Below are 144,179 nucleotides of genomic sequence, written 5' to 3' on the forward strand. Positions count from 1 at the left end.
CCTTTCTTTTTTGCCTAAAAAAATGCAGGGCTCTTGTTGATCTTCTTGATTTTGAATCCTATGATTAAAAAATATCTCTGCTAGTTTTTCAGGACACTAATCACATCATTTCTCTTTTCATCATCTTTTAGACACATTGGCTTACTGGGCAGATTTGGGCCAAAATTCAACTGCATCTTTTAGCTTGCTGGCTAATACTAAGTATAAGGAAGGAGAATACTTTGCTGACATTTCCCCCAGCTCCCTACTGTGTGTTAGTCACTTAACTTGTCAGTGGCTAATGAGGTGCACTCTGAAGTCAGATTGCATGGGTGGGAATCTGGGCTCTTCCTCTTGTTTAGCTAGGCAGTCTTGAGATAGTTATTCAAGCTTTCTGAGCCTCACTTTTACATTTTAAAAAATGTGGGCAATAATAGCGTCTCCCATACAGGATTGTTGCAAAGGTCAAATGATGATACGTATATAAAGTGAATATTCCCTGATGCAAATTAAAAGCTCTACAAAGAGTTATTATTATTATTATTATTATTATTATTATTATTATTACATATGAAATGAAATATTCTTAACCTGGAGAGAGATGGAGAGGGTCAGATTACTTAGATTTTCCAAAAGGTGCACCTGAATGGAACTGTGGGCCTCGGGGCCAGCTGCACAGGTGTTCAAAGCTGTCAGTCATGGAGTTATTCTCTCTTGCTCTCTTGACTTTCAAAGGACTAAAGGAAGGCCCATTGTTAGCCAATGAAGGATATTCATTGGCCAGAGTATATCTGACCATAGTCTCTTTGGAACAAAAAAAATCATTCTTTATTCATGTTCTAACTTCCCCTCCAGGAAGTAAAACAATGCAATAGACAACAACCTTTTGTCTAAGGTGAGTTCAGGCTAGATAAACAGATAAATAGACAGAGTTGTGCCCAGTTTTCTTTTCTCTTTTCTACAATTCTTATAAGTGTGAAATAAGGTTGTTGGTCGGGAGTCTCTGTTTCCAGGGTAAATGCCCTTTTGATATGTTTAAAATTCATTTCATGCCTCTTCTCAGTGAACTGCCCACCATCCCCAAAGACGATCACTCTTCTGGTCTTTTTTTTCATTTTGTATTAGCTTTCTAGAACTTTATGTTAATTAAATCATAAGGTATGTACTCTTTTGTGTCTGGCCTTCCTCAACTGCTGAGAGGAGTTTGGTGGCATGACTTAATGCAAAGGTACTAAGTTTATAAGTTACTAGCATATCTTTCTTTCCTTCTGACCTCAAATGTAACTGCTAGGTAGAACTACTACTATCAGAAGGCTGAAATATGTGTAATGGGTACTCAAAGTGCATTCCCCAACAGACAAAATGATACACATTTTAGTTGGCTAAAGTTGAAGTGTTTCAGTAGTATATTAATGAGGTAAATTAGGGATTAATAGATTTCTGTGAAACAGTCTAGGTATCTAACAGCCATGGCCATTGGTATATGTATTTAACAGAGGGAATAGGGGAGTGTCAGCTGGTCCAGTGAGCCTGGGACATGGTTGGGAATTTTCTTGTGCACCCTGGAACCCCTATACACCAGTTGAGTTGTTGAGTTGTTGTTTGCTTACCAAGGATTAGTTAGTTGAATTTGACTTTGTTCCCAAACCTGTAAATGCCAGGTATACTATTATTTTAATTACATACTTTAGAAATCATATTTATTGATAAAATGTGAATGCAAAAAGAAGAAGCTTATTGATTTTATGGCAACTAAGTTTAATGTTATGGAAAAGCACAATACATTTAGTTGGTTGAAAAAAATCCATCCAATTAGGTATGGATAAGACAACTGTTAAAGAGGAAAACTATAGGAAAAATCATGACAATCTAGAATTCTGTTTAATGATGGCTTTACACGTGTCCTTGTCTTCCTACTTTAAAGACAAAACCACTTGAAATATATGGGGTAACAAACAAAAAACAAAACCGGAGGACCCTCAATCTAAGAAAAAAGCCATGGTAGTACATCGGAAAAATTGGTGCATCTGTGTTCATCTATGTATGTGTTATTGTTAAGCTTTTTGTGCAGAAAAAGTTAAACATATACAAGATAAACAGAATAATATAATGAACTTCTATACTCATCACCTAGCTTCAATAATTATCAATTTTCTGCCTTTCCTGTATTGTTATTCATACTTCCACTCCTTCCCCCAGCTTCGTTACTCTCATTTTTCTACGGTTCCTTTTTGCTTGAGGTGAAATTTATATTCTTGGAAATGCACGAACCCTACCTGTAGGATTTTGACAAATAGGTATGCCTGTGGAGTACACGACCCTATCGCAGTACAGAGCATCTCTCTCTCCAGAACATTTCCTCACGCCCCTTGCCAGGGAATTGCATACCCCAACTCCCCAAATGTGACCACTTTTCTGATTTTCTTTGTCATTTTAGACTCTTTTTCTAAAACTTCATATAAATGAAGTCATAGCATGTGTACTTTGTGTGTGTGGCCTTCTTTTGCTCAGCAGAGTATCTGTGAGCCTTTGCTCGTGGTATGCCCGCGCCAGCTCAGACCCCTTGTAAGTCAGCTGTGTGCATCGCTTCCCAACTCCGCATTCAGTGACTTCAAGCTGAACTAGGAGTATTGAAGTGGGAACATTTACATCGTAGAAATTGGCAAACCCTACAAATCAGAGTTTTCCCTCCCCCGAAGAGCCAATTAACTATCAGCACACATCAATGGATTCATTCACGTGGTTGGGTGAATCAGTTGTGCACTCACTTATACTGCTGAATAGTATTTTTGTGTATAGGTATACCACAAATTGTGTGTCTGTGTATTGTGTAGACATACTGAAAATTGCCATGGTACACATTCATGTTATTTCCATTCTGGAGCTATTAGAAATAAAGTGGCTATGAATGTTCTTAATACAAGTGTTTCTGTGGATGTGTGTTTTCACTTATTTTGGATAAATACCTAGGAGTAGAATTATATACATTTTAACTGAAAAATAAATGTTCTAGGTAGGGAAGCATCTTTATTTAAATGATTCCTAGATTAATGAACCAATTTAATTGACCAATCCTTTACACAGTCCAGATCGTATCAGGTAAAGTATAAATCTCACAAAGGGCTTTTATTTGTGTGATTATTTCAAACATTTTAAAGCTTTATTAAATTATTTATTTTAGAGAGCCGGGTGAGGGGTAGTAGAGAGGGAAGGAGAATCTTAAGCAGACTCCGTGCAGAGCATGGAGCCTGACCCCAGGCTCAATCTCACGACTCTGAGACCATGACCTGAGCTGAAACCAAGAGTTGGTCGCTTAACGAACTTTGCTACCCAGGGGCCCCTCAAACATTTTAAAAAATAACAAAACGCACATACAGAAACAGAATAAAATGCAAAACAGGCAAAAATGTACAGCTCAATGAATTATTACAACGTAATACCACCCAGGTCAAGAAATAGAACATTGCCAGCATGTCAAAATCCCTTCTCCTCCCTTCTAGTTAATACCTCCTATATTTTTCTTTATAAAGATTATCACTATCCTCACTTTATAGTGTCACTTCTTTGCTTTTCTTTAGTTTTATCACCTATACTATATTGGTACACCTATATTATATATCACCTATGCTATAATTTAGTAATGATTACTTTTCAAAAGGAATAATGCATTCTTATGTATCTGGCATCTTTTGCTAAAAATAGTATTTGTAAGGTATTTGTGAAATATTTTTTCATGTTGTTGTTTGTAACATAATTTATTCATCTTAAATGCTTTATACTACTCCATTGTATGAATATTTTCAATTTATTTTTTCTAATGTTCATAAAAATTTGGGAGCTCCCAGTTTGGGGAAACTGAGTAGTTCTACTATGAACATTCTTGTATATGAATCCTGATGCATACATACATTTTTCTATATCATTGAATGGATTTTGTTGGGTCATAGAGTATTGTTTTAATCAGTTTGAGCCACTATAACAAATTACCAGAGATTGAGTAGCTTAAATGACAAATACTTATTTCTCATAGTTCTGGAGGCTGGGAAGTCCTAGATGAAGGTGTTGGCAGATCCAGTGTCTGATGAGGGCCCTCTTCATAGTTTGCAGATGACCATCCCTTTGCTGTGTCTTTGCATAGTAGAGGGCGGGGAGAGAGGAAGCAAGCTCTCTTGTGTCTCTTTTTCCAAGAGGCACGAATCTCCTCATGAGGGCTCCAACCTCATGACCTTTTTATCTCCCAAAGGCCCCACCTCCTAATACTATCCCGTCAGGGTTAGGATTTCAACATATGAATATGTAGTCCATAACAGGCATGTACCTCTTAATCTTTAATACGTAATACTAAAATGTCTTCCAAATGCGCTTATTCATACTCCTACTTAGAATGAATGAGAATTGTTGTCTCATATTCTCCCTTGCTTCACTCCTTAATTTTAGCTATCTCACAGGTATATAGTTGTTGATGAACTAAAATGTCCCTCTTTATCTCTTGTAATGCTTTTTGCCTTAAAATCTACTTAACTGGCCACTACCAGAGCTAAAAATTTTTTGTTACTGTTTGCAAAATCTATCTTTTTCATCTTGTTTTAAAAATTTTTTTCTGTATCCCTCTGTTGAGACATGCCTCATGTAGCGCATGTAGTTTTTCTTTAAACCAGTCCAATTAATATGCATTTTAATTGGAGCATTTAACATTTATATTAGTATAATTTGTGATCTGCTTGGATTTAAATCTCCCACCTTATTATGTGCTTCCTATTTGTCCTAATTGTCCTGTATTTCTTTTCTCCATCTTTTGGATTGATACTTTTAAATTGTTTCCACTTTCCTCATCCATTAGCTTAGAATTTATGTACTCTTCAGGGGTATCCTAGAGTTGCAACATGTATCCTTGACATATCAAAGTCTCATGTTAATTGTCACTTTTAACCTATTTCCAAAAAATATAAGAGCATTTTAATGACATTTACTGCCTCAACTTAAATGCTACTTGTTTTGTTAATTATTATTTTACATAAACAACATTCAAATATATCTACTTATAAAGTTACCATGTTATTTCCTATTTCTTCTTTTTTTTAATCTTTTTTCATTTGGTTTCATTTTCTCCCACCTAAAGAATACCCTTATTTATTTATCTTAATGTTGGTCTGCTGGCAATGAATTTTCTTAGTTCTTATTTATCCAAAAATGTTTCTATTTTACTTTCATTAGAAATATAAATTGGTACTTATTTTCTTTCAGGAGTTTACAAATACCATTATCTCTGGCTTTCATTGGTTTTTTTGAGAAGTCAATTCTCAGTGTAATTATTGCTTCTTTTGAGGTAATCTTTTCTCCTCTGCTGTTTTGCAGACAATCTGTTCTTGATTATAATTGGTTTTTACTAAGATGTGTCTACTCATGTATTTCTTTTTATTTCACCCCTTGGTTTTGTAGGGTTTCTTGAACCGTGTCTTAGAATGTTCAGTTTTGGAATATTCTCAACAGTTGGTCAAATATTATTTCTGCCCCATGCTCATGCCCCTCTTTTTCTGGGACTGGGTTTTATACCTGGTTTAGAACTTCTCATTCTATTCTCTATGCCTCTTATCCTTGCTTCTGTATTTATCTTTTTTGTGTTTCTTTGTGCTTCTGTCTCAGTTGTTTCTTCTGATTTATATATTATTTCACTAATTCTCTCTTCATTGTATCTAAGTTAGTGTTCAACCAATCATTGAGTTCTTCATTTCATTAATTGTATTTCTAATTTCCAGAATTTCTATGTGTTTTTAAAAATGTTCTAGGTCTTTTCTAGATTCCAGCAGTGTGGAAATTCTCAATTATATTTTTATAACCTTAATCATAGTAAGCATAGTTATTTTAAAGTCTGTTTGATCGCACCAACATCTGCAGCCCTGGTAGGCTTTCTAAATTGCCTGTTGTTTCTGGTTGTTCTCATGGATTTCATGTTGCCTTTTCACATGTGTGGATGTTTTTGATTGTGAGCCAGACATTGTACTTAAAAGTTGTAGGGAGGCACCTGGGTGCCTCAGTTGGTTAAGCACCAGACTCTTGATTTCAGTTCAGGTCATGATCCCAGCTCAGATCTGTGGGATCAAGCCCCTCATTGGGCTCTGCACTCAGTGGGGAGTCTGCTTCTCTCCCTCTCCCTCTCCCCCTCCCCCTGTTCTTGCTTTCTAACTCTGTCTCTCTAAAATAAGTAAATAAATCTTAAAAAAAAAAGTCCTTTGTAGGAAGTGAGGCTTGTATGACATATTTCTCTAGAGATGATTTACTTTTGTTTCTGTAGTTGCCTCTGGACACTTGCAATCTGGGATCCTCAGTTTAATGTCTGGGATTGAAAGTTTGGCTGTAAATGGAAGACCACTTCTAGTTCACTGTACTCCCCAAATACAACTCTCCAGAGTCTTAACCCAAAGTGCATGGGATTTATAAGCCCTTCCTCATACTGTCCAGGAGCTCCTTGACTCCAACTTTTATCTACCTATTCCTGGGATATGACTAGAGCACTGCTTAGCCTCTCCGCCCTTTGACAGCCTCTTTCAGTATTAGCAAGTGCCCCAGGGGAAAAGTGAGGCTAAATTTTGACTTGCCTCTCTTGATTTCCCCCTTCTTCTGGATCATCCTGGTAATTACTCCCTATCTTGTTGAGTGTAATGCCTTAAAGCAAATCTTATTCACATTTTATACAAGATTGTCTGGATTATGGACTCTGTCATTGCTGCAAATGGAAGCTCAGAGCTCCTTTAGGGTCCAACTTTGCATTATATACAATTGAAGAAAAGTAGTACATGCCTTTGAAAAGCTCACAATACGTTTAGGAATACAAAATGTGTAATGTAGATTTAAAGGAAGAGTACATATAGAGTCTCTCTAATGCTAAAAGGAAGAGAGGTCTGGATAGGCTGGTGTCAATAAGGACCTAGTGCTGGTTTTGCGCTGTGACCATATTCTTCTCCCTGCATTCCGCATACTTACTGTGCTTGTCTGGTCTCATTCACTAGTCCCGACTTTAGCCTTACTGCTAAATCTACAGACTAACCACTTCATTTTTTTTGAGTTTGACAGGTACAACCCTGGCAGTGTATTTCTATATTACCACAAGACTTTTACAGGTAACTCAAGTTCAGTGTGTTTAAATCTATGCCCATTCTAGATATTTTTTTCTCATTTAATGGTAAGATATTGTTTTTCTTATCTATATAGCCTTATCCAGGAATGCTATTAAACTTCATTAGATTCTAATTACTTTGCCACTTTAAATGATCATGCCCTCAAAGGGCTAAACATTTCTATAAACTGTTTTTATATGACAGCTGGATAAGAAATACTTAATAAAACTAAAACACCCTTCTTGTTAAACTATCGTTTATATTTGAACCATAAACATGTGCTTTGGGGGGCGCCTGGGTGGCACAGCAGCTCAGGGCATGATCCCGGCATTGTGGGATCAAGCCCCACATCAGGCTCCTCTGCTGTAAGCCTGCTTCTTCCTCTCCCACTCCCCCTGCTTGTGTTCCCTCTCTCGCTGGCTGTCTCTATCTCTGTCAAATAAATAAATAAAATCTTTAAAAAAATAAAAACAATAAAAAAAACAAGTGCTTTGGATTAATGCCTATTACAAGGAATTATGGTAGAAATTTAATAATTTTATTTTTCATTTGGTGGTTTATAACTTATTGAAATATTTTTATTAAAAATTCTGGAAATAATCTTTCCTTTTACAACATTATATTAGTTTCAAGTGTATGACATAATGATTCAATATTTGTATATATGGCAAAGTAGAGGTCACCACAACAAGTCTAGTGAACATCTGTCACCACATAGAGTTCCAGAGCTTTTTTTCTTGTGATGAGAACTTTTAACATCTATTCTTTAAACAACTTTTATATATGTAATACACTATTAGTAACTATAGTCACAATGCTATCATTACATCTCCATGACTTATTTTTTTTATAAATGGAAGTTTGTACCATTTGACTTGCTTTACCATTTTCTCTGTATCCATGAGCTTTCCCCCCCCTTTTTTCTAGATCCCACATATAAATGAGATCATACAATATTTGTCTTTCTCTGTCTGACTTATTTCACATAGCATAATGCCCTCAAGGTTCACCCATGTTGTCACAAGTAGCAAGATTTCATTCTCCTTTATGGCTAAATATTATTCCATTGTGTGTGTATGTGTGTATATACATAATATACACATATATAAAATACACATATATATTCCATTATATATATATACACACACACACACACATACATACATACACACACCACATTTTCTTTATTCATCCATCAATGAACATTTAGGTTGTTCCCATATCTTGACTATTATAAACAAAGCTGCAATGAATATGGGTATACATATATCTTTTCGAGAGAATGTTTTTGTTTTCTTTGGATAAATACCCAGAAGTGGAATGGCTGGGTCAATTAGTTCTATTTTTAATTTTTTTTAAGGAACCTCCATACTGTTTTCCACAGTGGCTGCATCAATTGGCATTCCCAACAGTTGCACAAGGGCTCCCCTTTCTCCACATCTTTGTCTTGTTATTTCATGTCTGCTTCACGGTAGCCATTCTAACAGGCATGAGGTAATATCTCATTGTGGTTTTGATTTACATTTCTCTGATGGCTAGTGATGTTGAGCATCTTTTCATGAACCTTTTGGCCACCTCTATGTCTTCTTTGGAAAAAAAGAAAAGATCCTCTGCTCATTTTTTAATTGGATTGCTTTTTCTCTATTGAGTTGTATGAGTTCTCTCTCTATTTTGTTATTAACCCCTTATCAGATATATATGATTTGCAAATATTTTCTCTCTTTCAGTAGGCTGTCTTTTCATTTTGTTGGTTTGTTTTTTTTTTTGTTTTTTTTTTGTTTTGCTGTGTGGAAACTTTTTAGTTTGTTATAGTACCGCTTGTTCATTTTGCCTTTGTTACTTAAAAATTTTGGAAATAGTTTTAATAATAAATGATTACTTTTCTATTTTATAAAATACCCATATAATGAACTATAAGCAATTATGAAAAGTTAACTTTTTGAGGAATTTTTAGCAACATAGGTAAACATCCTTTATTGTAATGCTAAGTGAAAAAGAATAAAAATCTGTATTCATTATAATTGTAGTCTTCTGTGTGTGTGTTTATGTGTGTACGTTCACAGAAGAACAGATTAAAAGAAAATACATCAAATTTTTAATATTGATTTTCTCTGAATGGTGGGAATATGGAGTTTAAAATATTTATACTTATGTTTCTCAAATTTTTAAAAATAAACATACCTCATTAATTTAAAAATTACAGTAACAATGCAAGTCTATTATAAAAAGTAAAACATAAATACATTAGGTAAAAAGTAATAGTCCCTCATTCCCTTCACTTTTTTTTCCCTTGATCTTTGTCTCTTAAGATAATCATTGTTATAAATTTGGGGTCTTTCCATTCAGACCTTTTTCTAAGCCCTAGCTTGTGTGTGTGTGTATGTGTGTGTGTGTGTGTGTTTGTAAGTGCAAGTGTATATATTTATCTTTCCGAGAAAAGAAACCCTTCACTCAGATTTACTTAAAGGTGAGGGTACATGGGGCGCCTGGGTGGCACAGCGGTTAAGCGTCTGCCTTCGGCTCAGGGCGTGATCCTGGCGTTCTGGGATCAAGCCCCACATCGGGCTCCTCCGCTGGGAGCCTGCTTCTTCCTCTCCCACTCCCCCTGCTTGTGTTCCCTCTCTCGCTGGCTGTCTCTCTCTGTGTCAAATAAATAAATAAAATCTTTAAAAAAAAAAAAAAGGTGAGGGTACATGCTTTCCTTTTGAATTCAGAGATTAATTGAGAAAACCGTAAAATACTTGGCACAATTTTTTCACTTGAGACAAGAAGTAAAGAAAGAAAACAACCTGAGTGGTAGGCCTGCAGGGCAGATAATTCTGTAATGAATTTCATTGATTAGGCATTGATGGATTCCAGGGTACAATCTGCAAAGTGGATATAGAGCAAAATGAATTTATACTACAAGATGAAGCCCATTATTAGGTTGTCTAATCAGTTCATGAAAATTATTATTAAAAATGAAATAGAAAATATCAAAATGTATCATATGTATTAGGGTGATTATTGTGTGCCCCAAATTTGTTCGGTTATAGTTCTACATGTGTGTGTTTTTATAAGGTCAGGACGTAAAATGCACCTTATGTGCTGACTGTGAAAATTAAATCTTGTTCTTGGTGTGTGCATGTGTGTAACCCATTGGAGCTCCATAGTAATCCATTCAGTGATGCAGAAGAACAAGTAGGGATTTGGCATGTGAATTAGGTCTACAGAAGACTGGATTTGAAGGTGGGAGAAAATGAAGACAAACACGGTGTTTATTTATATGAATTACAGTCTATTGCATTTAGCTAAAAGGATATAACTCTCAACATAGGCTATAAGAGAACATTAATTTGGACATGCCCCATGAGTACAACTGCTCTGGTTTCCTCTGGTTCCCTCAAGGAAGACATGTTTGACACTTGGCTACTGTCTTCATCCTCATGAGGGAGTTCATTCTGCAAGGTGGAAAGAAGTGACAAATAGGGTCTTTGTTGTGCTTTTTGCACCCCAGTCATTTCACTAAAAGATTACAGAATAATTACTTAAATGGTTGAAAAATTTTTGCTTTCAATTTTTGCAACATCACCAGTGCATATTGTGTCATTAGCTTCAAAGTATATAATAGTGGCCAGACAACACATAGGCATACTCTTGCTCCACAATTTTGATCTGCCCTATCAGAAGTCCTAAAAGCATGGTAAGCTTGGCCATGGGCCACATCAAAGGTTAAACCTGACCTTGGAATGAAATCTTCTACCTATTGTTCTCATATTACTCCAGTCAGCATAGCTCAGACTTCGGAAATGTACTGTAGAGGATATTTTATTTATGGATTGTCCAGGAAGGGAGGGAGATAGATTCTAATACCCCTCTCTGGATAAGGAATGTTACTTCCTGAGAACAGTGAGGAATTATATACGTGGAGGAACAGAAGAATGACAAAATTTATGCTATATTCAAAATTTGCATAGACCCATATTCCTTTACCTAAATTTATTTGCTCAGCCATCTAGTCTGCTAAGTTAACTTCTATAATGTCAGATCTCCAATTCCCCTGCCCTTCCCTCTCATTTCCCTTTGCTCATGATTTCCCTTTGTTCTACCTCACCTTCATTCAATCCTGAACATACATCAATATAGGAAGTTTTGTAAAACAGGAACCACTGGGGTTAACTTTCGTTGTTGACCACTTTTGGGTTTTTTTTGTTTTTTTGTTTTTTGTTTTTTTGCAAATTCGGCTATGTGAAACATACCTGGAGGGCTGGCAAGGTGATCCAACAGGGATTTATTTTAATAAAGGACCAAAACACCACTGGTGAAAAGAAGTTACCAGAACAGATTGTTGGGGTGCTAGAGTCTGGCCAAAGAACATGGGTCTGTGTCCAAGTGTAGGGGCCTATTTTCACTAAGCACAATTTTTGTCCCTCTGGGCATCCTGTAGCCCAAAGCCACCACCAGTTGTTTGGGGCACTGAGAAAATATTTTTGTAGGGCACTAGTCTATAAAAACAATTTGATATTAAAATATATTAAAAATGTATGGGCTCATGTAAGGTATAGGGGTTTATTGATGAAGTTTTAGAGTAATACTTAGGTATTTTATATTGCCCCATTACTGCACATGAAGTTTTTTTTATACTGTCCAAGCATCATTTTTTCCTATTCAGGTCTAAAAACTCTTTCTTTGTATTCTTTATTGTCAGATGATCCACGATTCCTCATTAATTTCCTATCTCCCATTGTGTGAAAAAGGCAGCAAATGCTTTTATTACTCACCATGCCATGACTTGACTATCCAGGAGTCATTTGTACAGAAACAGTATAGATCTTCTTGCTTCTGCAATTCTCTAGAACCATTAATTCAATATTGCATACACAATTATTCATGACACTGCATCACTCTTCAAGCTACTCATGAGTAGTCATGTCCAATGTCAAGGGTTGAATACTGTTTCATTGTTGATGAACAAAAATGCAACTCTCATGCAGAGTTGAGAGAAAAATGTGAGCAGTAATTAATTTTCTCATCATGTTAAATTTACCATTCAGAATTTTATAATGTAAACAGGAAAACAGATCTTTAAACCATGCCTTCTCTTGACCTCTTTTGACCATAATCACTACACTCCTAGAATGGGATCTCTTTTAATGTTGACTGCATCCCTGCCCTCCACACACCTCCACCAGTAGAAAGGATAAGCAAAGGTCCCTGGGCAGAAAGAGAAGGGTGGTATCATCCACAGAAAGAATATCTGTCCTTTTTCTGGCATATCCTCTCTAGCAACCTAGGAAAGTATGATATCAGTACATTGACTAGAGGCAAGAGTGGTCTGTGATCAGAAGGACCAGCTGGCATTGAGGAGCAAGTCTCAAAAGCACTTGGAGGTGATAGATGGGGCCACCCCTAGAAGGCTGTGTAACATATAGCATAGAGCTGTTGAGAGGTTGGTGTGATCACCCTGGGTGTCAGTAGTGAGAACACACATGTAAAGGATGTCTGCTGTCACCCTCACTGCTGTAGATCAGAGGTGGCCCCATAGTTGAAACAAAGACAGGTAATACAACTCAATTGCGCCCAAAAACCAGCAATAGATTGTGGGTAGCTCAGAGCCCTCAATTCATTCTATGTCTGATGTGAATGAAAATTACCCCAAAGTAACATGTCAGCACCATTTTGGAGGACCAATCTCACATAGTCCTGTAAAAGAAGTACTTTTCCAAACAGTAGGTATAGTCTGTTCATTGGGGCACATTCTGAAATGGGTCTGCCCATGGGGTCCAGGATGATTTCATAAGCCTGAGTCCTAGAACTCCAGGTATCTGGTTGCCTGATATGTGCATGTATGTGTGGTTGGGGGAAAAGTGGAGTGGGGATGGGGTTTGGAGGGCACCTTGAAAGATAGATATAGGACCAAGGCCCACATGGTTCCTGCTTTGGACCTGACTGTGTTCTCAGAGTTTGTCAGGCCAAAGGAAGTATGAGTGTGAGAGAACTGTAGTCAATTCATTTTAGGTCCTGCTTAAGAGCTCCTTCATTGGGTAAGGGGGACTCAGCAGAAAGAAACTAGGGCAAGAAACCAGTTGTTAAAGGGCTGCAGAAATAGTGGCAAGTTGGAATAGTGACAGATCCAACTACACGTGGAGGGCTCCTAAAAAGGCAGGCAGGAGAGTCAGCTCTGTACAGCTGCCAAGTCAGAAACCCCTAACGTCAAGTCACCTTACCGGTCCTGGCCGTGCCAACACTCACCAGTGGCTGACTCCTTCCACCTCCTGCTGCCCTAAGTCTGGAGAGAGTCTGGAACTGTGGTAGAACAGTGGGGAAGAGAGAAACCCTAGCTGAGGAAAGAAAGAAAAAGAAGGAACCAACCACATTCTCGTTTCCTCATTGCAGGCTGTCTCACCTGTTGTAAACCTGAACAGTACAAAGATGAGAGCTTCAACTCCAAAGCAAGTTTTCAGGTTTTCCTGTTATGAGGGTATTGTTCTTGCTAGACTAAAGGTGCGTTTTATTTTTTTAAGTAACCAGAGAATTGTCTGTGGCAGTGGTAAATGGTTAACAACCAATTGTCTGACAGTGATGGTGGTGGGGACTGTGGTTTGTAGTGTTTGCCTGCCATGGCTGATTCCACCATGACATCAGGTATGTGCAGTTAGAAAGAAATACATACAATTGACTCTGGCAAGTCAATAAGAGCAGGTTCAGCCACTGACTGCTACCTAAGAATGACCTGAAAGGACCTGTGACCTGCCCAAGTTTCCATCCAGGACCAGAGGAAGATCTAGCCCCCAAAATAATTTAAAGACAGTGGGAGGAAAAAACAAAATTGCCTTCTAATTTTTCTCAGATCACAGTTGTAGAGCATAATAGTCACACATTTGAAGTGACTTAAGATATTTTGAGCATGAGGATTTTATAGCAGGACACATCAAGAGGCAGCAAGGAGTATTTTCTCTTCTTTATGTGTTGGAGAGCTGAAATGTGAGCTGAACCAACCTGGGTGTGCCTTGCAATGCAGAAGACATGATGTATCAGAATTGGTCGTGGCATTGGCTTGGCTGTGATTCTGCCATCAAATCTCATTGATTCTGCCATTTCTCCAGAATTCATTAGCACAGCTGTTGGAACAGGGTTAGAGGAAAGTGTCAGACACTAAGTGGTATCTATGAGGCTAATATTGAGCATATTTAAAATAATCTCTGGGGACTTCTGGAGTTTGGTAGGAAGAATTTTAAGAAATGCTCTACAATTCTTAACAGTTGATGAAATAAATACTATGATGCCAATGATATGGATAATAACAATCATGACCTTGACATGAGCCTGAGAAACTTGGCTTTTCTTATTTATTCTTTTATATCTAGTCCTGAATTTCTACTTGGAGTGTCCTTTTAAAATACTTATCATTATTTTTAGCACAGGGACAATTATTTACACATTTTTATCCTTGGGACCTAGTATAATTGTTGAATGCCTGATGGTAGTGATGGCTATGACCAGACCAAAGAGCAAAAGGGTAGGAATTTTCTAGGTAGAGAAAACAGCCTGTTTTCTTTTGGAAGTTTGCATGCTTGGAGTGAAGTTTTCCCCTCACATAGCTAATACGAGCTATGATTTGCATTATAAACTCCCTATTACATGAATTCCTAAGGGGTAAACCATCTTGACCTTTTAATTATTAATGTCTATTCTCAAATTACAATTATATTCTTAATCCCTGTCCTGCTAACTGGCAATTTTCTGATAGATTGAGTTTTCATTCTTCCCTATTTCACTAATTGTAACTTATATAACATATAATAATAGAATCTTCAGAACAGCACTTTGCCAACTGCAAAGGTTATCAGATGCTAATGAGTACTTTTAAATGGCTGTTAACTCATTACTTTCAAGGCTTTCCAAGTTCCTTATTTCTTTTGTTATTTCGCTATTTTTCTACACATTTTTTCTTTAAAGATATTCTTCAAGATCATTTAGAATATTCTTGGAAAAAAGCAACATATTTGATGGTCTTATATATGTCAAGAATGCTCCTGTGGTCATCCTATTTATTCCTTTCAGCAAGCCCTGTGAGTAAGGTGTTCCTACTCCTCTAGTAAAGGGAAACAAGGACAAAAAAATGCTAAATGGTATGCTTAAGTTCAATGGTGAGGCAAGGACATGAGTTCGCTTTGTGTCTTCAAATCTTACATTCTTTTCTCAACAGAACTCAAGGGACTATGTTAAATTTACCGTAAAGACAAAATACATGGAGAAAAGCTGCCACTAAGTATCTATGGAAGGACTTTACCCCATTGGGCGCCATCATTGGCTTCCCTCATCATTACTGTCTTATTTCACTTTTCTTCATTGTTCTACTCATGTGTTGCCTTTAATTTCCTTTAATTAGACATAACTTTTCTTCTCTTCATCTTTTCCTTTTCCAATTTGCCTGCAAACATACTGAAATTATATAGGAATCATTCAAACTATCCAGATATATGATTTATAATGTCTATATTTGCCTATTACCATAAAATTTGAATTTAAGCACAGTAAAAATACCACCTTAGAATGGTTTTGTGTAACTGGTATTAACCATATTACCTATCTGGCGTACAAATATAGACATGTCTTATTTTACCAATTAATTCTCAAGGCACCCCTTCTGCTCTTCTACAGAATGTCCTATGGTGTCTTATTGAGACTCTCATCGCACTCCTCCTCCAAATTGCCCAAGGATTCTGAGGTTTACTGAATTCTTAGGGGTTGAACCTATTTGTAAGTGGAAAACAGAATGAGAACTAAAGCCTAATCTGGCCACTCTGTCTCAAGGTTGTGAACAGTTTGCACCGATCAGATGGACTTTGGTCCACAGCTGTGGATTGGCTCTGCTTACCCAGATCCTGGGTCTTCACCTGGGCACCATGATTATCCTTCCTTCAGTGCATTTTCTCATGCTCAGCTGTTGCAGCTTAAGTGAACCACCATGTTGGAAGGGCTGGGTGGGGATGAGCTTGTAGCCTTGGTTGTCTGTTATATTAGAATCTGCCTCCCCCACAGGCTGCCTGGCAGGTGGCTCAGTTGGCTAAGCATCTGACTCTTGATATCAGCTCAGGTCATGATCTCGGAGTTGCGGGATCAGAGTTGTGGGATTGAGCCCCACTTTGGGCTTGGTGCTCCGCATGGAGTCTGCTTGTGTCTCTCCCTCTACTCCTCCCACTGCTCATGTTCTCTCTCTCTCTCTCTCTAATAAATAAATAAAATCTTAAAAAAAGAAAAGAAAAGAAAAGGAAAGAACCTACCTTCCCCATGGGCCTCCAGATACGGAGAGCCCAGGTCACCAGTCCAGACATCTTCTCACCTCTGATGCCCCTAGGGATCTTTCCTGCCACTGAGATTGATAAGAGAGTTTCTACGAATAAATGTGGTATAAGACCTTAGAGTATTATTGACAATAAGAATTATTTTTCATGATTTTTATTAAAAGGACTAATTATTTCACATTGTTAAAGTTTTATGAAGTACTTTTAAAAATTATATTTTTAGTTCATTGGTTCACTCTTTGAAGCATGGTTATGGATTTGCCTATAATTGCCATACATCATCTAGATATTAATATAATTCAGGGTCGTGAAAGTTTCCTTTAGTTTAACTGTAATACCTGGTCATGACTTTTAGCCTTTTTAGGCTTAGGACCCTCATTTGTGAAATGAATATACTGGATTAAAATAGCACTATCTTACGTATCCTTTCTTGGCTCATAAATTCCTTTCACAGTAATATATTATCTCATGGACTCCCTTAGGTTTTAAAAAATCTCTCATCATCTTATAGGCTGTATAATAAATAAATAATTATAATTTTTTAAAATAAATCAATGTATTATTAAATATTATAATTTTAGTAGTATAATCCGGAGTCCTGGTTTCATCAAGACAGCCCTGGATTTTATATATTATCCTGGTGATTATTAGTAGTGTCTTCTACTCTCACACTGTTCTGATTTGGATGACAAATTATATGGTTACCTTAATTATTTGCTTGTTTAAATATAACCTTAATAATAGTTATATAAAAATACATTTTAACTTTTCCTAACTTAACAAGTTAACACTAGCTATTCAATTTTTAAAAATTAATTATGTAACTGAAAGCATTACTAAGAGACCAGAAATGTAAAATGATATCTATCATGTTTGTTTAGGAGCTAAATATACATTAAAATGTAGATATAAACTTAGTATATGTGTCAATATTAACAAAACTGCTTATTTTATAAGATTGAAGTTCTTGCATTTTGCCCTTAAAAACAGAAAGTGTTTTATTTACATATTCATGTTTTTGTTCTTAAAAGATGAATTGACAGACAGGATTTATGTTGTTAATTACCAATATTTGTTCTCAAAAAAATATTTTGTTATTGATAATCTTTAATCCCATTAAACAAAAAAAAAAAACCCGTATTAGTGGTGAAAAGTTTTCCTTTTTAACACTGATTTTTGTACGACTGGAGACACCGATGTGTTATATAAATATCCTGTCAATGAAAAGCAACCTATGGCAAAGAAAATATTGAGGAAATGTATAGAATTATCTTTTTTATGTTCCTTGTGAGTTTGTATTCTCAGCATCAGTGTTCTTTAGCTCCCTATCTTTTTTTCAAGATTTTATTTATTTATTTGACAGAGAGAGAACACAAGCAGGGAGAGCATCAGGCAGAGGGAGAGGGAGAAGCAGACTCCCCGCTGAGCAGGAAGCCCAACACAGGGCTGGATCCCAGGAACCTGACCCATGACCTCAGCTGAAGGCAGATGCTTAACCCACTGAGCCACCCAGGCGCCCCAGCTTCCTATCTTTAACCAGTGATACACCACGTATATAAATTAAGCAATGAATAAGAACAAAAACAACTGAAAACTGCGTAATTGTCAAACCTGTGGATGGTGTTCCGATGGTGATACGCTGGGTGAGGTCGGAATGGAACTATGATACATGCTCGCTCCTCATTCTCAACAAGACATGAGGTTTGTTCTCAGTGCTTGCTGGCGGAGCAAGAGCTCGCCACAGGCCCCTGAGGCACAGGCAACCACAGGCCGAGATGCCAGTTGTTTAGAATGTATCTGCAGCTGGTCCTTGTCGCTGCCCTACTTCTGTGAGAGCACCGCTCTGTGCGCACAGTTTTCTTCAACTATGATTGCTGCTGCCAATGCTATGTTTGCCTTGGGAAAAGGTAGACTACTCTATGGAACCAGTACCCTCCAACTGTGGGGTCTGTTCTTTCCCTTGAATTCCCTTACTAAAACAGAGGTCAGAATGTACATTTTATCATTTTACGATTTTTAGGCTTTTGAGCATTTTAAGGATTGTTTGAGGATAAAAAAAGGGAATTGCAACCTATATAAAACATCTTAAATCACTGCCTCTGTTCCAGATCCTTCTCGGAATTTCTTATGGGGCAAGTTTTTCTTCACTCCTGGTAGCCAGAGACAGCCCATCCCCTCACAGTATTCAGGCTTTAGTGTTCATCAAGATGAGTCCCTAATCTAGAAAACGAAAAGGTTCTCTTTGTCTTCAGGGACTGACATATATCTCTCAAGCCCTCCTTTCTTGTCTTAGGATTGATCTCTTTGTGGGATGATTGACAGTGTGAATATCAATTTTTTTTCCAGGGAGACTTCACTGCCAACCACTGCAGTGAATTAAGGCCCTGTGGCTCTATTCAGTACATTCCTTTCGCAATGTCAGAGTAATGTGGTCATAAAGAACACCACTGGGATGCGAAAAGTTCAGTACAGATGGGACTTGTTCAAACTCAGGTCAGTTTCTTTTCAGTTTCTCTTCATCAAAAAATCAAACTGAATTGGAATCTGGTTTTACCCATGTAACCGTTAATAATCCCCAGGACATAAGTCAATAATAACCTCAAACATTTTGGTTGTTTTCCATTGTTATATTGCCAAAAACCATTCTGGTAATCAAAACAATAAAAAGATACCTTCATGCCCTTTTGTGGGAGAATATGAATTTGGTTAAAATCAGGCAAAATTTACTTTCATAATCTTCAAAGTATGATGCCTTTTGCGTGTGTGTGTGTGTGTGTGTGTGTGTGTGTGTGTAATGTGTGGTCTGATGAATTTTTAGGAAATAGCACTCCAGCAGAGAGCACAGAATCTGAGAGTTCATCCACTTCATTCTCCTGACCCTCAGCTTCCTTCTGCAGTCTCCTGGCCAGCGTGAGCTCTGAGACCAGCTCTGCTGCTCAGGCTTGTTACTGTGTGGATACAGAGGCAGAGACCCTCCAGGGGACACAGAGGGAATGTGAGAGCCCAAGAGAAGAGGATAAACTTGTGGACATATTGCAGAGAGCAATTTTAATATATTGCACCAGCAAACTCAGGATCAGTTACTCTTTTGTTAATGAGGAGAATGCATATCTCTGTCAAACTGCCTCTTCAGAAAGCAGAGGTCAAAATAACAAAAGTCCTGTGGAAAGGGGGCCTGTGTCAAGAAAACATGCAGAAAACTTAGAGCTGAAGAAGAAAACTATTGTTGGATTTAGGAAAAAGATTTCAAAACAGTGGTCTAGGCTGGGGTAAAGACAGAGATGGGAAGGGGGGGTTGTTACAGAACGAGAGTGACGTGGTTCAGCCAGACCAGCCCCCAGCATATCACCTTCAGAGCCTGGAAGGCTCACAGGATTCAAGGGAGTGTGTAGTTCTGGAAGCTCCTGCTCCTAAAATATCTCTTCATTTGATTGGTTGTATCTTAAAATTTTCAACAGGGAAGAGAAACAGCACATAAGTAATGTAAAATCAAAGTATGGAATTGAGGCCACAAAATTGTGTCCTGTGAGTCCAACAATATTGTGCAACTGTTTTTACGCTCTTATTATCTCTCACCAGAAAGAGAGTAACAGCCTCCTAACTGGTCCACTAACTGGCCTAATTTTTCTGAAATTCGCATCTATTCATGTCTTCCCCAACTGAGTCCTTTCATTGTCCTCCAGCTGCCCCTTGGACGGAGTCTGAGTTCTTGACACAGCTGGCAGCACCAGTGGATGTGGCCCCAGCCTTCCAATCCAGTCCCGCCTTCTGCTACTATGTCCCCTGCTGCTCCTCCCACCATCTTCTTTCAGTTCTTCTAACAGGAAACCCTTTGTCACCCTCCCCCTGCCCCTTTACACTTATTGCTCCATCAGAAGCCCTTTCGCTCTATTTCCCATCCTGCCGTATTTTAGGTTTCAGCTTTGGTCACTATACTTTCCTTAAAATAATCAAGGCCCAAAAAAACTTGAGTAAGTAGTTGGTTGGTTGGTTGGTTGGTTTTAAATCTTGCCACCTGTGAAGGCTCGCTGCTATGTGCCCATTGCCTCTGTTTTGTTTTGCTTTCTATCATGGGCTTCTTTACGATAAAATGTGTTCTAAAAGAACATTAGTCCAAGGTATCACTGTATAGAATTTAGTGTAACAAGTATTTGTATTTGGTGATATTCAGTCAATATTCAGTGGACACAGTCACTTAATCTCCAGTGTTTCTGTTTATGTGGGACATCTGAATCAGTAGGAAGAATATAAAACTGGAAAGCTGGAGGCCTGAAGTTTGGTCTTATTGGTATCATTACCTACGTAGCTAATGTAACCAAACTTTCTATATCTAATTGCATTTAAATAAATGCATCATCTTTGAAATGGACTGATGCCTTTTCTGACATCTTACATTGTATAAAAATATAATGAAATGACATATATGACAACACTGTAAGCTACTGTACAAAATATAGATGGTAAGAAGTATGATAGGAAGGATAAGAACCCAGGAGTTAGGAGACCTGTAGCTAGTCCTATTTGTACTATTAATTATCCACTTTTTTCTCAACGCACTTTTTAAAAAAGATTTTATTTATTTATTTGAGAGAGAAAGCACGGGAGTGAGAGCATGAGCAGGGGGGAAGGGCAGAGGGAGAGGGAGAAGCAGGCTCCCCACTGAGTGGGGAGCCCAACACAGGGCTCGATCCCAGGACCCTGGGATCATAACCTGAACGAAGGCAGACGCTTAACCGATGGAGCCACCCAGACGTCCTCCCCAATGCACTCTTATCAAATAAAATAAAACACAAAATAAGATATTTAGGCAGACTGTTCTTTTCAGATTCCTTTAACTCTTACATTCTGTCAATCTAAGAACTTGAAATGAGTATTCTCCACACAGTTTCATTTAATTTCTGAAAGAATCTCTTCTGTTGAATCCATCCTTCCATATCACGGGCTGCTATAGTTCAGTGGCTGCTGCAGACAGTGTTGTTTTTCCTTTTTTTCCCCCACGCAGTTATTTTCTGATTGTTTCAGATATGCATCTTCTACTTTGATATATCCACATAGTGTCCTAGAATAGAATATTTAAAAATCTACCCAGGAACTGGTACTTGCCAAAAGCTCTTTGTGTCTTCCTCCACAGGTATCCAGGAAGGTTTTAGTAATTACATTCTGTAGAGCTCAGTAGATGTTCTGTTACCTGAAATATTTTTTTCTTGTTTTCTGGCTTTTCAGTTGATATTCAGAACACCTATTCCCCAGTGCTCCGCCTGAAGGAAAGACAGTTCTTGGTTCCCCTGCTAATGCTCCACAAAAAAGGCCAATTCCAATTAAACAGTCTGGGAGATTCTAATTGAATGGTGAATATTAGCATCTTTCAAAGCGAGAGCACCTGCCTTTAGGCAGTTTGTGGCTTTCTATTCTTGTGCAATAAAGGGACAGATGCCTGACAAGACAAAAAAGAATTTAGAAAGTAGGGATGAAACATGATTCCTTTTCAGAGGGAAAAAAATCACTTCATTCAAGTACCTGCTTAGTTTCATTGCTGCATTTGAGCCTCCAGGGAGCGAAATGTGGAGGAGCTTACCCACTGTTGTGCCTTCCATTATTAGTTTATCAAGTGGACCTTTTGTACATGTGCACAACCCCTATTAGAATCTTTGTTCTTAATTTCCTACAAATTGATAAGCATAGCTGTAGGGAATCTTTGTGGAAATTCTATTTTCTAACAGTTTGGCAGTTTTTCTTTGATTAGTCCATTGCAGTATCTCAGATTTCACCAAAATCCGTGTTTTGTGTTTAACCAAATGGGAAAAATACTGGCAACAGCAGGAACCTTCATCTGCCCCATAAAACAGAAAAACCATCACCCAGGCACTCCAGTAAACCTTTTTCAAATACATACAATAAGACATTTACCTCAGAGCAGGTTATGAGCCCTAACGTATGATTCAAGCATAGGAACTAAAGTCGCTCTTAGGGAATAAAAACTGTGGATGTGTTCTTGCTTGCTGCCTTGACATTGCTATTACAGGCAAGAACAAGGGAAGAAATGATGCTGTGAGCTGATGGAAACAGATGCCAGAAGCAATTATAACCAAGTTGTGGTTAGAGAAACAGACTGAGAAATAATTTTACAAAGTTTCTGGAAGGGTTTGTGCAAGCCACACATAACCAGGAACAACAGAATATGCTACAGGAGGAGAGATACAAGTGACACTCCTCAGAAAGACTTAAGTATTCACAAAGAGCTGCGGGGTTGAAAGGCTCTGAACCCTTTAAGATGAATCATTTCCTATATGGTGCCCCAATTTCCTTGTTTGTAAAGTAGGATGCTAATAAGGTCTTTCTCCTAAAGCTGTTTTGAGGATGGAATTAGATAAATCTTGTCAGGCACTTAGTAAGTATTCAATAGTACACGTCAATAAATGGTGTCTACTGTTGCTATTGTTATTAACACGTTGTACCTTATCATGGACTTTGTCTAGGTCCAGAGCATTTGGTCACAGATTGAGTGATCCAAATACTATAGTCTCTTATAGTCTAGAACTGGCTCAGAAATTGCATTTTCCAAAGACTTTAAAGGTTGTAGATTAGGGGCACCTGGGTGGCTCAGTCGGTCAGGTGTCTGCCTTCGGCTTAGGTCATGATCCCAGGGTCCTGGAATCAAGTCCCACATGGGGCTTCTTGCTCAGCAGGGAGCCTGCTTGTCCCTCTGCCTGCTGCTCCCCCTGCTTGCGCTCTCTTTCTCTCTGACAAATAAGTAAATAAAATCTTTTTTTAAAAAAAAAGGTTGTCGGTTATACCTTCCAAAATGGCTGCAACAGTATTTCCCAACCCACTTGCTCTTTGGTAATATGTTTGTGCCATTCCTCTCATCAAAAGATGGGGTCTGTCTTATCCTCTTGAATATGAGTGGGCTTATAACCATTTTAGCTGATACAGTGTGGTACAAGTGACACTATGTGCTTCAGAGGCCAGATTAGAGAGAGCAATACAATTTTCAGCTAGTTGGCTGGCATGCTCATGCTGCGAGCCCTGTCTGACTCCCCTGAGGCTGAGGCTGCCATGCTGTGAAGAAGCCAAGTCACATGGAAAAGTCACATATAGGTACTCTGGTTGGCAGTCTTAAGCTCTGAGTCATTCCCACCCAAACACTGGACATACACTTGAACAAGTCAGATGATTCTAAACCTGAGCCATTGAGTTAGTCCCAGCCTTAGCCTTCCCAGCTTAGACCTCAGACACCATAGAACAGAGAGATGCCAGCCCCACTGTGCTCTTTCCAAACTCCTGACCAGTAGAATCTTTGAGCGTAATAAAATGCTTGTTTTAAGCCACTAAATTTTGGGGTGATTTGTTACACAGCAGCAAAGATAATTGAGATAGAAATTCTAGTTTGGCTGGTTCTCCCACTATGGATGTTCCAATTCTTTTCAATCAATTAATCATCATTTACTATGTGCCTCTTTATACAAAACACCATGCTGGAATTTGAATAAGCCAAGATAGTCAAACAGAAAAATAAACATAGGATAAAAATTGTTATGAGAACCATATGATGAGAGCTGTGTAGTATAATTTAGACATGGCCATAGTATCACCTTGGGCTGAGGCAAAGGAAGGCTTCGTGGTAAAGAAGAGGATTGTACATGGCCTTGAGGAATAGGTGGGAATTGGATAAATAGAAAAGGGAAAAGAAAGAATTCCTGGCAAAAATGTGAAAAAATAAGGTTTTGGAAAAAAATGAGATGCACTATACCTTAAAATTAATCTGTTAGAATGTATGTATCTTATTTGCAAAATAATATTTATTAAAAGGACTTCATTTTGATATGTTTCTTTTTTATTTTATCTATCTATCATCTATCTATCTATCTATCTATCTATCATCTATCATCTTAGAGAGAGAGAGAGAGAGAGCACAAGTGGGATGAGGGGCAGAGGGAAAGGAGAATCTCAGGCAGACTCTGAGCTGAGCACAGAGCTGAAAAGGGATTTCATCCCATGACCTTGAGATCACAACCTGAGCCAAAACCAAGAATCAGATGCCCAACCGACTGAGCCACCCAGGCACCCCTTGATACGTTTCTAATTCTAAGAGAATTTACTTAGCACTTTGTATAGGTTAAATTAACTAAAAATACATCAGTGATGTCTTAGTTAATTTCCACAAGATTGGTGAGCAAACTTTGCCTCCTACAGAAACATAATTTAGAACTTTACTAGAACACACTGAATTTTTTACAAATTCCAACAAATATGGCTTATACTAGAAATATAGTCTTAAAGTTACACACCAACATTCCTTAGAACTGTTAGATCACATAATCTAATACAGCAGTTCTTTGCCCTTTCTGGAAATGTACTTAAATAGAAACTGAAATTTTGATGACGAGATATAGATAGATATGGGTATAACTTAAATTTTATGGTAACTAATATATAAATATTCACTGAACATCCTAATTTCCTTTGAACAGAGGAGAAATGGCTAACACCAACCTTTGTGTTCTCAAGGCTCCCATGATAACTTCTCATTAAGCACCATTGAGGTGTGTGAGCACTACGGTAACTATAATTCTGAGTTTTAGAATTTTAGATTTTCCAGAATCTGCTTAAACATAATTAGTAACTGGAGTGCATCACTTTTTAAATAGCAAATTCTGAGACCGAACAGCTCAGCTTTCTCTACTTGCTTTCACTGGTGCCACCCGATCTTTTAAATTTTTCCTTTTGATCTTAGTTCTGCCCTTTGGAACAGTGCAGAATAACATGACTCCTTCTCCTACATGACAAGCGTTCAGTTGCTTGAAGGCAGTAGCCAGACCAGCTCTGCGCCTTCTCTTTTCTTGGCTAATAATCCCATGTTCTCTCATATGACTATCTTTCCAGACCCTTCTCCATCCTGACTGTTGTCTTCTGAATCATTTTCACAATGTCTTTCTTAAAATGTTGCCCCGAACAATTATAATGTTCTAGCTGTTGGGGGAAATGGCCTTGTTTTTCAGACAGTACCTTTTTAGCATACTCTGAGTCTAACCACTGGGAAGTGAGGGCTGGTTTTTTTGTTGTTGTTGTTGTTGCTGTTGTTGTTGTTTTGGGGAAAAAAAAGCGTTTTAAGACAATTAGTTGGATGGTATAAAAAATGTTTATCAGCTTGGATTCTGTGAGAGCATCCCAAAATGTATTAGAAATCCTTAATCCAAAGAATCTTTGAAACTTTGGCAGCATCCCAGATGTTAGGTAGATTTTGTTGGGAGATTTTTGGCTCAACTGAGTCACCTAGCTCCTCCTAGATCTAAAGCTTTTTCCTTTAGGTAACCTAGACTCTCCGTTATGTGGCCATGATATAAAATATACCTGGGTCTGTCAGCTGACGGACAGGTTAAGATATGCCTGCTGTATTATCTCTGACTCTTCCAATATTGTAGCCGCTAGCCTCATATAGCCATTTTAATTTGAAATTAAAATTGAATTAAATTAAAAATTTAGTTTCTCTGTTGCACTAGTCACTTCTAAGTGCCCAGCAATCACATGTGGCTAGTGACTATTGTATTAAACAGCACAGATACAGAGCATTTCCTTCATTGCAGAAAATTCTATTGAACAATATTGCCCTTGGACTTCATTTGTGCCATCTAGATAAAAGCATATAATATATGAGAATTTTTAAATACAAAAATGGAGAAAAATATGATAAAATGGATATGACATAGACATTTTAAAAACGTTTTAACATTTTAGCTATTTTGTTATTTTATATAATATCCAGCTTAGTGTTTTATAGAAGAAGCCTAGTGATTAAGAATCTAAGTTTTGGAGACAAGCTGTCTGAATTCAGGTCCTGCCTTCACCATGTCCTAGGTGTGTGACCTTGGACAAGTTATTAACCTAGGCCCTCATTTCCTGAACGGCAAAATATATTTAATGAATTTCTTAATGTGATGGTTAAACTCAAACGAGATAATGCTTGTTATAAAGGCACGTGATGTGATGAGCACTGGTGTTACACACAACTGATAAATTACTGAACACTGCATCTGAAACTAATGATATACTGTAAGTTGGCTAATTGAACTTAAATTTTTAAAAAATGGAAAAAAATACTAAGCACAATGTCTGACATTTATAAGGTGTCAATAAGTCATCGTTACTATTATTATTCATAGAAATGTAATATTTAGTCCCAAAGTTCTAGTCACAAAATGTGTGCATAAACACAATGTAGCACTTTATTAAATGAGTTGGACTTATAGGAAACAAGCAGAAAGCAACTCATTCTTTCCCGTTACTGTCCTTGTAAACCCATTCTGCTGAATTGTTCTTCCCTTCCGTTGGTTGAAATCTAGATGATCCCATAGCTCTTCGGTCATGTGAGTATCATTTCTAGGTGATTAAATGGTCTAGTATACTTCCATTCATAAGCTTTAATCTTTCATCTCATTCATCTCATCTCAGTTCTGGCTACCACTCTGAAACAGAAAGGTGGGCTTGGGTGGTCCCTGTTCCCCTTCTTCCCAGTTCTTACACCCTTCTTCATTTACTAGGCTTCCTCTGGATTCTCTGGGATGGGGGAGGTGAAGGATCAATGGGAGAAATACACTGAAAAGGTCTTCCTTAGCTCCGTTGGCTCTCCACTGTCTCTGCCGTGGAAGACATGCTAACAGAGGCTCATGGCGGGATTTCAGGAGTAGCTGGGAGTGCCCACAGCTGTGGTGTGTCCGTCTGCCAACCCCTGACACAAATGATGCCTCCTACACTCAGCCATGTAGAGTTTCCTCCTCAGCCTCTGACTCCTCAGCTTCTCTCTGTGGGTGTCACTGCGTCCTTCCATTCAAGGTACTATAAAGATGATTAAAGCTCAGCTCCCTATGATAGACTCCATATCTGGTTTTCAGAATGCACACATTTTTGTTCCACCATTGGTGAGAGAACAATTAACTTCCATTATGGTCCTCTTTTCTCACTCTGCTTTCTAAGAAATCAAGATTCATGTTTAAATTTTTCATGTTTAAAATTTTTCAGATGCCAGTCAGATACAACAGTCTGTGTCACCTAACTGTCGGGAGACACAGGTACAGCTTTCTAGGTTTCTAGATTTCCAAAGCCCACTTCATCTGGTTTGGTTGGTGGGGGAGTAGATGCTCTTCCTTCCTGTATACCATTGTGTGTGGTGGCAGAAATGCATAACCACTGACAAGTCTCTCTAAGGACATCTTTACCACTCATATTCTTAAAGTAGAGGTGATGAGCTGAACCTCACCCTTGTATGTGTCAGGGGTTCACACATCAAGTTTACAATGTCTTAGACCTGAATTAATGACCTCTTCTCAACTAAGATTGGCCTAATTATACTTAGCATTTGGGCCCCTGATAAAATTCTATGACAATAGGAAAATCAATGTAACATTCTGTTACAGTTGTTCTCATGGAGGTTGTAAGATTGATATTTAGGTGGACAAAGTAGAAAGCCGTCAGTTTTTAGGGATTCAGAACTCATCACTTTGTGCTCAGGATATAGGGGTTGATGAGTGCTTCGGTGTATTTAGACAAGGAACAAGAGCAAAGAGTATGTTTCAAGAGAGTCATACACACTATATTGTAATAAATACAAGGTTACAGTGTTTCTTGGTGAACCGAAGACTCTTCTTGTTTATAACATTTTTCTGTGGCAATCTGTCTTTTAAAGAAGCTGCCCCTGAACTCTGGCTTTTAATTTTCAGGACTAGTGTGGACATTTATCTCTGTTTCACTGATCACACTGGGTAGTAAAAAAACAAAAAAAATGTTGATCCAGTGACAAAGAAAAATGACCTCTTGTATTCCTTGGCCATAACAAAGCTTCTGAATTTAGTAGTTCTGTTAAACTTTACTTTCTTCCTATCTATAAGAGAGATGCCATGCTCTACTATTTCTGATTAACCATTTTCTCATTTCTCAGAGATACAGCCTGGGAGTGAGGTGACCCTCCAAATTAATGATCATTCTGTTTACACATAAAAAGAGAGAACATAAAAATAGTGACATAACATATAATATATAATAAATATTATAATATATATTTGTAATCCATAATTAATGTTTTATAAGCACAGACTGATAGTATGATAATCATATAAGTCAGAGATATTTTAATATATACAGACTGAATAAACAATGACAGTAAATCTCCACTGATTTAGATAAAATGAATACAGTAACTAAATTAATAAAATCAATGCTAGCTTCTACATATAATATAGTTATATTACTTTTATGTAAATTATTCTATGGTATTTAGAAATAGTTTACTGTCTCTAATTGTAAATATTCCTTACAACTTTCCACTCTTTTAAAAATGCCAGCATTTTTTCATAAAGAAAAATAAGATATAAAACCTAATTTTCAAATTGTTTTGTTAAATCCATGAGGATTTTCTATACTTGATACTCGTCATAGGGTTGAAAAGTGCTTTTAAAATGATCTCGTTAACTCTTAAGAAGATGAGATGGAATTCTTATCCATAGACTTGGGGAGGGGGCAGTTTAAGCTCCATAACTGCACAGTTATGAATAATTAAGGAGACTATTGTCAGGATTCAGGGATGTACTCCCACAACCCCCCACCCCCTAGGGCTGAACTGCAGGGGCATTTATGCCCCAGAGATCCTGTGCCACAGCCCTAGGATTTCATCATTCAAAAGACTTTCAAATCTTGAACTAAATCCGCATGAAACCAGATGCAGCCTACTAGAACAATAACTGGTTGTTATGTGTCTTCTCCGTAGTGATTCCTGCCAACTTTGTATGACATCACCTTCTGGGGCTTTCCTGACCAAACATATCATTTGTACAGAGTAATGTCAAGGGTTGGTAGCCATGGGCATTCAGAAACACCTAACTGGTACTAGACTTGACTCCCAGTGCATAATGGATCATTGTGCAATCTGTAGCCCGAAAGATAAATTGGAGCTTTTAAAATGAAAATTAGCCACACAGGTTTTCTGGAGAGAAGATTTAGGACCTACTTACTGGCATCTCAGAGATGCGTCCAACTGTTTGCTGAGCACGCTGATCTCCATTGTGTTTCCCTGGTATTTGCCTCACCTGTCTCTTCTGACATGCAAACCAAGAGTAATAGCGTAATATTGATCTCAATCTTTCATACCCTTAGGAGTGTACCCTTCCATTTATTTATTGCTTTTGCAAGCCTGCAATTACAAGGCTTTGACATTTGGGTAAAAGTAAATGCTATAGCAGAAATTATATGTTAATGATTTTCCAAGATCTAAATATTTAATATTCTGGCAATGTTTTCCCTGCTTGAATGAGATTGTGTGAGAATATTATATCACTTTAAAAAAATCTTCATGTAAAGGTGTAAAATTCTTGTCTTTTTCTTTTAGGTTAGGTAGATTAGTTAATTTCTCATATATTTAAAAGAGCCTAACTCTAAGAGGGGAATTCTTCATTGCCTATCTTTTTTGCTAAGTGAGGCACAATTGCATAGTAATTAAGAATGTGAACTCCAGAGTTCTCCATGTGGTTTCGGATCTTGGCTTTACCTCTTAATAATGATGTGACCTCATCAATAAAATGAGGAAAATGATAGTACTGACTACCTATAGTTCATTCACTCTATAAATACTTATTGAATGCTGTCTGTGTACCAGAAAGTTCACCAATCACCCAGAATAAAAAAGTTAACAATACCACAAGGTCATTGCCTTTCTGGAATTTACAGTTTTGAATAGTAAGTTTGTCTCCTGGGGTGCCTAGATGGCTCAGTTAATTAAACACCATATCTTGATTTTTGGCTCAGGTCATGATTTCCGGATTGTGAGATCAAGCCCTGCATAGGGCTCTGTGCTGGGCATGGAGCCTGCTTATGATTCTCTCTATCCCTCTCCCTCTGCCCCTCCTCGCCATGCTTGCTCACGTGCACACTCTCTCTCTGTCATTCTCTCTCTCAAAAAAAAAAAAAGTTGTCTCCTGATGACCACCTCGTTTGGTTTTATTCTAAATTTAGTAATGAATTTAGATTTGATGAATTATTTACACTCTGGTCATTGATAACAGATTAACATGCTTAGAACAAATGGATACGAATATACTAATTTATTATGCAATGGGTTGGGGGAATAATGTTTAAAAACTTAAAGTAAAAAGGATAGAAAGTAAGATTGTAGGTAAATGTTATGGATAGAGGAGTAAATAAAATATAAGAAGGGATTTGTATGAGATATTATAAATGAGTACATTTTCAATTTAATATACAGAGAAACCATAAGGAAAGCAATTCAATAGATTCAAGGTCTATGCTACCATAGCAAAAATGAAAAGCAAATATTCCTTTGACCTTGACAGGCTGAGATTAAGAGAGAATTGCAGCAGTCAAGATCACAGAGAGTCCAAAAGTAATTCTTTTTATTTTAAGCAGTACATTTGGAAATAAAAGAATAGAAATATGTGTTTGAAGAAGGAAAAACTTGTAAAAAGCAAGCTTTTCATGAAATCAGCTGCTTGATAAATTGGAAAAATTAAAGAACATGAATGATTCTTTAAAAGTTCATATAAACTTCTGTCTTCTCTGTTCTTTTGCCAAGCCTGGTCTCCAGGAGATAAAGTTAAATGATACAAAGCTGGTCTCTGAACCATTCAGACATTGTATCATGTTATTAAGTATATGCAAATTTTAAAATATGGTGGGATAAACCATAATTTTAAAAAATCAAATTATACTCCTTAAAGGAACTTACTATTAAAAATAGTTCCTGTGTCAATTATATTGTAGTTTTAAGTGAATCAAGGAACTTACTATTTAAACACACTCCAAAGTGAATTCTATTGTAAATTCAAACTAATTTTAAGTGAGTAAATTTGTTTTGTTATATGCAAAATTAGGGGAGTAAATCACTAAAATCTTTTAAACATTAATTGAAGAATTATGAATAAATTGCAAATACTATGTTTGAAGAGCCTTTCTTTTCTAGAGGTACTCTGCCTCTGCTGCTTCTGTGGAACTGTTCTGATGGGGAAAGAGCCCCATAATTTCAAACCCTGAGAGGATGTCAGGGCTCCTCCTCCCCCTGCTTTGCACAAACAGGCAGCCCTCACTAATGAGACTGCCTCTCGAGAAGGAAAAGGCTGCAGCCTTCCAGATATCAATTACAAACCCTGGTTAGGACCCTATTAATTCTCCAGGCTACTTAAACATCATCAATCAAAAAATAAAAAAGACAAAAAAAATAATAAAACCAACTGTGACACTGAATTATAAACATTTTTTAGCTGGTGAAGTATGGAGCTGGTAATATGATCATTGGACAGTGACTGTCGTAGGATTACATGTGCTGTGTGATTAGATATATACAGTGCAAAATTGAGAGAGACAAGGTCAAAATACTTTGACACTTTGAAAGTCTAGGGAATACTTGGTTATGTGTTGTTTGGGGCATTTAAATAGATATTGATGTATAATTACAGAGGTCTGTGAATAACTTTTACTATTAGGGGAGCAAGGTGGTAAGCTTTTGCTGTCTTCTAAAATAATATATGGAAGACTATAAAATGAGCCATATTCTGCAGGTGAGAAGAAACCTTTGATGCACATTGAGAACGTCTATGAGGAATTTTTTAACTAGCGGAGATGATGTAGAGAGAGCCTCTAGTGAAGATGAATTTCAAGATGTTCTGGGATGGATTTTCGAAGTGATTGAATACTGGTAAATGTGCAAGTGAAAACTGTTCAAGTGCCATTTCAGCTACCTTTGATTAAATTACACGCAAGAGTTGTGTACAGATTAGACATAAATACATATTTTGTAGCCATGTGGCCTACCTCCAAACCCTGACGACTAAATAGGAATACTTAAAATAAGTGACATTTGGGGGAAAAATAATTAGAAGAGTTTTTGGTACTGGAAACAAATAAAGACATTGACCAAAATAATTCACACTTAGTAAACAGACACCCAACACTTCATAGATGGTGTTAATCTCTCAGTTTCAATGATAGGTCTTCAAATTGCATTATAAAACGCAGTGAGCCATTCATTTCAGAGAGACTTGATGGATAACTAATCCTGAATGAACTGCGACATGATAAAAATACAGGAAGTTTTTACCCTTGGCCCAATATTTAATAGTATTGACTATGGAATGAGGAAAGTTTCATAAAAGAAACTGGGACTGTATTGTTTTTGGAAATGGAGTTTGAACAAATGTTCCAAAAATGTACCAACTCTTTTTTTTTTAAACATTTATTAGTTTATTTTAGAGAGAGAGTGAGTGAGTGAGCGGGGGGATGGGCAGAGGGAGAGAGAGAAGCCTCAAGCAGAATCCCTGCTGAGTGCGGAGCCTGACACGGGGCTCAATCCCAGGACCCTGAGACTATGACTAAGCTGAAATCGAGTCGACCACTCAACTGACTGAACCACCCACGTGCCCCAAAATGTACCAATTCTTAGCCATTCACCCAGTGTTCAAACAACTTCACAACGTGGTGCAAGCCTACTTCTCCATTTCTGTTTACCTGCACATCCCCTGTATCGTGAATGTGTCCTATTCTGTAAATAAGAGGAATTGTTTATTGTCTGTTGTACATACCCCATAGTTCTCCCCTCCGTGCATTTGTTTATCTGTGGTCCGTTGCCTATCTCCGCATGCCCAGCCTATTTATGACCCAACTGCAATACCCCTCACCGGGAGTTCTGGAGGGACCGTCTCCAGCTATTCCTGGTGGCTTAGCATCGTCCACTTGTTTTACAGTTATTCTTGAGTACACTGTACCTTCCTGCACTATACTTCTTGAGGACAGAGTCTTTCTGTGATTGATCTTTCCAGGCTTTATGGTAACTATAACAACAGTACTTTCGTAAAGAAGACTCATCATAAATATGTATTAAATAAATGCTTGAATTAATAATTAGAAGAATAGTTACAAAAATTATTTGGGGGGAAATGCAAATTTTCATTTATCCCTTACTGAAGTAGTTATTTCTTGTTATATAGCAATTACCACAAAACTTCACAGCTTAAAGCTACACTCACTTACTGTCTCCCAGTTTCTGTGAATCAGAAATCCTGACATGGCTTCATTGGGTCCTCTGAGTGAGGGTCTCTCACAAGACTGGAATTAAAGTGTCAGTGAGGACTGAGACCTCATCTGAAGGCTTTACTGGGGAATGACGTTGGACTGAGCTCAGCCTCAGTTCCTTGCTGTCTCTTGGCTGGTGACTTGCCACATGGGCTTCTCCAACATGAAAGCTTGTTTCTTCAAAGCATAGAAGCTGAGAAGGCAATAGAATCTGCAACCAAGACAGAAGTCATAGTCTTATGTAACCTAATTATGGAAGTGACATCCCACTCACCTTTACCATATTCTATTGGCTAGAAGTAAGTCATTGGTCCTATCACATTCAGGTGGAGAGGATTACACCATGGCATACATACCAGAGGGTGAGGATCAATGGGGGCCATCTGGGAAGCTGCCTACCACATTTACTGAAACGTTTTGTGCACACTATGTACTTTATAGTTCTTTTCTTTATACTATAGCTTGCTTTATATCGGACTTCTGAGTTTACAAAGCTTGTCAATTCTTTGAGGTCCAGATCAAATTCTACCTTCTTATTAAAGTCTTTTTTGAGTCCATATATTGAGGTTAATTCCTCCTTTCATTATTAACTCATAATACTTTGTATACTTTTCCATGGCTCAGATTTTATTTTGAGTTCACCATGATAAGTATGGCCAGTTCAACTGCCATAATTGTTTTCCTATAGACAAGGGGAAAAACATACAACATCAAGATCAGCAGACTTCTTTTCTTTTTTTTTTTAAAGATTTTATTTATTTATTTATTAGACAGAGATAGAGACAGCCAGCAAGAGAGGGAACACAAGCAGGGGGAGTGGGAGAGGAAGAAGCAGGCTCATAGCGGAGGAGCCTGACGTGGGGCTCGATCCCATAACGCCGGGATCACGCCCTGAGCCGAAGGCAGACACTTAACCGCTGTGCCACCCAGGCGCCCCTCAGACTTATTTTCTAAAGTCTATGTCTCTTGCAAATAGAATTATAGCTTGAGTGAAAAGATAATAAATAATGGGAAATAAGTTTCAGAGAAGTTACTAGAGTTGAAAAACATTGTCATTTATCTTATAAAATTTAGAATTAAAAGAAATAATCCAGAAGTGACACCTAACACAGTGCCTGACATACAGTGGAGTTCAGTCAATGGATGATGCCTTCCTTTTTACTTTTTCACTTTTGTTTTCTCCCCTTCCCAACATTCCCCCCTGCCCCCCGCCACCACACACACACACAGTTTGAAAATGCTGCTTGAATTATAATACCATGATTTGTCAGGTCATTTATTTAATCTTTCAAAAAGTTTTCAAGCAATTATTGAGCATCTTCCAGTACCAGGCATTATTCTACATATTAGAAATATAGCAGTGAGCAAATTGAAAAGAATATCTTTTCTTTTAGTGGAGCTTACATTTAAATAAAGGGAGACAGGTAATAACTAATTGAGGCAGATGGCAACAAGTACTGTGAAGAAAAATAAAGTGGGGAAGGGGACAGGATGGTGAGGTGGATACTCTTTTATGCAGAACGATAAAGTGACATTTCAGTATAAACCTGAAGGAAGTGAGGCATTAAACCATGTGAATATCTGGTGTAAAAGAGTTCCAGGAGGATGGAAGAATAAATACAAAAACCCTGTAGTGGGAGCATGATTGGCGTTGGGGCAACAGCAAGGAACAGCAGAGCTAGACTAGAATAAACCAGGGGGAAATGGTAAGAAACAGGTTAGGCAGGTACCTTGGGGGTAAAGAGTTAGGTGGTAGAGCAGATCATGTAGAACCCTGTAGCGCATAGTCAAGACAAAGTCTTTATTCTCAATAAGAGAGGGACCTACTGGAGTTCTCAGGGGAATAATATGGCCTGACAAATATTTCTTAAGAATCACTCTAGCTGTTCTAGAAGGAGTAGAATTTAGGAGGCAGAGATGGAAGGAGAGAGACCAGTAAATAGGCTACTGCAACACCTCTAGGGAAAGGTGATGGAAGCTGCAAGTAGAGACAATAGGATTTGCTGATTAATTGGATATGGGCTATAAGAAAACAAGAAGTAAAAGCTGCCTGCTAGATTTTGGCCCTAGATGACTAGGAGAATGGTGTTATTATTATCTGAGATGGGGAAGACTTTGAGAGGAGCTGGTTCGGGAGGGGAGGGGCGGGGAATAGGTAGCTTAGTTTTGGACATGCTACAGTTGAGATGCCTTTTGGACATTTAAATAGAGGTTTCAGGTGGCAGGTTAGCTCTGTGGAGTTCCAGAGAGAGGTTGGGTGCCGCAGATGTGGGAGGAGTCGTCATCAGCTTGCGGATGGCATCTAAGAGATGAACCAGGGACTAAATGTGGACAGAGGTGAGAGGAGTCCTGGCCTAAGTCCTGCAGCTCCCCAGTGATAAGGAAGCCTCCTTCACCTGGAGTGGTACATCCTACTTCAGCAACTCCTTGGCAGAGCTGCAAGCTTTTGGTTCTCCAGAGGAGGAGGGCTCCCTGCCTACTCAGTCGGCTGATGGGAGGTGCTTTCTCCTGGGAGGATGGAAACAAAGCAGGGTGAGAAAGAGCCTGAGGCAAAAACCTTAGCACAGGGGACCCGTAAAGGGGAATTATGTGGCTTGCTGTAAGATTTTTTTGTAAAGATCAGCCTCAGGGACTGAGAACCCCTACAGGATGGCTGAGATGGTAAATGGAAATACCCAGTAAATGGAATACCCAGTAGCCTGCATTTTTTACAGGATGTAAAAAATAAGTATTACTGGCAGTATTTGTGAGAACAAAAGTTATAGACAATAAAAAGGTTTAAAGTAGCAGTAAAACTTAGAATAAAAAATAAGATAGATTAAATGTAAAGATTAAATGATACAGGAAACTAGATTAAATAATTGAGCCCGTCTCTAGCCCCCCACACAAAAAAGGAAAAACATAAGAAAAAAGAAATTGGAAGGCAGCAAGCAAGCCATGAGCTAAGAGCAATTAAGATAAAATAAAATTGAAAACTGAAGGTCAGAAAGAATAAAAGAATAACCCAAACAAGCTGAAGTGATGAAAAAGAAGAAGAAGAAGAATGTAAACAATGATTTCAAAGCCCAGGAGGTTAACTAATCAACACCAGTTGAATTAATAAGCAGGAGCACACAGTCCAAGGACCAACTCCAGAGAGTCCCTTAAAATAAAAGTCCGAAAAACCTGCAACACCTTTTTTGTTCTATGGGCTGTATTCCACTGGCAGCTAGCTGCCTGCTGGGCAGAGCAGGAGCCTTGACTTTTCTCTCCATACCCCTTCTCTCTAATCCCGGCATCTTTACTTTTGGGTTCCAAGGCTCATACTCTCCTCACTCACCACAGGAATGTGTCGCTGGTCGCCATCTGTCTCAGCTGTGGCTGTATCCTCTGGCTATGACTGATGGAGTAGAGAAGAGCACCAGATCCAAATTAGATCAAGCAGAGTTTCTTTCCTAGAAAGCTGGATTTGTGACCAAAACTCAGTTAAGGCTGGCTTCTTTAATGATGATGGCAATAATAACAACAAAAGAAATAAATAGTATTTCTTGAAGATTTATATGATAGACAGTAATCTTTAAATAAGTTTTCTCAGTTAAGCTGACATCAAAGAGGTTAAATAACTTGCCCAATGTCATGCAGCCTAAATGGCAGAGTTAGGATTTAGACTCACCCCTGTCTGGCTCTGGATCCCACGATCTTAGCTTCCATGTGTACGGTCTCTTTTGAACAGAGAAGATAGAAACTTGGGATGGCCACCTTTTGCCCACATGAACAGAGAGCAAAGAATAAATTGGCAGTAATGCACACGAAATGGGAGAGGGAGATTCTTAAGCCTCTCTTTTGAGTCTAGGCTCTGTTCTACCACATGTCATAAGCAATGGCTGCTTCACCATAACAAAATTTCTCCATTTGGGGTTAAGCTAATTCCACTGAATCTCTGGAACTTTGCAACCAAGTATTCTAATATCGGTCCTGGTCCTTGACAGACAAGGAAGGCCCTCAAAGCTCCAAGCTTCCCTTGTTCACCATGCTTCTCCTGCTTGTGGAGGTGGGGGGGAGAGAAAAGTAGACTCTCCTGTTTGGCACCCAGTCCCCTTTCTCTGTCACTCTCTTCCCAAACTGAGGGTCTTTTGACTACAAAGACAATTAAGAGGCATTTTGGGTGTGTGTGCTCCTGAAAACACTTTAAATGTTTTGCAAATGCCAGGTCTTAATAACATGTTTGTTTAGGTATATTGTTATGATAATGTTTAGATATTTCCTTATATAAATGTGGTTTCTTCCTAAAGTATATATTGGGAATGATTAAAAGTCTGTCTTCCCTTGGAGCACCTGAGTGGCTCAGTTGGTTAAGCAGCTGCCTTAGGCTCCGGTCATGATCCCGGGGTCCTGGGATCCAGCCCCACACATGGCTCCCTGTTCAACAGGGAGTCTGCTTCTCCCTCTCCCTCTGCCCCTTCCCCTGCTCATGTGCTCTATCTCAAATAAATGAATAAAATCTTTTTTTTATTTTATTTATGTGACAGAGACAGCCAGCGAGAGAGGGAACACAAGCAGGGGGAGTGGGAGAGGAAGAAGCAGGCTCCCAGCGGAGGAGCCTGATGTGGGACTCGATCCAAGAACACCGGGATCACACCCTGAGCCCAAGGCAGACGCTCAACGACTGCACCACCCAGGCGCCCCTAAAATCTTTAAAAAAAAAAGTCTGTCTTCCCAAAATCAAAAGGTCACATATTATAGGATTCCATTTCTATGAACTCTCCCAAATAGGTAAATCCTTAGAGCTAGAAAACAGATTGGTAGTTGCCAGGGACTGCAGAAGGGGGAAATGGTGAATGTACTAAATTCTTGGAATTGTTCACTTTATAATGGTTGATTTATATAATGTGAATTTCAATTCAATTATTTACAAAATTAACAAAAAAAATCTAAATTCAAGAAGAAGAAAAAGTAAGACTATCTTCCATTCAGATGGTAATTATTTGAGCCTGAAGTCATTGTGTTGAGGACTCTTGGTCAATTCTGGGCATGGAAGCAGGGGGCTTCTTGACCATTGGCACATTACAATGTTTTCTTCATCTGAAATATAAAAGTCAGAACTCTCACTGAGAGAGCATGGAACAGCAAGATTTACTTTGTTCCATTCCCACAAGATAATCTATATGAATTATAACGGAACACTTGAAGAGAATGAAACTGTCTTCTATTCTTTATTACTGTAACTTATATGATGTCTTGAGAAGTTCTGTGGGTCACTACTTTGTAATATCTCTATTTCAAGAAGTGCATGTCTTAGTCACTGAATGTGAAAGGAAAAGTAATTTTTGCCACCACTGTAAATAATCTGAGGTGAAAAATGAGAGGTCAGGTGACCTCAAGAGAGGATCAGACAGTGCTTGAAAATGGCAAACCTCTTTCCTTTGGTCCTTCCAGGATGTAGACAGTCTGAAAGCTCTGCCTGGAACTTTAACAACAGTGAAAAAGAGTGTCTTTATCATTAAAGGCTAAGAAGTCAATGAAGGTGACTACGTAATGTCATCTTATGTATAAAAAAAAAGAGACATCACTAGAATACCCTATTCATGGATGCCTGTCTCTTAGAGGTCAACTTCTCACCCATTGAATCAGAAAAGGAATCAGTTATTACTTTGTGAACCTGGAAGGGGATAAGGACCCTCCTTGATTTTTGGACCAAAATTCTCCTAAAGTTATTCCTTTCTTGGTATTCTTGAACATTCTTATTTACAAAGTTCAGGTGGCTTCTAATTCTTGGCCAAGTTCATATTTATCAAACAAAATAATCAGGATGAATCATAGACTTTCAGACCTTGAAAGCATGCAACTTCCTCCTTTTCAGGGAAGGATCCAGAACATGAGATTCAGAGAGATTGACAGGCTTTGGCTGGGGCAGAAGAGAAATAGTGGCCACAAATATCTACTACCTGATTCTGCAATGGCCCCTTTAGAGCCTAGTACTTTGGGTCTTTTAAGATTAGAACTTTTTTTTTTGCCTAGCTTAATTGGGAGATAATGAAGATATTTGAAGAGGCCTCTTTACTCCTTAAAAAAAGCACTATTTTGTATTACCACAATTCAACAATAAATTTCATAGGATCATAGACCCATGGAACTTTCAAATCTTTCCCAGGGTTCTCCCTGCCCAGCCCTTTCTCTGACACAACACTTCTTGAATGCCATTTCTTCTAAGAGGTTGTCTGGTCTCTGCCTCAACATACTTCATGAAGCAGCACATTTCATTTGTGTGTTTGTGCTTGTATTCTCTTCTCAGATGAAAACAGAATTAAGATCATAGCCTATATGCATATTTTAGTCTCCTTTTTACAATTCACATGCCAAACATACTTTTTATATTGATACAAAGTCTTCATTGTGGTTATTATAAATGGCTTCATATGTAATTTTCTGAATCAAAATATATATAACCATGCCTTAATTTTTTTTACTTTTCTAAGTAGAATTCAATCCTGTTTTGGTTTGGATGGTTTGGTTATTAGACGATGAAGAGTTTAAGATTTAACTTCCACTCCTTGGCTCTAATTGTAGCTTCTAGAACAGCATTGACTAAATCTAATCCCTCTTCCATGAGATAGTTCTTTTCAGTGTTTTGGGGGAAAAAAGCTATCATGTTCCTCTTAAAATTTGTCTTTTCCAAGGTAAACATCCTCAGCAATTTCAATTGTTCCTCACAAGTTGCGGTTTCCAGACCCTTCACAGGATTGTTTGTTCTCCCCTGGATAAGCTCCAATTTGTCAATGTTCTTTGTAAAGTAAGGTGCCGGAATTAATTACTGTAATAACAATAACTGTAACAATAATAACCGCCATTTATTAAGTGTGCACAATGTTCCAGGAACTGGGCTAAAGGCTTAGCTCATTTATTCCTCACAAAACCATCTAATGTATGTGTTATTATCCTTACTTTTTTAGATGACCAAATCAGTTTTAATACGTTAACTGACTTGTCCAAGGTCACACGGAAAGGAAGTACAAAGCTAAGTTTAAAACATGCTCTGTGTTTGAATCACTTTGTAATGTTCCAGAATTTTCTGGCAGTGCAAAATTTAGGACCTGGATGTTTAACTTTTATGAGAACACTTTAAGACTCCATATCTTGTTTGGTGACTTCATGTTTATAGAAAGTAAGACAGAGCTCAGTTCTTCCAGGACAAGCTTAAAAACACTAATTTATTCATTTGTCAAATATTTATGGACTGTCTACATCCTGCCAGGCCCTGTTTTAGAAGGTGACAGTACAGAGATAAACAAGGTAGCAAGGGTCCTTCTGTTATGGGGTTAATATTCTGTTGAGGGAGGCAGACATTCTGCAAGTAAATAAATAAGTATGGTAACTTCAGATAGTAGTAAGTGGTATTAAAGAAAATAAGACAAAGCAATGTGCTCTTGAGGTTCAGGGGAGAGACAACATGAGATTTGGTGATCAGAGGAGGTCTCTTGGTGATATCTGGCCTTAGGCCTGAATGATGAGAAGGAATCAGCCACATGAAGATCTGAGAATCTGAGAAAAGTACATTCAAGCTTCAAGGAAGGCAGGAGCAAAGGTCCTGTGACTAGGATAAGCTTAGTGAGTTCCAGGAAAATAAAAAGGTCTCTGTGGCTTGGGGTGCCTGGGTGGCTCAGTCGGTTAGGCATCTGACTTCTCAGGTCATGATCCCACGGTCCTGGAATAGAGCCCCACATCAGGCTCCCTGCTCCCTCTTCCTGTGGCCCTCCCCCCTGCTTGTGTGAGCACACACTCTCTCTCTCTCTCAAATAAATAAATAAAATCTTTAAAAAAAAAAAAAAAAGCTTCTGTGGCTAAAAGCAGAGTGAGGGTTGGAAGAGTGGAGAAAGCTAACTTCCGAGATTCAGGCAGGGGCGGGTCCCATTAAGCCCTGTAGCCCATGCAAAGAGTTTGGATTTTTTTCTAAGGGTAATGGGAAACCTATGTTGGGTTTTATGCAAAGAAGTAGATTGATCTAATTAATCTTTTACAAAGATGACATCACTGCTGTGTAGAGAATGGTTTGTAAGGGACAAGACTGAAAGCAGGGAGATGCATCAGGAGGCAAGCTATCACCACGGTGCAGGTAAGAAATGATGGTGGATCCTGTCAGATGGTAGCTGATCCCACTGTGACTCACATCAGTGGAGAAAAACGGAGAAGTTCAGAAAAAAATGGAGGAAGGGTGGATAAAACTTCCTGGTAAGTTGAATGGAATATGGTAAGAGATCGAGAGAAACTGGCTTAACTCTTAGATTTGGGGGCTGTTAGGAGGGCCGCGAGGTTTAGCACACACAGGTCTATAGGGGTGTGTGTATGGACCTCTACATACTTTGTACAGTCCATTTACATATATTCACTAATTTATTTCTCATGTGAATCCTACAAGGTAGCTAGTATTTCCCCAAGCTATGTATGACAAAGAAACTAATTTAGAGAGGCTAAATAACTTGCGTCAGGTCTTGTAGGTAGTAAATGGGAAAGCTAAGATTTGGACCCAGGTGTGCCTGGCCAAGAGCAGTGCACTTTCTCCTGCGCTATAGCACCCCCCTCGAGTTCTGTCAAGACTGCAGCTTGCCCCGGAGGTGAGACAGAGTGAAAGAATCCCACCGCAGAACATGTCCTATTGTCACGGTTTGATGTTGCCAGGCCTCCCTCTGGTTCCTTGAAGCCTATCTCCATTTTTAGAACTTTATGTCTGAGAGACGTAGGCACACTGGGTGGAGTCAGAAGTAAATGCAATGATTAAGCAGATGGGGAAAATGAGTTCTGAGAAAGGATGAAAAATTGCCGCTTAGCTCAGTGATGACTAAAGGAGACATCAGCCCATAAGTATTTCAGGGGTGGAAACAGCAGGAAGAGAGGATTTTTTATTTTATTCTTTTTCAGAGAGTAGAGAAGAATTGCATGAAGGGACAGGCAAAGAAGAGAGTTCCTGAATTTCCTCTTAACTATGACGTTCGTGGCTTACCCTGATTTTGTGTCTGAATAGTCTCACCAGAGGAATGAGCTATGATTGAGGTAGTATCTCTCTAGAAAGGCATCAGAATCCACAGAAGACTTTCCTTTGTCCTTTTATTCATTCATTTGGCAGATATTAGCCCTCTACTTTGCAAGAAGAGGATTTTTTTTGCCAAAATATAGGTGGCCATTTTGAATATTTTTATTTTACAATGAAATCTTTTTAAAATGAGCTAATTATTATCATGGCAGGTCCTCCACAATGATTGTCTATCTGCGATCAGAATTACTCATACACTGAAATATATTAGCTATTGTAGTGTTCCAGAGTCTTAAAGGAGTCTACAGAGAAAGGATGATGCTGTACCATGGACCCTTATTGCCTGAATAACACTACATCCAAAGAATGAGGAGGCTTAAGTTTCAAACACAGGCCAGTGATTTCCTTGCATTTGCCACAATGTATGTTTGTCTGCACATTTGTTAGTGAAATAAGAGAACATGGCCACTTGATAACACAGGAACAACTGTCCGATACAGTGTGTGCCTTATTTTCCCGTATACAGTATGAAAATTTTGTATATCAGGCTGCAAAGTCAAAGAGCCTCAGTTTATCTGCTATATATGGGCTGCTTGCATAAGCTAAAGCTGCTATGGGAAAGGCTTCTTAAAAAGCACACCTGTCCTTTTCAGATAATTTTGAAGTATCATATTCTTTTTCTGTTGTTTTTGGCCCCGTGCCCTTGCTTCTCTAGCATGGTTGCGAGGCCACCCTGCAGCCTGAAGGTTGAAGAGAAACCCAGGTGGATGTGTCCTCTTAGTGGGCTTTTAATACACTCCCAAATGACACTTTTTTTCCCGCATGTTGCTTATAAAAGTTACACCTGCAAAAATGGGACTGAGTCCAGTAAGGAAGGACATAATATTTTGCCTGAATATGCAAAAAATGAGTGGAGCGTCTTCTGTATCCTGGGCTCTGGGCAGTCAAGTGGGTAAATGAGCATTTGTTTCCTGTACACCATCTTTGTGTTGAAAATGAGTCATACACTCATGGAAAGAATGGCACTATCTTCTTTTGTCTAGTTCTGTATGCTTTTGTGGTTACTGAATTTGTCTTAATGGGAATCTTGATTGTTTCCTTTTTTGAGGCAAGTTACTAGAATTTATTTTTAATTGGATTAGGATTAATTTAAATATATTGTCCTTGATTTGTAACTTGATTCTCAGCCAGGATATACAATTACAGGAATTTTCTACAGGAGAAAGTTTTTTTCGATTCATACTGTCATCTAGAAGCATAGGTTGGTTCCCAAATGTTTCAACTGGTTTGCTTTGAAATAGTAATAAGTATAATGTGTTCAGTGTCTAGTCTGTACCAGCCACTGTGCTGTTTGGTTTTTATAGATTATTTCTAATCCATGCAATATGCCCAAATGCAAGTATCAGTAGCCCTTTTTTTAATAGCAAAGGTGAAAACAAGTGACAGAGAGACTAAGAAACTTGCTAGAAGTCACAGAACTGGCCAGTGATTGAACTTGAATTCATACCCATTTCTGCCCTGCCTCCCTGAAAAGTTCATTTGATGACAGGTTTGCTTTAATTCTTACTAGAAAGAGGGAGGTTATAAAGTAAAAAGATTACAATAATGCTCCCCCCATTTTTATAAGAAAATGATTTTGTAGATTAGAAATGTTTCAGGTTTTTCCTGAAAAAAAAGGAGGCTCAGGTGCCCTTGGATACTGGAATAGCCCCCCATGATTCAGGAAACTATGGTTCTCGTCTTGGTTCATCCAGCTCTGAATGGCCTTGACCTTGAGGCTCCCAGGTTCCAGATATCAATGAGTATTCTGTGGAATACACATATGAATTTTGATCCTATCCTGTGTCCTTGGAGGAATAGCATATGGATCAGATTCTAATGTAAGCTTGTGTGAGAATTTCCAGACTGATGGAGGAAGGGGGAACAGATAGCAGAGCAGCACTAAATTTTATGGGAAAAAAAGGAACAAAGGAAAACGAAAACTTCTGAAAAATGTCAGCAGAGGCTGTGATATCTAAAATTACTGCTGGTAGGGAATAGAGTCAAAGATATTGTCATAGTGCTGTATGGTGGTAGATGGGAGCTACACTTGTGGTGAACATAGCACGAAGTATAGAGAAGTTGAATCACTATATTGTACACCTGAAACTAAAGTAACATTGTTCATCAACTATACTCAAAAAACTTTGATATAAATAAATAAAATTTTTAACGTACTAAATACATGGAAATAAATACCATGTTAAAAATAATTTAAAAATAAAATAAAATTACTGCAGGGCTATCTGCAATTATAAACCATTATTTCAGAAAATCCTGTAGAATTGCTAGCATGTTAGGGCCAGAAGCTTGGAGTGGCACAGGTTTGGTTATTAAGGACAGTTTCAGACACTTTTCCCTTATTTCTTCTTGGCAACCAGAGGAGGGCCCACTTCTGAGGAGCTTACGTTTAATTTCCAGATTTTTACTACATATTATTTTTGCCTTTCCTTTTGCTCTATTAGCTCTGTTTCCGTGTTCACACAAGAGTCCATGTGGCGCCACTGAGTGCGGGGCAAACTCCGGTTTGTCAAATTGTCGAAGAACAGTGTCTCCAGTCTGAGTGTATCACATGGATCTGATTTTGATTGGTTTATTATATACATTGACTTGGATTCATTAAACAAAACAAATTTTTCCAAGAAGGTCGGTCATGGCCATGTAACAATCTATGCCTGATGTTTGGATTACCTAGCAATTTGGCTTGCTCACTTCCATCTTCCCCATATTCCTCCAAGTGCAAATTGGAGAGAACTACCCATTACCTGTTTTTCTATTTTTACAACTTGGCATTCACTTCCTCTAGCTACCATATCTGATTGAGGAGCGGGTGCCAGCCCGGCACAGTGACTGATGCAATGGGCAGAGCCTCTGCTCAGGAGGAAATGAATGAATTCCCTCCTCTAACTGTCAGACAGGGGAAAGGGCAGGGTCATGCTCAGCCAGTCCTTGCCCATTCCTACCCACCTGATCATGCCTTCCTTGCAGATGACAGGTCTGTTCTCTTTCTCATCTGCCACATCTGTATTTCCTTCAAGGGCACTTCTGAAGAAAGACACTAGTGTCATCTTTGTGAGCCGCACTGGCACTCTCTGATCTTTCACTTCTCAGATTTCTCTGGCATGTTTTGTCAGGTTGGACTGTCACTGAACACCTACTTGATCACTTTGAAGATTTTATCATTTCTAATGCATTCAGTACCAGTATTGGAAATTGCAAGTCAAACTGGCTTAAGCCCTAAAGATTCATTGGCTCACATAACTAGAAGTTCAGAAGGTGTCAGGATTGGTTTGATCTAGGGGTTTAACTGCATCACCAAGAACCTTGTTTCCTTCCTTCTTTCTAGCATTCAATGGTATCACTTTCATGCTAAAGCTATTGTGCTTTTGTGGTCCCATCATGACTGCTGACAACAATCAGGTCTGCATACTTCCACTTCCCAAAGAATAAATGACTATTTACTCCAAAGACCCAGCAAACCCTTCCTGTCTTGCTGGACTAAAAACGTATCTAGGACTAGGTGGTATGAATACTCTGATTCTTTCTTCTTAGGTCCTAATAATATGACCCATCTTTGGAGTCAGAGTTGGAGTCTGCATAGCAGCCCCCCATGACAAAATATGGGTAACAGAGGGGGTCTGGATGGTGGAAAGGCAACTTCAAGCTCCATGTCATTGAACAAGGGCAATCATTTGCCTGTCCTGCCTTGCAAAATCAAAACTCTCCATCTCCAGGATTAATTTCAGCCCTGTCTGGCTATATAAGATTTGTCTTTATATTAAGTTTGGGTGTACTTGAGAAGGGTTTGCTTTCTGTGGCTGCATACTGATTTGCATACCAATATCTACTTCCTGGTGATCTTCATGCCTCATCTGCTTACCTTGGTTTCCTAGACTTTTCCATTACTCCGATTATTACCCACTACCTGGATCTCCTAGAGGTTCTGGGGACAGAGTTTAAAATATAAGGTTTGGTCCTTGATTTAAAGCAACAAGATTTTTAAAAATCCACTGGTTTCTAGGAATGCTTAGAAATTGTGAATGCATTCCAAATCACAATGGGCTGACAGAGGTGTGGTGGAGCCAGCTCATACTGGCTCATGAGAGTTGATCATTAAATTTCCAAGTACTTTGTGAGCTAGTTGTTAAACATAGCCATTATTAAAAATTAAAATATATTTATAATTAAATAATATTTAAAATAAAGTTAACAAATACACGAAACTCATCATTTCCTAATTATTTTACTACATTTTGCTATTATCTATGCTTCTAATAATATAATTACATATTTTCATCTATTGTACATGTATCATACCATATATAATATACTCTATACATATGTACACTTTATATATACTATACAAGGGCAAGTTACATAGTATGCAACTAACTCTCCCCAACTCTGAGTTCAGTGACATCATGTTGGTAACTTAAAATTGGCCAGTATGGGAGTATTTACACCATAGAAATTGGCAAACATTGTAAATCATAGATTTTTGTTTGTTTGTTTATTAAACATCTACCAGCATGGTTTTCCAAATGTAAAATAGGAATGATAGCAGTATCCACATTATTAGCCTGGAAAGAGGTTACAGTGACATAATTCATATGAAGAATCAAGCTCCCATAAGCCAATTGATGAATCTTGGCTATGACTATCTCCTTCCCTGCCTGTTAATAAGAACATATTTAACATAGTATGATCTTTAAGTACTGACTCAAGGTACTCGTTAGGAATATGAAATAATATCACATTGTGAGGATGGTATAGTTATAGGAAGACATAAGCCCTGTGGGGTATAGGATAGAATGACGTTATCATCTGATTACTGTGTGACAAGTGGGCCCTACCCTCCAGCCCTTAGGTATTTCTGCTGAGCCTTCATCTGCTTCTACCTTCTCCTCTCTTCTTCTTCATCTTCCACTTCCTATACTTGCTAGAGGTGGCCTATCGCTTGGTCTTCAAAGGCATGGAGGTACCACCCAGGCTGTAACTTTGTCTCTTAACTTCCTAAAACTCAGCTGCTACCTCTCTGTTAGCAATGAGGTTGCTGCTTTATACCATTACGGTGAATGTCTGCTATTCCTGACACCGTGCCGGCCCTTCATCTCTGCAACTTGCTTTTCTCTGCTTTATTTTCCTCTTGCTTTTTTGGTCCCCTCTTGACACCTCTTGGTTTTGACACAAAGCAGAAACCATGTTGTGAAACTAATAACCATTCTCCTTCTGTATGGTAATTGGGTCATTGGAAAACTATTAACCTCCTAGTATATACAAAGCACATGTACTTGATACATATCCAGATTGAAAAAGCACTTTGCATGAAGTTCTAGGAAAAAAAGTGACAAATGTAGAGATGTAGGAGCCGTAGAAGAAAGAGAGAAGAGGTCATATCTCACAAGGAGGAGGGAAGGGGAAGACATGTAAGGTTAATACCCCTTATTTGTGGTTTTGGAAACTTTCTGGATACTTGGCAATGTTGATGGAAAGATAACTGGACTTTTCATCCATATGATGCCTTATATATCCTTAATTATTTCTTGAATGTCTTATCTATTTGTATTATACTGTAATTTTATTAAGGACAGAGGTACTTCTATCCACCCAACCCCATCTCACTCCTAATGAACCCACATGTACTTAATGGTGGCCTGTGGCTAAAAATGTTTGCATCAAATTTCTGTTGCATGAAAGAATGGATAATTAACTCATGTATTCTGACTTGACTTGAAGATGATATAGCCTCTACTGAAGAAAAATTTAATTATATGTTTAGAGAGTCATAGAAATTCAGGGGTGAAAAATACCATAAGAGTTACTTGATCTAATGATTACCAAATCTGGTTTTACATCAAAATCAAATGGGTGGATTAAGGCAAGGCGACTTTAGAATGCATCTCCTGACCTCCATCCCAAACCAACTGAATGAGAATCTGTGTGTTTTGTGACAGTTTCTGCTGGGTGCCAGGTTTTGGGCCCACAAATGAAGTTTGACTTCATCTAGAGTCCGAAAACCCTTATTGCCCCCCTATGAGATCGTAATAGTAACATCTTTGCAAATATGGGGTTTGCCATCTGGATGTCCCTAAGTGTACAGTATTCAGGGTCATCTTTGCTCTCAGTGGCCAAGTGAAATGGCTCACACCCTTTTCCCACATTTCTGGGAGGGCCTGAGGGAAGACTTGTGCTTGACTGAGTCTTTCCATGCTGGAGCCTTTTCCTCCAAACTCTCTAGATTGTCTTCAGGCTTGCAGTGCTGTCCTCCTTTCTCCTCACTCTGCCCCTCAGTGCTAACAAAAAACTATTGGGATGGATGTTTACTAAAGTCTGGGGGGTATTTATCCAACAAGAATGTATTGAGAATCATTCTGTGCCAGGCAATGCACTGAGAATGGAATATAACCTCCTCATAATCAAAAAACAAAACAAAATAAAATAGATATGACCCTACCTTCATGAAGTATAGTTTATTGGGTGAGACAGGTATTATTAATCCAACAGTCATAAAAATATCTGTAAAATTATAGCTAAGGCAGATCAAGAGTGAGCATCTGGAGATGTTATGAAGGAGAAGTACATAGTGCAAAGAGAACAATAAGGAAGAATTGACCTCTTTGGAGACCTAAGAGATGGCTTCTCTGAAAAAGTGATAATTAAGCTGAAAACTATTTAAGATTATAGCACATGTCAGGGCCCTGTGGCAGGAAGGGTGGGTGCTGAAAAGAGAGCTATATGTTGCAGAAGAGAAAGTAGAAATGTGGCACACGCTGAGGCTGCCGAGGAGGATGAGTCTGCAAAGGAGACAGAGAATCCAGGAGGGGCTGGAGGAAAGCAGGGACAAGGGAGGACACAGGACCCAAGGGCAGACAGCATTTAATAAAGAGGAACTGATCAAATATCTCAAATGTTTATGAGAGTCAGATAAGGTGAAGTTTCACAAATACCTGCTGGATTTAGGGTCTTGAGATCATTGGCAACCTACACAGCCAGGGCTGTGGTGATGGTGTGGAGATGGTGTTGAGGTATTATGTGTGTGTGTGTGTGTGTGTGTGTGTGTGTGTGTGTGTGTGTGTATGGTAAAATATACATAACATAAAATTTACCATTTTAACCATTTTTAAATTCTGCTTCATTAGGTACATTCACATAGTTGTGCAACCATCAGCACCATCCATCTCCAAGAACTTTTTATTTCCCCACACTGAAATACCATACCCATTAAACACTAACTCCCAGTTCCTCCTTTCCACCAGCCCCTAGGAGCCACCATTCTGTCTTCCGTCTCCATAAATTTGACTACTCTAGGTAGCTCATATAAGTGGAATCGCACAATATTTGTCCTTGTTTCTGACTGATTTCACTTGGCATAATGTTCATCCATGTTGTAACATGTCAGAATTTCCTTCCTCAAAAAAGGCTCAGTAATATTCCATTGCATGTATATACCACACTTTATTTATTAATCCATCAATGGACATTAGGATTGCTTCTGCCTTTTAACTATTGTGAATAATGCTGCTATGAGCATGGGTGTAGGTAAAGATACTTGTTTGATCATGGCTTTCGATTCTTTTGAATATATATCCAGAAGAGAAACTGCAATAGAATGGTAATTGTGTACTTAAGTTTTTGAGGAACTACCATGCTGTTTTCCACAATGGCTGCACCTTTATACATTCCCGTCAGCAATGCACAAAGGTTCCATTTTCTCTACATCCTCACCAACAATTATTTTCTGGGCTTGGGTTTGTTTTTGTTTGTTTGTTTGCTTTATAATGGCCATCCTAATGGGTGTGAGGTGATACCTCATTGTGGTTTTAATTTGCATTTCCTCAACGATTAGTAATGTTTAGTATCTTTCATGTGCTTACTGAACATTTGTATATCTTTGTAGAAATGTTTATTCAAGTTCTTTGCCTGTGTTTTAACCAGGTTGTTTTTTCATTGTTGAGTTTTAGGAGTTATTTATATATTCTAATTTTTAATCCTCTATTAGATGACTTGAAAATATTTTTTCCCATTCATAGGTCATCTTATCATCTGTTGAGTGTTTCCTTTGATGTGCGATACATTTCAAGTTTGAAATAGTTCCACCTGTCTATTTTTGTTTTTGTTGCCTGTGTTTTTGGTGTCCTACCCAAGAAATCAACACTAAATCCAATGTCATGGAGTTTTCCCCCTATATTTTATTGTAAAAGTTTTATAGTTTTAGCTCTGACGTTTAGGTTTTCAATCATTTTGAGTTAATTTTTATATATGGTGGAAGATAGAGTGAGAGGATTGAAAGGATTTGTTCATTTTTAAAAGCTAATCAGAAGGATCCAGATGGTGGGGCGCCTGGGTAGCACAGTGGTTAAGTGTCTGCCTCCAGCTCAGGGCATGATCCCGGCGTTACGGGATCGAGCCCCACATCAGGCTCCTCTGCTATGAGCCTGCTTCTTCCTCTCCCACTCCTCCTGCTTGTGTTCCCTCTCTCACTGGCTGTCTCTATCTTTGTCGAATAAATAAATAAAATCTTTAAAAAAAAAAAAAAGAAGGATCCAGATGGGAGACATTGAGTACATTAAAGGGAGGGATCATAAATATGATAAAGTTTCTGTGATGGCAGAGAAGATGAAGGGATCTACCTTAGAAAGCATGAGGGATAGCTTCTACGTTGTAAAGTAGTGATGGAAGTGATCATGTCATAAGACAGCCCAGCACAAAATTGAAATTTTGGTATAAACTCTGTCCTAGAATTTACTAGCCACTGCTGCCACAAGGAATTTCTTGCTGGCCAACTTTCTTTCCATGTCAATACCCATTGATATTTGGCTCAAAAACGTCGCAGCTTCTTCTCTTTCTCCTTTCCCCTTTCTTTGCCCTCCCTTCCTCCTTCTCTGTCTTCTTCCTCCACCTCTGCTCGCTCTTTGCATTTTTCCCCTTCTCTTTCCCCTCTTCCCAGTTCCCAGACTGCTAATCCCTTTTCTTTCAGACTTCCTAAAGAAACTCGAACTCCCTCACAATGAGTAGTTGGCAGAAAAATACAGCACCTTCTGCAACTAGCCCCAGCCATTCAGACAATACCTAGCAAGCCCAACCTTTTTCCATCAGAAGATGTATAAATTCCAAGATCATTTTTTATCTAAACAAGGATGAACTATGCCTCTTCCCGAGAAAGTGGAAGCCTCTTCAAACCTGTTTATTTTAATAAAATTTGTCTTTCCCAGTATACCCACATTATAGAGTTACCACAGTGATAACACAAATATCTAAAATATATGGCATATTACTTCCAGTCTTAAAATGACATAATAAAATAATTTCACCACACAATCCTCATAAATTACTCTAAAAGAATAAGAAAAATGATAAAGAGAAGCAGAAATCCCATCTTCAATAAAATTAGGAGACAGCTATAACTCTGAACCATAATCTACAAAAGCAAAAAGCAGATGGAAAAGTAATGAGGTAGTACCTAATTCACTTTCAGCATCACATTCAGGTAAGTAATGACCTTGCAGTTCTTCTCTAAGTTATGGTTTCTATATTATATTTACATCAGTGAAACTGAAAGGCCCATTTAAGTGGTTTTTCTAAAACAAGGGTGATCTGTCCAGATGTAAATCTCTTGCTTACCTATTGGCAACCAACTTTCAAGATCTCTAAAAAAATCTTAGGGTTAACCTCAAAAAAACAAGGACCCTATTTTTTTCTAAGTATATCAGATAAACCCACTGTAAAAAAGATAATCCACAAGGTTATAGCCCAGTCTTTGGTTTAGCTCCTCTTCTGGGAATGGAGGGCTTCCTGTCATCCAATATGGCATCCAGAAGTGCTAACCTTCTGATTTAAGTAAAACGGAATTCAAGAGAAGGATAGCTTTGAAAAATCTCAAGATTCTGCCTGACTTTTTTTCCATTTGTGCCTTTGGGCATTGCTTTGAGTCCAGGTATGTACTTCTTTGGGGCTTCTCATTGAGCCCACGCCACAGTAGCAAGAGTGCCAAGTTGGATTAGTCTGTAGGACATTTGGGAATTGTCTTTATTAAGGGAGTTTAATTGGTGTTCTCTAGGGTAATGCAAGTCAGGACAAGATGTTCTTACTCCTACATAATGAATATTGATCGAGGAAGATGATAGCAAGTGGTTCTACCCCTCCCTCCCATCCAGTACTTTCCATAAAAAAAATAAAATAAAGCAGACAACCAGACACTCAGAACAGAGAGAACCACAGAGTCAGCTCTTCTTTTGTTCTGTTCCTATATTAATAGTGATAAAAGAAGTTGAGGAATCCCTCACACGGTTCTCTCCTGCACAATAAACATTGAGGCGAAATCCTTTTTGATCTGTACCAAGTGTCCCTGATGCCCTCAGAGAGGGTTCTGCGCAAAAACGTCTACGGAATAGTTGATAACTAACAGTGCTGTGTCTTGCCGAGATGCGGCATGAATCCGAGAAAGAAAAATTTAGCCATTGCACTCTGGGAATTGACTGGCCTAATTATTCTATTCAGACCTTTCACTGCCAGAAAACAATTTATTCGTTTCTCAACCCCACCCCCTATGGTTAATGGAACGAACGAGAAACAGGGAGGTTCCAGTAAAGAAGTGGAATGAATTGCACCAGGGTGTGAACTTCAGTTACCACTTTGGACTAATTAAGGGATGAGGCTGATTTTAAAGAGGGAAAATTCTGATGAAGGAACTTTTTTTTTTTTTAACGTAACCTTACTTTCAAACATGAATAATTGCTACCAACAGTGGTTAGAAAACAGGCAGAGGTCATCGCAGGCCTGCTGGAGGGACAGGAAGGGCTATTTCTACATCTACGCATTACTTGCCAAAGCCATTGCTCAAGTGCTTCTACAGCTTTGCCTCTTTAAAAAGGATAAAGCTCCTCTCTCCAAGAACAATAGTATCCACACAGACTCTATTTGTGGCACCCAGAAGTCAGCTTCTTCATTCCATTTATTCTTTCACTCAACAAAATTTTTTTGAGAACCATCTATATGTCAGGAACTGTTTTAGGAAATGGGAATCCAGCACTGACTAAGAAAGAAGAAAATCCTGTCTCTCATGGAGCTTTGGAGAAACAGGCAATAAACGAGTAAATAATTACACTGTATAGTATGTCAGATGTGTTGGGTGATTGAGAAAAAGGAAATGTGGAAAAGGTATAGAGGGAGCAGGGTTGTGGTTTTAAATAGTGGGGTCAGCATAGGCTCTTTGAGAAGGTGATACCTGAGCAAAGACCTGAAGATAATCAGGAAGCCACATATACATCTGGGAGGTGACTATTTCATGCAGAAGGAAGAGCCAGTGCAAAGGTCCTGAGGCATGAACACATGGGGCAAGTACCAAAAGCAGCAAGGGAACTTGTGTGGATTGAGTAAGAGAGTGAGTGGTATTTCTTCCTCCCTCCCTCCCTCCCTCCCTTTCTTCCTTTCTTCCTTTTTCTTAATTTTTCCTGCTTAAAAAAATATATTTTTTTGGGGGGTGCCTGGGTGGCACAGTTAGTTAAGTGTCTGATTCTTGGTTTCAGCTTAGGTCATGATCTTAGGGTCCTGGGATTGAGCCCCATGTTAGGCTCCACGCTTGGTTCAAAGTCCGCTTGAGATTCTCTTTCCCTCTCCCTCTGCCCCCCCCCTGCGCTCTCTCTCACTCTCTCTTTCTCTCTCTCTCTCAAATAAATAAATAAATAAATCTTAAAAAAGAAAGAAAGAAAGAAAGAAAGAAAGAAAGAAGAAAGAAAGAAAGAAAGAAAGAAAGAAAGAAAGAAAGAAGAAAGAAAGAAAGAAAGAAAGAAAGAAAGAAAGAGTAGTAGGAAATTAGATCGGAGAGGAAATGGGTTGCAATGGGAATGGGGAATGGAGATCCCATAAGGCCCACTAGGTGGTTATAAAGACTCCATTCATATCTTGGATCATGGAGGTGATTGCACTAAGTGGATCTTAGGAATTTTTGTATGAAAATTACATTTGGTCAAATTTCCAGCCATTGAGTAATCTTAAGCATGCTGAAAAGAAGACTCCTCAAATAATAACCATCTGAATAGTGGCTGTTGAGAATTGTCCTGGGTTTCTCAAGTTGCAAATCTCACTCTCAGTCAAAATTACTAGTCAAAAGTAACCAAGTGAACTGAGAGTGCCATCGTCTCCTGAGAGAGAAGCGTTGTTTAACTGTGGGAATATTTAGGATTAGTATACAATGTTTAAAATAATCAGAACCATAGTAAATATCATTATGGTAAGAATTTATGCATAATTAGTATTTTATACATTTGAGAAAAATCTAGTATCTTAGAGTGACAATCTTATAATTTTAGTTTTAAGTGTGTAATTGAATAATTGATTTGGTGGATATTACTAAGGTTATGGACATCACTAGAATATTAAAAGAACTCAAGTTTTATCATATTCATAAAGTTAATTTAACTTGTCTGAATTCCTTAAGTATTTGGAAGGGTTTATCAATCAGATCTTTTTAAGTGAAAAGGAAATAGAATACTTTGCATTTATAAATGATGTTTGCAATACTTGTAGGTGCTTAGGTTATCAATTGATAAGTGGGAACCAAGCAGGATTATTCAAATCCCCTTAGCAAGTGGTTGTAAATATTTGCTAGGTTCTTAAATAGAATAATAAACTAACCATTAAAGCTCAAGGATGAATTAGGTTTCACATTTGTAATTTTCACAAAGGTGTATTAATAAAATATCCTAAAAATATTTTCTGCACTCTAAACTACCCTTAACTGTACCAGAATGTTCACATTTATTAGCAGTTGTTTACTGTATGGTTTCTGGAACTCCATTTCTTGGCCTCTTTCCTTCCACTGCTCATTTTTCCATTCACACCTTCACGTAGAGCATGTATTTTAATGAAATTGCCATTTAGAAAGAAGAAGAAAGGTTTCTTGGGATTCCGACAAGATTCCAGGCTGTGCCTAGGAGTGGGCGTGTAGCAGTATACATTCTCCTGTTTCCTACCGTTTGGTGGCATTCCTTTGGTAATAACTGTTCTGGAATACTGGACTGTAGCCCAGGCAGGATTAATTTTTAAGATTACAAGTTATACACATCTCTTCTGGAATAATTACTTTTCCATTATGCACCCTATCTCCTAAAATTTATCATTTTATAGCAAGAAATGTAGCTTGCGTGATAAAGAACAGTGTGCTCCAGCTTGTGTTGGACTAATGAGATATCAATTAAAGGATAATATTTATTCACCTGAACTAATTGAATAACTATGTTGCTCCATTGGGACGGGTTTTTAACTAGTCTTGAAAATTACATTATAATCTACATCTTGAATTTCTGGTTTTCGTGCATTTGAAAATACAGCCACTACTTGTGATAAATCACTTGTTCTATATCCTTCTGGCTCCATAGCCATGTTTGGGTCAAATTTCAGAGCTTTTAGGATCTGACTTTAAGAGTGGAAACAGTCCCCTAGAGTGTTTTGTTTGTTTATACATACTTATTTTTTTCCAAATGTATTATAGGCAAGAGAAGAATTGCGAAAATCTAAAAAGATGAGCTTAAATGCTTCTTGAAGATTTATAAATTTAACTCTTATGTTCATCCTCATATTTTGCTGTAGTTCCTTATACAATTCATCAGTTCGTGATTTTTGATGTTAAGATTTTATGGCTTTTTGTTTTGAGGGTTGTGTGTGTGTCTGTGTGTGGTGTGTGTATGTGTGTGTTTCCTAACAGAGGCACATGCTTTTGCAAATATTTGTAGAGGAAGTGGTGGAAGGGCACAGCAAATGGAGAAAAGGCTACCTGAATGTATGCCAGTGAAATAAAACCCAGAGAAACCATGTGTTCAGTAATCATCAAATATTCTCAAGAACTGGTAAGCCTTTTTTTAAAGAAAAAAAGTATTCAATAAAACTGAATCCTTTTTGTATTGGAGACAAAAATTTGAGCCTTTCATAAGTTTTAATCTAGGTTTTTTTCAAGAGGGATTCCTGGTACCATCAATATTTTCACTTGGGGAAAAAGCGTTTCTTGATCATAAAGCCCTGCTTACTGTCCATGCCCCTAACGTCTGTCTCTCTGAGCTTACCATGTTCTCCCCTTCATAGTTTTTGGAAACTTGTACCTATCTCTGTTTTGATTCTCATCACCCAGTATTGAAATATTTATTTATATTTCTTACTCTCCATTAGACCAGAGGATTCCGAAAGTTGAGATCTGCTTAAACACATAACAATTATCAACCAAGTGAAGCCTGTTATTATAGGCGATGTATGGAATGGAAGAAAAGGCAATCAGGAGGCCAAGATGGAAGGAATGGGAGAGGAGGAATGAATGAGGGTTCTGCAGGGATGAAGTGTGAGATGTTCCCAGAAGCTTCAGGGTGTCTGAATATAGCAAAGGAGCAAATTTAGTGAGAATTCTCCAGGATCGTATGTTCAAACAGACAAGATCATATTTTCTCTTGATTTAAATGTAGTACAATCCCAAAACTGGACCACTGGGGAATTCTAACTTTGTATACCCCATAGAGAGATCTTTGTTCCTGTTGTGTGAGTTCTCAATACCTAATGCAATGCGTGGCTTATAGTAGAGCCTCAATTAATAGTATTGATTGTTGAACCAGACAGGTTTATGTGTGTCGTTCTCTGCTATGCTTGGGTTTGTTTTTGTTTCTTGGAGTGGGTGTATTCAGATGATTTCCTCCTTCATAGTTTGCATATTCTGGCTCCACAATAAATATTAGGTGATGATTAACTGATATTAACCTTCTCTTCAAGAAATTTGTACAAGTAATACTGAAGTTGCTTAACAAGTAAATATTTCACTTGACTTTTTAAAGAGGCATTTAATGTTTACATCTGTGTTAGTAGCCCAAGAGTTAGAAGTAATGTAAAAGACTTTTGCTATTAAAATGACTGTTAACCAGGAGCCCATATGGTGGATCTCTGGAAGTTAATTTCATCTTATTTTCCTTTTTAATATCTATACATTATCTAACATTTAGTTACATGATTCTCCTTCCTATGTATTAGCAAGTATTTTGGTGCTAGGAGGCGGGGCGGGGGGGGGGTGGAGTAAGTTATGCAGGCAGGTTGGTTGAAGGTCCACATCGTCAGGAGAGAAGCTTTAGGGTACTAGACGATGCAGAGGAGTATGGACTCTCTGAAAGCACCTCTGGAGACTTCCTTTAATTTGAGGGAAATAAAGTCATTCATTCTTCTTTAACTGTTCTGACCGTGACGGCTACTCTGATTTCATGGCTAAAATAGTTCAGTGGGAAAAGGAGGCGGTGGCAAAGGCAGTGGAAATGACAAAGAGGGACGAGATTGCAGTGGGGGTGGAGGTAGGGGTGAGGACTGGGGACTGGATTAGATGAAGGTAGGAGGACAGTCAAAGAGAATAAACATAACTATCCAACCATCTGAGATCCCAGCTCTATAATTATAAGAAATTAACAGGAATGTGAATGGGCAATGCTGTACCCACTATTGGTCTGGAATGACCTCAAACTTCCACTTCCACATTCCTAACCTGTTCCCAGGCTGCTGGGGTTAGGGTAGAGCCAGTCTGATTGCAGGGAATTTGTGTCAGGAATATTCCAAAGCCAAATGCAAGTGATTTGGGAATTTTTTTTCTGCTTTATTAACTTTCCCTCTTTTCCTTCTCTAGGTGTAGTTAATGAAATATTGGCTCCATGTTTTTGTAGTAATAGTGAATAGTTTACTTACTATTTTTGCTCTGACTTTTCTAATTGACAATCTCCCTAATACTTAAAGCATGAGAGTCTTGCAAAAAGTTTCAAAAGACTTCTGGCTTACTTTTTTTCTAGCAACTGCTGACATATTGCTTTAAAATGTCTACTTTGAGCTTTCAAATAATACTGTAATAAATATCTGTTATGAGAGATGTTTAACATCACATTCATTCTGTTTTCATGTATTAGGCTTTCATATACATTTATTTTGAAGAAAGTATTTCATGGCTTAAAAGTTGAAAAGTCCCTAATAGAAATGACTGGAATTGCTTCAGTAACAGCGTGCTGAATCTACTTATTTGAGTCGTTCAATAATCTCTTAACATACTCTGGCATTCCAATAGCTAAAGGAATAAAATTAGACTCATTTTGCTCTTTGGGTTAGATTTTGTTCTAAATTCTTGGAAACTGTGGTTTCTTTTCAAAATATTCCTAGTAGTTTGTGCATATAGGTTTACATTATTAGCAGCACCTAGTGCAGCTTTACTTCCTAGATTCCTTTGGTGATAATTTGAATACACTGTAAGAAGGTCACTGTAGAGATAGTAATAGTTTTATCAGTTGGGATGGTTTTAACCGCAAATGACAATATTGAACCCTGACTGGCCTGAGGGATTTATTGATTCACATTCCTAAAAGAAGCCCAGAAGTTAAGCTAGTTTTGGTTTAAGTTCAGGGCTTGAAATGACATCCGTGCTCCATTTATCAGATCAGTCGACCCTGTTCTCAGGTGGGTTCATCTCAACAACGTCTAGCCTTCTCAACAACTCTGGTAGAAAAGAGAATTTCCTAATAGGTGGGAACAAATGCCAGTTCTAATTCTCATTGGCCCCAAACAACATGTGTATTCTTGAAACAGCAAGACTGATGATATGAAAAGAAAGAAAGAAAGAAAGAAAGAAAGAAAGAAAGAAAGAAAGAAAGAAAGAGAAAGAAAGAAAGAAAGAAAGAAAGAAAGAAAGAAAGAAAGAAAGAAAGAAAGAAAGAAAGAAAGAAAACACTGAACGGGTGAAATTCATTTTATTAATATATTTTATTTAACTAATATATAAAAAATACGTTTTCAACCTTCAAGCGCTCCATAGCCCCATGTTGCCAGTGACAACATAGTTTTAGTTGCTAGTCTTGGACAATGTAGTATTAAAGTCTCCTGAGAGCAAATACACAGATACAAGACTAGAGATACAGTAAACTTTAACATATCTTGCTTAGGAACAGTGGTCATAATTCTATTCTCAAAAGAAATCATTAAGTATCAAGTGGATAAGAAGTCAAAATTAACTTCTAACTTCTACTCATCTTAGAATTCTGTGGACCAAACTTCCCACATGTTTTGAACACCCTGTCTCTCTTTGATAGTTAGCCACACTGTGAGCTCCCAGTTTCCAGAGCAATTTGCAAAAACCTCCTGCATTCTCAGACTCCCTTGTGGCTAAACTGCAGGCGTGTGACCTTGGTTTTGTGAATCAGATTCCCTTAAATGGGACTTAACTTGGGAGATAACCAAAGGAGGAAGCAGATTAGGGATGGCTCTTTCATTCTGCTGATGCGGGGGTGGGCTGTGCTGACTTCCTGCTCAAGCCAGTTCTGTGGTGTAGTTCTAGGAATATTCCTGGAGGCTAGTCTTGAGCCGGTTTCTCCAGTGCACCCAACAATTCTCTGAGATATGTAATAAATTCAATATTTATTAGATAGAATGTATTAGCTCTCAACAGATTCATTTTCTATCTACTCTACCTGCAGTAAATTGTGTTGCTTACAACTAATAGCCCCAACTGATACAATTCCTAATATTATTCCCTGTGAACACCTATGACTCTGGACAAAATAATATCTAACAGGGTGAGATTCAATTAGAGTATTTTTCCCGGCTGGAAGAAAAATGTCTGTGACTTACTAAAGAAGCATTTTATATTTATTATTTCTTTCTTATTACCTTATTTGCATTTTCTGGAACATGACTGCTTACAATGTACCCATAAGTCTTTCACAAAACCAACATGAAAATAATTGTGCCTAAATTACACCTATGACTTAAATAGCACATAGATATCCCATCATTTCATGTCACCTCCCTTCCCTCAATCACACTAATAACATTAAGAGATATAAATGAATCACTATTATTTAATTTTGTGCTATCTGCGCTGGTTGTTGAGCTTGAGGTATTAAAAAAAATCATAACTGACTACAGTTTGCCTTGAAATGTTCCTCCCGTAAAGTATTTGCATATGTTTCATGTTTACTGACAACAGCTAATTATTCTGCTCAATTCTTGTGTAAGACTTTTCTTTATTTTCAAAATTCTAGACAAGTTGTCTTTTTACTGTACTTGCAGTTTTTCTTTTCAGGTTTATGGTGTGTGATTAATTACATTCTAAATTCGAGGAGAAAAGGTATGACTAGCTAGAGGGTTTCTTGTAAACAAACTTCGATTAGACAAAAATGCTACATTTTCTTTCATATGCTTTTAACCTGATTAGAGTTTACTGGTTTTGTTTATAGCCACCATAGGAACGTTTTAATCTGTCATATGCCCAATTTTCAATTTTAGTTTTTAATTGAAAATATTCTACCCCAATCATAAATAATCTTATGGTTAGATGTGCACACACATACGCACAAAAGATACGTTCATTATTAAATAATTTGCACCTGAAATAATTTGTTACTCAGTTCTTATTCAAATCACTTAATAAATGATAAAGATTTTTGCAGATTGGGCTCAGTCTGAGGAAGAGGATGCTTTTCAATAATCTTATTGTTTAGATGTAGAGCTTCTTACTTTTTACCCCAAATTCACTATCTGTTCCCAGTTTGATTTGCTCTCTGGTGCTGCTAACTAGCTGAGAGACTGTGTCCATGTCGGTTACCTTGCTGGCTCTCACTTTTCTCATCTCTAGAACAAGACAGCAGATTCTATGATTCTAAAATTCGTCTTTAACAGGCCTTACTTATCTAAAGTAGTGTTAGCAGTATTATTACAGGCATCATTCTCATTATGATATCTTCTGTTATCACCATTTTTGCAAATGCAGTTTTTACTGAGAGTCTATGCTATTCTACTATTTTTCTTCTGTCCCATTTTATATTCTGAAGCATTTTAGGTCATAGAACCTTTTTTCCTTTTCCTAGTACTTTTCTTGTGGATTTGTTGAAGAAATCATCAAGAGGATCTTAAGGTTAATAGCAGTTGATTAATGAAATTACAGTATTTAAATAATGATGAGTTTCATTTAACAAAGGCTAGTAACCCAATTGCACCATCTTTTAACCAGTTCTAGTCACTAGCTAATATGCACAAATAAGAGTGGATCTCAGGAATGAAAAAACCGGAATGTTTTTAATTGAATGAATTTTAATATTTTACCGGAATGTTCCATTGAATGAATATTGACATTTCCAATAAATTTATTTTGGATACTTTAACAACTGCCAAATATTCTTTAAAATTTTTGATCCTAAAATGTCACTGAGATATCCCATGGACAGGGCTAAGTGCTCAGTAGATTCTAAACTATAAAAAGAGTAATATTGATAAGCTTGATACTGCCTGGACCTCTAAACACCTGGAATCATTTATTAAATGGTGTCCGTCAGAGTTTGTCAGTAGCAAGCAGTGAAAATTAACTCTTACTGAATTTATTGGAAAGAAAGCATAGCTCAGAGAAGGAAAAGAGAAACTTTAAGAGACAGGCTAAAGAAATAACAGGAACCAGAACGGCTCAGGCCTCCTAGGTGTATTAGGTACAGGAACAAACACCTTCAAGAATTAAGGATTCATTAGGGATGAATCAGCTCCAAACATTCCAATTGTGTTTCCGCTCAGCACCCAATTCCAATCTCTTCTCTTCTTCCACTACTAGAAATAAGGAAATGAAAGTACATTTATCCCGGTCTCAGTTAAGGATATCTACGTGACACAGTTCAAGTGCTGGGCAGAATTTTTCAACCCTCTCCACTTTCTGTCTGGAAGGTGGAAGCGATGCCTGGAGGGGCAGAAGCTAATCTATAACCATGACAACTGCAATCACAGGCTTGGCTTCCTGGCAATATCAACTGACAGAGAGTGCTAAATGTATTGGAAGCTACAAGTTGTCCTAATTGACAAGACAGAATTTGAGACCAGATGATGCTTAAGAGGTGAGGATACAATCATGCAGGGCCTGGTAAGTCCCACTAGGAGCTCGGCCCTCCTACAGGTGACAGTGCAGGATATTAAAAGGTTAGAAAGTGAAGGGTTGTGACCAGAATCTATTTTATAAGGAGACCCTGGTTTCGGTGTGATGGATGTTTTAAAAGGGAATGGATCTGGAGACAGGAAGTTCAATCAGGAGATAACCACAGATTGTGTGTGTGTTCACTGTCAGCAAGCTTCGGAAAGGGAAAGGATATTGCTTTGGACTGAATATCTGTGTCTTCCCCCTACCCCAAAATCATGTGTTGAAACCTAATACCCAGTGTGATGGTATTAGGAGGTAGGGCCTTTAGGAGGTAATTAGGTTATGAAAGAAAAGCCCTTATGAATAGGATAATGTCCTTAAGAAAGAAACATCGGAGAGCTGCGTTGCCCCTTCTGTCGTGCAAGGACACAGCCAGAAGATCAACCAGGAAGCAGGCTCTCACCAGACACGGAATTTAATGGCACCTTGATCTTGGACTTGCCAGTCTCCAGAACTGTGAGAAATAAATTTCTTCTTTTTTTTAAAGATATTAATTTATTTATTTATTTATTTATTTATTTATCAGAGAGAGAGAGAGAGAGCACACAAGCAGGGGGAGCGGCAGAGGGAGAAGCAGGCTCCACTGAGCAGGGAGCCTGATGCCAGCCCCAATCCCAGCACCCTGGAACCATGATCTGGGCAGAAGGCAGGCGTTTAACCAACTGAGCCACTCAGATATTCCGAGAAATAAATTTCTGTTGTTCTTTTTTTTTTTTTTTTAAGATTTTATTTATTTATTTGACAGGGATAGAGACAGCCAGCGAGAGAGGGAACACAAGCAGGGGGAGTGGGAGAGGAAGAAGCAGGCTCATAGCAGAAGAGCCTGATGTGGGGCTTGATCCCATAACGCCGGGATCACGCCCTGAGCCCAAGGCAGACGCTTAACCGCTGTGCCACCCAGGCACCCCAAATTTCTGTTGTTCTTAAGCCACCTAGCCTGTGGTGCTTTGTTATAGCGGCCCTAATGGACTAAGACAGGCATCATCTTATTCCACACCCCGCGTTCCTTAGCAGAGCAAAATTAGGGTAGAAGAGGCTCATGACACTCAGGAGGAAAGGACACCCCCTGACATTCGGCAGGGAGAAGAAGGGCATCCTTGTGGTCGTTAATTACTACACTTCACAGACTATTTGAAAAGGGTATTTTTAGATTACATTATAAAAGGATTACTGTATGTATCCAGTAAAACATTGAGGAGATGTTTAGTCAATTTTAACTTCCTTTCTTCAACTACTGAAAAGCAGCACTGTCTAATTATGGAAGAGCGAAGGTTTCACATCAATCTCTAGTGTCTAGGACAATGTCTGGAATATGCTTGGTGCTCAAGCCATGGTTGTTTATTTTGTATGTGCAGGCACTGTTCTGAGGACAAATTCCTACAACAAACCCTATGCAGATCGTTCAATTGTCCTGATTTTAAAGATGAGAAAACAGGCCAAGAAATCCTAAGATTGAAGCTGAGATCCATTTGACTATAAGGCGCATTATTTTCATCGTTCTGTTATACCACATTTGTGGGACCTGTGGATTATCCCAGTGATAATTATCCAGCAGATAATTAAAAATAAGTGGCTGAAAGGATGCCTGAGTGGCTCAGTCCTTTAAGCATCTGCCTTCAGCTCAGGTCATGATCCCAGGGTCCTGGGATGGAGCCCGTGTCGGGCTCCCTGCTCAGCGGGGAGTCTGTTTCTCCCTCTGCCGCTCCCCCTGCTTGTGTGCTCTCTCTCATTCTCTCAAATAAATAAATAAAATCTTAAAAAAAAAATAAGCGGCGGAAGTTAAAGAGAAAAATCCAGCATCCAGATGCACATTTCACAATCATTTCAGCACTTAAGTTGTAATAGAAGGAGGAATGGAGTAATATCACCTGGGCTGTGACCTTCAAACCTTTGGACTACAGTCATAAAATTTTTTAATAGTGACCCACCATACACACAAACACAGATGCATATGTATGTGTGTCTCCTGTGATAATACCCATTGTTATTAAATGTGATATGTTTTATCATCTTTAATTGTTTTCTTCTATGCAATTCTATTTCATTTAAAAATGCTACTTGCAATCCATTAGGTTTGATTACCTGATCCAATAATGGGTTGCGCTATGCAGTTCGAAAACCACTGCCTTTAGTAATCTGTGATGACGCTGCCAGCTGGTGACCCACTGACTGTATTTGGCATGGAGATGCATTCTCTTTGGCCAGCATACTCATTTCAGGCGTACAGATAAGTTATGCTTGAGAAAAATTTAAATATTGGAGATTTCATATAAAAGTTTAGATGAAAGAATCTAGATTTCCAAATTCTTTTGAGAAATGGAAAATCTTCTCTAGTAGTCATACTACCTAATGCCAGACGTTGACTAGCTGAGAGGTGGCTGCCTCCTCCTACCCCTCAGACTCAAGCCTCCTACACGGTATCTCCCTGACTCGGAATATCAGCTGCCATTTAAGGTCGTACTTCTGTTCTTTCCGTTGTTATTTCCTTATAAGAGAAAAGGCAGTTCTTTACTGTATCGAAGAGTAGGAGAACCACATATTTTTGTCGCGTACAGCATGCTTCAGTTACTTATGTTACCTTCAGATCTCTGTAAGCACTTAGGTTTGTGATTCATAGTATAGTGCGTTAATGGCTGAGTCAAGGATGGAAGACCGGCCAATACCCATGATAGGGGAAAGAGGAAAAGGAGCCCAGAGAGATTCTAAAAAGGAATAACCAGAGGGTTAAGACCAAACCCGTAAGAATAGGACAGGAGGGATCAAGAGCATCCAGTTCAGGCTGTATGGTCGCTCTTAAGTCAAAGGCATTTGTGGATTTAATTGACAGAACTTCCAAAGAAGATCCTGCTCTCTTTAGATGATTCATCTCCATGTCTGATTCCTACTGTCAGGAAGAAACATAAATAAAGGATTTCACAGAGGGGGACCTGTCTTAACATGCCAGGATTTAGAGGATGCGGATACTAAATGCGGTAGCCAGATATTATTTTGGTGGTGGTGTCTTTTGGATTGAACAAGAATGTGGCTCCCACACATGTCCCGCTATTTAGAGCAAGGTTCAGGAGACAGAAGTGGGCAGGGAAGCTCCTGTCTCAGTGTGGATTGGGACTGAGCCCTTCAGCATAACGTTAGCCATCCATTGGCATGTCTCAGACCACCTGCCACTGATGGGTCCAAGAGTCTGACACGATACCTGAGCTCAGAACTGTGGCATGATAATATTCTTACTAAGCTTTGAATCTGTCCTAACGGCATCTCACTGTCAGGTCACATCACTGGCGTGGACACGTAAGATGAGTTCAAGTCCTAGGAATAAGGCTTTGAGAGGTTTTAGGTCCTATAAGGAAGTCATTTGCAATCAGCATTAACTGAGGGTACTCAGTTAATAATACAGATAACCTGAAGAAGGAGGAGGTTTTAACTTTCGAGTGCATCACGAAAGAATCAAAATCTGCTTGGGAATTAACAATCGAATATTCAAAGGAGGGGAACAAAATAAGCTCTGCTGTAGTTTTCCAAAAAATGCTGGACTCTGACTCCAAAACAGAAATAATTTTAAAAAGGATTTCTGCTTTATCACTCTTTTTTTTTGTATAATAATAAGGGAGAAGAAGAAACAAAAAGAAAAGACAGACTATTCTTGCCTGTCATTCTTGGAAGCAGGGGAGTGTTTGCTTTTCTTTTGTTCTTTCAAATCCCAGGGGTGCTATGCGGGCTGGAGTTTCTCTTTGCCTTTTCATCTGCCGGGAAATAGCACACAAAGGCAAGGCTTCCCTGAGCAGGGCAGAGACATTTGTGTTTTCTTTTTTCTATTCCCTGTTGAGCTGAGCCTTAAAAAAAAAAAAAAAAAATCTGCCCGCTGTGCTTCTCTTGTGTTGTAAGCACCATGACTTGTGTTTTCATTCTTTAGATATCACATTTCCCGTGTTTTACCATGTTAGCAAGTTAAAATTAATGCACATTTTAAAGTGTTCACAAGCAGAAAGTCTTTATTCCTTTGATTATGAATAAAGGTAGAGCTGCTAAAATACTCTGAGTAAATTTGTCTAGAATTAATGTATATAAAATATTCCATTTGTGATGTAGCCAGCCATAGCATGAACAAATCAAGTCTCTAAGATCTAAGATTTTGCAATAAATAAAATCATACGTATAGATATTAAACATCATAATGAGAATTTTATTTCTCCAGAGATATTGTCAAATATAGGACAAAATGGCCAACATGATATATAGGGCACAAATGACTTATTAGTACTTAAGAGTCTTAAAGAGGATCACTTTCTTACCCCCAAACTCATCAATCAAATCCCTCCCTAGAGAGGGAGACCAAGAGTGTGTCTAGTTTAGCTAAGATTTCCCCATAGGAAGCGTGAGGCTAAGAAGGAAGGAGGGGGACCTTGAGAGGGTGTAGCAGATCTGGTACAGACCTAAGAAAGATACTCGTACTCGAGCAGGTTGGCAGGGAAGACAGACTGAGAGAATGAGGGGCCGTGAATGTTTGGAATACCTAGCAAAGGATAAATAAATGGTGGCTCTTGTGATTAGGATAATATGGCCCCCAATTGCAATAGATCTTGTTATTTATAAAACATGATACTTTACATGTATTTTGCCTATCTTTTATTCTTTGAGGTATACTGTGTATTGTCCTATATGATCCTCAGGAAAACCCTGGTGAGGCAGTAATAGAAGGCTATAATTTTATTAATATTCTCATTTTACAGGTAAAGAAGCAAGGCTTAGAGACCTGCCCACAATCACTCAGTGAAGGTAAACAATTTCTGGATCTAGAGTCCAAATCTTCTGTCTCTGCTCTGATGAGTTTTCACAAAGGGAGATCTCATGATTATGAACCCTTGGCCTTTTAGTGGGGGTATGTTCTTTCATCAGTGTTTTAAAACTATCTATAGATACCTTGAGATCATTAGGCTTTTGCCTGGTTTTTTATATTTTATGGGGTTAATTATAACCAGTCTTGAGATTGTCATCACCTTTCCCTAATCTTTCATTGACTCAATAACCATTTATCGAAAGAGAAAATAGAAGACATTCAATATATGATTATTGAATCAATTGAAAGACCTACTACGGGCATAGCAAGATCAGTGTACTTCTGGCTTACCGCTAATCGTAACATACAAAAAGCAATGATTTGCTTCTCACATTTTTTTGATTTTATGGTGATGAGACCCACCTTCTGCTACAAAGTTCCCAAAGGCTAAAAACTATTTTCTTCATAATTTACCTTCAACTATGGTAGTAGACAGGTGGCTGAGATTGTTACTGCAAGGAAATCAAGCGTGGAAAAGAAGTAAAGAAGCACAGGCAGGAGGGTTCCGTCTGAGGGTTACAGCAGCAGCAACCAGAGTCCAGTAACAGTGACAGAACAACCGTAGTAGAATGTCCGGTGCCCGTGACTAGCGGGGCCAAGGGTGGCATTGTTCTGGTCAGGTTCTAGGTGTCATTTTGATTGTGATTCTGGCTCTCCAACTGTGTGCTTCCTGCCTATCTTCTAAGCCTATTTCTCCAGCTATCCTGGCTCTTCTGAGATCCATGTGATAGCCTTCCAGTGAATGCCTTTCTGCCTAAATTGGCTAGAGTTAGTTTCTGTAGCTTGCATCTAAAAAAAATCCCAATTGATGATTTGCACAGCTGAATTTATTTGTTCAGGTCACAAGTATCTATGGACTGAGTAATGTGTGCTCATCACTATCCTATGATCCACAAGATAGTTGCTTTTATGAAGGTGAAATTTTAGTTAGGAGTAGAAAGACCATAAATAAGAAAATAAATAAGTGAATAAACTAATTCAGCTAGTGACAAAAATAGTGGAGAAAAATAGCACGGACCTAGGGGAAGGTAACTAGGCAGCAAGGCTGTTCCACTCAGGATTGGGAGGTTTTAGAACATCTCTCTGAGGAGATGGTATTTGACCTGAGACCTGAGTGAAAAACAGTAACAACAACAGCAAAACAGTAATATGTAAGTCTCAGGGCAAGGCATTCCAGGTGAAGGGAACAGCAGGAGCAAGTGTCCTGAGGTGGGAATGAATTTGATGTGTTTGAGCAACAGTAAAAAGGAAAGTATGGGTGAGCCTAGTGTAGAAACAGGGAGGATTGTAAGATGCAGTCAGAGGCCAGAGCTTGTAGGCCCATGTAGGCAGTGGTTAGGGGTTCTGATTTTACTCTAAGTGCAACAGGCAGCCATTAGAAGATTTTAGGTAAGGAAGTGAAAAAAATTGATTCATATTTGAAAAAATGGTTGGATCACAAAAAGACAAGGGTGGAAACCACAAGACCTGTTGGGTGCAAGAACCCAGACCAGATGGAGTTTAGCAGGGACAAAGTGAAAAACCTAAATGCTTCCAGCTGCTTCTCTTACACCTCTGGAGAACAGTTTATGTTAATCAAGGACACTGTGGGCCAAGGCCACCATGTAAATGCTTGAATAAACACTTCCACTTTCAAGCAATTGAGAAAGTCAAGGCAGTTTCTTTGTTTAATTTTTGTGTAATTTTCCATTCCATTCAGCTGAAAGGAACAGTCAGGCAAACATCACTGCTCAGTTCTTCAGCTTTGTGATAGAAACAGAACATTATGCCCCCAAAACCAAAATTCATTTTCTGCACACTGAGATGTTTTCTTGGTTAATTCAAGGTTTCACGACAAAGCATGTTTGCTTAAAATTGTAAAAATATAGGCTGGTCAAAGTCATTATACAAACAGTTGTCTTAATCTAAAATATTTATGTATAAATGTATAATACTGTTTTGTGTATATTTAAACAAGCCAGATATTTTAGAAACATGGTGCCTCATGTTCCCTCATGTTCTTTATAATTAACTCCGTAAAACTAATACAAAAAATTATCAACAGCAAATACTGATTACTTATCACTATTTATTGATTCTATCAATACTTCTGTGAAACTCTACCTAATCTTAAATAAAATAAGAGTAAGAACAGTTTATGAAATAATTCAACAAAAAATGTTCTTATTTTGTCTTTCACAGCAATACGGAATTATTTGGTGCTTTTAAAAATTACTGATGGACAACAAGATGGATAATTAGGATATTATCTAATTAATAAATTGACTCACTTTGTCTCCTTGTAAAACTGGTTTGACTTTGAAATGATTAGTAAGATCAGTCAAATAATTGTCAACTCAGTTAATATATTTTTTAGTCCTCTTTGGATGAATTATTTCCTCTCAATTAATTATGCCTGAAGGAGATGTATTTTTGTATTTAGCTGTGCCAAATATCATTTTTAAATTTACTTTACAAGGATAGGGCCATATGGAAGTAAGTTTTAATTGGTCATAGTAGAAATATTGGTAATATCAATTTGATCTTAGGCAAAAAGATCAAAACTAAGAGATCAAAGATAAGATTCAGGTAGTAGTAAGGGAACAGGATCTAAGTTTTATGGAAAACATAAACTATATTAGATATTATGCTAGGCATACCAAATACATAAGCTCATCTATTTAAGACAAGAGCCCTGCAAAGAAGACTTTTTAGCCTATAGGTAAGGCAGCTTCAAAGGAAGACATATTTAATGAGTGGCTGAACCAAGATTACAATCTATGTCTATCTACCTACAAATATTTTGTGCTTTCTACAGATTCTCGTTAATTCTCCTGCAGTGTTCCTTCAGTGGTTAAGTCTAACTTTTTCTATTATTCCTGCCCCACCCCTACTCTAATTAGAACTTTCACACTATAGGTAAGTGCACCTGACACCTTAAAAAATATTTGCTTTTCTTCTGATTGTGAAAGTGATATATATACTTGCAGAAACCTTGGGAACCACAGAGGAATTTTAAAAAGTAAATATTGTATGTTCTTGGAACATAAAAATAACCTCCATAAAGGTTTTGATGTCATTAATGTCTTTCTCTTCAGTATTTTTCATACAAAATGGGGATTACATTTCAGCTCTAGTTTCATATTCTGCTGTGTTTATCTGTTATTGTACCATTATGTTTTTTTCTATTTCACCAAATATCCTTTGAAAATGTAATATTTAGGGATACCTGGGTAGCTCAGTCAGTTAAGCATCTGCTCGAGTCATGATCCCAAGGTCCTAGATGGAGTCCTGGACTCCAGCTCCTTGCTCAGCAGAGAGCCTGCTTCTCTCTCTGCCTGCCACTCCCCCTGCTTGTGCATGCTCTCTCTCTCTCTCCCTCTCTCTGACAAATAAATAAATAAAATTTAAAAAGAAAAAAGAAAATGTAATATTTGTATGGTGCAAACCACCCTTTTGAATGGATGCACTAGGATACATTTAATCATTCTCTCATATAGGAATATTATAATCTTAATCAATTTTTCCTCTTATTTAATCATATTATAATAAGCATACCCATTTGCCCACTTTTCTGATTATTTGCTGAAAATACATTACTATAAGTAGAAAAATCACTGTATTTAAAACACAATATTTTTAAAAACGCTTTTAATACGTTTTGCCAAATTTCTCTGGTTGTTTTCCATAAAAGTTGTAACAATTTGTTCTCTTACCCGTCTTCAACATGCTACACCCACAAAATAACTGCAAATTTGAGAAACAAAAATGGCATCTAATTATGGTTTTAATTTGAATTTTAGCTTACTAGTGCATTTGGATCTTTTAAAATATGTTTATTTGTTCTTTGCATCTCTTCTATAAGTTGGCCTCATGTTTTTTGGCTTTTGCTACTAATTTGAGTGGGAGAATGTTTGCTTCCTCTTTTAAAATTTTCTTGAAGGGCTTTTATATGAATAGAATGATCTGGTTTTAGAATGTTTGCTAGGAATTCACCTGTGAATCCATTTCCCCGGATTTATTCTTTGTAGATAGATTGTATAATGTTAATCCAATTTATTCAATGGTTATAATACATAGAAGATTTTTTTTTTTAGTTCATTTTGGTAAGTTCTATTTTTCTAGGAAGATACCGATTTTATTTAAGGTTTACATTTTACTGCATAAAGTTGATTTTTAATACTTCTTTAGAGGTTAAATAATTTTCCTATTTTATTTGGCTCTTAGTTTTGCTTAGAATTTTCTTACAATAAATGTTAGTTTTTTGGTGGCTGTTTTGTTGTAAGTAGTTAATTTTATCATCTTGTTCCCCTCCCCCACTTTGGCCTACCTAAAAAAAAAGTTCAAATCAAGTTACTCTTGGGGCCCCTGGGTGGCTCAGTCGGTTGGGCGTCTGCCTTCGGCTCAGGTCATGATCGCAGGGTCCTGGGATTGAGCCCCACAACAGGCTCCTTGCTCAGTGGGGAGTCTGCTTCTCCCTCTGCCTCTTCCCCCCTCCCCTGGCTTTTGCTCTCTCTCAAATAAATTAATAAAATCTTTTTTAAAAAAATCAAGTTACTCTTAAGTTTTTCTTTTTGTCTTTTCTTTTTGTTTCTGATATAATATTATCTATTTTACAAATCTGCTGTGGAATTTGAGGGATGCAGTGATAAAAAACAGAGGAAGCATGATGAGCAGTGAGTAATGTATAGAATTGTTGAGTCATTATATTGTACACCTGAAACTAATATTAACATTGTATGTTAATTACATTGGAATTAAAAAAAAAAAAAAAGAATGCTAAGGTGGGGGGCAGCAGTTCGCCAGGACTGCCATAACAAAATACCATAAACTGAGTGGCTTAACCAACAGAAACACTTATCCCAATTCTGGATGCTGGAAGTCAAAATCAAAGTTTCAATAGCTTCAATCTCTTCTGAAGAATCTCTCTTTGACCTACAGGTGGTCACCCCACTACTGCTTCTCCACTGGCCATCTGTGTGCGTGCTCTCCTGTCACTTTGTGTCCTAAATTCTTCTTGTTGTAAGGACACCAGTGAGATTGGATTAGGGCCCACTGTAACGGCCTCATTTTAATTTAATTACTTCTTTAAAAAGCTCTACCATTGAATACAATCACTTCTGAGATAACTGAGGTTGGGTCTTCAACATATATTTGTGGAGTGGCACAATTCAGCCCATGGTGCCATGGTCCTGAGAATTTATGGGTCATCACTGTGGAGCTCACTCAGTAAAAGCTCCAGGAGCGGTTAGAAACTTGGGCCTTAAATGAAAATGCAGAGGAAAAAGAACACGTGTTCAGTATTATTGCTTAGATTATTCAAAACCTCTATTATTTGTTTTTACTACTCCATCTAAAATGGACTGATGATGGGATGAAGTTTCTCACCACGTTACTTGTTGCTGTGTGAATTTCTAATAATGTCTCTTTACTTCTAATACTACAATGCTATATTAATATGCACTTAAAAGTATGTGATGAACTAATTTCAGTTTAGAGGTAAGAGATTATGTTGTGAAGTTCAAGAATCCAACAATGATACAATTAAAAGAAATTCCCTCTGACCTTTAATTAATGATTTCATCTTTTACTACTCTAGCTAGCTTTTAAACTTTCATTGCATTTTTTTATAAGAATTTTAGTGGGTAGCTTGTAGGCATAATCAAGAATGTTTAGCCACAAATCCCTTTTATCTGATACCTGCTCAAGCGATCAATGCCATCTGGATATACACTGACTACTTTTTCTATCTTGCTACCTATCACCGTTATCATTCCCCAAAGTTTTCATTTTTTAATGGAGGTATAATTGGCATATAACTTTATATGAGTTTCGTGTGTACAACATAACGATTTGACACTTGTTTATATTGCAAAATGATCACCACAATAAGACTAGTTAACAACCGTTATCACACAGCTACAAAACTTTTTTTCTTGTGATGAGAACTTTTAAGATGTACTCTCTTAGCAACTTCCAATTATGCAATACATTGTTATGAACTATAGTTTCCATACTGTATGTTACATCCGCAGGACTTACTTATTTTATAACTTGAAGTTTGTACCTTTTGGCTTTCTTCACTCATTTTGCCCGCTCCACCCCACCTCTGGCAATAACTACTAATCCGTTCTCTATATCTGTGAGCTCAGGTTTTTTGTTTTGTTTTGCTTTGCTTTTTGGTTCCCCATAAAAGTAAAAGCATATGGAATTTGTCTTTCTCTCTCTGACTTATTTCACTTAGCATAATGCCCTCAAGGTCTGTTCATGTTGTTGCAAATGGCAAGATTTCCTTCTTTTTAGTGGTTGAACAATATTTCATTGTATACATGCACACACATATATATCATGCTTTCTTTATCCATTCATTGATGGACATAGGTTATTTCCATATCTTGGCTGTGGTATATAAACGCTGCAGTGAACTTAGGGGCACATGTGTCTTTTTGAATCAGTGTTTGCATTGTCTGCAGATAAATTCGCAGAAGTGGAATTGGGGGACATATGGTGGTTCTATTTTTAAATTTTTGAGGAACCTCCGTATTTTCTATAGTAACTGTACCAATTTACATTCCTACCAACAGTGCACAAAGGTTTCTTTTCTTCACATCCTTGCCAGTACTTACTATTTCTTGTCTTTTTGAGAATAGCTATTCTAACAGATACAAGGTGCTGTGTCATTGTGTTTTGATTTGCATTTCCCTGATGATGAGTGATGTTGAGCACTTTTTTGTGTATCGGTTGCCTTCCAACCTGGCAAGTTTTTATTGTAACTATTCTCTCTTTTTTTCCCTGCCTCAGTGTGTTACTAAGACTAATCCCTCTACCTACATTTCTTTTGCTGTTCCCTCCCACCTCCCAGGGCACTGGTCTCTACTGTACGGTTTAGGCTTTCTAGGAGGTGCCAGTGAACATTCTTTTGGGGAGCAGGGAAAATGCTAGAACTACTAGTTACATTTATTTTATCTCCTCTTCAATTGTTTTTGTTTATGTTTAATAATTATATTCTATAACGTATAATGTATAATTACATAGTACAGGTATAATTTACCAATAAACACCTGTGTAAATGGTTTATTAAATGAACAGAACTCATCAGGGTGTGCCAGAGATTCAATGATATGCATGCAGAATGTTTAGTGGGGAATGCTCTCAGGATCAACATCCATGGAGGTTGAAGGAGCCAGGATTGCACCATGGGTCTCAACTGGGGAAGATTTTGCACCCCAGGATATATTTAGCAACATGTGGAAATATACTGGCATCTAGTGGGTAGAAGTCAAGGATGATAGTAAATATCCTATAATGCACAGGGTAGCCTCTCTAACAAACAATTAGCCAACTCAAAAAGTCAGTAATGCTGCGTTTGAGAAACCCTGAGGTAGAAGGAGAAGTTGGGTGACAATCACAGCCAAAGCCTCACTTCATTCAGTGGTGAGCTCTGGAGTTGGGAGGGTCCTTTGGCGTCCAGCATGGACCAGTCATTGGATACAGGCTGCCTCCAGGAAGGGAGCATGACCTCAGGAATGGTCTGTTTTTGAAAGCTATATAAATGCCTACAGTGTGCGATTTTTTGTATATAACTTCCTTTGCTCAACATTATATTTATGACATTCATGTTGTTGCATACAGCTGTAGTTACCTCTTTATTATTGCTAGAGACTATTTCACTACATGAATATATCACGTATTTTACCATTCTACTAGAGGTGAACCTTTGAGATGTTTCTGATTTTCTCCTATTACAAATAATGCTGCTGTGAACTTTACTCTCTACATCTCTAGCTACACGTGTGCATGTATTTATATTGGGTATGTACCTAAAAGTAGAAGTGCTGAGTCATTGGTTTTTACATATTTTCAACTGTAGTGGATAATGGCAAATAGTCTTCCAAAGTTGGTTATATCAACTTATACTCACCAGGAGCGTGTAAGTGTTCCATGTCCTTGTGAACACGTGGTATTATCAATCTTTTTAATGTTAGCATTTTGATGGGTTTGTAGGGGTACCACAATGTGATATAATTGCATTCTCCTAACGCCTGACGAGGTCATCGTGTGTTTATGGTCATTTGAATATTTTATTTAGTGAAAACCTATTTAAATCTGTTGCTCATTTTTCTATGTTGTTGCCTCTTCTTATTGCTTGATAGAGTTCATCATAATCTGGATACAACGCCTTTATTACTTACTATGTTTTGCAAATATCTTCCCCTATTTTCATGTTCTGGAAGTCTTTAATGAAAGGAAGTTAGTAATTTTAATCCAGATTTTTCATTTTTTCCTGCACAGTGTTTTTTATTTACCACTTAATAGCCTAGATCATGAGCATATTCTCCTTCAGAAACTTGGCTGTATTGTCTGTCATATTTAGATCAACCATCTACTTAGAACTGATTTTTATGTATCGTGAGAGGCAGAGACTTAAAATTCTATTTTGTTTCCAAGTGGATGTCTAATTTGCCCAGAATAATTTTGTTCAAAATATTGAACTTTCTGTTCTTAATGCCTACTTTGTCGAATATTGAGTCCATAAATGCAAGGGTCTTTTTCTGTTCTGTTTTATTGGTATATTTGTCCATTCTTTCCCTTAATTAATGGAGCTTTATAATAAGTCTTGATATCCAGTAGAGCAAATAATCCAATCTTGTTTTTCTTTTTTTTACTAAGTTTTTAATTTTAATTTCCCTGGAATTACCATACAGTGTTGTATTAGTTTCAGGTGCACAATATAGAGATTCAATAATTCTATACACTACTCAATGCTCATCATAAGTGTACGCTTTTAACATTTTACATTTACATTCCCATCAATGTATAAAGGTTCCAGGTGTTCCACATCCTCATCATCATTTGGTGTTGTCAGGTTTTAAAATTTTTGCCATTCTGGTGGTCATATGATGAAGTTTCCTTGTGGCTTTAATTTGCCTTTCTCTGATGAATAATGATGTGGACAGTGTTTGCATGTCTTTGTTGACCATTTGTATATCTTGTTTTATGAATTGTCTATCCAAATCTTTTGTCTGTTTTTTAAATTGGGGTGTATATCTTCTTATTATTGAGACAATCTTTTTATATAACTTTAGCTGCCAGTTTTGCAGATATTTTCCTTCAATACATAGGTTGTCTATTCATTTCTTAATAGTGTCTTTTAATAAGCAGTGTTTGATGCAGTGTAACTTAGCAATTTTATTTAATTGATAATGCATTCTGTGGCCCATCTGTATTCTCCTAAATTTTCTTCTAAAAGCTTTATGATGTTAGGTTTTACATATGTATTTATGATGTGCCTCAAATTAATATTTGTAATGTAAATGATTGACACAGTTGGATTGGGTCTACCATTTTATTTTTGGCTATCTGTATGTCCTTCTGTTTTCCTTTAGCTTATTTGAATAATTTTTGGAATCCCATTTGAATTTACCTATTGACTTTTGAGCTATACCTCTTTGTATTAATTTTTATTGGTTGCCATAGGAATTGAAATAGATACCCTTAACTTTTCACAGCTTACTTAAAATATTGTACCACTTCACATTACATAGCCATTTTGTAATTTGTTCTACTCAACACTTTATACTAGAGTTTCCATACATACTTCATGTTTTTTCCCTAAATCCCATAAGACAAGGTTTTAATATTTGGTTAAATAGTCATGAGTATTTTTTAAAATGAAAAGAAAAAAATTTTATATTTCCCGACATATTTACCTTCATAATCAATCAGCTATGAAGTTCTTTCAGTTCTTTCTACGTGTATTTTATAACATCATTTTTCTCTTTATTGATCATCTTGTTTGTCTGCATAGTACCTCATGACTAGACAATGCCTCCTATCTAATCACCTTTCCTTCAGACTCCCTGTTCTCAGATCTCTCCCAAACATTGTAATGAGGAATGCAGTAGCAATGAGGAGTCCCTGCGCAATCTGAGAAGAAAGTTAACATGTATAACCTAACTCAGTAAATTGCCTGAAAGTCGAGCCTATTTTTAACAATTTTATATTCTATGCATTGCCTTGTATTGGGCTTTGTACAAAGAAGGCACTCAATGAATATTTATTAGATTGTTGGATGAACAAAGAAACTGTTTTTTCTTACCCACAATGAAGGAGAACCTGTGTTGCTAAAACAAAGTTATTACTCTGAAAACTGATAATGGCAACTAACAAGAGATGCATTATATGTTATCGCTTCTCAGTAAAAATAAACAAGCAACGAACAAATCTATTTCGCTTTGTGCATAAAATAAAGAATGATTATAGCCAGTCAAGAGAATCCTATGGGAAAAGGGAGGAAAAACTGAATCTTCCAGAAATCTGTCTATCATAAATGTCATATCATATAAATCAATCACAGGCAGTTTAATTTCAGAACGAAGAGAACTAAAAGTTGATCTGTATTCAGGTTTTAAAATTCATCATCTAGTATTATTGCCACAAACATGGTATCAGCTTCTGTATGTCTCCAAGTGCCTGTTTTATTTTCTAAAAGATGCAAACTGAGATGCTAAATGGCATTTTTTTTCATCTTCTTCTTCTTTTTTACTTTTTGTGTTCTTTTTGTGGAAGCAGGTACATTTTATGCTCGTTCAGCTAAACTGCTGAATTTATAAGCTGAGAAGGGACTCCTCAAAAGGACAGATAGGAGGGGTCTCAGATTAACTCAACAGCTGGATTTCTACCCCAACTAAGACCCGCTAAGAAAAATGAGCTATGGGGAGCTAAAGAGAAAAGGAGGACAGTTTAATTAAAATTGGCTCAGGATGGAAACCTTAATGAATTGCAGTCCCAGCGTGGAGCAGTTCGCGAGACCCTAGAGTCCTAAGGGAACTGTCAATAATAAAGATGCAATTATCTGAACTGATTGCTCACAAGGCTCAACTTGTTTTCAATAGTGCCACGTGTTGTTTCTCAGGGCATAATGATTTGGCGGAGAAATAACCTGGCAGAATGTGCTGAAAATAGCTGCTTTATAATTACATTGCTACTTTCTGTAAATCTGATAATGAGGTAATATCTGGTATGCAAAAATTAATCATGCATTCAGAGAGTTCTATATTAAATGTCACAGGAGTGAAATTTCCACTCAGTAGATACAACCTAGTCACAAAAACCTCTAGGAAACGGAGTTCAAAAACCAATTATGGATATAAAGAAGCCAGATTTGCCTCCAGGTCTATAATGTCAATCTTATTAGATCAGAGAGGAAAATTTCAATCTAGTGAAAGGACACAGCCTCGTGCTGCCCCTGCAGTGTCCTGAATGGATCTGATGGGCGACAGGGGCTGAGTGAATCTTTGGGAACTCGTGCAGGTGTCCAGTGTGTTTATCCTGCTGTTAATTAAAGCCCCACGTTAGTTTACTACCACTTCCGTAACAAATTGCCACCAACAAAGTAATATAACGATAAACGTTTATCATTTTACAATTCTGTAGGTCAGAAGTCTAACATGTGTCCTCAGGGCTGCATCACTTCTAAAGGTGTTAGGGGAGAATCTATTTTCTTGCCTTTTCCAGTCTTCAGAGGTTGTCTACATTTCTTGACCCATGGTACCTTTCTCCACCTTTAAAGCCAACAATGTCACACCTTCTTTCCTCTTTGACCTCTGCTTTGATATGCGCATCTCTCTGACTCCAGTCCTCCCACCTCCTGCTTAAAAGGACTCTTCTGATCACAGTGGACCCACCCGAATAATCCAGGATAATCTCCCCATCTCAAGATCCTTAATGTAATCACACCTGGATGATCTCTTTTACCAGGCAAGATACCATATTTACAGGTTCTGGGAATAGGATGTGGACATCTTTGAGGGGCCATTATTCAGTTTTCTATACCTCCCAAAAGGGCAAAAAGATTTATCGTAGAAATTAGCAACCTTCAGGTACTACAAGGTACAGACTTGTAGTATTTTATACTTTCTCGATGTTGTAATAGCTACATCCATTGGTTGTGTCAGCTGTGAATGCCAGAATACTACAGGGTAGCTTAAATTCAGTCAGGAGATTACCTCTCATACAACCGGGAAGTCCAGGCAAAGGAGTTTCTCTTTTCCTTCTCTGCTGTCTGTAGAGGTGACTGAGGCACCTTAGGTGTCCTGCCAGGTTTCCAGGCATGAAAAAGCAAAGCAGAAGAGGCAGTGCTAATAGACTTCCACTTACATCCTTCCCCATCCTTCTCAATCAGTGACTGGATAAGACTGGCTGTCCTGTGTTTTTAAAAATGTGTCCCCCTGCTCACCCAGTTCTCCACAAGAGTCCCCCCCATTTAAATCAACCACAGTACATTTGCATGTGTCCCAAAAAACAAATATTCTAAAATAAAATTATTTAAACAGACCCAAATGATAGTTATGGTTATAGTTTTCTTCTAAGCAAATTAGCTGATTAAGTGACTGAATCAACAGGTTATCTCATCACTTTGTAAGTACAGCCTCTTGTAGCCCACACCACTTTTCTAGGTACTTACCCTTCATGGTCACAATGGCTGTAGATTGAGGGCAGCTATTTTGTCCAACATATCTGTGGCTCCTGTCCACACTTGATAGGTTGGGTTGGGTCAAAAATCCCCGTCTCCTCTCTGGACCCCACTTGTTGGCCACAGTTGATTCACCTAAGACTGAACAACAGCTGTTTAAACATAGCCAGTCTTTTGCGTCAGAATTCTAAAATTAGAACTGAGAGAGAGATTACTCTCTTCCTAGATGGCTCAATTATAATACATAAATCAGGGAACTATTGATCTCCATGTTTCATGTGTTGACTGGGGAGCAGAGGAAGTTAGTCCTCAGAGAAAAACTGTGGAGTAGAAAAGCAGAAAGGAATACAGACAAAGCCCTGGTTCTAGATCATTCTGGGAGCCCAGCCACATTCCTGTGCTGGGTTTGGGTTCTGACTTTTAGTTATGAGAATGCTAGGGTTAGTTAAATGTAGCGTTCTATATTTACAACCAGATATAACTCTATGAAATGTAGGATTTTTACTGATCCATTAAAAAAAAGTCTGTAAAAGGAATACTGATGTTATAACAAAAGAAATCACTGATTAACTCAAAGGGATAATTACAACTGCTGGACTAGATATAATTAATCAAACTGTAGTCTTATTTTTAATAAATTTTCACTACATCATACAGTATAGTAGAATGTGGTAAGGCATTTGAAATAGCAATAGTAAAATTCAGGACATACGCATAAAATATGGAGGAGTGCCATATATCAAAAAGCAAATTTGAAATATTTTTATAGAAATGAGATAAATGTTTATTTCAGGCTTTATTTCAAACCTCTGGCATAGATGAGACAGTGTAGTTTAATAAGAGTTATTATCATTAAAAGGTTTGGTTTGGGATTTGCTAAGTTTGGAAATTAAGAAAGTGCCATATTCGTATTACTCACAGGAAACCATCTCTTAATATTTGAAACGAAAATAACTTTATCAATCTTACTTTCAGTAGCTTACTTTAAGATGCTGAAATCTGACAGTTCAGAAACCAGTTATATTTCATTTAAAATATAGCTACAATATAAAGCGTCAAACATGGATCTGTAATGGTAAGAGAGTGTACTATAGTACATATTGCATTGCTAATTCATAAAGTTTCTTCGTAAAACTGCAAGCAAAGCCCTCTCAAACATCTTGTTAATGAGCCTTACTCTGCCTCCTCTGGGAATGCAGACAGGGGTTTGCTTCCAGCCCTTCTGGAGGCAAATAAGGAAATGGGACTGACTGGGCTATAAATCCAGATGAAACCCTCATATGAAGAGATTCTCATTTGTGCCATCTGTTCAGGCTGAACTGGAGATGAAATATAAGGTGTCATTGACACAATCCCTGGAGGATTGTCACCAAATGATCTTCCTCCAAATTTGCCTTCAGCAATCACAAGCTGCTTTCATTCCGTTCTGCTGTGTTCATCGTCATGTCATCTCCCTTAGGTTTTTCCATCACTGACGCAGCTGACCAGTCTTTCCTTGAAATGTGATTCTCTGACATGCAAATTTCTGGACATACTTTCAGAATTCTGTCTGTCTTCTCAAGATGCCTGTTTTCCCTCTCCTATGTGCTAAATGTGAGTATTTTGGAACCTTTTATCCTGAGCCACTCCTTCATTAATCCCTATACTCTGTCCCTGGAGTTCCCACTGACATCTTTGTGCAGATTCCCAAGTCTTCCCTTGAGTTTTATTTCTATTCCTTCATTAGCCAACTGGACACTTCCAGCTACACTGGCCCTTCAAATTTAGTAAATCGAAAACTTCTCACATCTTTGAGTTCCCAAATATTTATCCTTCTGACTCTCCTAACGCTATTAATGCCACTGCTATATTCACAGTCCCCCAAGCTTAAAAAAGGGAAGCACTTTTTTGGTTTGGTTTTGTTCTTTGCCTTTTCTTTCCCTTCCCATTTTAAAAATTGACAAGTCCTGGCTAGCCTTTCTTAGCAATTTTGTCCCCGTTCCCTCCTTCTTATTCTAGTTTTTACTGCCATCGCTTTGGCCCTTGTTAGCTACATTTAGACTACGGTGACTGGGAGGGGGGTGCTCACTGCTGCCATAGAGGCTGTGCCTGAGATTTCACGTTGATTGCGGTGGCCCTCAGCTCCGACTTAGCCGCTACAGATGCACCAAGGCTTTCCAAGTCCAAGAAATAAATCTCAGGAACCACTGAACTTGACAAAATCCCATGCTTGCTTTATCATAACACCTTAGAGGCCAGACTCTATGGAAAAATAACTGAGAAGGATTCTTGGTGTTGATGGTATTCTTCAAGGCAGAGGTTCTACTGCCGTCTTGTAAATTGAGATTCCCTACAGAAAATGAGACAGGAGACAGAAGAGAAAATAAAGGAGGAAAAGAGTGATAAAATGGCAAAATGGGACAGGATGGAAACCTGTGATGGAAACAGCAACATTTAGACTCAGAATAAAGGTGTAAGTGGTAACTTTGGTTATCCTAAAGAACTTGTGTCCTAAGTGCTCAAAATAGGAATGAAAACAAAACAAACAAACAAACAAAAAACAACAGCTATTGTGAGACTCCATATTATCTAATTCAATCCTGACAATAGCACTGTGAGATGGATACCCAATTTCAAGATGAGAAAACCAAGGTGTTGGCATGTGGAGTTAGACTTGACCAACTGGATTCCTTGGTTTCTTTTTCTTTTCTTTTTTTTTTTTTTAACATATAATCTATTATTGGTTTCAGACGTATAGGTCTGTGATTCATCAGTCTTATATAATACCCAGTGCTCATCACATCACTTGCCCTCCTTAATGTCCATCATCCAGTTACCCCATCCTTCCACCCTCCTCCCCTCCAGCAACCCTCAGTTTGTTTCCTATGATTAAGAGTCTCTTACTGTTTGTCTCCCTCTCTGGTTTCATTGTGTGTTATTTTTTCCTCTCTTCCCCTATGCTCCTCTGTTTTGTTTCTTAAATTCCATATATGAGTAAGATCATATGATAATTGTCTTTCTCCGATTGACTTATTTTACTTAGCATAATACCCTCTAGTTCCATCCACGTCATTGCAAATGGCAAGATTTCTTTTTTTGATGGCTGCGTAGATTTCCATTGTATATATATGCACCACGTCTTCTTTATCCATTCATCTGTTGATGGGCTTCTGGGCTCTTTCCACGGTTTGACTATTGTGGACATTGCTGCTATAAACATTGGGGTACAGGTGCCCCTTCGTATCACTACATTTGTATCTTTGGGGTAAATACCCAGTAGTGCAATTGATTCTTTGGCAGAAACCAAGGAATCTGGAGAGAGGGATGCAAAGACAAAAGGACAGTGAGAGATTATTCTTGGAAGCAGTGGTGATGGAGTGAGTCAGGATCCAGGAGTCTGCCAGGCAGCAGCCACTGATGGTAGTGCCCAAAGCAGGGATCATGGATAGCGGTGCCCAGCTCTGGGTCCTAAGCAAATGCTCCTGTCAGGGATTTGGCTATGTTCTCTGCTGGCTAGGTCCCCTTGTTTCCCATCTTCTTTTTAAAATTTTAAAATTCAGGGGTGCCTGGATGGCTCAGTCAGTTAAGGGTGTGGCTCTTGATTTTGGCTCAGGTCATGGTCTCAGGGTCACGGGATGGAGCCCTGAGTCAGGCTCCCTCCATCTCAGCAGGGAGTCTACTTGAGATTCTTTCCCTCTGCCCCTTCCCCAGCACTCTCTCTCTTCTCTCTCTCTTTGTCAAATAAATAAATTTTTTAAAATGTTTTTAATTCATTTTATGCTGCTCCTATTTCATGACTTCAAAGGATTCATAAGAACCCAGTCTGTTGAAGTCACCATTGAACTTATTATTTTTGGTAATTTCTCAAGTGTGTTGTGCTTGCTTTTAAGAAGTTGTTCTAGAAATGTGTATTTAAGACATTAAATTATCAGTGAGAGATTCTATATCACAGGAGGACCTCCATTGTTCCTTTCCTTTCCTTCCCTTCCCTTCCCTTCCCTTCCCTTCCCTTCCCTTCCTCTTTCTTTCTTTCTTTCTTTCTTTCTTTCTTTCTTTCTTTCTTTCTTTCTTTCTTTCTTTCTTTCTTTCTTTCTTTCTTTCTTTCAACAGCATAACAGTTGTTTGAATGGTGCATCTGTTAACCAGAGGCCAACCTGACTTCAACTCTTAACTGCTTTCCTGATGGCTATATTGAAAAACTTCCTCATCTCACCACCATCTGGTGTATTAACCTCTGCAATCTTTCTAGGCAATGTGTGTGTTGATTGTGTGTATGTTAAAAGACACTTTCAGGGAATTTTTCTCTTGAAATTACTTTTAGTAACTCAGGAAAGTTTAATTCATCTCCCCCCATCCTCATTCTATTAAATTTCGGTTAGACTGTCAGGGCCAGAACTGTTTTGGAGGGTGTCTGTATTCCATAGAATTCTACTTTTCTCCCATGGCTTTTTTACATACTTACAATTTGTTTTTCAAAAAACAAAACCTCTTCTAGCCCCATTCATCGATCTTGGTGGATTTGAGAGGCTCCAGGAAACACTTCCCTGAGTGAATTTTTGTGCTGGTAATTCCCTCTCCTACTTAATCTTTGAGGTTCCAGCTCTGTAGACAACTGTTACAACACAAATGGAAGCAGTATCATGTTAAGCCCTGAGACCTTAAATTAGTTCATTAAGGTGGCACATGGCCGAGGAAATGGGAAACAGCACAATTTAATGCCAATGAAAGAAAGGAGAGGAAATAAGTGTTGCCAGATGGTCTTAATGAAAGCCCTGGACATACAATTAAAATATGTCTAAAAACATATATAGGATACTGGAATCTTGACAGTAGTGTACACAATACATTAAAGTTGCAACAGATTACATAACATTTATCAACTTAAAATTTTTTCCCAAGCAGGTAAATGGACAGTTTTTAAAAGTGTATTCTATTGCTCTTTTATGTGAAAAATGGATTTGAGATGGGCAAGGCTAGAAATAGGGAGACCGGTTTCAGTCATTAATGGAAAGCCTATTTGATGGTTGTGTAAGGGGTGCCAGTACCTTGAACTAGGAAGATACCAGAGGAAGTAGAGTGAAGTACATAAATTTTGGGTATGTTTTGAAGGCAGGTCTGCTAGGACTTGACCATTGAGGACAGGAGGGAAAGAGAGGAATCAAGAATGACTCCTAGGTTTTGGTTTATACAATGGAGCAGAGATAGAGAGCACTGAGGATGATGAGCAGATATTAAGAGGAGTCCAGAGTTCTCCAGGTGATGGGGAGCCATTTAAGTTTCTAAGTTTTTTATCTTGTTTTTGAGCAGGGAAACGACATGAGTAGAGTTATCCTTCAGGGAGACATTAGATATCTTTGACACTGTGTGTGAAAGACTCAGGATGTAGGCTCTTAGTCTCAGTTCTAACATTAGCCATCCATATGACAGTAAAAGGCATTATGTTCTCTTTAGATTATTGTCATTTATAATTGTTTATTAAAGCTTCCCAAGTACCAGCAACCAGAAACATGAGCCAGGAGCTGTGAAAACCAAGCTCCAGTACCTGGAGTCCTAGCAAGAGCACATCTAATTCTAATACTGAGTTTTAATTTTCACAGTGTGTTTCTGGTGCAAGACTGAAGTGCTTTGGGAGTTCCAAAACTGGGATGATTATGTCTGCCTGGGTGAAGGCAGTGAGCTGGGGAAGTTGTTTGGTGAAGTTCTTAAGCTTTAAGGGATTGATAGGAAAAGAGGTATTTGGTCATTGTTACAAAGTCACCCCAAAGTCCTCTGCATACTAATTAGATGTGGTCTGTATGTACCCCACCGTTTCTGCATACGTTTTATATTTTCCCCATCTTCTTTTTTCACAGTGACTGCTACTTTTTGTTTGTTTGGGGTTTTTTGTTTGTTTTGTTTTGTTGGACCTTCAACTCTTATTAGGCGGAAATATTGTTAAGCAATAATCAACAGATGACACACTCTCATGTTGAGCCACTTAGCAGAGAGAGGAAATATTCCTAATAAGGCTATAGGGCCCAATGAGAAACCGAGAGCATCAGATGTGGAAACTCTTTCCAGTAAATCCAACTTCCTTTCTTTCTGTGACTCACCAGTTCGCATTTTAAAAGGCCCGAGGCTTTCCCATCAAAGATCCTGAGGTAGTCGTCTCTAGTCCAAGGTCTAGCACTGTAAAAAATGGGCACTGGGGAAGGTTTCCTCTTTGTTTCTTGGGTTTGGCCAGTCCTGTTTATTGTTGTATGTTGTTCCATTATGCCACTGAAGCTAAGACAACTTGATGGAAAGCAAAAACTGGGGATAGGTAGGGACAAGTAATCAATCTTGGGCTTTTCTTATATTGGGAACATATATTGGGTGGTTTTCTTTACTTTTCAACCCTTCAAATTATTGCCCCTTTTGATGACGACGGATTCCTCCGGGCATAGTCCAAAGCTGGCAAATACGGATTCTTCTTTGGGTAGATGAGAAGGAGCAGGGAGGAAAACAGCAGGGAGCAAGTTCCAGGCAGAAGAGCTGCTATAAGCAAGGGCAAAGAGGTACTGTGGGCCATATTGCCCAGCAGAAGACGGCATTTCTAATGGGATTGTTCGTACCTAATCTAGATAGAAAGTGGCGTGTTGTTATTCATTATCCAGCTCCATTTTCCACTCATCGTATTCATTTTTTTCCCCTCCAGAAAACTTTTGCTTTCTGCTTAAATAGGAATCACAGATAGGTGAGATGTGTTCACCAGCAGAAAAGAGCACAGGAAGTAGGGACTGTACCTTTGTGTTACTTTTCTTGCTTTTCGTGTTTTTGCTTTTATAAGTGACCCTATAGTCTTGTATATTTTTCTCTCCTTTTCTCAGGTTAGCACACTGAAAAAAGCATAATTTGTTTTTCCTTTCTTATCATTCCCCCCACAAAAAGCATGTCTTTAAATTCTTAAAATATTTATAAGCATAAGGATTCCTTGTTCAATGGGGGAAAATTAGACATACAGATAAATGCTAATTATGCAACACTATTGAACTCATGGATTAGTGTATTTGTGTGTGGTATGTGGTGAGAACTGTACTGTATTGGATAGGAATTATGTCTTCCTTGTATGCTGCAATAAACATGAGCTGTAGTGTAAATAAATATGTTAAAAGATTCATTGTGATTGCTCAATGATATTCCACTTAGTAAAATAAAAGAAAGCACTTTTTTTTTAAAGATTTTATTTATTTATTTGAGAGAGACAGAGCAAGAGAGAGCATGAGCTGGGGGAGGGGCAGAGGGAGAGGGAGAAGCAGACTCCCCTCCGAGCAGGGAGCCCGATGTGGGACTGGATCCCAGGACTCTGGGACCATGACCTGAGCCGAAGTCAAGCACTTAACCAACTGACCCATCCAGGCCCCCCAAAGCACTTTTTAAAAATTTTTATTGTATTTTAGTATTATTATTATTTTTAAGATTTTATTTACTTATTTGACAGAGAGAGAGCACAGGCAGGGAGAACAGCAGGCAGAGGGAGAAGCAGGCTCCCTGCTGAGCAAGGAACCTGATGTGGGACTCGACCTGAGCTGAAGGCAGATGCTTAACCGACTGAGCCACCCAGGTGTCCCACACTTTTTTTTTTTTAAGATTTATTTATTTTTTGAGAGAGAGAGTGCATGCACATGTGGGGGGGAGGGGCAGAGGGAGAGGGAGAGAGAATCTCAAGCAGACTCTGCACTGAACAAAAAGCCTGATGCAGGGCTCCATCTCACGACCCTTAGATCATGACCTAAGTGAAAATCAAGTCATATGTTCAACTGACTGAGCCACCTGGGCACCCCCAAAGCACTTATTTTAAAAAGAAAAAAATACAGATAGACAAGATAAATACAATCACTGATAACTTCACTTCTCGAAATAAGTACTACGAATATATTGTAAATAAATTTCTTGTCCTTTCCAACATGTACATACACATAGAAGCATTAAATTATACATGCTCACCTATAAACTGCTTTTCTATCTTAGCAACCTATCAGTTATTGTTTTTAAGTGTGATTATAAAATCTCAAAACAGGGGCGCCTGGGTGGCTCAGTCGTTAAGCATCTGCCTTTGGCTCAAGGCATGATCCCGGGTCCCTGGGATCGAGCCCCGCATCAGGCTCCTCCGCTGGGAGGCTGCTTCTTCATCTCTCACTCCTCCTGCTTGTGTTCCCTCTCTAGCTGGCTGTCTGTCAAATAAATAAATAAAATCTTTAAAAATAAAATAAAATCTCAAAACATATTTGTAAGTGTAAATTTTGAGCTTTTCTCAAAAATTTCCCAAATAATTTTGAGAGTTTCCTGGAGTGTGAGTGTCTTGTGTGAATTCTAAGAATAATCTCTGTGGTCATTTTTTTCTTTCTTCAAAGCACCAAGCTCTCTTCTCCTTTATTGCTTTTCTCTTCCTGCTATTAAGAGCACATGTGTAGCTGTGTTCCTCCCCTCCCCCTTCTCAGTGGCAGCATCTTTTGTGCTGCTGGTGGCATCTAATATCCATGAGAAATTCTTGAAGCTTGATGTCTGAGATACACGTATCTGCACTAATGGGCTGTGTTCTACCTTTATGAATGTAATTGAAGCTAAAGGAGGTGTTGATTTTTGTTCTGAATAAACTCGACAATTTTTCCTTTATTCTTTTTATCACTCCCCCCGCCTTCCCTGATACCCATGCATTCTTTGGTTCATTCATTCAACAAGTGCAAAAGCTGGGTGGTAGGGAGACAGTGGAAAACAAAACAGGCATGATGCCTGGGCTCAGAGAACCCCTGGTCAAGCAGAAGAAACAGGCATTCACCTGGTAAACACACCAACAAATACATAATTTTACTAGAAAGACTGCAAATGCTGTGGGGAAGACTACCAGAGGGAACAGCTGATGTTGTGGACTCAAGGAGGCTGCTCTCAGGAACTGAGTCCCTGGCTGTTAGGACATGATAACCTGAATATCCAGGACCTTCTTGTCTCAGAATCATTTTACACTGATATTCTGGCCCATTTTCCCAGATGTCACCTTCTAGACCCAGCCTCTCTTAGCTCTTCCTCCAAGACTCTTCTGTCCTTTGATAAAAAGATTCTGCTGGCTGTCTCCCAGATTTCTAAATTTCTAGAATGCTGCAATAAACTCAGTTTATAAATACAGTTTAAAATCTATCCATTTTCATACCTTCCTGTACAATGATGGTTAGAAAGAGCTTCTTAATTAAAAAGAAGATCTAATTACTGAATCTAGATGATTTTTATAATCAAAGCAACTGCTTGATAAAGTATCTATTAGAGTCCTGATACTACTCAGTGGTATTCTGTGGTACAAGAATCATACAATAGCTTTCACAACTGTAGAAGAACAATAGATTAGGAAGAAAAGAGAAGTTTTATTATTTTTCCTCAAACAGTTTTGCTTTTGTCATTTGAATAATAGTTTGCCCTTGAGGGATAGAGTCAGACTGAGAGGCGGGAGGGAGGGAGGGATGAGGATGGAGAGGGAAAGGGATTGGAAGACAGAGAGAGAGCTAAATGGTTATAGTATTACAAGTACCAAGATTCTCAGTGCTCCTCGGCTTTTTCTGGCAAGATGACCTAATATGAATGAGATGCAGTTATACTCCAGCACCTTTAATTTGTAGAGTTAGGCACATGCCTCTTGCTCCATCTTTTGGAACAATTTCACTTCCCTTTACTGTCATTTCTCTGTGCTCTCCATCTTTACGCGCAGACTGGGTGACGGGGGCTGATAATAGGTAATGGGTTGTTTCATAATAGAAGTTTATTATAACCTTGGCTTCGTAAAGTCCCGCACATGGGAGCTCAGACACTTATGGAAATACACGAAGAAATCATAGATCTGCTGAATCTTAGACTGCAGCTAGAAGCATGACATTTTAAAACAGCCTGTGGGGTTCTGAGCGTGACTTCCACGTGGAAATGAAAAGATGCACATACACAGTTCAGTGCGCTGTCGGTGAAACGCTGTGAATCAAAGCAGAGCTCGAGGGCCGTACAAATTAGAGGTCATTTCTCTGCTCATTACTAAATCCGGGATTGTTTTTTACCTCGGCACTTTGCAATCTTCAATCGTCAACTTATCTACCAAAAAAATCTTAGAAAAATATTTTGTCTCAAACTGCTCGAGTTTTAATTCTCTGTCATTCAAGAGACATTCCGTATAGTTTAAGTTGCCTGGAAACCCATTGTATTGTTATCACTGAATTCTGCTATGTTGCTGGGTTTTTCATATGCTTTCCCAAACTTGATTCCGCAGTGGTCAATGAAGTGAAAAGTTGGGGGAAAGGGGCAGGAAAGGGAAATGTAGATGCATGTGCTGACCTTGAAGCAGCTCCTCCAGTCCAGGTGCTGTCAGGGTTTACAGCCCTTCTGCCGGGCAAGACACTGGAAATTCTCTTGCCTTAAGAACACTCCATATCCTTGCTATATAATATCTCATTCTTCCTCTTACTCGGAAAGGATAACTGCCTATATCTAGGGCAACAATGCTGTGGACTGTCAGTTTTTCAGCAACGAGAGAGATGATAGTGAGATTTGTTGTGGTGACACGTCTATCCCAGGATATGTAAACCTTGTTACAAAGACCATCCACTGCTCAAGGAAAAATTTGCCTTTCATAAAAAAATCCCTCAGGTTGTTCAATCAGCTGGTGTTGTAGAAACGTGGACCCTCTTTATGAAATGCAGTATACCTAAATGGATTTAAAATTTACCAATGTATTGATATAATTTCAGGTGTATTTCATCAGAAATAATAATAGCTATCCCATGTATTGATCATTTATTGTCTCCCACATACTGTGCTCAGTACCTTCTTTGTGATCTTAATTAATCCTTACAATAATCTTTCAAGTAAGGATGTTGTTACTATTCTTGTATCACAGATGGAGAAGCTGATGTTTAAAAGATGTAATAACATGGGGCGCCCGGGTGGCTCAGTCGTTAAACGTCTGCCTTCGGCTCAGGGCGTGATCCCAGCATTCTGGGATCGAGCCCCACATCAGGCTCCTCTGCTGGGAGCCTGCTTCACCCTCTCCCACTCCCCCTGCCTGTGCTCTCTCTCTCGCTGGCTGTCTGTCTCTGTCAAATAAATAAATAAAAATCTTTAAAAAAAAAAAAAAAGATGTAATAACATGTTCAGTTTTATGTGGCTAGGAAGTGGTAAAGCCAGAATGCAAACCATTGTCTGTTCCCTACTCACTAACTTCAGCCTCACATCAAATGACAGATTTGAGAAAATCATGTGGGTGTCTCCAAGAGGAAGATATTTTTAAAGAATATTCTAGAATGTGCTTTCTGAAGCATTAAGGGAGAGTATTCATGCTCATTAATTTTCTGCCTGAAGTGCATACATTAAGAAGATAAGTACAGTGTGCGGTTCATGTTATGCCAGTTTTTGACAAGCAAGGATTGCAGGATTCTTAAACTAGAAAAATAAACTGGCTTGGGATGAGTAAGAATCCAGGTCACTTTTAAAATACCTCTGTGCTTTTTAGCTATTTTTAGGTTAAGATATTTTTTTTTTTCTTGATGTAATGATGTAAGTAGCACATACGCGATGGTCATAAGATGTAAAGAAAAATCTCACAGCGCTCTCAGGAGAAAGCTTTCGTTTTTACTCCCATTTGTGTCCTAAGGATAGACATATTGAAATATGTCAGTACAGATTATAAACTAACAGTGAACATTTATTGAACACTTAATATGGGCCAGGCACTCATTTAATTCTCACAGTAACTCTATGAAGTAGATCCCTTACGATACAGAAGATAAAGCTGAGACGCAGTTACATACCCTTCCCAAGGTCACGCAAATTATTAGAGCCACGATAAAAGCCAGGCAGCTACGTCCGAAATCTGAGCTCCCGATCACCCTGTAGCATGGCTTCTCCTTCTATCCAAACCACTACATCTGCATATGCAACATGCTGTCTGTTGCTATTATAGTTAAACATTGGTTTTCTGGAGTTGCTTTCCATGGTGACCAAAATTCGTAATCCTAGCTTAAATTTCTTTAATCATACAATCAGTTTAGTAGCATTTTGGGTTTTTATTTCTTTCAGCACAGAATAATCATGATATTATGCTTTTTCAGTTCATTCAGTCATTTACTCAGTCAATAAATTCAGCATGTGCTGCCCGTACTATCTATAACCCGCCTTGCTAGGCATTTGGGGGAGGGGTCACAGGGACTATTAGTGCACTCAGGAACCCGTAACTTACGGCAGGGTCGGAGTCATGGAGTAAGGCTAACGTGAGTACCACAGCTAACTTGACTGCAGTTCAGGATAAGCGTTACTGTAAGAGAGTTGAGAATTAAACGCTGCAGGAATTGAAATAAGGGATTCCTTTTTACAGTGATAGAGGTCAGGAAAGATTGATGAAGGAAACGCAACTGAAATAGAATTAAGGCTGTCATAGAGGATGAATATTTGCTGCCAGCGATGTTACATTCAGAAGGGAATTTAGAGACATTGTACCTAATTCTCTCTTCTTAAAAGAGAAAACACTGAGAACCAGAAAGGTTAATTGCTTTCCCAAGGTCACACGCTCCCATCTGTAATGCCGGTTCCAATTCCAAACCTGAATGCTTGCTTAGTACTTTTTTCCAAATAGTTTTGACATATCGTCCTGAATTCAGTATTGGTTACCTTGCTCACGTCTTAGATACTCTCAAGAGGCAAATAAAATCAAACAGACCTTTAGTAATTAGTAAAAATCATTAAGGCAAAGTAATGCTGACTAGACAAGTCTGAGGTAGAGTCTGACAGATTTAGTGCCAAGTCAGGTTGGAAGAGAAGAGGAAGTAGCAGATGGAGTTTTAGGTTGGTATTGACGGTAGGTGGGAAACAGGTAACAGCAAACAGATGGGCCCCATAATGTAGAAAGACCACCAGCATCACGTTTTCCACAGCTTTGTTCCCAAATGGTAATAAGATTTAATACAGTTCATTGCAAAAAAATCTTACTAAGTGCAAACTCTTACAAAGTATAATAGTTGGTATCCTAAAAGAATAGTATAAAAATAAGGCTCTTTCTGTACTCACACTCTCTATTGAAGCTCGAGAAAAGTAGGATATCTAAAACAAGTACAAAAAGAGAGTAATATAATGCAGAAGAGGATAAATAAATGCTATAAGAGAAATACAAGTAAAGCATTCATAGAGAAGGTGGCGTCTTGAGTCTCATCTGTGAGGGTGAAGGGGCCAGAAGGGCAAAAGGAAGTGCTGAAGATGAACAAAAGCTCAGAGGCAGGTAAATGCTGGAGAGGATTTGCTTTATTGCAAATGGCACAGTTATAGACAGGTAAATACATGTCATGAGAGCTATATAATAAGGTGGGAGAGGCCCCGAATCATCATTATATGGCTAGGAATAAGTCACTTAAACCTTTCTCAACTTCCATACCTTCATTTCTGAAAATGAGCTAGTTTCTGCAATCCCTTCCAGGTTTAGGAGTCAGTAACATCTAATCTAAAATTTTATTAAATGTCTTAGACTAATATTTCCCAAAGTATGGGACAGTGTATGCTACCAGTGGCATGCAGGTTTTAAGTGCTACATTTATACTATATATGTTAATAATCACACAATCTTTGTAGTTTCCTTCTATTGAAAGCATATGATACTGATTTCCTTTTTTTTTTTGTACTGTCAAAAGTTTTCCTTTAAAATTTTTAAGTGAAAAGTGTGTACCAAGTTATAAAGAAAACTTAAGTATTTTCATTTGATGTGTTACATTTTAATTCATACAACTTTTGCAGTTTACACCGAAATACAGCTATGCTTGTGTTGCTACAAAATTCATTCATGGATTCATTCGTTACTTGAACAACTGTGTGACCTACCCTAGATCCGGTGGTGATAATTTGGTAAACGAAACCAACAAAAATATTTGCCCTTGTGAAGCTAACATTCTTGGGAGGTGAGGCTGACAATAACAATAAACATGATAAAGAAGTAAATTACGTAGGGTGTTATTAGATGTTAAATGCTAGAGGAAAAGAAGAGAGCAGGTAAAGGAAACCGGAAGAGCAACAGAGTAGGTGTTAGATGAGGCAAGTGGTCAGGACCATTGGAAAGGTGACATTGTATCAAAAGTGTTTAAAGGTGAGGGAATGAGCCCTGCAAATATCTAGGGCGAGGAATAATGTTGTGCTTTAGTGAGTAAAATTAATGTTCCAAGAGAGTGTGTCTTCATGCTCCCCTGTATTTCTGCACTGTGGGTTTATGCACACCGTGGTGACCTGACCAACACCAGGGAACACAGAAACTTGAGTATCTTTCCACGGGGAGGGAGAGAAAGGAGAAGATGGAGGAGGTGCCTTTTATTTGGAACACAGCTTGAAATACTTGAGAGATATCCCATGAAGAAACCTAACAGTCTGTTGGAAATGCAGTTCTGGAATTTAGAGGTGAATCTGGGTTTGAGGAAGGAGGTTTTGGAGTCATTTCTCTAACTATTATATTTGAAACTGTGACATTGCCTGGAGACAAAAGGTAAATAAAACCCTAGAACCCCTTTCTGTGAGGGATTAGCAGTGGGTAGGGGGAGACAGAGAACTAACATGTGAGGGCTCTTACGAGCCAGGCCCCAAGATAGCAAGGCAGTTTGCATACATCGTATATTGGTTGCAAAGAGGGTAAGCATTGAATATGAAATAAACATTTATCTTTCAAAGAGTTTTCTAAAAGAAATGACAGAGCGTAGTGCTGGGTAAATGATAGAGCATGAAAAAGTGAGAGACACTTGAGTTCAAATATCCATAGTGTGGCTTTAGACTCAGCTCTCTTCCTTTTCCGGATCAAGAGGCCAGTCACATCCACATCAAGGGTTTGTCATGAGGCTTCGAAGAGACGAAGAGACGAAGAGACGCTGTATGCAAAGGTGCCTGCTACATAGTAAGCCCTCAGTAAAGCTACTGAGTTACTAAAATAGAGAAAGTGGAATCTTAAAGTAATAACAATTGAACAAATTTTATGGCTGTTATTAAAAATATGGGGAATTTGAGCATTTTATTAGCAATGGGAGGAGAAAATTCAGCTAAATAAGAACTTCCAGAATTAGACAGGTTTTCTTATTTTTGCAACTATTGCACAATTTGAATAAGATCAGTTACCTTTTGTTCTTTTAGTTCAGTGGTTCTTACTCTCTTTTTAAAAAATATTACAAATCCCTCTAATGTAGACAATGGCTGTTCTCTGCAGAAAAATATATTTAAACATTTGTCCAGGGGCATCAGGATGGTTCAGTTGGTTAAGTGTCCAACTCTTTTTTTTTTTTTTAGATTTTTTATTTATTCATTCGACAGAGAGAGAGACAGCCAGTGAGAGAGGGAACACAAGCAGAAGGAGTGGGAGAGGAAGAAGCAGGCTCCCAGCGGAAGAGCCTGATGTGGGGCTCGATCCCAGAACACCAGGATCACGCCCTGAGCCGAAGGCAGACACTTAATGACTGAGCCACCCAGGCGCCCCGGTTAAGTGTCCAACTCTTGATTTCCGCTCAGGTCATGATCTTGCAGTCGTGAGATCGAGCCCCCCACCCTGCCCCCCTGCTCCCCCTACCCCCCGCCACTGGCTCTGCCCTTAGTGCAGAGTCTGCTTCAGATTCTCTCTCTCTCTCCCTCCTGCTCACTCTCTCTCTTTCTCTCAATTAAATTAATTTAATCTTTTTAAAAATGTATCCAAAGTGGGAATAAAGGAAAAGGACAACCATGCCACGTCAAAGCTTGCTAGAGCCGCATCTTACAAGCTTGTCTTTGGGGGATATAATTTTGCCTGATTTACTATTTATTGATGATTAGGGCCCACTTGCTTACATTTTAACTTGTAGAAAATTGGTAAGGCACAAATGATTTTTTTGTCCAGTTGAAGTGCAAATGGTTTTTCTCCAGAAGAAGATCCCAAAGGTTATGCTCTGATTGTCATGTAGTACACTAACCAGCTTTTAATCTAATGTATTAATCATATTCTAGCATTCTTTCTCCTACTGACATCAATTCCTTGAATCTTCTCTTTGAACAGTCTTTGCCACCTTGCTCTTTTCCTCATCAATAAGGTGAGTTTGTTATGCTCACGATGTACCTGTACCAGAGTTCAATTTCTAGCTTTTTAAAAATTATGCTTTGGCATACAGTGTATCAGGATTTAAGCAAAACCATATGTATATTTATTTTATGTGTACTTCTTAATTATAAATATGTAATTAACAAATATAGGGATTTGACTTCACTGTACTGTGGGAGCTGGTTAGGAGGTCTAAGTCAGGGTGTAAAGTTGTTTCTGTGTCTGGTGCTGGCACCTGCAGTCCACAGGCGGTTGGGGAAAGAAGATGGATGTGAAGCAGAGCGAGCAAAGACAAACTGAATGAAAGAGAAGGTGGCGCCTTCCATCATGGAGCTAAATATGCATCTGGTCCAAGAGTCAGGGAAGCTGATCCAGCAGGAGGATCTGGCAAGGGCCCAGCTGCTGCTCCGGGCCCTCAAGGTGATAAGTAACAATGTGCCTGAGTTCCAACAGTGCTTGGTGTCCTGCATCCACCTTTCAAGCACAAAAAAAAAAAGTGGCGATTCCTCCACTTCTGCATTCTCAATCTTGTGTAGAATTTCTCCTAAGGACCATACTATCCTAGAAATCCATAGAGAAGGGAATTCTGGAAAACATAGTTCCAACTTAGCTGAGTTGAGACAGTACAAATCCATCACACACTATCATAAAATTTGCTGGGGTGGGGGGCTCACAGACCCCTGAAAGCCTGTGCATGGGTAAGCCATGGGTTATGAACCCTGGGTTATTACAATTCTCTTTCTTAACTGTACACAATAATAGGAATGGTATCCATGACTCAATTAAGAAAACATGCCTTCTAAATTTAAGCTTATCAGTGTCAGCGAGTTATAACAGCTGGAAGAATCTATGTGATATTTGTTGGCTTTCTAACTTTCTCTTTACTCCAGAGCAAGCATTTTGAGAAACTTCTCAGTCTTCTCTAGGTACTAAGGAGTCACCTTCTTGACAATGCTTTTTTTTGTGTGTTGTTTTATTTTCCAATTTTTCAAGCAAATGCATCCCTTATTAGAGATTTATTATATATGCTACTGACTTTAGTCATAATTAATTAAGTGAAATAAAGGAATATTTTTTCCTTTGACATCTAATGTTTCAGATATATTTAAGTCATAGAATTGTGTTGAAGAGATTGCTGTTCATTTTGGAGTTTTAGACTTCTTGAACACTGGGTGGCCCTTCATTCCTATCCTGGCTTCTTGGTTTTGAGGCAATAGGAAACATTTCAACTCGATTGTCTCTTGATCTTTGACAAATCTTCATCTCTACAGAAAGGAGGCAGCTCCGGCCCATCTGTTCTCTGCCACAGTGGAAAGCTTTTCTATTACGGAGCTAGATAGTAACAGCCAAGATACTGGGGATTTTTATGCAGTGCTGCTTTATCGCTATGGGAACTTGGACCACTCTCTTTTCTGAGAACAGTTTTCACAAGGAAATTGCTTTTTGAGATTTCATTGAACATTTCACTCTTCCTTTGTCAGGTGGGTCTGAAAATCTTACATCTTACAGTGGACTATGATGACACAGTTTACATGTACATAAATAGAAACAAAAAGAAGCCTTTATTTTTTTACTCATTTTCAGACTTTTACCTGAGGTTTCTGCACATCCTGATATTATTTAAAAAACTTTGTAGGGGCCAAAAACAGCAACTGATGGAAATACGACATCAGAGCAAGAAGTTATATTAGGTTTTTTTTTTAAACTTATCTATTCAAAGACTATTTCCATTGAGAAAACAATTTTTTTTTTAAGAGAGAAAGAGAGGAAAGCCCATGCATGAGGGTGGGGGGGAGTGGCAGCGGGAGAGACAGAGAATCTTAAACTGTCACTCTGCATTCTCCCCTATCCACTGATTAGTGGCACCACTAATCTAATTTCTGTGTTTATGAATTTGCCTGTCAGACTGGGGTGCCTGGGTGGCTCAGTCGATTAAGCATCCAACTCTTGATCTCAGCTTAGGTCTTGATCTCGGGATCGTGGGTTCAAGAATCTTAAGAATCTTAATGTAGGGCTTGATCTCACGACCCTGAGATCACAACTCTGAGATCATGACCTGAACCAAGATCAGGAGTTGGAAACCTAACTCACTGAGCCACCCAGGCACCCCAAGAAAACAATTTTTATACTAGAAATCTAGCAAACAAGAGTGCATAGGCCTTATGATCTAAACAGCAAGTTCCTGTTATGTACCTTATCTGTAAAATTATACATTACTTGTAATTTCTTAGTTATTATATAAGATGACTCAATTTGGGTTGTTAGTCTTGTGAACTTATGCATAGGATAAGTGTGGCCAACAATAGGTAATACTCAATAAACACTGGCGGAATGAGAAAGGAACAAACAAATGGATGAACACACACCTTCACAATGCTGTATTATCTGTTTATCAGCCCGTTAATTTCTAACATCTGTTAGCATATCTACTCCTGAAGCTCCTTCCCTAAACTGAGACAAAGCCTTGTTTGTACCCACATGCCGCACACAGTGGGGATGCTGAGATAGGCCAGTCCATCATTCCAGGAGTGATCTCAAGTCCAGAAGTTGTTGTCTGTCTTCAAGAGACTTGACTAACTATGGAAACCTTGAAATCCTGTTATTGCCACTGAAGATTCCAAGCTCACCTAAGGCCTGCTCTTCATTGCCTCTCCCTGAAGAACTTCTACAGACCTCTGTATTGAGCACCAATTAGGCTGCTTATCTTAAAAACCCATGAAAAGTCTGCTAATCCACTCTCCTGCTTTCCCATATTAAGGGAATTTACCACATTACACTCAAGCCCACATGATTACTCAGCACCAGTTTCTCCTTTAAGTCACTGTGAACTATCCTCGTGCGCTATGATGATCTGAGACTTCTGTACACGAACATCTGGCAGATACAAAGAGCCCATACAAATTGGGACGGCGGCAGCATTTGTCTCGTGTGCATTTAACCCATCCTCCATCTCATTCTTTACCTCTTACTTTCAAGGTATAGAAACTCACTCTTGGGGCACCGGGCTGGCTCGGTCGGTAGAGCATACAACTCTTGATCTCAGGGTTGTGAGTTCAAACCCCACATTAGGTATAGAGATTACTTAAAAATAATAAATGAAAAAATCTTTAAAAAAAAACCTCTCTCTTCATTAGATATATGATTATCTTTTTAAAGTATACATGAGATAACGTCCCTCAGCACTCTGAACTTTCAGTGGCTTCCCATTACTCTTAAGATAAAGTCCAAACTCTAACATGGTCTCTATGCCTTTGCATGCTCTTGTCCCAGGCTAGCTCTGCAGTCCCTTGTCTCTCTTGTCTCCCTGTTGCTTCTGCCATTTGCCCACAGTGGCTCTGAGTCTCTGCCATCCACCCACACTGCCCTCCACGTTCTGCCATCTGTCCGCACTGGCCTTCTTTTAGTTCCTGGAAGGGATCATGCTTATCCCTGACAGGAGAAGGGCCTTTGAACATAATGTTTTTTTTAAAAATTGTAGTAAAATATACATAACCAACACTTCACTATTTTAACCATTTTAAAGTAGATAATACAGTGGTATCTTGGTACATTCACAATGTTGTGTAACCGTCCCCACTACTGTCTTTCAGAACATTTTCGTCATCCCAAAAGGAAACCCCGTACCTATTAAACTGTCACTCTGCATTCTCCCCTATCCACCGATTAGTGGCACCACTAATCTAATTTCTGTGGTTATGAATTTGTCTATTAGACCGGGGTGCCTGGGTGGCTCAGTCAGTTAAGCATCCAACTCTTGATCTCAGCTTAGGTCTTGATCTTGGGGTCGTGGGTTCAAGCCCTATGTTAGGCTCCATGCTGGGCGCAGAGCCTATTTAAAAAAAAAAAAAAATACCCTTGCAATCCAGTGAATTTGCCTACTTGGTATATTTCATCTAAGTGGAATCATACAGTATGTGGCCTTGTGTGTCTGTCTTGTTTCACTCAGCATGTTTTCAAGGTTCATCCATGTTGTAGGATATATTGGTACTCTGTTCCTTTTTATGGCTGAATAATGTTCCATTTTTATGGATACTGAACATACTGTTATTTTGTCCAGAATGATTTTCCATCTTTCTAATCACATAGTTGTCTCCTGTTCAGCCTTTAGCAGTCGGCTCAGTGATGAGTTCCTCAGGGAACTTCCCTAAGACTCCAGCTTAGATGAGGTCATACGCATTTTTAGGCCAGCTTTCTCTTCTGCGCGGCTCTTATCTCACTCTGCGATGAAACACTCATTTAGGGACAATTTGATTAATGTCTGTCTCCCTAACTAGAATCTAGGGTTCATGAGACAAGGAATCATATCTGTATTAATTCCATATTGTATCCCTTGTGCCTATGCCAGGGCCTGGTATATAAATAAACTTTTGTGAAATAAATGTTGTGAAATTATTTCCCACTGAAAAGTAAATAATTGGCAGCTGCTTAATGTTCTTTCATTCTCAATGGCATTTTGAATCTGAATAGAAATAGCACTGTCATGGAGAAATTCCAGGGAGGAATTTCCCTGGCAGGGAGTAAGGGGCAGAGTTGTTCTGGGAAAGGGTCTCCTTCCTGTTCCTTGATTGCAACACCCCGAGCCTACTCTACCTGCAAGCCGGGCTCTCTGAGGCACCATTCCATTCATACTAAGTTGTCCTGCTTCTATTGCATTGGAACAGAAAAACAGGCTTATTTGGTTCCATTAACATCGTTACCTCATCCACTAGAAAAGTAGTGATCTGTTCTAAGTAATTACCTCTTATCCATCCCTCCTCCCTAGTATTTATAAATTAGCCTGATTGAAATTTGATGGGTTTCTGTGATGTCTGCTGCTAAAGGATACAGTTCTCTGTAAATGGGATTATAATTATATGTTGGAATGTGACCTTCATCAGCTCAATGGCACGGTCTTTCCCTAATCTTTTCCTGATATTTGTAATGGGTTTAAAAGTAATAGTTCTTCTTCCATGCCTTCCTTTACCTCACACATAAACCATATCCTTTGTGTAAGGGTTTGCAGTCTCCACTATGCTGTCCTGTCTTCGAGTAATCACAACTGGAAAACTGCCAGCCATTAAAGTGATGGCATATTCTTCTCCAGTATTTATAGACAGATGACAATTAAATTGAGGGCCTGATATAGTAAGAGTACAATTTAACAAATTCACTTTGTGGCAGCATTGGCAATATAGATCCAAATGGTAAAGATTGATTGAATCTAGGTCCATTAATCAAAAAACAACTAATTACTCAGTGTAAGTAATCAATTCCTAATTGTGTGGGTGGCTATCAAAGTCTAATGTGGTGTATTTTTGAATAATACATAAAATTTCGCTTACTCTGACCGTAATTTGGCATCTCATAAAGCTAATCTATGGGAAGAGAATGCGTTGAGAAGAGAATGTGTTGGTCAGTGAATGTGATTGTCCATTCCACTGGGCTGTTATATTTCTCATTTTATAAATTTAAAGATTGTTTTGGTTTTATACACCTCTTTATGATGTTAGAGAGAGTGAAAAGAATACACTTTGGAATATAGACCATATTAAATTTTTGAGCTCATAAGACTGAGAGCCAGGCCCTCAGTAGTGGTGAATTCACCAAGGCAAAAGCCAACCCATGGGCCTCTTCTTGCTCCTAATGGTGATCAGCTCACTCTCCCAATGTAGCACCCCTCTCTCTTGCTGTAGGTCTTCTTTTAAATTATTCATCATCTTTTTGGGGTTTCTTTGAAGAGACTGAGAGACCTTACAGGAGGAAAAAGTCTTTTGAATTAAAGAATCCCAAGTTGAGATATTCTTCCTGCCAGCATTAAGTGACATGTATTAGGCAAATTGTAATTTTTCTTAATTTCAATTTCATCATACCTTTAAACTGGAAATGCTATGTTGGGATTTCTTTTGAATATTAAATTAAAACTGTTTTTTAACATGGTGTCCCAGTGTGGTGCTGACATACAGTAGACCTCAATAATTCATTTGAGTGGCTTGCAGCTTTTTCTTTTTAAAAAAATAAGTTGACAGTGACGTCCACTTCTTTGGTTTGAAAAGGTATGGTTATAGAATTGCATTCATGGAGTCCAGCTGATTTGCCCCCCTGGAGAAAGGCAATAAATGGGCACATTTATCTGGTCATTGGATATCCCCTCATGTCTAGACTTAGAAAATTAGGGGCTTTTTGGTGTGTGTGGCACGGCAGCCTAGATGAGTACAGAAACAGCCTCAGAGTGTGGGCATGCACCAGGAATTTCATGAGACTCTGAGCATTTTAAAAAGGAAAAAAAAAAAAATACAGAAAAACAAGGACGAGGGCATTCAATCCCAGAATATGGCTTTTGGATAAATGTATACTATTTCATATCCTGGTCTCTTCTTCTAACATCCAGCTTTTCTCATTCTGTTCCCTGATAAACCAGTTACCAGTTGAACAGGACCAGCATCGTCCTAAGATGTCTGTCCTTTGGGACTTGGCCAGCACGCTGTGGTTTTTAAGCCTGCTCTTAACATATAAACCCATGACTGGGAAAGAATCACTCATTTCCATCTCCTGTAATAGGATAATCTGTGAAAAGATCTATTTAAAGCTGCACATCAGAAAAGACACTTTCATTTACTCAAAGTGTCCTTTCATGCGGGCACATTTTTTTTTCTTGAAGGTGGGGTGTTCTCTAATGTCAATGTTGGAAGACTCCGTCAGTGAGGTCTGTGGCTTTTATAATTATGAAGCATTTCAGCACAAACCAGTAGGCACTTCCTTAGCTAAATCTGCCTCACAGAAAACTGTCTCCAGCCAAACGCCCAATTTAAAGGTCAATGTAAATACTAACATGATTAAGCAACTGTAGTTGAAGTAAGACGTTCAGCTGCAGTGGGAGACTGTTGGAGGGGAAAACATGTTTATGTACTGTTCCTCCACTTTTTCCCAGAAAAAGTTTCTTGGGCTTCCTCCTTTTCCAGACTGGGGTTTTATTGTTTCACATTGTCTAGGGAGGAAAAAAACTGGGGTTTTTCAATGTCGACACATCCTTGGAATTGGGGGTTTTAAATCCATAATTGGGGCTCTAGGGAACTTGCAAGGAAGAACACCAGACTCCCTCATTATCTTAATGGCTTCCCTGAGCTGCTGGGTATAGGCCTCATTATAGCTTGGAGTCTCTCTAGGGACTGTGCAGGTGCCTTTTTGAAGTTCAGGTGGACAGTGTGGAAGTGATGTCTAGAGCATGTCCCCAAGGAGAGCACAGGCTGATCCACTGAGCTCCCAATGCACACACTTGCAGTTACCTCCACTAATGAAAGCACAGGAGTGTATGTGTCAGATGAGACCATGAGACCATGGACTATATGTACCGAATGTGCAGAAACATGGCATTCATGCCATACATGATGACGATTCTTAGCTAATAAAGAATAAATTATCTTTCATTCAAACCCTAGCACATGCTTAAGAAGTTTCTAGGACCTCCCCTTCACTTTGTATTGCTGCTATTTTGACCTTTAGTTTCAGTACTTCCCCGTATCTGTACGATGTGACTCTGTATGTTTGTGTGTGTGTGGTGCGTATCGGATGTAGACATATATATCTTCATGTCTTCAGATATTTCCTATGGGCATGTTCTCTTGGATCTCCCAAACTGAACTCAACACTGTTTTCTCTCAAGTCTTCCTTTTCTCTTGCATTCTAGTTCTCAGTGTAGTACACTGTCATTCACCCATCATGTTGGCCTTCATGCCCCACTCATGCTCCAGATCCCTTTTCCAATCACCTTATCTGCTCCCCAAGGCAATGTCCTATTACCCAGTTCATTTTCTTGAGGGCATTTATCATTTATTTATATGGTTAAGTAAACTTCTTGTTTACTTGTTTTTGTCTGTCTTTTTCTACTCGAGTATGAGCCTAAGAAGGCAGAGGTCTTTTCGCTGTTATTCCCTGCCATAAAGCTGGAACGATGCCTGGAACATGGTAGCCACTCCGTAAATGTTTATTAAGTAATGAATCAATCAGTAGTTACGCCAGTGCTTCTATCTCCAGAATGTCTTGCAAATCACTTTTTGCATCCCGGCTGCTACTACCCTGGTTAGCGCCAATAGAATTTTGCCTGTTGGTGGCTCTAAGAGCCTCCTAGCTGCTCTCCTTGCTTTCACTTTCTCTTCCGCCCTTCCCTGGTTATCTACTTTGTAGCCTGGAGTCTTTCTGACTGCGCATTGGCTCCTGTCATTGGTCTGCTTAAAACCCTTAAGTAGCTCCTTGAAGTGTGCTTTGCAACCATTTCTACAAGGGCTCCCAAATGGCAGAGGAGAGGGTGGGCCTGAAGGTACAACCTGAAGCCACCCATCACGAGCAAAATGTCTTAGGAAGTCGTGATTTATCTTACAACTGTGCGCAGATTTTACATTCTACTCCTTCGGTAACAAATATTTTAGATTACTCACTGCTAAGTGGAACCAGTGCTTCAGGAAGACATTTCTTGTTTATCCTGTGGTTCTGGGATATGGGCCACACCAGGATATCAAAGTCTTGAGAAACACAATGGCAGATGAAGATCAGATAAATTAATTTGATGTACAAGGCCCTTCAAAATCTGGTGCCTGCTTCTCCCTCCCCCACCCCGCCTCGCCTCTTGCCACCCTCTCATACACACCTCCCAAAGCCCAGCCCAGCTCAGTGCCATCCTCGTATCCAAGGCTGTGTTAGGTCACCCTGTGTGTTCTTTCTCAGGAACTTATGCATCTTCTGCCTGTACATTATCAGTCCTCATTGTTTACTTCTGTATCTGTAGCTCTAACCTATAAACCCTTAAGGAAAGGAGATGTGCCTTACACATTGCAACCCAAACCTGGCACAGTGGCTCCTGTATCTCAGGCACCCAATAAACCTCTACAGAATGTATTGGTAAATGAGTGAATGGATCACCAGTTATTCCAAACAAATGCTTATTTAAAGCTATAAGGGCCCTTATATATATCTAGTAAGTGGTAAATAAATACATTCCTGATTGATTTGATTGCCCAAGAGCTGGAAACTACTGTATTGCCCGGGACCAATGCACCAATCCAAATTTACTAAGAGACCTAAGTTCTCTCAGGAACTTGAAGGGAGTTTTGAAAGACTCCCTACCTTGAAGCAGCAGTTGAAGAATGGGGTTTTGATGACATTGTTTTTCCTGGTCTAGAAGGCACCTAGGAATCAGATGTAATCTGCAAAGACTTCAGAAGGAAGTTGAGCCTATGTTTAGGAAGACACTGAACCTCGCTGTTCCATTGTCATAGAGAATCATAACTTGTCTACCCACCTGTCTCATCCATGTCTCACATTCACTATAGAATATTGTCAGTGGGACTGTAATAAAGTTTGGTCATTTGAATGATCTGATGAGCTAGCCCTAGGGTTCAATGTTTAGTTAAAAAAAAAAAAAAAAAGCAACACTTTGCCAGTCAAGCATAACTAGTGGGGCTCCTATGCCCTCAAAGTCTCTTAGAATTATTTTGCTGAGAGCCAAATATCAACTGCATTTCATGGAGTTTTCAGTCCTTCATGACAGACAGTCAAGAGGAAAGTTCTGCAGATGTAGTCTTTTTACTGAGGGAAGTGCTTTGCTCTTTTTAAAAAGTCTGGGTATCAGAGCACAAGGAGGAACAGGAAGCAACAGAAAAGGATGTGACTCCAAGACTATCCCTAGGTGCCTAATACATACAGCAGTTGGCCAAGAATTGAAGTCAAGCAGCTGTGAGTCCCATTTTCTGAGAACTCATTGTCCCGGACCAACATTGACTTAAATACGTGATTAAATACCACTTGGCCAGCTATCCAGATCTTCAACAACAGCCAAAATAAGTATTTTTATAGACTGAAATTAAAATACAAGCAAATAAATTAAGAGTGGTCCATCCCCTCCCACTGCATTGTAGAATATAAATCAAGATATCTTCTTTATAAATAGCTAACAATGGATTCTTGCTCAAGTACTCTACTTTTCACTGGCTCAGAAGATGTCCTTTTTTATGCATGGACTATGATTTGGGGATGTTTAATAACATGAGATTTATTATTTAGAGTGTTTGCTAATTTTGTTTTATTAAGCAGTGTTTATAAATAGTGTTTCCAGTCAGTACAGATTAAAAAGGGGGATTGTATATTTTAATTAGTTAGTGATAGTGAATTATTTATCTCTAGTTTGGCCATGGCTGAAGCAGCCTGTTTGCTGACTTTTACATAGACTGGTCTGCACGCATTTCCTCTTGGGATTGCCTGAAGCAGCCACCATGGGATCACAAGCCATTCCTTCAGTCACCACTAACCCTTTTCCAAACACAGGGTGGAACGGTGGAAGGGTGGAAAGGAGAGGCAGAGCTCACCTGGGTAGGGGCTGCTCCCCAGGCACTAGCAGAGTGCCTTTGATTTATGTTACATTTTCAGACGTAAACTTTTTAAAAAATTCTATAGCTGAGAGAGTTTTAGAAAACTACTTTTAATAGAAAGATGGGTAATAGATAGACTGTATAAATAGAACATTGTTGTTCTACATAAAAACTACTGCATTGAACCATAGGGCTTTGCGAATTTAAACTCCTTCTGCACCAACACCCAAATATATTCAAAATTTTCCTTCCTACCGAAGAAAAAAACAACAGAAGTGTAATGGCCGCCAAATACTCAGTGTTTGTTTCTCTAAATTAGGGGCTGTGATTAAATTTACTAGATGTGTATGTGTATTTCAGGTGAATACATGTATATTTCAGATGAATTAAGCTGAAAACCTTTATATCAACACAAGTGATTTCACTAATTTATCTTGTGGAGGAAGTTACAACCTGTGACTATGACATGTAGAAATTAAGTGCCAATGAATCTAGCCTCGACACAGGCTTTTTCAAGACTGAGGTTATTGATTATTTAGAGAACGTTGAGAATCCATTTGCCGAACATTCTGACTGACAGGCAAGAAAACACAACGGCCCTGAGCTGGCTGCCCACGTAACAGCCATGCTCTAAACACATGTCAAAGTAGATAGAATTGAGCATTCTATTTCTCTGCTTTCTGGAGAGAAGATAATCCCCTGCTTTCTACTGCAGCATATTTATTTTAAATCACTGTGAAATGAAGTTCTCACAACATAAGATGCCCCCAAACTGCAGTTATTGACAGGGTTATAGAGGAATCAAAGCCAGGCATTTGGAGTGTAGTGTGAGGTCTCCTCTGCCTCATCCCCCAGTGTCCTCCCAGCCACCCACAAACCTGCCAGGAATCCTGGAGGCGAGGTCATCTTTTTCATTTGGAAAAATTCTAGCAAAGGCAATACAATGGTTTATTCCTTTAATTTTAAATGGCAGTTTCCATCTGTACTTATTCTGCAATTATCTCCTTTCTTTTAAAATGAGAGAATCCTCTCCAGGAAATATTTTAAATTACAAATATAAAATCCTTTATGAATATAGATTTCATATTTCATTCCCTAAGCTTTCGTTTATTCTGACTTTCTTCCTTCCTCCATTTCTTTTTCTTCTTAGATACACCATCAAATGATTCTCTTGCTATTTTGCATTTTGCTGATAAGCAGTTCCTATAATTAATAACCTTATCTTTCTATGTAGGAGAAAAACAAATTCAATGCATTTTAATAAGGAGGTGGGAAGGACAAGGAGACATTCTATTGCCATGATGATATTGGTTAAGACTAGAAATAACCGGGGCGCCTGGGTGGCACACCAGTTAAGCGTCTGCCTTCAGCTCAGGGCGTGGTCCCGGCGTTCTGGGATCGAGCCCCACATCAGGCTCCTCCGCTATGAGCCTGCTTCTTCCTCTCCCACTCCCCCTGCTTGTGTTCCCTCTCTCGCTGGCTGTCTCTATCTCTGTCAAATAAATAAATAAAATCTTTAAAAAAAAAAAAAAGACTAGAAATAACCTGGTGGGCTGGGGACTGCATGCAATAAATGGTGTTTGTGCAACACATTCTTTGTTACTTTTCATATTGGTACTTCACTATTTCTTTTAAGTATATTTCTGAATAGTCATAGAATGTAGAATTCTTTAGTGAGCAAATCTCATTGAATAATGTGATGGTTTTCGAGTCACTTTATCTTTATATCTGATTGTAATCTTGTGTTTGTAGTTCTCAGTTGACCGACCTATAGGACTGAGAATCAGATGACAAGGTTCCAGCTTTTCCAAAAATCATCTCTTGACTCAGGGAAAACAGCCTGATTGCTATTTCCTTATCTATAAATTGGGAGACACGAGTGTATATGCCTAAAAGATCTCTAAAATCTCTTCCAGATCCAGCATTCCACAAGTATAGCTAATTCATTTGGGGGAAAAAAAAATGCCTATTTAAAAAAAATCCTGCTTCAAAGCTTTTAACGTCGGATCCTTTGAAATGTGAATAATCAGGTCTCCATTTATCTGGGGCTAAATTTTTGTACTTCCAAAATGAAGACTGAATAAAGCCTATTCCTTTGAAATTAGTGAAGTCTATGAGATCATGATGGGTCCCTAACAGAAAGAGCTCTGTCAGGGGCTCAGAGTGATTTCTGCCCTTATTTCCTGTCCATCCACACACTGAATCCTGTGACGTGGGTGTATCTGTAATTTCATTCCACAAAGACGAAAGCTATGTTGGTGTTGCACAGACCGGTTTGTTGCCCTGGGCAGAGTCATACAGAGTCTCACAGCTAGTGAGGGTTGGACAAAAATCCTGGTCATCTAGACTACAGTGATTTTTGTTACAAATCTTGCTTTGTGCACATCCAGAACTATTCCCGAGACAAGAGCAGAAAGGGAATGAAAGTGAACTCCCAGTATTTACTGAGTGGATACTCCTCAGATCGAGTTGCCCTCCAAGTAGGAAAGTGAAGGGTTAATTGAGTGTCACGGTATCTGCTCCACTAGCCTGTGAGCTCCAAGAGGGAAGGTACCCTGTTTTAGTGAATTGAGATAGGATCCGTGCCCTCCTTCCCTCATCCTCATGTCTGACTTCTTTCCACTTTCGCTGTATCCTCCGTCTTCCATTTGTGTTGATGAGTGTCTTTATTTCTCCTTCAGGGCAGGGAAAAGGCTGATAATTTTTGTAAACTCCTACGGTTCCAGCACTGTGCCAGGCTTTCCAATATTTTCCAATTCTGTGACTCGGTAGGCACTCAGTAACTACTTGCTGATTGGTGAATCGTCTGGGCTGACTCCAGGAAAAATGAGAAGTTGGTTTGGTACCTTTGATAAACTACTTTATTCTCTCCATCTATTCTTCCGCTTTCCCCACCCCCACAAGTCCCTTTTGAAAAGTAGACGTCCTCAATTAATCCCTCAGGGTCCCAGTCATTCTTGTGAAAGCAGAGATGGAGCCCTGGGGGATGTGGGCTTTAACTATGGTTTAAGGAAACAATGCCTCCACGTTGACAGTGTATCTAATTAGTGACACTCTTACTGGAAGATCTGAGCAGGTAACCAGAAGGGGGTCCTTGGAAAGGCTCGACAGCCTTTAAATCCACCTTCAAACAGCGTTCACCACTCACCTTTCAACACTCATCCCCTTCTTCAAAGCGCAAAGCTCGGCCATTATATAATATTGTACATCCTTTAAGCTTGTATTTTGTACCATACACAATGTGTGACTATTACACTAGTAAAGGAAAAGGAAGATATTTATTGAAATAAGTTATTCACAGTAAATTCTAATGATCAAACCAAAGCAACAGATTATTTTTCTGAGCATTTGGTCATGGCTTCAACAAATATCCTCTCTTTAAGGGTTTATTGTAAAAGGATTTCACCTACGCTTATAAGGATGTCTTCTTTCATTTCTGCTTTGGCAATTCTGAATATTACATTTTCCTGGCATTTCTCTTTCTCCGTGTTCAGCAAGTTAAAACAGCATCATCATTGATTTCTGCATCATGTTAGAGCAAACATATTTATTTCTCCTTTTTCCTGCAAAGAAATAAATTCTTTATGCGCTCTGCACGTGGGTTAGGGGAAGTAACAATGAGGCGATTGTTCAGTCCTCAGTACTGCCTAACCTCGGAAGTAAGGACTATTATTCTTTCAAGCACTGTCCTCTAGTGGGGAAAATAAATGTTAGCGCTTTTAGAACAAGCATTGTGTCTCTAAGCACCACCAGCCTTTGGGAAGTGCTTTCCACGAACCCACTGAGTGCTTTTCCTGGGCAAAATTGACCGTTTTAACAATGTGAGTTGAAGTAACTCTTAAAAGGAAAAACTCTGATGGCATGTATATCTTTACCTGACAGAGTTAGGTCATCACAAACCGCCTGAATAAATGGGAATAGAGGCCTTGCTTGTGGTATGACATAGGTCCCATAAGCACCCGGGTGAAAGGCAAAACAAGAAAAAGGGCACATTGCCTTATTCTTGAATATCAGTACTTTAAAGGAAGGAGTTTCATGTTGACAAACTTGCTATTCTGAAATTAATTACTATGTGGGACAGACATGTAAATTTCTTAGACTCCATGTACGACTCATGTCTAGCTATCTAATGGGATAATTCAGGATTTGTCTTTCTGAACTCCCTGTGGGGTCCAATGGCAATCCACATTTTCCAGATCATTATGTCTTAATTTTATCTGGTGTCATGCCTGACTTTGAAATTAAGAATCAACTTTGAACAGGGTCTATCAGTTAACTTTTGGGGGCATGAGACTGAGTCAGACCTGGGTAAACCATTCCTTGGTTAGTTGGCCCTTCTAAACCTCAGTTTCCTGAGCTGTAAAATGGGGATCATAAGAAAGCCTTCCTCAAAAAATTTAATCAGGAATCTTTGAGATGATGCTTGAAAAATACTTAACACAGTCTCTGGCCTTTCATAAACATTTAAGTAAATATTAGATATTTTTGAAAACACCTTTTGTAGGTTTTTTGACATGGCCTCCAGAGAGCTCTTTATCCCCTAACCAAGGCTCAAACCAATCTCTCAATAGAGCATGTGGGAAACTAAAAATCATGATAGCGCTCACTTTTACCAGTTCCAGTCTTTGCTCAGTATGCATGCTCGGCTGGACTGTGTTGCTTCCTCTCTGTTGAATTTTTATGTTTGACACCTCCTTAGGGGACTGTTCCATATCAGGTGTCATTTCACATCAAGAAGCCAAATTTTGTGACTGCTTATATACACTCAAGAGCACGAACACAGCCAAGCTGACTGTTCCTGCTGTCAGTTCCCAAAATAGTGATCCGACCTCCACGCCCAAAGGAGTGTAAACCACAGACTTGTACAGGGGGAGCTCCTGGAAAGCTACACTCGGGAGATAATCTGTGAAATATTCACACTTTTCATTGCTTCATAGATTATATCTAACACCCTGCAAGGTTAGAAAATGATTTGCAGAGCATCTCTGCCATAAACTGTTCCTTCCTTCCATAAACCAGGTCAGCTGCACAGCTGGAAATGTTTCTGCAAGACAACAATGGCCAATGGGGGCTTCAGCATAGCCGTTATAATCCTCACCTCTGCTTTTCTCTGAAAGGTGCCCTAGAGTCTTCATTCTTGCTCAGTGTCCTGTGAAAGATGCTGAAGCTGCCACCACCTGATCCCAGTGTTTCATTACCGCCTGACCCTGACCTGTCAGTTGACTCTTGCCAGCTCTTTTGCTCATAAACAAAGCTCACATCTCCTTTGGGCCAGAGAAGGGGTGATGGTTGAGGTTAGAACAGGGGTCAAAAATCAATGGGGGAATCCAATTACTTCTTTGCAGAGACAAACCCAATTCAAATCTCCAAAAATAAATGTACTGACTTGTGCTCAAGGTGGGGAAAATCCTGAATGGAGAACAAAAGGAAAGCCACAGTGAGGCAAACAACTCCCAGATCAGGTACTCATAACGAACATCCTGGCACAATTTAAAGAAATGGCAAAGTGTGCAATTGTACTTATTAGAGCCCGGGAATGCCAAAGAGAGTAAGAAAATGGAGATTCCCAATGCTGAGCTATTATTGAACAAATTCTGATGAAAACACTAAGGACTTCATGTCTTCTGGCTGGGATGCAGCACCTTCATGGACACTGAGCTCATATCATGCTGCTGCATGTGTTTCTATTTTTAAAAACAAAATGAAAATAGTCTTATTACTTCAGGCTTTCCTCAAGCAAATTGTTGGACTAGTTACGACGGTTCTCCACAGAGTAGTAATTTCCCTCCTTGGACATTATGGCACAAAAAATTATAGCACAAAAATCCGCTTTAAGTCATGTATTTGGTATTGTTTTCTGTAGAGTAAAAGTAGTTATGAAGATTAGCAAAGAACTAGTTTTAAAGAATCAAAATGAATCCTTCATTAGAAACCCTTAAAAAGGAAGAATAATCATAGTAGTAGATAAAATGTTTTCAGAGGGTGACAAATTCATTGTGCACAGTGAACCCCATCCCTAGTTATTTCTGTACCAGCATCGTTGTGCTCACACTGACAGCTTAGAATTAATTACACGTGAGACAGGTATTTTCGCACAGGTATGTGGAATGCTGAAAACAAAGCAAGATGTTTTTGTTAGTGTCAGTCGATAGGAGGAAGGATTCACCCGAGTGTCACTCAATGGTTCTGGTCTATTCGGAGACATTAGATATGAAAGAGAGCAAAACACCTGTGAGTGCATTTGTAAAGCCCAAAGTTAGACAACTAGCACTTCTCTGCCTCATGAACTTCCATCATCACCCTGATGATAAAATGTGGAGAGGAGGCAATAAACTGCAGATTTTATGACCGCATTTTGGTGCTTGGGGCCAGCCTTCTCATTAGATCACATCCTGCCTGAGAGAGAGTGTGAGGGATGCGGGCACACAGAGTCAGGCAGCTGGTGAGCCCAGATAAAATATGTGACATGGTTCTTTATTTAGAGCTGAGAGTTCAGGTCCCTCTCCCATATCCTCTTACTCTGGCCTTTGTGGTAGTATAATAAAGTGAGCATAGAATGTCACCAAATGCAGAGGACTCCTGTGATTTATTTCTTTGACTTCTTCTGAGGCTGCATGAAACTTTGCTTCAAGACACTTCCAACTTAGTGGCTGAGTCAGGTTTCGGAGAGCCATTGAGGTATACAGCTGAAAATGAATCTTGCACAAGTGACTCAAGGACACGCAATTCCGGAGGCAGCTCCTCGGACAGTTACATTATTCATCCCAGTCAGCAAACACGGATTGAATGCCTACTACGTGCCAGTCACTTCAAAGTTCTGGAGCTACCACAGTGAATAAAGCAAAATCAAACAAACATCCCTGCCTCTTAGACTCCAACTGAATGAATGAATGAATGGCCTGATGCAACTGGCACGTGCAAAAGATTTTCAGAAACTACATGGACAACCATTTTGACTATTTGACTCTTTCTATTGCTTATTTCAGTGAAAATTAATAATATGCGTGAATGTAATCTTAATTATCAAAGTTACCATGCTTTTCAAAATTCCATTCCGTAGTCATTTATCCAGAATGGCTCTAAACGGAGCACAGTACTCAGCCTGGCAGACGCAAGGCAGGAGAAGATTCCTCTGCTGAAGGAAAAAATGATCAGGAAAGAGAAAAAGAGAAGCAAAGGGTTGTATAGGGTTACCGAAGTGGGTCACCTAACTCTGCCTGGGGGACCCAGAGTTTTCAAGAAGACTTGTGTATGTGGTTTTCCCATGGTACGTGGAGAGGCGGGATAAAAAGAACAAGGAAGAGAGAAGGTGCAGGTGGAGGCTTTCAGCAAAGGGAGCAGCGTGGGGATGTCACAAAGTCATGTTGAACACACATTAAGTAAGGCATACATTTTGATATGGCCTCATGGCATCGGAAGAAGTTAACAGGTGTTGGAGTCAAGCATACCTGAGTTTGAATCCCAATTCAGGTTCTTCCTAAACATCCCAGTTTTCTCATCTCCTAAATAGGAATAAAAATAGCCCCATGACAGAGAATTTGGAAGATGAAGTGTGCTACTATTTGGGCCAACAGAATGGGGAACAGGTAACATTGTATGATGAGCTGAGGCCTGGGACAGCATTTCCAGCTTTTGCCTTTACTCTCTTGGAATCCAGAGATGCCGATCTTCTCTCGGAGGAGTCCAGCCAGCCTGCTGGAGTGTCCACCTGAAGGAGAACTAAGTCCACATGGAATAAAACTAAGGCACCCCGGCTGAAATCCCTGGGCAGCTGTCATCTGGGGCCTGCCAGTCCCTGATTGATCTGTCAACTGACACAAAACACGTGACTTTGCCCCACAGATACCACAGGGAACAGGGACAAGCTGTCAAACCCAGAATTCTGAGCAGATACATGGTGGTGGTTTTAGGCCGCTGAGTTTTGGGGTGGTTTGTTATATGGCAATAGATAGCTGAAAGAGATGCCTAAGAAGTCTTTACTTTATCCGGGAGATGATGAGGCATCGTTGGAAGACTTTAAACAAAGTAAGAATCTAAACAGATTTTTAGTTTGGAAATCTCACCCCAATGCCAATATAGAGGATACACTGAATAGGATGTTACCGAAAGCAAGTGGTGAAGACAGGCGCTGTTAGGAGCAACGGTTAGGTAACGCTGTAGGAGGAGTTACAAAATAACAGGAGAACAGCAAAGATTAAGGGACTTTCATTAGTGTGCAACCTCGGAAGGATTTAATACTTTGCAGAATCCTTCTTGAAATTCTTGATTTTTGAACAAAGAGCCTGCATTTTTACTTTGCCCTGAGTGCTGCGAATTATGTAGCCAGTCCTAGGGAAGGAACCAGCAGTAACAGCTCCAGGCCCTACATATTAGGGTAAAACAGATCTGACACAGTATGTTCCTGATTGTGGCAGCTTTGACTTGTGCAAGGGCCGAGGGTCAGTACCCAAGTAAGTGCCAGTCTCTCGCTAGCTGTCAGGCTTTGATTACTCCCATGCTAACATTGGCGGCAGTTCCACATGATAGAAACACCAGGAATAGGAAAAGCAGTTCTATTTTCTCCTCCTAAAAGCTACCTCAGTGGCCTGAAATGAGTCAAGCTTCAGCTTCCTCATTCATGAAATAAGGTAATAATCCTGTCCCTACACAGCTCACAGGATTGTGGCAATTAAACAGACATGTGAATGAAGCACTTTAAATTCCCCACAAAGGAATGCATTCAACTAAATAGAAGTACTAAAAATAATTCTAGTAACAACAGTAATCCTCATGCAGTGTCCTCAACCCAGGTCCTTCTGAGGTGGCATGACTTTGTACTCTTCGAATACTCAGAATCAAAATGCCTGATATTTTTCTGAGATAAAGAGAAGACAGTAAATAGATAAGAACTTGGTCAGGCTTGAAATGTGTAAGGTGGTATAAACTCCTTTTTGTTTATTTATATTGTCTCATAATTTGATTTTTTTGCATCCATCCATTCATTCATTAAACATTTATTGAACATACTTTATTATGTACCAGGTACCGTGCTAGGTGCTAGGAAAGAGAAACCAGTAAGAGTCCTTGCCCTTAAGAAGTTCACAATATGTAAACTAGAGATCAATATAAATAAAAAAATAAAATCAATCAATCATCAATCAATCACCAAAAACAAAACAAAACTAGAGGATAATGTGCCAATGTTAGAACAATATCATAAACCAAGTGCTAGTGGAACACCCAGAAAGAGACTGTTGATAGTGGATTGAGGAGAGAATGAGGCTTCTCTGAGGAAGTAACATTAAGTAGCCAGGAATTAATTTTGGTGTGTTGAGAAAAAATAGAATCAATATAGAATGAATTTTCAAGATTGGAAAAGAAATCCAAAATTTGAAAATAATGTCACTCTGGTGATGCCATACACCTACAGGCATCATTTTTTACCACCATATTATTTTTGTTTTCTAAAAAGCCATTCTGTAGCCAAAGGAATGTTGAAAAAAGAAAACCAAAGCTGGTGGCATCAAAATCCCAGACTTCAAGCTCTATTGCAAAGCTGTAATCATCAAGTATGGTACTGGCACAAACACAGACACATAGATCAATGGAACAGAATAGAGAACCCAGAAATGGACCCTCAACTCTATGGTCAACTGATGTTTAACAAAGCAGGAAAGAATATCCAATAGAAAAAAGACAATCTCTTCAACAAATGGAGTTGGAAAAATTGGACAGCCACATGCAGAAGAATGAAACTGGACCATTTCCTTACAACATATGCACAAAATAATAGACTCAAAATGGATGAAAGACCTAAATGTGAGGCAGAAATCCATCAAAATCCTAGAGGACAACACAGGCAGCAACCTCTGTGAGCTCAGCCGCAGCAATTTCTTGGTAGACATGTCTCTAGAGGCAAGGAAACAAAGGCAAGATGAACTATTGGGACTTCATCAAAATAAAAAGTTCTTGCACAGCAAAGGAAACAGTCAACAAAACCAAAAGACAACCAACAGAATGGAAGAAGATATTTGCAAATGACATACCAGATAAAGGGCTAGTATCCAAAATCTATAAAGAACTTATAAAACTCAACAACCAAAGAACAACTAATCCAATCAAGAAATGGGCAGAAGACATGAACAGACATTTCTCCAAAGAAGACGTCCAAATGGCCAAATGACAGATGTTGGCAAGGATGAGGAGAAAGGGGAACCCTTTCACGCTGTTGGTGGAAATGCAAACTGGTGCAGGCACTCTGGAAAACAGTATGGAGGTGCCTCGAAAAGTTGAAAATAGAGCTACCCTATGACCCAGCAATTGCACTACTGTGTATTAACCACAGAGATACAAATGTAGTGATCCAAAGGGGTACCTGCACCCCAAGGTTTATAGCAACAATGTCCACAATAGCCAAAACTATGGAAAGAGCCCAGATGTCCATCAACAGATGAATAGATAAAGAAGATGTGGTGCATACACACACACACACACACACACACACACACACACACACACACTGGAATACTACTCAGCCATCAAAAAGAATTAAATCTTGCCATTTGCAACAACATGGTTGGAATTAGAGGGTATCATGCTAAGCGTAATAAGTCAATCAGAGAAAGACAATTATCATATGCTTTCACTCATATGTGGAATATAAGAAACAAAACAGAGGAGCATAGTGGAGGAGAGGAAAAGATAAAACAAAATCAGAGAAGGAGACAAACCATTATGCATAGAAAACAAACTGAGGTTTGCTGGAGGGGAGAGGCGATAGGTGCTGCGGTAACTGGGTGATGGCCATTAAGGAGGGCATGTGATATAATGAGCACTAGGTGTTACATAAGACTGATGAATCACTGTCTACCTCTGAAACTAATAATACAGTATATGTTAATGAATTTTAATAGTAATTTTTTTTAAAAAGAGAAACAATTAATAAAAAGCCATTCTGGGTTCACTGTGTATTTCTTCATGATTTGATACCAAGTTGCTGTGTGACCTTGGCAGTTCACCCAAATATCAGTGAATATTTTGAATTTCTTCTACCTCTGAGCCTCAATTTCTTCTAAGAGTGAAAGATTTAGAAACAGATAAAACATAAGATTTTAAAATTTCAACAGACTGATTTTTTTTCTATTTGGATAAACAGACTGATTTTTAAATGAATATATCAGAACTTACACTCGTGAAATATTAGAAATTTCAATACAGCTTCACCAGGGGACTGTATCTGTATTCCAGTGATGTTAGCATCATTCAAAATATTTTTTGCAACTATACTTAATGATTTGAAAACTTCCGTGGAAACAACCAAGAAAGAGGGGGAAATTTCTCCCTAGGAAAAAAGTTGTTTTGGAGATAGGAAATGAGAGTTTGCATCAGAGCTCTCTCTCTCTGGCCCTCCGTTTCTTTATAACCAGGTCCATATAAGCAGGTACGCTGCCTAGCCTAAGGAACCATAGGGAGGTTCAAATGCTAAGGTTATGTGAATTTGTTACCAGAAGACACAATACAGATATCTTCCTTGGAGGATGAGCATAATTTCATATCTGAGTCAAAAGTCATTCAGAGTTAATGTCAGGTAAAAAAAAAACAAAAACAATACACACATCAAAACAAAACAAAAAACAACAGAGACTATTTGGGGTCATAAATGAGCAGTGATTTTTGAGACTGATTTTTCTTCAATTTGTATATAGGCTCTGAAGGTAACTCAGGGAGATGACCTTTTAGAAAGGACAAACACTTCCTTGTTAGTCCGAAGGTGTAGTACCCCAAGATGGCCTCTTTTAAACATTACCAATTTAAGAGCAACTAACTGTAGGGGCCCCTGGGTGGTGCAATTAGTTAAAGGTCTGACTCTTGGTTTCGGCTCAGGTCATGATCTCAGGGTCGTGAGATCGAGCCCTGAGAAGGGCTCTGTGCTCAACGTGGCATCAGCTTGAGAATCTCTCTCTCCTTCCCTCTGCCCCTTGGACTTCTGTGCTCTCTCTCTCTCTCCCCCTCTCTCTCTCTGTAAAATAAATAAATCTTTAACTAAAAAATTAATAAAAAATTTGTATAAATAAAAACTGTATTACCAATACTAGAGTCATGACTTATAGAGTGTGTTTTATATATGATTTCTAAAGAGGACCGATGAGGAAGATTAGTGCTGTAACTCATTTTTACAAAGGAGCAAGCACAATGATCATTGTAATGGACTTAGCCATTTAAAAAGCACTTTGCATAAATCATCTCATTTGAGCCTAACAACACTGCAAGGGATATTTTAATATTATTCTCAGTTTACAGATAAGGAAATTGAGGATTATCTGTAAAATGATACTGGGCCAGTTGTTAACCTTCATGAGCCTTAAATTAGTCACAGGGCAGAGTTTCAGTCCCACAAATCCCAAATCTCAAGTCCTCCCATGTTCACACACATATTTAGACTACTAGACATCTTCATTGCACTGATGAATTTATTATAGCTATGTCAAGCTTGTCTGGATGTCTGAAACTTTCTGAACAGCCGTGTTTTCTCGCCCCCTCAAGATGCCAATGATCTGGGTTCATGACATGTCTTAATTCATTGGGAAGGGTCTGTTTCCTATCCTAAAGTACACCTGGTGACCATGTGGCATATTGACTAATGGGCCCTTTTGGGGGGTCTATGGCACGGCTAGAAACAGAGGTTCGATTTGCCAGTTCCCAACCTCTTTCTTCAGTTGTGCTAAGCTCGGCCTTGAAACCAGGTGCCTGCAGTTAATGCTCACACCACATACTAAAAAAGTCAATGAGGTGGGGTTCCTAATGGACTTCCGGGCCCCAGCTGCAATTCATCCTTCTCTGGTTTGCTAGCTTCACCTATAAATCCTTGTCTTCCATTCCACTCTCATTCACTTCCTCCTTTTGTCACACACTCTAAGTGTCCACAGATGTCAAGTGTAGAAAAAGACACGTGGTGTTAATGCTTTAGTGCTGGCACAAAGGTACTTCCTGAAGAAGATATGGCCCCTCGCAGAGCTGTTTTGTAGGCTGCCCATCTATATTTATCACTGCCCAGTGCTGATTCTTGATTCAAATAGCCTCACAACTTTCGATCTGGCATGATGCCACGCAGGATATCAGTCAACGGGCCATCTAGCCGTATCAAGTGCGGCTGTTAGGGGCAGGAATCCTAGCCAGGAATTTCTCAACTGCTGTCTGTGAAGAGGTTCGATGCATTTTGGCTGGGGAGAACTTCCAAAAATAAAAACTAGATACTGTGGCCATTTGTTTGGACTTTGTGGAAGAATTATTAGTCATCGGGGGAAGGGACAGGACAGCAGAGAAGACAGCATGAAATTAAATCTAATTAATCACTCTGACAGGCAGACAAGAACTGAGCCTACTCTTTCCAGAACAGCGGTTGGAAATCTAGGAAATGGGGGGGAAAGCATTTAGCCTTACGAAATTGCCTTTATTTCTTCGGAAATTGGAAAGCCCCAGTGAAAGTAAGTGCATGGAAAGGAAACAACATAGTAATTGGAGGAGTGTGCACATTCTTAGAATGTAGATGGAAGAGGGTGAGAGTGAAATTTGTTTCAATATTTGTAATTTATTTACTCCACATGATGTTTCCTAATTTAGGCCTTCCTGATGGAGGAGCAAATTCACTGCTCCTTTAAGTTGGAGCTTGGAGAGTCTTAGGAGGTTGTAATAAGGTTGGAAGGTTGCTCATGAGGTGGGGGAGGGAGGGGGGTGGTATATAATTTTTTAACACAGGGGCATTTGAGTTAAACAAAACTGGAGTTAATCCCTGCTTTCCTAATGGACAAGTTTTCCCCCTCTGTGCCTGTTTCCTCATCTGTTAAAAAGTGATACTAGTAATACAACTTCATAAGATTGTTCTGAAGAATAAATAAAAATTAGACATAAAGAGCTGCCTGGCGGTTAGTAAATTCTCAGTAAATACTAATGAATATCTAATTGATCCACTCTACACGTGGCTCTCATAGGTTAGGAGTTGTTGTCTTTGCCTAGATAAATATTCCCTTGGCTTTTCATGCCTGCTTGCTTTTTCCTGGTCTCCCAGTGGTGTGCTGAAGCCGATTTGCACTGGCTCACAAGAGCCAATTGTTAAATTTTTAGAAATTTTGAGATCTGGGGGCGCCTGGGTGGCATAGTTGTTAAGCGTCTGCCTTCGGCTCAGGGCGTGATCCCAGCGTTCTGGGATCGAGCCCCACATCAGGCTTCTCCGCTAGGAGCCTGCTTCTTACTCTCCCACTCCCCCTGCTTGGCTCCCTCTCTCGCTGGCTGTCTCTCTGTGTCAAATAAATAAATAAAATCTTTAAAAAAAAAAAAAAGAGATTTTGAGATCTGGTTGTTAAATGCTGCCAATATTAAAAAATGGATGAAAATAAAACATATTTAAATTTATATTTAAAACAAAGTTGATAAATATTCAAAACTCATCACTCATTATTTTACTGTATTTTACAGTTGTCTGTATTCTGGAGGGTATTTATGTCTATTTTATCTGAGTGGCAAAAATATGGTGTCATGGGGAGCTACTGTGCATCTCTTCCTTACTTACGTTCAATGACATCCTTCTCGTGGCTTGAAAAGGACCAAGTGGCTAGAAAATCAACATTCCTCTTGTGGCCTCTGTAGGCCATGGTCTACAGAAATAGGCAAGTACTGTTAATTGAAGACTTTGTTTCCAAAGAACCAATCATAAAACACCAGCACATAACTATCTCTGATCGTCCAAATAGGCAAACGAGTTTAAAAAAGAAGAGTTAACCACTGCCTTCAAAGGTTACTTTGAAATTTAGTTGTTTTCAAAGGAGGAGGTGTTTATATACATATGATCTAAATTAAACCACTTCCTTACATAAAATCTGTTTCATTTATTTATCTGACTTGTCTGAGTCCTAGATGAACTTGAGGTTTTGACATTTTTGGTTGCTGTCTGTGAAACTATCTTCAAATTCCTAAAATCTGTTTTTCCTCAGAGCCCAGTACCACATCTGTCTTTCACATATTCGGCATTTCATAAATATTTGTTGGAAGAATCAAATATACCCCAGGCATAACTTTATCTGTATTAATTCTACACATTGAAAACTTGGATTACTGTAATGTGAGGACATATAAAACCTGATTGTGATAAACATTATGCTTTGCAGGATCCACCTCTTAAGAACGAGTCAAATGTACTACATACTCGAATCTAATTCTTTCGTGAAGTAAAAAAATGTGTCAAACAATAAAACTTCCATTTTTAGGGAAAATGTAATTTCTATAAATGTGCCAGTTAATAAACTTTTAAATAGGTATTCATTTGTCAAACATTTGATTTCTTACTGGCTATTTTTTAAGTATCTGAAAGTTTGCCTATTCTTGATTTGGGAGAATTAATAAAACTCCTAAAATTATTCTGTGTTTGTCTCCAATTATGCAGAGATAAGTTTTTAAATAAAGATATTACCATATACAGGGCATCGTTGCTACTTTGTTTTTAAGATAAATATTCAACTCAGTGCCTGGCACAGATTGAGAATGAGATAAAATAGGGGAAAGAGAATGAGATAGATTTGGAAGACTCGAGTTCAAGTCCTGCTCATCACTTGAGTGCTGTGACCTTGGGCCAGCAGTCAGTTATAACCACCTGTAAAGTTAACATAACGGGTATGTTAACACACCATGAGGTGTTGTGAGGATGATTTAAGGGGCTCTGACATACAGTAGATTTTTTTCAACACATACTAATTTACCGTGATACCTCATTTACATTTATTAATTAAGTAAATCCAGATCAGCTGATGATTAAAGAGCCTCAGTATATGCAAGTGAAGAAATTCAGCAGACCAAATTTCTTTGGAATAATTCACTTCCTTAATTTTGTCTGAATAAAAACATTTGTCCCTTAATTCAGTAATCCGTTATCTCCATGCTGCTTATTTTCTCTTCTCAGCAACTGCTCACTACCTACAAAAACAAATTTCAGATTCCATTCTGCCTGGACTCCTTTATGTGACCTCCACAGTCCTCCAACATCCCTCCTCACTCTGCTTTTGTCTACCTGGTGATCCAGCCCAAATGCCCCGCTCTGGCCAAGCCCGGTCCTTATTACTCTTCGCTTCAGCTATGCTTTTGATTTTCCCTTTCCCTTACCCAATATGTCATCCTGTCTACTCTTCCACATAGGAAACTAATGATAATCACCTATTTCAGTAACAATCATTCTTCCTTTTTTTCAAGATTTCTTGGTCGTCTTCTTATACCATCAGGGTTCACTCTTGATTTCCTCAACCTTTGAATTCCCAAAGTTCTTATAAACAACACCTCTCATTGGTGCATTGATTTTTCGCCCAGTTGATATGGGTATATTTATCTTGTCTCCTAGAGAGTGAACTTGATAGTCTCAATTTTTAGTAACTCCCTCCTTATCACACAGTATCTAGCACCATGCCAGGCAAACAAAGTATACTAAACTTTTACCGGTGTCCAAAGTAGTGTTTATTTGGGTTTTTTTTTTTTCTCCCATCTATTTTTTTTTCCTCCCTTACCTTTTTATGAGTTTGGAAGAAAATTACAGGCTGAGAGTCAAATATTCCAGAAATATTGGCTTTTATATAATATAAAACAACAAACCTCTAGCTGTTTACTAGATAAAAATAATATAAGGTCCCTAAATACTTGATGAAAGTACATGAAGCAAGATATTTTTCCTACTTTGCTTATGCAAAGTTTCAGACAGAATGAGTTACATGAAAACAAATCTAAGACATTGATAAACAAATCTAAGCATTGATAAAGTCAACTGTAATTTTATATCTGAACAAATGACTCTCTTTATAAATAATTGGACATGTCTTTAATTTACTCAGAAACTCTTTGGGTTTTTTTGTTTTCATTTTGTTTTGTTTTTAAGTTGGATCCATGCACAGAATGGAGCCTAACACAGGGCCCCAACTCAGGGCCCTCTCAGAAACTTTTTGAAATTGTGGCTTGCCTCCGTTTTCATTTAAATGAACAAAGGAATAGATCTTTAGTAAGCAGAGGAAACTTTAAATTCCAGGGTTTTTTTCTACTCAATTCCTCATAATAAATTATAGAGTTCTAGGATAGAATTGGGAGAGCAAATTAATGTTCATTGACTTATATTTATTTCCTTATTTCTATTCTCTTCCTTTCTAGTTGAGTTGCTGTTCAGGCCCCACAAGTTCTGTTCAATTTAGGCTGCTTGGAATTCTTTCCCCTTTCATTCCATCCCCTCCTCCCAATCCAAAGAGAGCCAGGAGTAAGAGTTAGAATAAAGGAAAACAAAGAAATAATTAGCGGGGCACCTGGGTGGCATAGGCAGTTAAGCATCTGACTCTTGGTTTCAGCTCAGGTCATGATCCCAGGGTCCTGGGATCAAGCCCAGGGTCAGGCTCCACACTCAGCATGGAGTCTGCTTGAGATTCTCTCTCTCTCCCCCTCTCCCTCTGCCCCTCATACTCATTCTCTGTCTCTCTAAAATAAAATCTTTAAAAAAAAATTTAGAACAAAGAAATAATTAGCAATTTCCTTTCTAACTGACTTCTTATTTCTTTCTTCCCTCTCTTTGTCTCTACTAAGCCTAAAATAATTCTTACAGAAGTGCTATGACTACTCTTTTTGGAGTATAGCTTGCATATTCAAAAGCAAATGCAGGTAAAGGATAAAGGCAACAGAACTAAAGTAAACACAAAGTCATGCAGATATGAGGGGGCTTAAAAATATACAGAAAGGTGGGAAAAAACTGACCTTTAGTGTCATACATCTCTGATGTGATAACAGGAGATGGGTATCCTGTGGTTCAACTACATCCCTTTTTGCTCCAAGGACTGTGCTTTGCTTACAACGTTATGAATCAAGATGTTCATAAAAGTTCATATCACGTTCATAAAAGTTTATATAAGACTGAGAAACAGTTTGTAGAAGAGAGTGTTAGGAAACAGGGAATTTGGAATAATAAAAATTCAGCAGGCTTCCAACATGTAAATTTTTTCATAGCAGATGGAGAGGGCATCTTTAATTGATAATCCCCCTGGTGTTTACAGAATTAGAGCAGGGATAACCACTTGCACTTTGCACACTTTAATTATTCCGTCTGATCCGATCAGAAAATCGTGAGCTTGTCCTTTTATAAACTTGAGGATTACACAGAAGCCAGTAAGTAGTCTCAATGGAGATGTCCAGTGAAACTTAATAGAATGAAGAGTTCTGTTATTATCATTTCTGCTTGTTAAGTTGTTATCTCAAAGTCCCGTATTTGTATTTTTTGCTTTGCACTAAAAGCAAGCAAAGTCAAATTGCTTCAAACCAGTCAGTTATTCTAAGCATATAAATGAAATAACAGGGGTGCCTGGGTGGCTTAGTCAGTTAAGCATCTGCCTTCAGCTCAGGTCATGATCTCAGTGTACTGGGATCGAGCCCCGCATTGGGCTCCCTGCTTAGCAGGGAGTTTGCTTCTTCCTCTCCCTCTGCCCCACCCCACTCATGCTCTCCCTATCTCTCTCTCAAATAAATAAATATTTTTAAAAAATGAATGATATAACAAAAGGATCCCATTATTAAAAGTTCTCCGTCTTAATTTTGTTTTTTCGCTTTCCTGTTAAAAAAAAAAATCAAATGCTCTTCTCCTTTTTAAATTGCTCTGGCTTCATTCCTATTTCCTGCCAATTCGCCTCTATTTTAAAATGAAGTTTCTGGCCCATTTAGAAGTAAATTTGGCTTACTGACTATTTCTATGCCTGCCTATGTAAATTTAGTACAGCAACTCAGATGGAGGCGCTCAATGTTTTCCAAGAAAATTAGAACAGGAAGAGCCCTTTAGAGCCCCTTCATTTTACTTGTAAATAGAAAACAGATCAAATCTCTTTCGTCTCCCATCAAATAAAGACCCATAGGGAGAAAGATCCTTGGCTGCAAATTTAATCAGACTTTTACAACTGATCCCCTCAAAGCTTGAGCTGGGTCTCTGTGCAGGTGTTAGAGTGGCCATAAGAAAACTGTGGTCAGATTCAAGTTTCTCAGTTTCCAGTCTCCTGCTTCTGGCTTGCTCTCTTTAGCCCTCCAAATTTCAGAATCTGTTTCATTTTGTTCAAAAAGGATTACTCATACGTAAGAAGCATCATACTTAAGTATGAAGGAAAAGAAAACTACCTTAAAATATTCTTCTTTGTTTTCTTTTTTGACCAAAAGGAACATGTCAGGGACACCTGGGGGGCTCAGTCGGTTAAGCTTCTGCCTTTGGCTCAGGTCATGATCTCAGAATCCTGGGACTGAGTCCTGCATCGGGCTCCCTGCTCCTTGGGGAGCCTGCTTCTCCCTCTCCCTCTGCCTGCCACTCCCCCTGCTTGTGCTCACTGTCTCTGTCAAATAAATAAATAAAATCTTTATAAATAAATAAATAAATGGAACATGTCAGAAAAGAAGATTTGTTTTTGTGTCATTCTTTTTTATAATTCAATACATGTTTCAAGTAAAAAAATAAGCTTAATTTATAAGACATTTGGGGAATGCAACAAGGGATTAAGTTGACCTCTGGTGTGTAGTTGAATTCCATAAGTAATAGATTCTAATAAGTGGAAGCTGGGGATATTTTTAGAAAGGAGTATACCAAAGGCATCCTGAACACAGAAAAACATGAGCTGTCCCATTTATGGGTGCCTTTGATCTGCTTAAGGAAACGAAGTTTCACTTCTGCTATCGCTGTCTCCTGACAGTAGGAATATAAACTCTGTTAGAATCTGCTCATGTTTTATGTATTTTTTTACTTATTTGATATATTTTTCTTGAGAAAGCATTTTTTCCTTCTGTTATTAAGTCATACTAATCAGATCTGTTTTACTCTCCGTGAGTATATAGCGGAGCAAGGTCTCCTTCACCCAGCGAGCTCCGAGCAGCCGGCTCTACTATGGGTCCTCTTCAAAGGAGTAATCACTTTCTTCTGTTAACGTGGGTCAAAAATTTGCTAAAGTCCTTATCGTAATGTGCATCGATGGTTTAAACAACTTCAGTGCATTTCATTAAGTTGTCTGACTTCTGCTTTCCACTAACTAGAACAGAATGTCTTACTAGACACAGAAATGCTGACCAACTTAGTAAACAAAACAAAACAAGTGAACAAACAGCTGTGATTAGTCCCTGGATTCAGAGGTACTTAGCACTGATGAAGGAGATTGCTAATATTTCTAAGGACAAGGTATCTTAGAAACAACATAAATATTGCATCAAATTCATCCTCGTATACACTCATTAGCGTCTCACAACCCCTCTTATGGTTATATTTAACATGGTCTAAGATGTTCTCATAGTTTTAAATGAATAGATTAGGAAATGCGTGGAAATGTTTTAGCCTTACAGAAGATGGAGACACTTTTAAGGTCATAGGAATTTTTTTTCTTACTTAAAGAAACAAAACGTCTTTAAACAATGGTCCATCAAATCAAAGTGTGGTTCTCCTAAAAATTGTTCATATTAAAGACTCCTTACCAGTTACTGCGTATCACATGGGTGCTAATAAAATGGACCTAGTCTAATGAACAGCTGTTATTATTGGTTAAGCTGATTGAAATAAGAGAGAATTATGGCCAGCTGCAAAACACATTCATGAGTGGTGAGAGAAACTGGCAGCTGGTATTCCATTGCTATAAATATTTTTAATTAAAATTTGCCTCCTGGTTTCCAATTTGTGTAATAGTAGGGATTTTTAGTTACTTACTTTACCGGTAAAGTGATGTCTTTCTCCTGAAGAGAGCTTTTTAACTCTTCTATTAACAGTAACTATTAACAATAATGGTGGCATCCTGCTGGCCGATAGGAAATTGAGATCCATGATGAAATTCTCATTCTTTTCTGGAACTATCTGCCTAAGAATTTCAAAGTTTTGTTTGTATGAAAGCTTTTAAAGTCAATTTCTGTTTAGATTTTGTTTAAATTGTGAAACATTTTAGACATACAAAAAGATACAGAATAAATATAATAGTCACCTAATACCCACTAACTAATAATGACAGAGGAAGCATTATAGAACCACCAGAAAGGACAGTTTAATCAATAGTTCTGGGACAACTGGTTTTCTACCTAGAAATAATACAATTTGATTCTCACTTTATGTCACACACAAAAATCAATTAAGTATAAAAATGTAAAAATAAAAGCCTGAAAGCCTTAGGGGAAAAAATGAGAATATTCTATAATCATATTTTATGAAGAATGAAAAAATTTTAAACAAGACACAAAAATTATAATCATGAAGAGTTTTACAAATTAGATTATATTAAAATTTAAAAAGTCTATTCATTAAAGGACACCATTTAAAAAGTGAAAAGAAAAACTACATACAGTGAGAAATTGTTTGTAACACAACATAATACCATTTTGTGACTATTCTATTGATAAAATTTAAAGGCTGAATATTAAGCTTGGTGAGGATCTGAAGAAAAGGGAATAATTACGCATAGCAATTTAGTAGTATTTATGAAAGTTGAAATTGAACTTTCATCTATCTCTCTATGCTTCATTTCTAAGTATTTTGTCCAGAGAAATTCTTGTACATTCCAAAAGATGACATTATACAGGAATGTCCATTGTTTCAACTATAGTGGCAATAGTAACAATTAGAAGTGTCTATCAATTGAGTGAAAAAAATAAATCAGAGTATGTTCATATAATGTTAGAAGTTAAAAGAAATGGGGGGCCTGGGCGGCTCAGTTGGTCAAGCATCTGCCTTTGACTCAGGTCATGATCCCAGGGTCCTGGGATTGAGCCCTGCATTGGGCTCCTTGTTCAGCAGAAAAGCCGCTTCTCCCTCTCCCTCTGCCTGCTGCTCCCCCTGCTTGTGCTCTCTCTCTATCAAATAGATAAAATCCTTAAAAAAAAGAAGTTAAAAGAAATGAATGACGGTTGTACATACAAACATGTATAAATTGCAGAAACAAAAATACTGAGTAAAAAAAATGTGTTGTAAAATATGTCCCATATAATACTTACATAAATTAAACTCACACAAAACTGTATTGTGTGGTACTACGTGTGTATGCATATGTTATAAAAATATAGATATGCATGAGAATGACAAGCACCAACCTTAGGACACTGATACTCATTGGGTGTGAAGGGTGAGGAATTCTGAAAACCAACATGGCAAACTGTTATTTTAGGTAATGGGTACTAGGTGACTATTATATTTATTCTGTAGCAAGAAGCCCTCTGAGTCTCAGGGGCCTTCCATCTACGTGTCATAGGCCAGAATTGAGTTATACAGCTACTCTGAGCTGAGAGAAAGGCTGGGAGTTGAACATATTCATTGTCTAGCCTCAATAGGAGAAGAGAGAAGTGTTGGAAACATTACTGAAAGAGCCATACTATAGCATCAACTATGGAAGTCTTTTGCATATTTATCTTGGAAACTATGGAAAACATGAGGATGTTTCCATATGTCTGATTGTATATATAACTCATCCCTCATTTTGGTTCTGAAGGTTCTAGGAAGAATAATTTGGGGTTCATGCTAATTCACTTGGTTACTTCTGGGAAAAAATGATAGGGTGCAACCTTTTGAGGTGGCACTTTTGGGGCATGTGACAGCTCACTACGAACCAGAAGATAGTAGTATTCACCCAGCTTGGTGCACACACAAGAAAGGGGCCCTTTGGGAAACACAAAGGAAGACCACGTGGTGTACCACAGGGACCTAATTCACAGGGTATTTCCAGTAGAGGTGAGTGAGCACCTCAGGATTCTGAATCGGAGCTCCACAGCTTCCACTTTAGGAATGTTCAAAGGCTAATTATTGTTTTCACTTAGTCCCCAAGGAATCCTCAAATTATTCTTTCAAAGAAAACCCTTGAAAGTGCCATTAGCGATTGGGGAGTTTTGAATAAAATTTTAGCATTTTACCAGTGGAAGTTGTGGTGTCTCTCCAATCAGATGGAGGGCCCCCAAATGTGGGGCAATACCTGGATGGGAGGTGTGTGTGTGTGTGTGTGTGTGTGTGTGTGAAAGGATACACTTGAGGCAGAACAAAGAAGATAGAAGTTTATTGAATACACAGCAAGGGAGCTGGGGGCAGGACAGCAAAAGAGAGACTACCTACAATGAGGCAGTGGGTGGGAGCCATATTGAAAGCGGGAAGGTGAGGAGGTATGACGACATATGGAATTCTCCCTTTTCTGGTAACTGTGCCTGCTTGTAAGTAGCCTATTAATTAGTGAGGGCCTATGGATATTTTGAGGTGGGTCAACTGATGGGCCCAACGTTATTCAGTCAGGGGGGCACTATGGGTCCTTTCTACATTCCATTGCTCAAGACTGTTTGCCTAAAAGTGGCCTTCAGAAGGGACCTTTAGAATTCTTTTAGCCTAAGCCTTCTTATCTCATCTGAGGAAACTAAAGACCCGGAAATCAAGTCCTTCTGCACAGGCACCACCCAGATGAGGACCGCTTTGGTACCCTTTTCTATTTTACCAGTTGGAAGAATTAGGAACACTCCTATAGTGTATTCTCATAGCACCGTGTGTTTCCCAGACTTTACTGTAAATATTTGTTTAGTGTCCTTCACCCCTATGCTGTAAACTCTCATGCAGGTAAGGGCTATGTCTGTCTCCTTAATTGCAGTATTTCTAGGGCCCAGTACAATTTTGAGAATAGAATAGGCACTCCATGTATTTTTAGGGAATTATTTTTAAAAAAAGAAGAAGAAATGACAAACTCCAAATGGAGTCATTGTGCTCCCCCCCCAGCAAACCGAGACATAATTATAGTTTCAACCTATCCCAGGAATGTGACCTTTAAACGGTCAATCTGGAATTTTCCGATCAGTACTAGTGAGGTAATCTGCATGATAAAAACCCTGCTGTTCCCTTCCCAACTGAAAGAAGATGTCTAGGCCTGAAACAATCCTTTCTTTTCTTTTGCTAATACTTCCTTGCCCCACCCTACTTCCTATAAAAACCTTTCATTTTGTACAACTCCTTGGAGTATCTCTGTCCTTGCTGGATGCCAGTCTACACAACCCATGAATCACTTAATAAAGTCAATTAGATCTTCAAATTTACTCGGCTGGATTTTTAAAAATTTTTTATTTGTTTATTTGTCAGAGAGAGCACAAGCAGGGGTAGCAGCAGGCAGAGCAGAGGGAGAAGCAGGCTCCCCGCTGAGCAAAGAACCTGATGCAGGACTTGATCCCAGGAGGCTGGGATCGTGACCTGAGCCGAAGGCAGACGTCCAACCAACTGAACCACCCAGGTGTCCCTGACTTTTGTTTTTTAACAGAATGAATAAAAGATGAGATGGTCCAAAAGATGCTAAGCAACACTTGATAGAGACTGATCTTTTCCCCCATCACCAGCATTTTCAAAGCCATTGCTATTCTGGTCATCAGCAGATATTGGGTAAAGAGCCAATATAATATTAGCCTAAGGAAGATTTTAACTACCTATTCCATTTCTGATTCCCTTATAACCCACTTTCCAAAACAAAGGAGAATTTAAGTCCCTCCTATTTGTGAATCTGAATGAAAGGAAATAGAGATGCATTTTCAGTAAAATGCTCCAATCTGAGAAGATATTGTTTACCTGACAATATAGACTCAGAAATTTTCAAGATGTATCTACTTATTTGAGAGAAAGTGGGCGAGAGAGCACAAGCAGAGTGAGTAGCAGGCAGAGGGAGAGTGGGAAGCAGGCTTCTGGCTAAGCAGGGAGCCCAGCACGTGGCTCAATCCCAGGATCCAGGATCATGACCTGAGCCGAAGGCAGATGCTTAACCAACTGAGTCACCCAGGCGCCCCTAGACCCAGAAACTCTGAGTGGAAGCTTAAATGCGAGCTGAAGAGAGGATACTGGTATCTGTCATGGTAAATCCTGGGGGCTCTTTGAGCCATCTGGGGTGGAATGTGATATGATTTGAAGTGGGGTCTGTGGGCGAACAGTCAAAGAATTCTTGAGACTTTTTCTTGGTGCATAACTGGTGGTTTTATTAAGGCAAGGGGACAGGACCGGTGGGCAGAAAGAGCTGCACTGGGATTGTGAGAAGTGATTGACTATATACTTTAAAGTTGGGAGGGTAGAGAGAAAGGAGATTTCCAGAAAGACTTTGATATGTTAAAGAAGACTTACCCGATCCTGGAGGCCAGACTATTGTCAAGCTAAGGTTGTTTTTTCCTCTAGGGAGGTATTAACATTGAAACAATCGGGAGTCCCCGGAGCAATGTTACACTTTGCCAGTCTCCAGTATTTGTCAATGGGATGCCAGCTATAAGGAAATTTAATTTTATCTACACTTCCTCTTTGTTCTCCACAACATATGGAATATATAACCTGTTTACATAGTCTCCTACCTCATAGCCTATATCCAGCTGGAGCCCAGTGATAAAAACACCTTTTTAACTTTTGCCATAGGCTTGGGGTCTGCTGTTTACCTGGTTTTCAGTGGCTTAACTCTTGCGAGATGGTCTCAGTGTTTTTAAGGTTACAGAGAAAAATTGTTCTGTTCAATTTTGTTCCAAACAGATGCTGTCCGACGTGGAGATCGGCAAAAGAAAACGTAGATAATGTTAATACCTCTGTAGAGGGGAAAAAACAGTATTAGCTTGACAATAGCCAGGCCTCCGGGATGCTGTAAATTTGTTTTAGCATCTGAAAGTCCTTCTGGAAAAGTCCTTTGTCTTCACCTCCCCCCATTCCAAAGTATAAAATCAGTTGCTCCCCACAATCCAGTGCAGCTCTTTCTGTCCACACGTCCTGTCTCTGTGCTATTAAAGAAAAAAAAAATCACTTTTGCATTGTAGACATCTCAAGAATTCTTGGCTGTTGGCTCTGAACCCCAACATTTCCACATCACTGTCTAGATTGCTGGGGGTTAGAGAACGTCTCAGACTGCAGACTGCCTGGTCGGCCAAGCATGTGAGCAGTTGGGAATCTGTTATTTGTTATTCAAGGTAAGAACACACTCTAGAAAGAGGAATCACTTCTTGCTATTTCTAAATCTGTTTATCAACCCTTATGTTCACTGCAGGATGGGGCACCATGGAATTAGAAATGCTGCGGATTTTCAAAGATTAGAAAGGTTATTTCAGCAACTTCTGGCACAGATAAAGCTCTCCCTAGTGGTTAGAAAAGAAAATGTTTGAATCTTCTTAAAGGCTATGTTTTCTAACCACTTAAAGAGATTATCCTATAAATTGAATATTATCATTTTACTTCCTGTTAAGTTATAGTCCAGAACAAGTGGTTCTTAGTGTTAAACTGACTGTTCTAACCATAATTTTATCTCATTATCAATTGTTTAAAATACTACTAAATCAGCCATTATGTGTTCTCATCTTGAGAAATAAAGCTCACGCTCTAAAAATTACAGTTCTCTCATTTGAGGTTTTCAGTCTGTCAGGAATTCCTCACCCACTTATTCCACAAACACATAGTAAACATAAAAAAGGACAAAAACCATTGTCATATTTTCCTCTCTACTATTACCTTTCATTGAAGACACATTTTTTTCAAAGTTTCTACCTGGGTCCCTTTTACAAAAGTGTTGCAAGATTTTTGCTCCGTCGGTGCCTGCGGTTCAGGGCTGGTCACGCCACTTGGAAGAGTGAAGAGGTAGACCCGACAGTGGTGGGCCGCAAAGCAAGATTTACTGAGCGATAGCGAAGTGATAGCACAAAGCTCCCAAGGAGGGAGGGGACCCGAGGGTGTTGTCCTGCATTTCTATTTTTTTGTGAACTGTTTATTTCTTTAGTTTTTTAAATATTTAAGAAAGATTTACTTCTTTGAGAGAGAACACGAGCAGGGGGAGGGGCAGAGGGAGAGAGCAGATTCCCCACTGAGCGGAGCCCCTTGAAGGGCTCTATCCCAGGATCATGATCTGAACTGAAATTGTTGCTGGATTTCTTCTCCTTCGCGGCCCTCAGTTCTTGGTCATGTCGCTTCAAAGATTGAAGAGGTAGACCAGATGAAGAGGGGTGGGCAGCAAAGCGAAGTTTAATAAACAATAGTACAAACTTGCTGAGGAGGGAGGAGACCTGAAAGGGTTGCCAGCAGAGCTTCTATGTCTAGGGGCTTTTATGGGCTTGTTGATGGGCTGTTTTAATCTGATTAACTCTCCATGTGCCTGTCATCTAATCAGATTTTTGTCACCTATCTATCCAATGGGAAACGGTGGGGGGCTCCTTCCTGGGTGATGTAAAATCCTTTTAAGGATGGTTTCCTGTTAGGGTGGGGGTCCCTTGTCCCTGCCTGCCTGCCTTCCAACTATGCTTCAGCGTAAGGACGTATCAGTTAACCCATTAACCTCGTAGGACTTATTTTATTTTATGTATTTTAGAGAGAGACAGAGATAATCGAGAGAGACAGAGATACCGAGAGAGAGCAGAAACTGGGAGGAGAGGGAGAAGCAGGGAGTCCAACGCGAGGCTTGACCTGAGCCGAAGGCAGACTTAATTGACTGAGCCACCCAGGTGATGAGGGGACGGAAGGCAAGCTGAGGACAAAGCAGAAACTGACACCCTGCAAACCACCTCCACCCCCCACCAAGGGATGTACTTGACATTTTTCCAGAAGTTCCCGACTATCTTCATGTTAATACCTTGCTAGAGGGGGTCAACAACCTTAACTTGACAATGGCAAGGCCTTCGGTATCCTGTGAGTCTTCTTTAACATATGAAAGTACTCTCTTGAAACCTCCCTTTTTCCTTACCTCCCTGAAATGCATAGTATATAATCAGCCACCCCTCACAATCCGGGGCAGCAGCTCTTTCTGCCCACGGGTCCTGTCCCCGTGCTTTAATAAACCACCATTTTGCACCAAAGACATCTCAAGAATTCTTTCTTGGTCGTCGACTCCAGACTCTACCCCACTGAACCTCACCTATATTCCACAACCTCATCGTAGGCACCCCTACCTTGTAGGACTTTATAATGAGTGTTCCACAACATGAAACTGGGGCCCGGCCCAAGGGTTCAAGAGCACCTGGCCCTGGAAGTCCCAAACAGACCAGCTTCTGCCACTTGCCACTGACAAAATCCAGAGGCAGAAAGACACAGTGGTGGTGAAACAAGAAAGGGATTTATTTCAGTGAGACCAGCACCAGGAAGAGAGCAGACTAGCATCCCAAAGACTGCCTCCAGAGCGCTGAGAATACTTCCAGGTTATGTACGGAGAGTGGACAAAGGTGGGTGGGTACGGGCAGGGGGGGCGTAAAAGTCAGGCTGATCATTGTCTTGGGGTCAATCGCATTGGGTCTTGCTGGCATCAAGGCATTCCTTATTGCTTGAGGGGATAGTTTCAGTTCCCATCATCGGGATGCTTTGCCCCCCCCCAGGATTTTAAGGTTAAAAGATAAGCTGGAAAGAACTTAATCAGATAGAAAGTACAGACTGAGGTCAAAATGGAAGTAGGTAGTTGAAGTCCTCTTTCAAACAGACATTTTGAGATTAGCTCTTCTGGCATCAGACGTATAGTTTGTAGAATGAGCCCAGTTTGCTGCACCTTTTCTGTCCCTCAGATTCTTTTGCCCCAGGAAATTTTCATCACTACGTCATCAATTCAAAAATAATAAGTTTCCAGAATAGTGACTCTTGAAAAATTATAATAGATGCTCAGCTGTTGCCAGTTAACACTGGCCGAATGAGAAATTTATCTTAGATGAAAGCAGATTTGGAAAATCACCATTTAAATAAAAATGTATTTGAATGGAATTTTAGCAATCGTGATTGTTGTAGTCTGTTCAGGCTTCTATAATAATACCGTAGACTGGGTGGTTTATAAACAACAAAAATCGATTTCTCAGTTCTGGAGGCTAGAAAGTCCAAGACCAAGGTGCCTGCAGATTCAGTGTCTGGGGAGGGTCACTTTTCTGAGTCATAGGCAGCTATCTTTTCGCTGTGTCCTCACAAGATGGAAGGGGGCAAGGGAGCTTTCTCTGGCTTTTTCTGGAAGGGCACTAATTCCATTCACCTGGGTAGATCTAATTACCTCCCAAAAGCTTCTAATATCATCACCTTGTGTGTTAGGATTCAACATAAGATTTCTGGTGGGCGGTGGCGGGGAGGGAGAGATAGAGACATTCAGATTATAGTGATCTTCACAATTCTGTCTAAAGGCAAATAACCACTTTGGGAGGGAACTACATTTAATTAGCTTCAATCACAGGTAGGCTCTGTGTTAACTGCACTATGTATTCGTGTGTGTGTATGTATATATATATATATGTGTGTGTGTATATATATATATATAGTAAGAATATATGTATGTGTGTCATTTAATTTTTATTACAACCATATAAAATGTCGTTTTCCCTACTGTACAGTTAAGAAAATGGAAATGCAGAAAAACGAAGTAACTTGACCAAAGACACACTGCCAGGAGGTTGCAGAGCTGGGATTCAAATCTAGACACTGGTCTTTTAATCCAATATCTGCTCATTTAACAAATATTTATGAAGCATGTACTAGGGGCAGAATATTATGTGAGAGGATGAAAAAGCAAAAAAAGGAAGTTAGAGTCCCTGCCTTTGAAGAAGTCACCCCTAATTTTAAAAGCATATGAAAGTGCTTCAGAGTAGACTCACAGGAGAGCAGACAGCCATGCTTTGTATGAAAGAAGAGTGCTTTTCCATTTGGAATATTCTTATGAAAAAATGCCCTTTCTTCAAATGAAAATCAGTAACTGAAACTAACAGATGCTTTGGACTATAAAATATACACTTCCTTGTTTCTTTCGTAATTCAGACATTTTCTTTGAGTGCAGCAATGGCCATGTCTCAGGGACTGTGTCAAAAGACAGGGGTCAGGCCAGCATGCCTAGTCTTCCAATGCTAGTACCTTCCATCTTTATCTCCCCCGAAGCTGATAAAGTAGGAGGTACACCCCTCATATTTGATTTGTTTCAGGGTTAGCAGAGCTACAGACGTTAAGTCCCAAATGGTAAGGTGCTCCCCAAATCCTGAATTGTGAGTATATACTCATATCAAGAAGCTGCTAATTAGGTTGCAGATAATTAAACTGAATTTCAAGCAGCTCAGGGGCAACATTTTTTCTCTCTCTCTCTTTCTTTTCCTTTTCCTTTTTGCCTATTAGGTTATTGCTGACGCATCCGAAAGGCAACCTTAGAAAGACAATGCTAATGCCGTCCACACTACCCACCTCCCAGTTCCATTATCATTAGCTGCAATAATCTTCTTGTTAAGGTTGTTGTTATTTGTCTTCTCCAATTTCGATGGAAGCACCATGAGATCAGGGACCTTATCTTTCTCATTTCGCACTATGTACTCCATGCCTAGAACCGCACCAGATGTATAATAAACAATGTGTTTGTTCCACAAATATTAATTGAACATGAGTGAGTGAGTGAAGGAAGGAATGAATGCTCTATTTTAATAGCACTTTTATGAAGCTAAAAACTGTCTCCTCTAAAAAGGAATTAGCCCCTCCATTTTACCAAACTCCTTTTTTCCTCCTTTCATTTCTCTGAAGGAATGTTCTATTTCATTTAGCAAAAACAGGGTATCAAGAGAAATCTGACCCTATTTTGAGTGTTGATAATTGTTTGAAATATCTATTCCTGTGTAACAGACATCCTGAAAACATAGTGACTTAACACCACCAAATATTTTTATTAACTTTCCTGTTTCTGTAATCGGGCTGGACAGTTCTTTTGCTCCACATGGTGTCTACTAAAGCTGAAATGTCCAGAACTCGAGCAATGATGACTGACACACGTGAGAGGTGGCTAGGCACATCTCTGTCTCTCTTCAAATAGCTAGCTTGGGCTTCCTCGCAGTGAGGTGGTCTCAGGGAACTTGAACTTCTTACCCTGCAGCTCTCTTCCAAGTAAGAGAAAGCAGAAGCTGCCACTCTTCCTGAAGGCTTGACTTGTAATTAGCAAAGTCCTACCCACAGCATCCTATTGGTCTAAGTAAGTCATAGGCCCAGACCAGATTCAAGGGGAGGAGCTACAGGCCCAGTCTCTCGGTGTGAGTGGCATGCGTGTATGAAGACAGAAGGCATCAAGGGTGGTCTCTTTGGAGACTATAAATCACAGTAATGAGCTGGTTCCCCTAAGGTTGCCTGCCTAACTGCATTGGAAAGGCTGTGACTACGTACCAGTATGCACCAGGCAGGTATGATGAACAAAGCAGTGTGTGGAGTAAGAAGATACTATGCCCTCCTTGCACCTAACGCGATGCTGCAGACACGTTGACATTACGTCTCTGCTTTGGTGTGGCAACAGCTCCAGCCAAGTCACCACTGCCAAACACCTGCCCATCTGTCCTAAAATATGACTAATTACCATTATAATGATTCCTCAGCTTTATTAAACACCTGTCTTCTGCAAAATCAAATGCAATTCATAAAGACTTCCTCATTAATCATCATAGCATCCCTTTGAGAGCTTGAAGGATGTAGGTGTATTCTCGTTTTAGAAAGGAAGAAAGTGCAACAAAGGGAAGGTCTAGGACGGTTATCCAACATCGCACAGCTGGTTGGCTAGAATGAAGGGGCGGGGCAGCGTGTGTGTATTAGGCAGAGACAGAGACAGGGACACAGACAGAAGCAGACAGAATGAGAGGGAGAGAAAAAAACCCTCTCTGGGAAGAAAAGAAGTGAGTCATCAAAATCATTTTTTCTTTTCCATTGCTATATGGCAGCCACTCACGTGTCTTAACATAGTCAGTGATTTCCAGAAACAATGAACTTCTGTTATAATCAGACGCTATGACTTGTGCCCCCCAAAATTATTGTAATGAGATTTAACCTGTATCAGATACAAATCTGTTTTGTTTCTTTTTAGCTCTGTGTCCTTGGACAAGATATTGGCCCCCTCTGCATTGATGAGTATATGTTTCAAAGTTTTCTTGTACAGATTAGATGAGAAGACATAGCGCGGAATGTATGATAAGTGACCTATAATAGGCACCCAATAAATAGAAATGGTTATTATCACAAGTTTTTTGATCTTGGGAATACTAATATGTTAGTTGAAATAGAAGATTTTTAAAAAGCCTTCTCTCTTTATTCTACACCTAGTGATTTTGAAAAACAACAGCATGTTATTAAATGCAGCTGAGTTGGTACATTTAGACCTAAGTCAGTGTGACATTGCACTAGTTAAAGTCTCTGGGTGTTAGAATCCTCATCTGTAAGCTAACCGAGCTGGACCAGGTAATCTCTAAGTTTTTTTTTCACCCGGAAATCTGCGGTTCCATGGAAATAGAAGCCTTTCAATTCTTTATTCAAGCCATCGGTTATGAACATTTTGCCCTCTAGTGGCTAGAATCAAAGAAAAAATATTCCTCCTGAGAAAGTTGCAAGGCCATATTCCTAATCAGAATCTGATAAATATTTTGAGGAATGCTTAGGCTTGCTTCAATATGGTTCCAGTTATGTCTGTGTAGAAATCACCCCTGAAATTAGCAGCTTTCAACAACAAACATTAAGAGGTTTCCAAGGGTCAGGAACTTGTGAGCAGCTTAGTCTTAGGAGGCTGCAGTCAAGGAGTCAGCCACGCTCTGAGATCTTGACCAGGCAGGAGGGCGTGCCTCCTAGCTGTCTCACAAGGCTGGTGGCAGGCTTCAGTTCCTTGCCTTTTGGATCTCCCCATAGAGCCGCTCAAGACATGGCAGCTGGGTCCTCCCAGAGCGAGCTGACAGTGGGTGGTGGGGGGGGGGAGTGAGAAAGGAAGAAACCAAGACTGAAGCTACCATGTCTTCTACATACTAATTCAAAGGTTATATACCATGGATGAATGAACTAGAATCACATAGATTCAACATGAGTTGAAACCTCAAAACAAACTATTCCATTAGAAAGCAAGTTGTTGTAGGGGCACTTGGGTGGCTCAGTCGGTTAAGCATCTGAATCTTGATTTCCCCTCAGGTCATGATCTCAGGGTCATGAGATGAAGCCCCGGGTCAGACTCCACTGGGCATGGAGCCTGCTTAAGAGTCTCTCTCTCCTTCTGCCTCTGCTTGCACACACATTCTCTCTCATTAAATAAATAGCAAGTTGTATGTACATAAATGATATAAAATACTTATATAATTATATACAAGTTTATTAATGTGTAATGTGCAAATATGTCATATGTAAAATATCTAAAGCTCAGTTTATCTTGTTTAGAGATTACGTGTGTGTATAGTCACCATATAAACAAAAATATACATGGAAATGATAAACATCTGTTTTGGCGTGGTGATCACCTCTGGTGGAAGGGGGAAGCAATAAGATTAGGGAGGTGTAGACGGGAACTTGAACTGGAAATATTTTATGCCTTAAATTTAATTATGACTACAAAAGCATTTGTTAGATTAGTCTATCTGCTTTCCGGTAAGTTGGAAATAGTTCTTAAAAAACAAAACATCTAGTTATTGCTTCTAGAAAAGAGAGAAACAAGGCTGTGGAGTGACTTCATTTTACATATATGTGAGATTTTATGATACAAATATTAATGTAAATCTGGGGCCAAAATGATAAATGGTAATTTACATTTATTAAATTTAGGTAGAGGGATTCTTGGATGATGGTTGCATCTTCCTTCAAAATTAAAAGAAAAAATATGTAGCTATTTCTTGTAGGAAAATGTGTTACACGAGAGAATAATTATAAAAAGGGGTTACACCAAGCCATCACAATTACAGCAGATCACCTTTTCAGTATCATCACATGGGCCTAGAGAAATATAAATCAACCTAGTAGACCAATCAATACATTTTAAAAAGCTCACAGCAAATACAGAGAGTTATTACACACACTCACCCCCCCCCCAATAAAATTTTAGTATATAATTCCTCCATCTATCTTGTGACTGGGGCTAAGTAATTCTTTAAGTATTTGGCTTATTTTCATGAAATGGTGGCATGGGAACGAGAGATGGTGTTGGGTAAAACCTGAAAAGCTATTAATCTCCTGTATAACTTGCTAGACTTACTGTAGTACACATTGTGTGTTTTTGCCACAGCACAGAAAAATCAGAGCCAACAGATGGAGGGACAGAGAGAGAGATTATGATAGAGAAGGAGCATGAATGTGTCTATGACATTGTTGAGGTCCTAGGTCCAATTCCCAGGTATGTAGGACAATAAATCCTCTTTTTTACTTGTTAATTTAAATTTTTATGTTTTGCAGTCAAAGGAATCTTGAGAAGTATACTTATATACAAGTACTGGAGCATACTAAAACTCTAATTCTGCCTCTTCTGGAGAACTCTAAGAGCAGGAGACTTGAGTGCTCATAAGATCAGATCTAGGCTTCTGAGACATTCCTCCCATGTTGCTTTAAGGCAAGGGTCCCTAACCTAACCTGATGGCTTCATCCTCTAGGGGTTTTACGAAAGAGTGGGACAGAAAAGTGAACATCTCATCAAATTGTGGGTAAAATGATATGTGTACCCAAATTTATGTGCTTTTCTGGGGAAAGAGTCCATTGATTTCATCACGTTAGTAAAGGGACTCATAAACCAAAAGAAATTAAAATCACTGATAGATGATCAGAAGCAAAAACGTAGTGTTAAATTCTGAATTTCCAGTCTCTAAGTGTATCAGATAGCTGCACTTTTTACTTTGAGATTTTGAAACAATGGAGAAGCCATGTTGCCATCTTATTAACATTATGAAATGAGTCGTTTGAATATAAACCCATTAAATGTTTGAAATACGTAATCTAAAAAGTTCATTTCATAAAAAAAAAAAAAAAAGCTCATTTCATGAAGGGCCATCTGTGGTTACCCTCGTCTGAAGGATGGGAGAAGCATATAGATTTAACAAATGACGAGAAATCTGCTTCTTAGAGAAGTTCAGATATTCCCCTGGTGTCATGTAAACAAATAAAAGACTGTAGTTTGCTTGTTCCATTTGCATAAAATAATAATTCTCAGCAGTATCAATACATTTCACATGCCACTGATTAAATCTTGAATATTCATGCATGCACTGAAAAGCCTTCTGTTGCTTTGGTGGAACCTAATATCATGAAATGTGTTCCAGCTTTCCTTCGGGGAGAAGAACATTATAACGAAAATTAAATCAAAGCTGTTGCTTATCAATAAGATCAATCAAGAAGAGAAAGAGGGGAGATTGCCTTGGAAACGGTAGGAAAGGCCCAATGAAATACTAAGGTTCTATGGGCCTGGGGCCCAGAGAGACTAATATTCAAGCAGTAATGAGTGTCTTTAGACCTCAAGCATCCACTGTATGTACCAGTATCATTGTTTGTTTGGGTAATGGGACAACGGAATTCCAGCATGATGGGCACAGTTGAAGAAAATGGAGCAGGAGTGCCCACCAAGGAGCCCAGCATGATAATGAACAGCCATCTGCAAACTTTGGCTTTGATACCAGGCAAGTTCTGCCGTAGGTAGGTAAAAAGTGGGGAAAAACTTTGCTTTCATTGCATGCCTGGTTTGGAGTTAAGCCCTTACTAGTCCTTTGAAGTAGAATCACGGAAATTAAGAATATCTTTGGACCCAGGTTTCTCAACCTTGGCACTATTGACATTTTGGGGTTGGGTAATTCTTGTTTTCCAGGCTACAAATTGTTGGGGCCTACCCCAGACCTATTGAACTATAAACTGGGAATGGGATTACCCCTCCATGTGAGTCTGAGGTTGGCTAAAGTTTAGGAAGCAATAATCTAACTCAACTCTCTCATTTTACAACTGAAGAAACAGATTGGTTAAGTATTTACTCAAGGTCGTTAGCAGCCAAAGCCATCCATCATTTGTCCGTATCTACAGAGTTTGCTAAATGGGGCCTTGCAGGAAGAGGTTGATATCCTGCAAGCATATTTTTTTTTAAAGATTTTATTTATTTATTTGACAGAGATAGAGACAGCCAGAGAGAGTGAACACAAGCAGGGGGAGTGGAAGAGGAAGAAGCAGGCTCCCAGTGGAAGAGCCTGATGTGGGGCTCAATCCCACAATGCCAGGATCACGCCCTGAGCCGAAGGCAGACGCTTAATGACTGAGCCACCCAGGCGCCCCCTCTGCAAGCATATTTTATCCCAACACCATGACACGTGAACCATTTTGTTGCACAGCAAACATTCCAAGACTGGCTGAATATGTTTTTCAAATTTGGTCTCTCATGCTTTTGTGCAGACTCCTTTACTTTTATTGACATTATTTTTCTAAAGATTATTATTTTTTCTTACCTATTTTTTAGTCTTTTTGTCTACTTCCTTTTTCTTTTCTGCCTTCATTCCTAAGGTAACCAGGCTATAACCTTGATGTGTAGCCTTCCAAATCTTTTTTTGTTGTATAATCCCATACAAACATATATTCACATATATACACACACATAACATATACTTATTACATCTAGCACAGAGAACCAAGTATTTAGAACAGAACCTGAAACATTGTAGATGCTCAATAAATATTTATTGAATGGTTTGCTTTATAAAAATGGGATAATTTTTTTTTTGAGAGAGAGCACAAAAGTTGGATGGGAGAGGGGCAGAAGGCGAGGTAGAGCAAAAATCTTTTTTCTTTTTAAAGATTTTATTTACTTATTTGTCAGAGAGCTAGAGAGCACAAGCAGGGGGAGTGGCAGGCAGAGAAAAGCAGGCTGTCCACTGAGCAAGAAGCCCAATGGGGAACTTGATCCCAAGACACTGGGATCATGACCTGAGCCGGGGGGTTAACCGACTAAGCCACCCAGGCATCCCTTGGAAAGCAAAAATCTCCTGACCTGAGCCAAAACTTAAGAGTCAGATGCCTAATCAGCTGTGCCACCCAGGTGCCCTAAAAATGGGATGATAATTTTTTAAATGGGATAATTATATAAATAATAACATGTAACAATTTATATATGTGCTGTATCTGGCTTTTATCACTCAGTGAAGGTAAACTCTTCATCAGATTTAATTAATTCTTATGAATGGTTGCATAATATCTCACCACTATGAAAGTAATATCAATTTATTTAACTATATCTCTAATTAATAGTCAAGATGCTTTTACTTTTTTGCCACCATAAATAAGTAATAGCTCTAACACTTAATATGTACCACATGTGAAACATTTTTTTTTTTTTTTTAGCATTTTCCATGTATAAAGTCAGAGTTAAGGTTATTTTTTCCTGTTACAGGAAACTGAACAGGGATGGGTAAGAAACTTGACCAAGGCTGTACAGCTGATAGGCAACAGCCTGGTGGGTGTGGCCCATAGTCCCTTTCACTGAACTACTTCTACACAGGCAGTAATTGACACAGGTATACATACATTCTAATGAAATGGTGCTTTACTTCTAGTTGACAGTTTTCTAGGAATTACTGTGGAAGAATATGTGAATATTTTATATTGATAAATTGCTTTGCAAAAAGGCTGCGATAGTTTGCATTTTCACCAGCAGTGTATGCGAGTGCAGTTTCTTCCATCAGATTATCATTTAAAAATATGTGTATTTATTATTTCTTTTTTGCCAGTCTAGTGGGTGAGAAGTGGTATTTCACTGTTATGTTTACATGCTTTCGGACAGTAATGAGGTTAAGCATCATATGCTTATCAGCTATTTGGATTAACTCTACTACAAGTCCAAAGTCTGCAGGACGCGCGGGCAGGCTGGAGACCACAGAAGTGCTAATGCCCTCAAATTCAAAAGCTATGAGGCTGAAAACCCGGTCCTCTGTTCAACACATTTGTAACAACTAATCCTTTTAGTAGCCTTTCTGCAGCTGCTTATGGTCAGACTGCCTGGGCTTGATGTCTAACTCACCATTTACTAGGGACTGAGTTCTTTAAAATAACAGTAATAAAAATCTGTTTCATAGGATTCCTGGGAACACAGAAGGAATGGCTTCTTACTTTATAACTTTCCCCTGTTGTTATTGGTTCTATTATAGGGATTTGCCATTGCTTTTTTTTTCTGAGATTTTATTTTAAAGTAATCTCTACACTCAACCTGGGGCTTGAACTCACAACACCAAGACCAAGAGTACATGCCAAGATCAAGAGTACACACTCTACTGACAGAGCCAGCCAGGTGCCCCAGGATTTGTCATAGCTTTTTGAGTAAATTGCAAGAATATAGGGATGCAATCATGGCCTTCCACTTACAAGACATACCTCTTTTTTTTTTTTTTTTT

General features: G+C 38.8%; 1 long non-coding RNA gene across 1 annotated transcript; it reads right to left on the reverse strand.

Annotated features, from left to right (window-relative positions):
• Window positions 1-14,089: 14,089 nt before the first annotated feature.
• On the reverse strand, window positions 14,090-79,840 carry LOC125282606 (uncharacterized). The gene is made up of 3 exons (XR_007189689.2): window positions 79,719-79,840; window positions 79,261-79,347; window positions 14,090-14,194 (listed from the first exon to the last, which is right to left on the reverse strand). It is a non-coding gene; the product is annotated as an uncharacterized LOC125282606 (long non-coding RNA).
• Between the last annotated feature and the right edge of the window lie 64,339 nt (window positions 79,841-144,179).

The sequence above is a fragment of the Ursus arctos genome, unplaced genomic scaffold, assembly GCF_023065955.2.
Source record: "Ursus arctos isolate Adak ecotype North America unplaced genomic scaffold, UrsArc2.0 scaffold_21, whole genome shotgun sequence".
Lineage (NCBI taxonomy): Eukaryota > Metazoa > Chordata > Mammalia > Carnivora > Ursidae > Ursus > Ursus arctos.